Raw genomic sequence first — 144,179 nt, 5'->3', positions numbered from 1 at the left:
ATTGAACGTCTTCATAACACCCTCCCAGTCGAATTAGGGCGTGCATCCAGACAAGATGGGATACGAGGTCATATTTGTGAGTAGACTCAACCTGCAAACTTCTTTATAAATTTGACTCGACTCTGTAACCACTGAAATAACAACGCACACCCTCTCAGCCTACGACGTTTCATTTAGCTTCCTACTTCACTTTTTTCTCACAGTGTGTTTTGTGTGGACGTATTTGGCTGAAGCTTTTACTGGACAAGTGATAAAAATTAATTCAGCAGCCGCTCCTCAAACCTACGCTCTGGTGCGTCAAATTCCGGGAGGCACCCAGCTAGACGCGTGGCACTTCAGTTGGCGAACTCACTGAGCTTTCTAATAGAATGGATAAAGGAGTTTTGGTAGCCTGAAGTGAGTTTAGTTTCGTAGAAAGCCGATATATTCCATATCTACATCTACATCTACGTGATTACTCTGCTAGTCACAATAAAGTACCTGGCAGAGGATTCAATGAACCACCTTCAATCTCTCTACCACTCCACTCTCGAACTGCGGGCGGGGAAAACGAGTACTTAAATTTTTCTGTACGAGCTCTGATTTCTCTTATTTTATCATGATGATCATTTCTCCCTATGTAGGTGGGTGCCAACAGAAAGTTTTCGCAATCGGAGAAGAAAACTGGTGATTGAAATTTCATGAGAAGATCCCGTCGCAACGAAAAACGCCTTTGTTTAAATGACTACCAATCCAATTCACGTATTATGTCTGTGGCACTATCTCCCCTATTTCTCGATAATACAAAACGAGCTGCCCTTCTTTGAACTTTTTCGGTGTCATCCGTCAGTCCCACCTGATGCGGATCCCACACGGCATACCAATACTCCTGAACAGAGCGGACAAGCGTGGTGTAAGCAGTGTCTTTTTAGTAGACCTGCTGCACCTTCTGCCAATGAATCGCAGTATTTGGTTTGCTCTACCCAAAACATTATCTATGTGATCATTCCAATTTATGGTATTTGTGGTTGTAATCCCTAAGTATTTAATTGAATTTACAGCCTTCAGATTTGTATGACTTATCGCGTAATCGAAATTTAGCGGATTTCTTTTAGTACTCATGTGAATAACTTCACACTTTTCATTCTTCAGGGTCAATTGCCACTTTTCGCATCATACAGATATCTTATCTAAATCATTTTGCAATTCGTTTTGGTCATCTGATGACTTTACAAGACGGTAAATGACAAAATCATCTGCAAACAATCTGACGGCTACTGAGATTGACTCCCATGTCGTTAATATCGATCAGGAACTATAGAGGGCCTATAACACTTCCTTGGGGAATGTCGGATATTATTTCTGTTTTACTCGATGACTTTCCGTCCATTACTATGAACTGTGACCTTTCTGACAGGAAATCACGAATCCAGTCGCACGACTGAGGCGATATTCCATAGCCACGCAGTTTGGTTAGAAGACGGTTATGAGGAACGGTGTCAAAGCCTTCTGGAAGTCTAAAAATATGGAATCAATTTGACATCCCCTGTCGATAGCACTCATTATTTCATGAGTATAAAGAGCTAGTTGTGTTTCAGAAGAATGATATTTTCTGAAATCGAGCAGACTATGTGTCAATAGATCGTATTCTTCGAGGTACTTCATAACGTTCGAATACAGTATATGTTCCAAAACTGTACTGCAGATCGACGTTAGTGATATAGGCCTGTAATTAAGCGGATTACTCCTACTTCCCTTTTTGGGTGTTGGTGTGACCTGAGCAATTTTCCAGCCTTTAGGTACGGATCTTTCTGTGAGCGAGTGGTTGTAGATAATTGCTAAATATGGAGCTATTTTATTAGCATACTCTGAGAGGAACCTGAATGGTATACAGTCTGGACCGGAGGCTTTGCCTTTATTAAGTGATTTAATCTGCTTCGTTACTCCGAGGATATCTACTACGTTTCTCATCTTGGCAGTTGTTCTTGATTGGAATTCGGGAATGTTTACTTCGTCTTCTTCGGTGAAGGAGTTTCGGAAAACCTTGTTTAATAACTCTGCTTTAGTGGCACTGTCATCAGTGACTTCACCGTTGTTATCGCGCAGTGAAGGTATTGATTGCGTCTTGCCACTGATGTGCTTTATGTATGACCCGAATCTCTCTGGGTTTTCTGACGGATTTCGAGACAGAGTTTCGTAGTGGAAATCATTGAAAGCATCTCGCATTGAAGTATTTACTATATTTCTAACTTCTACAAAACTTTGTCAGTTTTGGGGATTTTGCGTTCTTTTAAATTTGGCATGCTTTTTTCGCTGCTTCTGCAACAGCGATCTGACCCATTTTGTGTACCATGGGGGATGAGTACCATCACTTATTAATTTATGTGGTATATATCTCTCAAAAGCTGTCGATACTATCTCTTTGAAATCATAGCACAACTTTTCTACGCTTACATGATCAGATCAGAAGGAGTTCAGCCTGTACCTTAAAAAAGCGTTAAGAGCATTTTAATCAGCTTTTTTAAATAGATATACTTCGCGTTTCTTTTTGATGGTTGTAGGAGTTACAGTATTAAGCCTAGCAGCTACTGCCTTGTGGTCGCTAATCCCTGTATTCGTCACGATACTCACTATTTGTCCAGGATTATTTATTGCAAAGAGGTCCAGTATGCTTTCGCAACTATTTATGCTTCGAGTGGGCTCATGAACTAATTGCTCAAAATAATTTTCTGAGAAAGCATTCAGAACAATTTCGGATGATGCCTGCTGCCGGCTTTAAACGTACTCGTATAATTTTTCTAGCATATCGAGGATCTATTAAAGTCGCCACCGACTATAATTGTATGTTTGGGGTACCTATTTGAACTGAGACTCAAGTTTTCTTTGAACTGTTCAGCAACTATACCTTCTGAGTCGGGGGGTCGGTAAAACGACCTAATTAATAGTTTAGTCCGATTGTCAAGTGTGACATCTACCCATACTATTTCGCAGGAAATATCTACTTCAATTTCACTACAAGGCAAACTACTTCTGACAGCAATAAATACTTCATCACCAATTATATTTGATCTATCCTTTCTGAACATGTTAGATCGTTAGAAAAAAATTTCTGCTGAGCTCATTTCCAGCTTTAGCCAGCTTTCTGTGCCTATAACTATTTGAGCTTTAGTGCTTTCTATTAGGGCTTGGAGCTCTGGTTCTTTCCCAACACAGCTACGACAATTTACAGCTACAATACCGATCGTTTATACAACTAACGTGCTGTGTTTTACCTGCTCCCTTTTAGACGGACGCCCTTTCTGTGGTTCATTGAGGCCCTCTAACCAAAAAAAAAAAACGCCCAGTCTCTTCCACACAGCCCCCACTACCCGTGTAGCCCCTCCTGTGTGCAGTGTACTGCTGACCTATTAAGCAAAACCCTGAAACCCACCACCCAATGGCGCAAGGCAGCCTACAAGGTCACAGAACAGCCTGAGCCTCTGATTCAGACCCTCCACTCGGCTCTGCACCAGAGGACCACAGTCGGTTCTATCGACGATGCTGCAGATGGTGAGCTCCACCTTAATCTCGCAAGCAAGAGTGGCAGTCCTTACCATTTCCACTAGCTGCCCGAAACCAGAGAGAATCTCCTCCGATCCAAAGCGACATACGTCATTTGTAGCGACATGAACCACCACCTGCAGGTGGCTGCACCCTGTACTCTTCATGGCATTCGAAAGCACCCTTTACGCATCTGGAATGACTCCCGTCAGTATGCACATGGAGTGCACACTGGCTTCCTTCCCCTCTTTGGCATCCATGTTCCTAAGGGGCCCCATTATGCGTCTAACGTTGGAGCTCCCAACTACCAGCAAACCCACCCCAGACCTTGCGGGCCAAGAAGCTTCTTCTGGAAGAGGGTGGACGACTGCATCCGGCTCAGAGACATAGTCAGACACAGATAACGCCCGAAACCCGTTCATCAATCGAACTGGGGGGCCCTGCCCTACGATCGGCCCCCTGGGAAGTTTTTCGCTGTGTGCCAGGCTTTGGAGTGATCTCCCACTCGACCACGGGTGAGGGGTCAACCTCAGTGCAGGCAGTACCCGGGGCGGCCACAGCAGTGGACCGAGCGGGGGAAACGTGGGACGTGCTCGGCGTCTCTCGCATCCCCGCGTCCGATCCCCCACAGTGAAGCCCCTTGGCAGAAGCCTCAAGCTGTGTATGGAAGCCAGTGCAGCCTGGAGCTATGAGTTAAGGGTGGCCAATTCAGCTCGCATCTGTACACAGCAATCACAGTTCCTATCCATTACTGCAGTCGCTCCCGTTTGAAGCTCGGAAAAATATAGAACAAACGAACGGTGTACTCGCCTTCTTAGCAGAAGGAACACGAGGTGCTCTGTCATTCACGGTCCATCCGACACATTCATCCAAATCGACAGTCATATTTTTGTCTTAATTACTGACAACAGACCAGGGTAAACCATTTTCACGTAACTACGTTCCTTAAGGAGATTCTTTGGAAGATGTAAATAAAGTCTTACGGATCCATAGTTTCAGGCAGATTGCTGACTCTTGATGTGACAGCAAAGTCATGCGACCACAGTGAGCGTTTCATTATGAAGATTTTACAAGCAGCATAATTACAACGAAGTGTAAGTGCAAACCAATTAGCCAACAAAATTATTTGAAATTTTCATTTTAAGGTTGATTGTTTGGGAAAGTACAGTATTCGAACTAAATACAGTATGTTTCACGTTCTTACTACTGCCTTCTGGGGATTGCAGATGGGACTTAATAAAGTTTTGACAAGGAACCCATCTCAGGAAATGTATCGTTTGGATGTAAAATAATTTTGAATATCGTATCCCTTTCAAATTTCCAGCTTCGTGGTGTGCGTTATTGGCTCTCATTGGATTTTTTTAATGCAAACCATTCGATCTGACCGTGCTATCAGGAAAGATAGAAGAATGGCTGTTCTCCTTATTGTACATATTTTTCTGTACTGTTGGATGGACTATTGATTGAAAGGTTGTTATTTGTAAGAACTGCTCGATGATAAATGGCAAACATAAATTTTGCATCACAAATTCATTTCTTACCCAACGTAGGCAGTTTGACTACTTCATTCTTCTTAAGTTAATGCGTCTTCATAGCGTAGATCACAATGAATGGTTGGGACGACTCGTCAGTAGCCCCAAGACATGTCGAGAGAGGGCAGAAGCAGTCACGCCGTTCCCTTTTACGACCCATCCAGGACAATCACAACAGTCTTTCACTTTCGAGGCAAGTTAGCACTCCTAACAAGGACAATGTCTTCGTTGTCAGTTTGTTTACGGAACATAATTAATGTATTCGGTATTACGTCCATGAAATGACTGGAAGGAAACCGAAATTTGTCAAACATTTAAGGGTCTCTTTTGGGTGCGCAAATTAAAAAAGTGTCACACTGTATGGCAAAAAGTGATGATTTAGTGAGAAAAATCACGATTTCAAAGGCAGGAGCTGAGAAACTGCATACAAAAATTACAAGTTTAATGTAAAAATATGGATAACTTCAAAAACATGCTGTAAGGTCATCGGGCGCTGATGACCGAAAAGAGCAGATTTTGTTCAAAAACTTGATGATAGTTTTGACAAAACGCATGCTGATGCACTAAATATCATTACTCTTTGTGCTGGCGTAAGATTTCGCCAGCACTCCGATCGGCAAAGACAGAGAGGCAAACAACGTGGATCGCCGCCGCGGACCAGAGGGCCAGTCAGTCAGTCATCCAGTGAGTCATCGAGTCATCAGTGGCAGTCGCAGTTAGCTCAATCTCTAGCTCAGAGTCAGTCAGTACCTGTGCGTAGGTGGACGTATATTTAACCATTAGTGAGGCTAACGTGGTTTATCACGGAAGAGCTTGTACCACGACACCTGGACCCTCTTAAGTTAAGAAGCTTCTTGTTCTGTTGATAAAGTACCCTGATAATACATGGGTGCAGTTTGTGTTGTACGTGAGAATACCTGCCACCAAACGACATCTACTCCTCGCTTCTCTTGGTACAGCTCTACAGTGAGAACGAGGCGACACAAAACTCTTGGAGAAGAAAAACTGTTTTTGAGTGACCAGTGGTTGGAACGACGGTCAGAGTTCATGCGTAGGACGATTGACGGTTACATTAGAAAGAGAGAAAGAGAATCTAAACGAGAAGAGGCAGCTGGTAAGAGGCGAGAGTGAAGCGAATATGAAATCCGATAATTCAGTAAATCGTTTATCTACGAATTTATAACGTAAATGTTTCATAAATACATTTGAAAGTAAAATAAGAGAAAATACCAAAACCTATTCAGTGCTGTTAACTTTACCCATATTTCGGTCTCCTAAGTTGCTATAGTTAAAATCATTCTTATCACATTATCTCAGACCGACTTGCCGAATTGGTGACCTTAAGTTCAATACGGTTGAATTAGAGTTACTTAATTTCCATGAAGCGCAAGAAATCTTAACTGATAACATTTTCTCAGAAATTCTATCGCTTCAAGTAAATAAAGAAAACAGGACGTCAAACACAACACTACCATGCGTCTTTCAGTATTTCAGGAGCTATCCATCACGCAAGACGGACGGCGAAAGCCACTTGCTGCAAGAAAATCTTTTCCATGACGAATATGAATTATCACCACAAGACGACAATGAAGTCTGTGATATTCATATTTTCGTTGTCAGTGTGGTTCTCTACCCGTTCTGCAGCCAAAGCAACTTATACGGATTTAAGCAATTTTTTTCCACAGTTTTATATTGTAGAGGATGTTTTGAGGAACAAATTGAGGACAGGAAATCGTGTCCGCAAACGTTATCCAACGACGCTATTGAACGTCGGAGCAATAGGTGTTACCGCATACCGTTGGATGCCCTTTCGGCACGAAGCGTGACTTTGTACCTTGACGGACACATACCCATAACAAGTTCTCAGCATAGTCACCAAGTCTCTGTTAGCAACTGCCGGAACGTTTTACCAGTCTGAAGTTCCCCGACAATATAAATTCGTTTCTTGGTCATGGAGCCATTCGAGAAATGTTGTGTGAACGTCTTCATGACTGGAAAATCAGTCTTCCTACAGCCTTTCCCTCAAATTACCAAAAAGGTGCAACTCTCACGGTGCAAAACCTGGACCTCCCGATCAGCATTACTCACGTCTGTTCCACCTAGGCCAAATTCTTGGCACCATTTCATTATGGCTGAACGTGACATTGGATTTCTTCCACACATCAGCAGAATTTCACAGTGAACCTATGTGCTATGTAGACGTTTTGTCGACGAGAATCACACTGTCCCGTGTACTTCAGTTGTGGAGTACGCTTCCAGTTACCCCGTCATTTCACACGCACACTGTGGGGCATCTGTTATCTGTACCACAGCAGAACAATGTTTACAGGAAACGCGAAATACTAGCTCTTCTGACAAAGCGCTAGTCTTCTTATGCAATGGTCATATCGTTGTACGACGTATGTAACTTACTTTCTGAAGTGCTTACGTATTAATCCAGTTATCACATTTTTAGGTAGGCATTCCGCAATACTTTTTGTACGTTATGTGAACTTTCCCAAGCTTATTGCTTTGGCTAGGCACATTATTCAATATATAAGTTTACGCGTCGTGTATGACAGTACTGCGATTCCCTGATTCATGCATAAAGGGATATATTGTGTGTAATGTTGGCTAATGTGGTGAAGATATGCTTGTATGCCAGTTCGTGTCGCTTTATCGCAAGTGTTCTCCCATTTATCGATGAATAACGTAATTCAGGCCAAGGCTACATCAAACATCATTTTAAATACCACACTGTATGCATGTTTTCCAATTTAATTATTTCATTGCATGGCCTCGTATCATCATATGATAGTGAAACATCCTGTACAGTACTTCGTGTTTGTAGGATACGTTATTCGGAATATCATCACTCAAAAGTTATTTTCTGCAGTTAGTCGTTACTATTCAGTATCATCGCCTTCATCATCATATCATCTCTATCATCACCGTTCTATAGCTACTGTTCCCTAAGGCTCTACGCAACAAATCGACTTTCCAATTAAAGTTCTTGGAGCTTTCGTTAGATGGCTCTCTTAATGTCAATTTCTTCAGAGTGTCGAAATCGAAATTTGTGTAAACTCCTCTTTCCTGTACTAAACGTGGTTCCCCTGAACGTATTATGTCCTTGCCTTTTACTGCGCAGATAATGAGAAAGATGGTAGTGGGCAAAAAAGCCTCGCGTTTCTGCTCGCTAAAAATGTTGCAGGGTGAATGTGATGTAATATTTGAGGAGAAAATCTGCAAACTGAATCACGAAGCTCTAAATTAAATAGTATTGTGTGTAGACTATGATGCACATACAGGGTGTTTATAAAAGAAATAGTTTTGATACTCTGTCAGATTGCGACCCACACTTCACTATCAGTTCACTTCGACTGAAAAATGGAGAAAGGGGTGCAATAAAATTTCATTAATAACATAGGCTCCCTCTCTACGTTGTAGAGAGTTCAGGACTCAAGTGGTGTTGCTAAGATTTTTGGCAAACGTGAGGCCCTTGCGTGTTTGTCATCAACAGATTCATTTGGAAGTTGCCACTGTTCCTGCGCTGAGGGGCGGCACACAGAAAGAATGACCTCATTGGAGAACCACTCTGGGAAGTGGATATCTTTGTTGTCGACAAGCACCACTAGTCATTCCTTCCCCTCAAGACGCCTTGTAATTGGTAAATGTTACATTACGCTAGTCGAAGAGTGTAACTATGTGTTTCCTTTTCCTGTTGTAGTATGACGCCATAGACAAACGCTCTTAATGAACTCGTCACACGTATTCCATTATCCTTCATCCTTTGCTGAGACTATAGTGCACAAAATGTTCAGTGGAGTGTTTATGGTCACGCCGTATGGTAAATGTCGCCTGGGAAACTTTCTGTGTGGGATAGGAGACAGGAGTATGGAAACCCACTCTGGAAAACCTTCGGGGGCGCCCCATTCGTGATCCGAGACTTAAGAGATAATCGCAGAAGTAAGTGGGATATCAGGTTGTAATCAAAAGAGGAAGCAACCTTCTACAGTAGATTTGCTCAGTTAGTTTTTGATAAACGCTTAGCAGAACAGTGTTAATAAACTACAAGTAGAATACAGTAAGATAATAAAAATATGGAACCACAGACGTTGGGGTTATTATTGGGAAGCAGCCAAGGAGTCCGGAACGTTTGCGTACAGACTTGTCTTGTTACTTCTCACCAGTGCAGTTTCACTCGAGTAGGCGCTCGGCATGAGAAAATGTGAATATGTTGCTTAAATTCTTACCACTTATTCGTTCTGTCGTTTTCGAATTGCAATTTCTGCTTCAGGGACAAAAACAACTTAAATATGGAGACAGTCATATCCTTTCCAGCACCAGCTCGCCGGTAATTCTAAAACATACGTAATAAGCACATTCTGGTATTTCATAAATTTTTAAATCCCTTCTCATTGCTGAATCTCACACTTCGCTATAACTTTTACCACCTCCTCTTTAATAAACTACTGCACTTGAAGAAACTGCTTTTTCTATGAGTTCTCTTCCAACTATACGTAGACTATACAGGGTCCTGTGGGAACCCTCCGGGGAGGGGTAGGGGGGTGGGGGGGGGGCGTAAAGTGGATAAAGGACTTACAACGACGCAAAAAATTTCATATGTACATATGGACAATTTTGTATTGTTTTAGTTACCGAGATTTGTTGTTATTACTTGTTTGTTTCTTTTCTGCCTTGCTGTTATCAAATTTCCAGCTTGGTTCTATGAATATCTTTTTCTTTTCATAGGTTGTCTTCTGATGGCTAACAGAATTGCTCAAAATGTCTACCATTAGTTCTAACATAAGCTTAAAAGCCGCGTCATGGATTGTCTAACTCGCTTCCACATTACGGGTGTCTGCTGTAACTCCTGAAATCCTTCTTGAACACTCTGACGAAGAGTGTCAATATTCGCAATGTGTCTTGAATACACCATACACATACATGTATAAAACATCAAATTATTGCAGTACTATCAGAGTATTAATGAGACACTGAGATTAACTGCACACAAAGTAAAAATTACAGAAAAAATTCAGTGAAATAAAGAAAGTAATAACAGTAAAAGTACAAGGATTAACGTATAAAAATAGAATTTGTAAAATACAGACATGAAGGTAACAAAAACCGCAAGACAATTCTCTTCATCTTCAACACTTCTGACCGATGTTTTGATAGGTACAGTAAGATTCCGCAGATTCCTGCAGACTAGCAGTGAGTAGTGGACAGTGGTCATGTGTTACAGCACACTGTAAATATCACACTAAAATTATACCATTTCCCTTCGAATGCAAGCTGGAAATCGCTCTAAAATTATGCCAGTTCTGTTCAAATTCATGCTGGGATGCAAATAAAACAGACAAAAGCAGCGCTCTTTCCACGATAACTACGAACCAGTGTCGATTGCTAAAATGATGGTCAGCCGCACTAGTAACAACTCAGAGAAGAAACACTGCTGACCGTTTTCAACTGTGCCTGCTCTGATCTGACGTCATCTCTGCTGGCATTGAAGGTGCTACGTTGCTCACAGCACCAGGTCATTACTTTTCTTTGAGCAGTGCCTGTGAAGTATTGCATAAGTGTAGAGTATGAGAAATTTTAGAGGACCAGCTAACACTCCGGTGCCATAACCCAGGATCAAATGCACTAATTGGAACTGGTTGCGTCAGTTTCTATTTTTTTTCCATTTTATGTTATTTCTCGCAGTGTTAAACTATTGACTATAATATTTAATTCTGACTACTACGGATGTCCTCTACTATTCCGCTAGCCTAATGCTGCTACTTTTGCAGAGAGAGACAGCGTTCCAGCCGCATGAAATACTTATCATACGATTTTAGGAAAAATATTTAGTAAAAGACTTGATTTTGGAAATCTTACAACCTGGTATCCTTGCTCAATAAAAGACTTGAATTTCTTTGTGTTATTCGACATACTTACTGTGCAGCATCAAATTGAGTAAAGCATAATACGAAAATTTAAAGATTTTTCAGAGGTGAAAACGCACTGCATAAACTGTGCATACGGTTGATTTTAGCCGATACGCTGCTGAGTATGAAATGTAGATATGACATTAAATTTTTATTCAAAATTGAAAGAAAACTGTATCTCATTTCGTTTTCAAGTCATTGATTTTTATATGTTGTGGATGGTCAGCTGCGACGCATACATTTCCGTCCCTGTGTAACGGAAATCATGTGGTCATGAAAATCGTCATATTTCACACGGGGTTCAAGATATCGAAACGAGGGTTTCTTGCAAATGATAGCACACAAAGAGGGCACGTATGTTACATACTAAATACTCGAAACATTTTTATTCACCGAGATATGGAAATAGCTCACAGCAGAAATGAGAGGCTCGGCAGGACAGTACGCATAAACAAGTCAATAGCACTCGAGTTATCTAAAGATTTACACCTAGAATATGAGGGATTTGTGAGCAGCGGTTTCTGTATGAGTTTCGCAGCTCAGAGGTCAAGTGCGCCGACTCAATTCAAAAAATATCTCTGAGCACTATGGGACTTAACATCTGAGGTCATTAGTCCCCTAGAACTTAGAACTACTTAAACCTAACTAACCTAAGAACATCACACACATCCATGCCCGAGGCAGGATTCGAACCTGCGACCGTAGCGCTCTCGCGGTTCCAGACTGAAGCGCCTAGAACCGCTCGGCCACAATGACGGGCGACTCCATCCACTGACTTACTTTCGATTCCCGCTGTTACCTCTGTTTCTTTATTTCATTCCACACGTCACAGTTGTAAACGATTAATGATAAAATTTGAATATATTCAAACATTTCAATCTAACATTTCAGTCCAGTTTCAGCCAATTTCTCCCTTTTCTACAAGAATACACTTCGATTAAGGCAACTTTTACCAACACATTTAAAATTATAACTTCTCCACTATTTCTTTTTTACCAAGCGCCTTAAAAACTGCGAATTCTAGCATTTCCAACTCACAGATCCTGTTAACCCTCTTCGTCTTCTTACATTACTTGAACACAGATTGTATTTAACCCTAAGTGAGGGTAGTACGTCATCATTATTTTACAATTAAGTCGATCAGTAAACATCATCTAATCAGAACAGTTACACAGGCCTGCAAAAATATATTTTTTTAAAGTTGTTTGAAATTTGATAACTGATAAATTTTCAGCGCTGATTTTAAAAATGCAACCCATTTTTTCTATAACGTCAGGTTTTCTCACAACAAAGGGAGTATTTTTGGGTATAATAACAAAATTTAAGCAATTTATCACATTTTTTCCAACGTTATAAAATTTTATTTTATTTATAAATCATGTTCTATACCACATTTCCAGTACACTTCCGTTTCTCTTTAAGCTCATGAGTCCTTATAATAACGCTTTCGCTTTCTGTCGAAGCTTCTTTTATTGCTTTTCCGGCTGTGGACTCGTTGAGGATCATATTTTTTCATCACCCAGCAGTAGTCCGCTGTCATGTTGACGTCCCATCTTCCTTGATATCTTCTTTCCATTTCTTTGATGTCTTGGTGGAATCTTTCGCCCCGCTCTTCACTTACATCACCAAGGTTTGCAGGGAAGTAGTCAAGATGTGAGTGGAGAAAATGAACTTTAATGCTCATGTTACAGCCCAGCTTCTTAAAATTGTCGAGCATGTCTGCCACGATTGTCTTTTAGTTTGGATCTCTTTTGTTTCCTAGGAAACCGGTAACAACTAATTTAAAAGATGTCCATGCTGCCTTTTCTTTTATTTCCATTTTGTCCACAAAGTTGGGATCTGTCATTAGTTTTCTAATGTCTGGTCCGACAAAGATTCCTTCCTTTAGCTTTGCCTTGGATAAACCAGGAAACTGTCCACAAAGATATCTGAAACACTCCCCTTCTTTTGGCAATGCCTTAACAAATTGTTTCATCAGCTCCAACTTAATGTGAAGTGGTGGAAGTACTACCTTTTTGGCATCCACAAGGCTTTTCCTCTCAACATTTTTAACCGATACTTATAAGGTTTGTCTCAAGGGCCAAGCTTTTTTTATGTAGTGTTGCTTTCTGTCTCTACTGTCCCATTCACAGAAAAAACAAGGGAGCTTTGTATAGCCACTTTGTTGACGAAGCAGCATTGAAGTCACTTTCAAATCACTACATAGTGTCCACTTGTGGACTGGATAGCAGAGTTTGCTTAAAACCAGTTCAAGGTTTTCGTAACATTTTTTTAAGTGAACCGAGTGTCCAACTGGTATAGAAGCATACTTATTGCAATTATGTAGAAGTACTGCTTTAAGGCTTCTTTTTGAAGAATCAATAAAAAATCTCCACTTATCAGGAGCATATTCTTTTTTGAAACATGTCATAAGTCCAGGAACATCACTGCAAAACACCAGGTCACCCTCTTGAGAGAAGAAAGATACAAATTCCTTTTCCCGCGAACGATACCAAGAAGAGATGTACCCGGAGCCAACATATGTTTATCTTTCAATCTAGATCCTAAAACCTCTGTCGATTCGTTAGAAAGGCCTATGTCTCTAACTAAATCGTTGTGAGAATAGAATGGGATCGGTTGTGCCAGGATCGTAGCAATCTCTGTCTTCTTCGTTATCACCTTGCTGAGCCAATGGCTCGTGATCGTCTATATCATCCGAAGAATTTGGAGGAGAGGGTATTGGAACTTCAGGTCCATGAGGAACAGGGCGAATGGTTGATTTAATGTTAGGGTAAGAAATATCATTATTGTTTTTCAAATTGAAATCTCGTACGTTTCAAGGATAAAAATTGCAGTCATCACTATGATTTTTGGGCTCCCTCCAAACCATTGGTATTCCAAAACGTAAGGACTGCTTTTTACGTTGAAACCATTGCCTCAGTTCTTCACACACACACTGAAGAAACTTTGTGTGGGGCCCAAGGCTTATCTTGATCGCCTAACTTTATACCAAAATAGGCGAAATATGTGGTGTCACCGCCAGACACCACACTTGCTAGGTGGTAGCTTAAATCGGCCGCGGTCCATGTAGTACATGTCGGACCCGCGTGTCGCCACTGTGATCGCAGACCTAGCGCCACCACCAAGGCAGGTCTCGTGAAACGAGAGAGGACTCGACCCCAGTTGTACGAGAACCAAGCTACCGCCCAGTTGTACGCGAACCTAGCTATCGCCCAGTGGTACGAAGCCTTTCTCTCTCATTAGCCGAGAGACAGAATAGCCATCAGAAGTTAATGGCTACGAACTAGCAAGGAGCCATTTGTATCAGTGCCTATAGCTTACGAGTAATGAAGAGAGATGTATTCCAAGGAATTAATAAAAGTTAAGTAAAAAGCATCTACATACTTTTCTTCTTATTCATTCATAAGTTTTTATGTTCCAGACTTCACGCCCGTATGATTATTGCCGTTCGTGCACTATCGGCCACAGCGTTAGTTTAGCATTCCTTTTCAGCAATCAACATCACGGTGTCGGTCCAGCTACCGACACTACAATTATTGGCGACGAGGATGGGATGGCCGGGTGCGGGTGGCACAGCCTCGCCTGTTGTTAGGCTCCCCACCTCCTCGCATACGTCAACATGTGGTCCTCCCCACGGCGGGCGGAAGCCTTATCTCACGACCGTTCGCCGATTTGCGGGGGAGGAATGTGGTGTCACCGCCAGACACCACACTTGCTAGGTGGTAGCTTAAATCGGCCGCGGTCCATGTAGTACATGTCGGACCCGCGTGTCGCCACTGTGATCGCAGACCTAGCGCCACCACCTAGGCAGGTCTCGTGAAACGAGAGAGGACTCGACCCCAGTTGTACGAGAACCAAGCTACCGCCCAGTTGTACGCGAACCTAGCTATCGCCCAGTGGTACGAAGCCTTTCTCTCTCATTAGCCGAGAGACAGAATAGCCATCAGAAGTTAATGGCTACGAACTAGCAAGGAGCCATTTGTATCAGTGCCTATAGCTTACGAGTAATCAAGAGAGATGTATTCCAAGGAATTAATAAAAGTTAAGTAAAAAGCATCTACATACTTTTCTTCTTATTCATTCATAAGTTTTTATGTTCCAGACTTCACGCCCGTATGATTATTGCCGTTCGTGCACTATCGGCCACAGCGTTAGTTTAGCATTCCTTTTCAGCAATCAACATCACGGTGTCGGTCCAGCTACCGACACTACAATTATTGGCGACGAGGATGGGATGGCCGGGTGCGGGTGGCACAGCCTCGCCTGTTGTTAGGCTCCCCACCTCCTCGCATACGTCAACATGTGGTCCTCCCCACGGCGGGCGGAAGCCTTATCTCACGACCGTTCGCCGATTTGCGGGGGAGGAATGTGGTGTCACCGCCAGACACCACACTTGCTAGGTGGTAGCTTAAATCGGCCGCGGTCCATGTAGTACATGTCGGACCCGCGTGTCGCCACTGTGATCGCAGACCTAGCGCCACCACCAAGGCAGGTCTCGTGAAACGAGAGAGGACTCGACCCCAGTTGTACGAGAACCAAGCTACCGCCCAGTTGTACGCGAACCTAGCTATCGCCCAGTGGTACGAAGCCTTTCTCTCTCATTAGCCGAGAGACAGAATAGCCATCAGAAGTTAATGGCTACGAACTAGCAAGGAGCCATTTGTATCAGTGCCTATAGCTTACGAGTAATCAAGAGAGATGTATTCCAAGGAATTAATAAAAGTTAAGTAAAAAGCATCTACATACTTTTCTTCTTATTCATTCATAAGTTTTTATGTTCCAGACTTCACGCCCGTATGATTATTGCCGTTCGTGCACTATCGGCCACAGCGTTAGTTTAGCATTCCTTTTCAGCAATCAACATCACGGTGTCGGTCCAGCTACCGACACTACAATTATTGGCGACGAGGATGGGATGGCCGGGTGCGGGTGGCACAGCCTCGCCTGTTGTTAGGCTCCCCACCTCCTCGCATACGTCAACATGTGGTCCTCCCCACGGCGGGCGGAAGCCTTATCTCACGACCGTTCGCCGATTTGCGGGGGAGGAATGTGGTGTCACCGCCAGACACCACACTTGCTAGGTGGTAGCTTAAATCGGCCGCGGTCCATGTAGTACATGTCGGACCCGCGTGTCGCCACTGTGATCGCAGACCTAGCGCCACCACCAAGGCAGGTCTCGTGAAACGAGAGAGGACTCGACCCCAGTTGTACGAGAACCAAGCTACCGCCCAGTTGTACGCGAACCTAGCTATCGCCCAGTGGTACGAAGCCTTTCTCTCTCATTAGCCGAGAGACAGAATAGCCATCAGAAGTTAATGGCTACGAACTAGCAAGGAGCCATTTGTATCAGTGCCTATAGCTTACGAGTAATGAAGAGAGATGTATTCCAAGGAATTAATAAAAGTTAAGTAAAAAGCATCTACATACTTTTCTTCTTATTCATTCATAAGTTTTTATGTTCCAGACTTCACGCCCGTATGATTATTGCCGTTCGTGCACTATCGGCCACAGCGTTAGTTTAGCATTCCTTTTCAGCAATCAACATCACGGTGTCGGTCCAGCTACCGACACTACAATTATTGGCGACGAGGATGGGATGGCCGGGTGCGGGTGGCACAGCCTCGCCTGTTGTTAGGCTCCCCACCTCCTCGCATACGTCAACATGTGGTCCTCCCCACGGCGGGCGGAAGCCTTATCTCACGACCGTTCGCCGATTTGCGGGGGAGGAATGTGGTGTCACCGCCAGACACCACACTTGCTAGGTGGTAGCTTAAATCGGCCGCGGTCCATGTAGTACATGTCGGACCCGCGTGTCGCCACTGTGATCGCAGACCTAGCGCCACCACCTAGGCAGGTCTCGTGAAACGAGAGAGGACTCGACCCCAGTTGTACGAGAACCAAGCTACCGCCCAGTTGTACGCGAACCTAGCTATCGCCCAGTGGTACGAAGCCTTTCTCTCTCATTAGCCGAGAGACAGAATAGCCATCAGAAGTTAATGGCTACGAACTAGCAAGGAGCCATTTGTATCAGTGCCTATAGCTTACGAGTAATGAAGAGAGATGTATTCCAAGGAATTAATAAAAGTTAAGTAAAAAGCATCTACATACTTTTCTTCTTATTCATTCATAAGTTTTTATGTTCCAGACTTCACGCCCGTATGATTATTGCCGTTCGTGCACTATCGGCCACAGCGTTAGTTTAGCATTCCTTTTCAGCAATCAACATCACGGTGTCGGTCCAGCTACCGACACTACAATTATTGGCGACGAGGATGGGATGGCCGGGTGCGGGTGGCACAGCCTCGCCTGTTGTTAGGCTCCCCACCTCCTCGCATACGTCAACATGTGGTCCTCCCCACGGCGGGCGGAAGCCTTATCTCACGACCGTTCGCCGATTTGCGGGGGAGGAATGTGGTGTCACCGCCAGACACCACACTTGCTAGGTGGTAGCTTAAATCGGCCGCGGTCCATGTAGTACATGTCGGACCCGCGTGTCGCCACTGTGATCGCAGACCTAGCGCCACCACCTAGGCAGGTCTCGTGAAACGAGAGAGGACTCGACCCCAGTTGTACGAGAACCAAGCTACCGCCCAGTTGTACGCGAACCTAGCTATCGCCCAGTGGTACGAAGCCTTTCTCTCTCATTAGCCGAGAGACAGAATAGCCATCAGAAGTTAATGGCTACGAACTAGCAAGGAGCCATTTGTATCAGTGCCTATAGCTTACGAGTAATCAAGAGAGATGTATTCCAAGGAATTAATAAAAGTTAAGTAAAAAGCATCTACATACTTTTCTTCTTATTCATTCATAAGTTTTTATGTTCCAGACTTCACGCCCGTATGATTATTGCCGTTCGTGCACTATCGGCCACAGCGTTAGTTTAGCATTCCTTTTCAGCAATCAACATCACGGTGTCGGTCCAGCTACCGACACTACAATTATTGGCGACGAGGATGGGATGGCCGGGTGCGGGTGGCACAGCCTCGCCTGTTGTTAGGCTCCCCACCTCCTCGCATACGTCAACATGTGGTCCTCCCCACGGCGGGCGGAAGCCTTATCTCACGACCGTTCGCCGATTTGCGGGGGAGGAATGTGGTGTCACCGCCAGACACCACACTTGCTAGGTGGTAGCTTAAATCGGCCGCGGTCCATGTAGTACATGTCGGACCCGCGTGTCGCCACTGTGATCGCAGACCTAGCGCCACCACCAAGGCAGGTCTCGTGAAACGAGAGAGGACTCGACCCCAGTTGTACGAGAACCAAGCTACCGCCCAGTTGTACGCGAACCTAGCTATCGCCCAGTGGTACGAAGCCTTTCTCTCTCATTAGCCGAGAGACAGAATAGCCATCAGAAGTTAATGGCTACGAACTAGCAAGGAGCCATTTGTATCAGTGCCTATAGCTTACGAGTAATGAAGAGAGATGTATTCCAAGGAATTAATAAAAGTTAAGTAAAAAGCATCTACATACTTTTCTTCTTATTCATTCATAAGTTTTTATGTTCCAGACTTCACGCCCGTATGATTATTGCCGTTCGTGCACTATCGGCCACAGCGTTAGTTTAGCATTCCTTTTCAGCAATCAACATCACGGTGTCGGTCCAGCTACCGACACTACAATTATTGGCGACGAGGATGGGATGGCCGGGTGCGGGTGGCACAGCCTCGCCTGTTGTTAGGCTCCCCACCTCCTCGCATACGTCAACATGTGGTCCTCCCCACGGCGGGCGGAAGCCTTATCTCACGACCGTTCGCCGATTTGCGGGGGAGGAATGTGGTGTCACCGCCAGACACCACACTTGCTAGGTGGTAGCTTAAATCGGCCGCGGTCCATGTAGTACATGTCGGACCCGCGTGTCGCCACTGTGATCGCAGACCTAGCGCCACCACCTAGGCAGGTCTCGTGAAACGAGAGAGGACTCGACCCCAGTTGTACGAGAACCAAGCTACCGCCCAGTTGTACGCGAACCTAGCTATCGCCCAGTGGTACGAAGCCTTTCTCTCTCATTAGCCGAGAGACAGAATAGCCATCAGAAGTTAATGGCTACGAACTAGCAAGGAGCCATTTGTATCAGTGCCTATAGCTTACGAGTAATCAAGAGAGATGTATTCCAAGGAATTAATAAAAGTTAAGTAAAAAGCATCTACATACTTTTCTTCTTATTCATTCATAAGTTTTTATGTTCCAGACTTCACGCCCGTATGATTATTGCCGTTCGTGCACTATCGGCCACAGCGTTAGTTTAGCATTCCTTTTCAGCAATCAACATCACGGTGTCGGTCCAGCTACCGACACTACAATTATTGGCGACGAGGATGGGATGGCCGGGTGCGGGTGGCACAGCCTCGCCTGTTGTTAGGCTCCCCACCTCCTCGCATACGTCAACATGTGGTCCTCCCCACGGCGGGCGGAAGCCTTATCTCACGACCGTTCGCCGATTTGCGGGGGAGGAATGTGGTGTCACCGCCAGACACCACACTTGCTAGGTGGTAGCTTAAATCGGCCGCGGTCCATGTAGTACATGTCGGACCCGCGTGTCGCCACTGTGATCGCAGACCTAGCGCCACCACCAAGGCAGGTCTCGTGAAACGAGAGAGGACTCGACCCCAGTTGTACGAGAACCAAGCTACCGCCCAGTTGTACGCGAACCTAGCTATCGCCCAGTGGTACGAAGCCTTTCTCTCTCATTAGCCGAGAGACAGAATAGCCATCAGAAGTTAATGGCTACGAACTAGCAAGGAGCCATTTGTATCAGTGCCTATAGCTTACGAGTAATCAAGAGAGATGTATTCCAAGGAATTAATAAAAGTTAAGTAAAAAGCATCTACATACTTTTCTTCTTATTCATTCATAAGTTTTTATGTTCCAGACTTCACGCCCGTATGATTATTGCCGTTCGTGCACTATCGGCCACAGCGTTAGTTTAGCATTCCTTTTCAGCAATCAACATCACGGTGTCGGTCCAGCTACCGACACTACAAAATATCCTTTTTCAACAAAATCGGAAATGTTTCTTTGTTGCTTCTTAACGGTATAGCTACCACAAATGTAGCAGAAGCAATCTGGCGAGCTTATAAATCCTCTGGTAGCCATTGTCCATTGTCCATTGTGCATAAAACAACTTCACAACACAAGAAAACAGTCCCTACTTTAAAGCAGTAGTAACAACAACACGTGAACAGCACAGAGTGAAGAGGTACTGTGAACTGAAAGACAATAGCAGAAGCTCACTGCTTGGTGATGGCGGGGGAAGGAGCAGCTCGGCAGACAGGCACTGACATTATAATACTGCTGGTTTCTCCTAATTACTCTTTATTTTACGTATATCTAGTATAAAGACGGCTAAATAGCAGTTTATGGAGATCCTAAAAACCTAAATTCAAACTCACTATAGTGCTGAAATATCGGAAAAGCTCAAACTAGACAAGCAGTTTGTGAAATAACTGTACGTGATGGAACTTTTTCACTATTTTTCCCGAAATCAGCGTTGAAACCACTATAAAAATCACTTAATAAATTTGAAACAATTTTTATGTCGCGGAGCTGTGTTATTTATCTGTTAACAAAATATCTCTCTCGACACAAACAGGTGTGCATTATCACATGCGGCCTCACGTCATGAGAATCCACCAGGCAGGTGCCACAGGGATGTAAGCACGGCCAACAGATGTGTGCTGTCGTTTCACTGAAAACAGTCGTCATTAGATAGAGATAAAACCTGATACACAGATATAATATATCGCGTGAACATCTGTACTGTTCATACTGTTGGTATGATACATGATATAAATGTTAATAAAGACCACCACAGCCGTATTTCAGGTACATTTATTACACCACAACTAGTTTTGTGCTAGATGTACGTCTGCAGGGGCCCCTGAAGTTCACCAACACTCTTCGTAACTTATTTTCACAAAGTGGATAAACTAGATCTGTCTCATGACTCAAAAATGACTAATACGCTGCCTAACAAATAAAGCGACGCACCCAAAAGACATAGTCGAATGTCAATGTTACTTAGTACACGTACACGGCATTGGCAGATGTGTAAATACTTAGAATTGCACTTCTTTGTAGCAGATAGGAAGGCCACCAGAGTGTACTAGGGCTGTTTGTGTTTAGTGTTGTTACGTGGAAGGTTAGATAAGGTGCATTAACATCATCAGATTATGAGTGATCACTATGAAGGACACGGAGATGCAGCGTACTCGTTTGAGGCAACGTTACCAGCACCTCATACAGATTGAAATAGGCCTCATTGTTGGTCTCCATTTGACAGTCTGGTCAATATCCAGATTAATGACGCATCAGATTGTGGCTGCGGCAAGATGTTGGATGCGTGGGAACATAAGGGCAAGCACATTCATCAGCAGGATTCCAGTCGACCATTGACCACCACAAGGAAGGATCGCCGAATTGTGCACCAGCACATCGTAACAACTTTACATTTGAATCTGCCATCCGAGACCAGATAATGGACTGCCTGTAACATTCTGTATCATCCCGCACCGCTGGTCGGAGACTAGCAGCAGCCGGACTAGGGAATTACCGTAACACAGGCAGGCTGCCGTTATCACCACAACACAAGCGGATGCGTGTGGAGTGGCGCATTGATCGAGAATCTTTGCCTCCTGATGAATGGCGTTGCACTGTGTTCAGCGAGGGTGCAGACCACCCAAGATCACAGTCCTCGGCAAGTATGGCGGCGAGGCATAGTGCTGCCACTCCTGGGGGATAGTAGTGGCTGGTAGTGACTGAGGGAAGCATCCGCCCGTCCTCATGTATTAGCTCTCCTGCTACCGTATCATGGTGCCATTTATTAACAGGACAATGCTCGCCTACACACGGCACGTGTCTATGGACTGCATGCGTGATGTTGAGGTACTCCTGCTACCAACAAGATCCCCAGGTCTGCCCCGGTACAACACCTGTAGGTCCAGGTCGGATGTCAACACTCTCTCATTTCCAACAACGAGAATGCCAAGGAAGAGTTAGAACAGTTGCGGACCATCTCGCTTCAGGGGATACAACAGCTTTGTGACACCCTTCCCAACCAAATCAGCCATACATCCAGCCCACAGGAGGTGGAACGTCATACTAATAAGTGGGCTCATTCCGGCAAATACTTAGTAAATTTGAGCTGAATTTGTAATTACTGAAATAACGTCACATATCCTGTCAACCGAAAAGTACTGCTTCTGGGTACTTCATTTTGTTTCTCTCAGGCAGTATATCATATTATTATTCTCTGCGTGTACTGATGACTGTGCTTGTGACGGACGGTCGGTGAAGTGATTCGGTGAGCTCATCGCGCTCCAGGAAGTGCCTGTTAGCGTTGTGTATGTCGATTACACAGTTCTGAGTAATGACACAGGCACATTCCTGCCACTTGTCAGATTTAGTTACTGAGACTGTTACTGAACTGTCGGTGTCACCTGCAGACGTTTATTTACCGCGAAACCGACTGTGGAGTAATAAACCTAACTGAAATGTTGCTGTGGGGATTTTTATCATCATTTATATTATTCGGTTATGGAGCACAGAACTATCAAGATTATTTCGTGATATATGATATCTATTTTTCCAGTTTTGTTTTATTTATTTGTTTTTGATGACATGTAAGGCCAAAAAGATTCGTAATAAATGAGAAACACACTGCGAACGAGATAAATATTTTGTCGAAGTATACGCGTCAGTCGTTTATCTACAGCCACAGTTGCGCGAAGCGCGTGCGCACAACGCCACTGATGCATCCATCTGAAAGTCTTCAATCCGCCCAAAAGATCACGTGTTCGAGGAAAAGTGCCCTACTGCAATCAAAGGCAGGCATGTGGCTCTGTGAACGATCAAATGCAGGACAGCAGCGAAGTATCACCGCAGGCCTTCGTGTAGCGTGCGCGCGTGCGCAAAATGCTACCGAATTATTAAGGAGAATAAGTAGATGTTTGAGATGTGAATTCGTGGAAAACGTACCAGAAGTTCCAAGATAATGCATTAGGTCGTTAGACGAGGTGCCAGACGCCTACTTACTGCTGTAATGAAGAATAGCTGCTGCTACAGAAACCAGCGAATCATTTATTTATTACACGTGGCAAGATTAGCAACACCATGTCCTCCCTTACATCTAACCGTGAGTTCTAAATATTTTATATTGCATGTGTTACGATAAGCATAGTATAATTTAGATTTAATGTAGAGCACTTAATTCAGAAATTGCTGCAGGCATAAAAAAGGAGTTTACGTTCTTTAATGAGAACTACAACAACATTAGGAATTACATGAAGGTAGATTTAAGCTATGAACGCTAGCATGAATAGACGTAAGAGAAATGTTGGAGAAGGGAGGAAGAGGAACATGATGAAAACACAATTAATGAAGATAGGGGAAAGAAAGTGCCTTGACTGATTAAAAGAAAAGAAAAGAGGAAGAAGCATACCTGAGAAAAGATGGGAGCATTTTGTTCACTCTTTGACGGAGGGAAAAACTTACTATGCACTTTAGTTTTTGGGGAAATGTATGACAGACAGAAGTGCTTCTACTTCTTAAAAGCATAAAAGCATAGAGATGTTGGCATAGTGCAAGGCAACTTGATACAGGCACAGACGTCAACAGCAGAGAAGGGGTCTGTAACGTTTTTGTTTTGTGAATGGCTATGGTAGTAGGTTAATAAAACCTTGTGTTTAGATTATGGTGAGGTGAGGGGTAATTAATATCTTGAATGATATTTTCACTCTGCAGCGGAGTGTGAGCTGATACGAAACTTCCTGGCAGATTAAAACTGTGTGCCGGACTGAGACGAACTCGGGACCTTTGCCTTTCGCGGGCAAGTGCTCTACCAACTGAGCTACCCAAGCACGACTCACGCCCCGTCCTCACAGCTTTACTTCCACCAGTACTTCGTCTCCTACCTTCCAATCTTTACAGAAGCACTCCTGCGAACCCTGCAGAACTAGCACCCCTGAAAGAAAGGATATTGCGGAGACATGGCTTAGCCACAGTCTAGGAGTGTTTCCAGAATGAGATTTTCTCTCTGCAGTGGGGTGTGCGCTGATATGAAACTTCCTGGCAGATTAAAACTGTGTGCCGAACCCAGACTCGAACTCGGGACCTTTGCCTTTGCCTTTGCCAGGTCCCGAGTTCGAGTCTGGGTCCGGCACACAGTTTTAATCTGCCAGGAACTTTCAATTAATATCTTATGCGACCTACTGCGGTGCATACTAGGCCAGTTGATATTTTTAAAAACATCGGGTCTGCAGCTCGTGGTCGTGCGGTAGCGTTCTCGCTTCCCGTGCCCGGGTTCCCGGGTTCGATTTCTGGCGGGGTCAGGGATTTTCTCTGCCTTGTGATGACTGGGTGTTGTGTGATGTCCTTAGGTTAGTTAGGTTTAAGTAGTTCTAGGGGACTGATGACCATAGATGTTAAGTCCCATAGTGCTCAGAGCCATTTGAACCAAAAACATCGGAACACCGATATATCGATATTTACAGAATTACACTATCGACCATCGACATATCAAAGGAACTATTGTTTTTTCTATATATTGACGGAAAATATATCAGCGTGCCGGTCAAAAAATATCGACTGCACATTGTAAATATACTGCCAGTTTTAGAGCAGTATATTCAAGTATTGAGTTATTAATAGATATTCTGTACATCAACAACCTAGAAGTCTGCTTATCCCCGTTAGAGCAAGAATTGAAAGGAAAAAGATGCACGTTCACGCTTGTTGATAACCACTTTGCTAACAATGGTAATTTCAGGTGAACGGCACAATACAAGGTCTCCGATGGGTCCGTCGTTCGGTTTCGTTACCTGTCAGATTTGTCTGAATTACTTCATGTCGGCTTCCCTGTTTTCTTTCATTTCTGCAAATGCGAGCGACCCAGCAGTTTAGTGTCAAAATTGCTTCGTGAATTTAAACGTCGTAGTTTCTGTTGGTAGTGCCGAGCGCCGATTACATCAGCATTTCCCCTCACACGTCTCCGCCCACCGCAAAGAGCAATCTTAACGTTAAGATTTTATTCAACAGTTTTAGTAACTATTTTTGAAGGATGCCGATGTGAAGAAATAGCAAAATCCTTGCGCTAAAAATTGGTTTTTAACGCAATGGGCGTGCTATTTCTTCACATCGGATATCTTGTTATTACAGTCACATTGCCACCCCCCCCCCCCCCCTCCCCAGAGCAATCTGACTTATTCTTTGTGCCCTCTACATTTGCTTCACACAGTCAAAGAGAAAGACTGGACGTGATGAAAGCTCAAAAAGTAGTATAACTCCTTCACACAGTGAAAGTATAATTAAGTTCTACTACAATTTCGAAACAACAACTTCAAATATTTATCTAAAACTGCAAAAAAGTGTAATATAAAATAGAAGTATCGGCACTCGATATCGCCATTTCGGTAATGATATGTCGATATATCGATGAAAAAAATATCGCCGATACATATGGACACCTTTTCGAAAAATATACATACGGAATTTTTTTTGAAAATACATCGATATTTTATCAACGGGCCTAGTCCATAGCCTACTCTCCTATGTAGCATTTTGCTGAAGCGACCGCCACAATGAGGCGTAATACGTAACAGTCTGCCTTCACAGAGCTAAATCCTTAAAACGAAGCAGGTACTGCAGTAGCTGTTGTTTCTTTCTAAATCTACATCTACTCTGCAATTCACACTTAAGTGCTTGGCAGAGGGTTCATCGAACCATTTTCATACTACTTCTCCACCAGTCCACTCTTGAATGGCGCTTGGGAAAAGGGAACACCTAAATCTTTCCGTTCGAGCTCTGATTTCACTTATTTTAGTATGATGATCATTTCTCCTTACGTAGGTGGGTATCAACAAAATATTTTCGCATTCGGAAGAGAAAGTTGGTGATTGAAATTTCGGAAATAGATCTCACCGCAAAGAAAACCGCCTTTGTTTCAGTGACACTCTCACCCCTATTGCGCGATGACACGAAACGAGCTGTCCTTATTTGCACTTTTTCGATGTCCTCCGTCAATCCTACCCGGTAAGGATCCCACACCGCGCAGCAATATTCCAGCAGAGGACGGACAAGTACAATGTAGGCTATCTCTTTAGTGGGTTTGTCGCGTCTTCTAAGTGTTCTGTCAACAAAGCGCAGTCTTTTTTTCGCCTTCCCCACAATATTATCTATGCGGTATTTCCAATTTAAATTGCTCGTACTTGTAATTCCTAGGTATTTAGTCGAACTGACAGCCCTTAGATTTGTGCGATTTATCGCATACCCAAAATTTATGGGCTTTGTTTTAGTATCCATGTGGATGACCTCGCACTTTTCTTTGTTTAGTGCTAATTGCCACTTTTCGCAACATACAGAAATTCTCTCTAGATCATTTTGTAATTGGAATTGATCATATGATGATTTTACTAGACGGTAAATTACAGCATCATCTGCAAACAATCTAAGAGGGCTGCTCAGATTATCGCCTAAATCATTTGTGTAAATCAGGAACAGCAGAGGGCCTATGACACTACCTTGCGGAACGCCAGGTATCATTTCTGTTCTAATCGATGATTTGCCGTCTATCACTACGAACTGTGACCTCTCGGAGAGGAAATCACGAATCCAGTCACACAACTAAGACGATACTCCATATGCACGCGATTTGATTAATTATTATTCTCGAATCAGAAACATACAAATTTACAGTAGCCATACACATCAATAAATATGTACATATATATATTACATGTGCCCAGTACTTTGCAACCTCCAAGGCGTTTGGAGTGGCTTGCAGGAGATCAGTCTTCGTGCAGGATGTAGGGCACAAAAGGCACTGGAGCATGTGGCTTGTGGTTTGTTCTTGTCCACAATCACAGGACGTATCTTCTGTTATGAAGCCCCATCTCTTTAGGTTGTCTCTGGATCGTCCAACTCCTGATCGTAATCTGTTTAAAGATTTCCACACCAGCCAGCTCTCGTTGTGTCCAGGTGGTAGTTCTTCAGCTTCTGGCGTCTGCAGGTGAGGCGTCGACTTCTTCCATAACTCCAGCCTTGCCTTCTCTGGTGAAATGGTGAGCTCCCCGGATGTTCTCAGGAAGCTCTTTCGCGATCTCAGGCGTTGCTTTGATGGATTATGTCCGTGCAGTGGATGGGCACTGTCCTGTTCCACTTTCAGTCTCTCCTTGTTGGCAGCCACTGTTCTGCGTATCCATGGTTGCGCTATTCCAGCCAGGCAGTAGAGCTTATCAGTTGGGGTAGGTCTTAAGCAGCCTGTGATCAACCTGCGGGTTTCGTTGAGAGCAATGTCTGCTTGTCTGGCATGAGATGACCTGTACCAGACTGGAGAAGCATATTCAGCAGTAGAAATGCACAGTGCCATTGCAGAACAGCGAATAGTTTGTGGATGTGATCCCCACTGTGTCCCCGCTAGTTTGCGAATTAGGTTGTTTCGAGCGGAGATTTTCATTTTGGTGTTCTTGCAGTGAGTTTTGAATGTCAGAGTTCTATCGAGAGTGACACCCAAGTATTTAGGTGCGTGATGATGCTGGAGTTGGATGCCTGACCATGCAATATGTAGCTCACGATTAGCTTCCCTGTTCCTTAAATGAAAGGCACACACTTGTGTCTTCGAAGGGTTTGGTCTGAGTTGGTTCCGATTGTAGTAGCTTGACAGTGTTCTAAGTGCTGTTGTCAGGTTTCCTTCCACTCTTTCAAAGCATGAGCTCTGCGTAGCAAGGGCTAGGTCATCTGTATATAAGAATCTCCTTGTGCCTGGGGTCAATGGCTGGTCGTTGGTATAGATGTTGAAGAGAAGTGGAGCCAAGACGCTTCCCTGAGGTAGACCATTTTTCTGCGCTCTCCAGCGACTGCGTTGTCCTTGAAATTCAACAAATAACCTGCGGTTTTCGAGAAGGGTGCTGAGTAGTCTAACGAGGTGGGCGTTGTTGATCATATTGTATAGTTTTGCATGGAGTAACCGATTATGGACAGTATCATACGCTGCTGTGAGATCTACGAAAGCCACGCCCGTTACTTGACGGGTTTCAAAACCATCGTCTATATACTGAGTGAGATTCAAAAATTGCCCTGTGCAGCTTCTGTTTGGTCGAAATCCTGCTTGTTCGGGTATGAGAAGAGGATCACTACAGGTAGGATTCTAATCAGAATCATACGTTCGAACAGTTTATAAAGGTGACTCAAAAGGCTAATTGGTCTGAAATTCTTGGGATGATTTGCTTCCTTTCCAGTTTTCCGACCAAGATAAGACTTGCAATCGGGCGTACCCTAGGCGTCAGGTTTCTCTGGCGGCTGATCCTTTCACACCAGAAACATCATCTTGGTCCTTTTCAGGACCACAGTTGACCATCATATCGATGAATATAGAAGGTATATCATCACCAAAAGAAGAACTGTTACAAGAGCTGTGCAGACAAACCAAGTGCGATGTACTCTGCATACAGGAGCCCACAGAAGCTGTGAAATGCGCAAACGAAAAATAAACGGAATGCGACTGGCTACGGAAAGACCCCACCCAAAATATGGAAGTGCTATATTTGTCCTACCAGACACACAGATAATATCATCAGCCTTTACTGAAGCAAATGATATTGAATTTGATTAATAGTCGCTTGTGGCGAAGGATATCAAAAGCCTTCTGGAAATCTAAGAATATGGAATCTATCTGAGATCCCTTGTCGACAGCACTCATTACTTCATGGGAATAAAGAGCTATCCGCGTTGCACAAGAACAATACTTTCTGAATCCGTGTTGGTTATGTATCAATAAGTCATTTTCTTCAAGGTGATTAATAATGTTCGAGTACAGTATATACCCCGAAATCCTACTACAAATTGAGGTCAGTGATATGGGTCTGTAATTCAATGGGTTGCTCCTATTTCCTTTTTTGAAAATTGGTGTGATCTGTGCTACTTTTCAGTCTTTAGGAACAGACCTTTCGTCAAGTGAGCGGTTGTATATGATTGCTAAGAAAGGCGCTATTGTGTCTGCATACTCTGAAAGGAACCTGATTGGTGTACCATCTGGACCGGAAGACTTGCCTTTCTTAAGTGATTTGAGCTGTTTCGCAACACCTAAGATATCTACTTTTACGTCACTCATGCTAACAGCTGTTCTAGGTTCGAATTCTGGAGTATTTACTTCGTCATCTTTCATGAAGGTATTACGGAAAACTATATTTAATAACTGCGCTTTAGTGACACCATCATCGGTAACATTTCCATCGCTATCGCGCAGTGACGGTATTGACTGTTTTTTGCCACGGGTGTACTTTACATACGACCAGAATCTCTTTGGGTTTTCTACCATATTTTGAGACAATGTTTCATTGTGGAATCTATTAAAAGCATCTCGTATTGACGTCCGCACTAAATTTCGAGCTTCCGTGAAACTTAGCCAGTCTTGGGGATTTTGCGTTCTTCTGAATTTTGCATGCTTTTTTCGTTGCTTCTGCAACAGTGTTCTGACGTGTTTAGTGTACCATGGTGGATCAGTCCCGTCTCTTATTAACTTGTGCGGTGTGACTCTATCTATTTCTGTTCCGTAAGAAAGCTGGATGTGCCATTGTCTGCAGCCCATGCATCAAGATGAGGACACAATAAAGTCTATTACATCATGTTGTAGTACCTTACAGGAGGTGCTAAGAAAATCCTTGTGCTGTTCAACACGATATAGACTCCGAACATTTCCCTAACTCTGGTAGGAATGCGCTCCTAGTACCTGTCCTGAAACCTTGGCAAAACTATAGTCTTTGTCGTCCTATTGCTCTCAACAGCCGCGTAGGAAAGATCTTGGACAAACTGTGAACAATCATCTCGTCCTGGTTCTCGAGAGGCTGCGCCGATTCAAAAAATTCATTGCAAGTTGCGAGGTAAATACATTTGTGTAAGTGACAACTGAACAGATATTTCTGATTGTGATTTGCAGCGTTACTTTCCTGGTGACTCAACCACAAATCATGATAAAAACGCCAAAAGACAACTGCATTTCCACTAGACTGCTCCCATTCCTGTGGTCGGCTACTTGCGCGGTGCAAGGCCTCGGCCTCAGATCAGATGCTGCAACCTATCTAGCGTCTCCGCTGCACATGACGGCCTATTACCTGCCTTACATATTTAATGCAAGGATTGTTGGTAGAAACCAAAACAAGAAAAAGTTTCACACACTGCTGTGTGTTCCACGTGAATAAATCATCTTGCTGGTTGATGGCTCAACAATGAAGTGTCGTATTATAATTCTAAAGGTTGGTGGTTCCATTCCCAATTTATTGGTGTCAGTAATTTCTTTATGAGAAACATGGAAGGCGCAATTTCGGCCCAGCAGTTTGTCACTTCCTGAACAGGATATTAAATATTTTTGAGATATCAAGCGTTTGTCAGTGTATACTTTCTTCAATGGTTGCTTTGATTGCCTCTAAAACATCACCACTGCCGAGATCCTGTAGCTTTTTATCGTCCGATAACATTTGTAATTATTTTCATCTTATTAAAACACCTTCTTTGTTTATTTGAAGTACGTTAATAATGGAATTTCATTAATGAAAGTAACAGGTAAACGTTAGCAATGATACCGACTTTTTAAATTTCTCAGAAATCCTTTCTTCGGTAATTTATATACTGAATTTCGAAGCCCGTACCGCGGTCTCTGCGTGACATTCTATAGCTACATGATTATTGTGCAATTCACAGTTAAGTGCTTGGAAAAGGGGTCAACTAAACACCTTCGAGCTATTTCTCTGTCGTTCCATTCTCGAACAGCACGTCGGAAAAACGAACACTAAAATCTTTCCGTATGAGCTCTGATTTCTCTTATTATGTTATGATGATCGTTCCAGCCTATGTAGGTGGACGCCAACAAAAGAAATTAAGTTCAAAGGAGAAAGTTGGTGATTAAAATTTCATGAGAAAATTCTGGCTCAGCGAAAAACGCCTTTGTTTTAATGATTCCCACCCCAACTCGAGAATCATATCCGTGACACTCTCTCTTCTATTTCCCGACGGTACAAAACGAGCTGCCCTTTTTTGAACTTTTTTGATGTCCTCCGGGAATCCTATCTGATACACATCTCAAACTGCGCAGCAATACTCCAGAAGAGTACGGACAAGCGTGGTGTAGGCAGTCTCTTTAACAGCTTCGTTATATCTTCTAAGTTTTCTGCCAGTAAAACAATGTCTTTGGTTCGCTTTCCCCACAACATTATCGTTCTGGTTCAAATGGTTCAAATGGCTCTGAGCACTATGGGACTTAACACCTGAGGTCATCAGTCCCCTAGAACTTAGAACTACTTAAACCTAACTAACTTAAGGACATCACATACATCCATTGCCCGAGGCAGGATTCGAACCTGCGACCGTAGCAGTCACGCGGTTCCAGACTCAAGCGTCTAGAACCGCTCGGCCACTTCGGCAGCCACATTATCGTTCTCATGTACGTTATTCGTAGTAGTAATCCCGAAGTATTTACCTGAATTCACAGTCTTCATATTGATTGATTTATCATGTAGTCAAAATTCAGCGTATTCCTTTTAGTACTCATCTGGGTGACATCACATTTTTGATTATCAGAGTGAACAGCCACCATAATGATCTCTTTTCTTAGTCATTTTGCAACTGATTTTGATCATCTGATGACTTAATAGGACGATAAGTGACAACATCGTCTGAAAACAGGTCACATTGTCTCTTAAATTGTTTATGTAGATCAGGAACAGCGGAACGCTTCCTTGGGGAATGCCAAATATTACTTCTGTTTTACTCGGTGACTTTCTGTCAATTACTCCGAACTGTGAAATTTCTGACAGGAAACCACGAATCCAGTCCAGTCGCACTGCCGAGACGATACTCCGTAGGAAAAAAAAAAAATTATGAAGAATTTGCAATTGACACCCTCTGTCGATAGCACAAGAACGATATTATCTGAATCCGTGTTGGCTGTTAGTCAATAAATGATAGCAGCGTACTCTGAAAGGAACCTAGCTCTTAATAATATTTAACCTGCTTCGGTAAAACGAGGATATCTACATGCTAGTTACTTATCTTCGCAGAAGTTCTTGATTCGAATTCTGGAATATTTACTTTGTCTTCTTTGACGAAGGAATTTCGAAAAACCGTATTTGGTAACTGTTTCACTGTCATCAGTAACATTAACATACATATCTCGCAGTGAAGGTATTTTTTGCGCCTTGCCACTCGTGTACTTTACATAGTACCATTATTTCCCCACAATATTAGGACTCGTTTGACACTTGCATCCGACAAAATTTGTTTCGTTCTTATGTGTAATCTGGCGTAAGAATACTCTTTGACCGATTTAAGATTCACTGTGTTTACAATGAATGTGATAGCATATCTTAAATAATCTGAATCATGGGCGTAAGCTGTTCAGTAGTGATACGCGCAACAACATAAGCATGATTGAGACACTGATAAGTCAAAACATTAATAGCGTGTTTGTCAATCTTTGGTACGCAATGCAGAAGAGAATTTGCATTGCATGGATGTGAAAAGTTCTTGGTATGTTTTTGGAGACATGAGGCAAAAATGTGATTAGTGTAGTAAATTACGGGTTGAGGATATGTGGGCACGTAGCCACGTCCCATATGTGTTCTATCGCGTTCACATCACTAGAATTTGCTGTTCAAGACATCAAGAGTAAGTATCACACTCCTGAGACTACTGTAGCAGCAACCTGGCGTCGTGACGCTGACAATAATCCTGCTAAAAAAAGCCATCGCCGACGGGGAAGACTTCAAGCACGAACAGGTGCAGGTGGTCCGAAGCGGCAGATCAGTTTCTCCGTTTCCGAGATGGTCGTTTCCAGGCGCCGTCCCATAACAATCTGCTCTTGAGCAAAGTCGTATATACCAGTGTTTCTCCCCATTTCTGGCCAGAATCGTCGCTATAATAATTCCCCATTCGTCTCTACTGCGAATATCACATTCACTCACACACTTTGAAGTAATTCACTTTCCTTCTCGCGTCACATGCAAGCAGCGCCACCGGCTGGCAGTCAGTCTTGCGGTGAGAAGTTGTCATGATTTTTTGGCTCGTCAGCGTGCGTTTTCACATCAGCCTGAATTTCTCAGATTCTGTGTCCTTCAGTGCTCGTAACGATAAATGTAGTTATCATGAGAAGTGTGCTCCTTCCACACTGTTGTGTATGTTGTTGCTGATGCTGAGTACGTGTTTAAGGAGACTAAACAGCTGATAGGGTCATCAGTCTCCCATCCACTCGGTCCCCTCCCCCCCCCCCCCGCCCCCGACCCCCCCGCAGGACCTAAGGAGTGTACCTAATCTGTCTGCATACAGAGTAAATTTTGTGTGCAAGTGTGAGAAAGTGTGTTAAAAATTTTGTGTAGCGTGAGTCGTAGTAACATGGGAACAAGCCCGCATTCACCTAGCGGGATGTGGGAAACCACCTAAAAACCACGTCCAGGCTGGCCGAACATCGGTCCCCGTCGTTAATCCGCCGGGTGCATTCGATTTCGATACGGGGCCGGCATAACTCCCCGTCCTGAAAGAGCTCATGTTAACTCTCGCGGCTACCCGGGCGTGTTTTGTGTACGCAAACAGTTGGGCATGATGAGACGACTACAGCCGGCCGGTGTGGCCGAGTGGTTCTAGACGCTTGAGTCTGGAACCGCGCGACCGCTACGATCGCAGGTTCGAATCCTGCCTCGGGCATGGATGTGTGTGATGTCCTTAGGTTAGTTAGATTTAAGTAGTTCTAAGTTCTAGGGGACTGATGACCTCAGCAGTTAAGTCCCATAGTGCTCAGAGCCGTTTGAACCATTTGGGACGACTACATTATTCTAAAATCTTTTGAAACCTGGTTGGTAGGTACTCAGAGAGCGCACAGGATAAGGTTACGATTGCGGATGGGGATGTAAACAGTTACTGTGAGTTGCACAATCAAACACACAACTTTATTTTTCTAAGAACCACTTATTTACACATTGCTTTAAAAGATCGCAATTAGACAATACTGCTGAAGGCCTAGTTAAAGAAAACTTGAGATGCCTTTTTGGCTGAAGGCCCAAAGCCACACCAAAAACAAGAACGGCTGAAGGCCTGGCTTAGAAATCAAAAGCAATTAAAAATACAAGGTAATTTAAAAAAAGACTTACAATTGAAAACAACTAGCAACTGAAGGCCTACACTACACGTCTGAAAGACAACTATAATCAAAACACAGCCCGCATCTCGTGGTCGTGCGGTAGCGTTCTCGCTTCCCACGCCCGGGTTCCCGGGTTCGATTCCCGGCGGGGTCAGGGATTTTCTCTGCCTCGTGATGGCTGGGTGTTGTGTGATGTCCTTAGGTTAGTTAGGTTTAAGTAGTTCTAAGTTCTAGGGGACTGATGACCATAGATGTTAAGTCCCATAGTGCTCAGAGCCATTTGAACCATAATCAAAACACATTAATAAACATTTTTCTAACGAAGAAATTTCTTTTTAAACCTACAAGAGAACAGCACGGATGAAGGCCACAAACAAATTTGAAACAACGGCTGAGGGCCTGAACAACAAGTTAGACATACAATTTAAAATAAGCCGCTTCCTTCTTATAAAAAATTTTCCTTTAAAGAATTCACACGGCTGAAGGCCTTATTAAAAGAGGTTAATGTAAATCCTTGGCTGAAGGCCACACGTAACACATCGCTCAACTAACGGCTTAGGGCCTGGATTACAAACCATTTCAGATAGAACAAATTTTAAGGAATTTTTTTTAAACAAAATCAAACTTCAAAAATTTTAACACCACTTAAGGCCTTTATGTAAAATTTAAAAGGAACTGAATTAATACACGGCAGGAGGCCTCGCACAATACTTCAAACTAAAATGAAAATCACAATATAAAACAAACAGATTAAGTGGTGCTCAGTAATGTTCCAAAGGTCGTCCTGAGAAGGTAACTCGAATGTAAAGTGAGGTGATACAGGCAGACAAGAGTTGAAGTTAAATAATCGGATGGCAACCCAAACTAGGGATGGCCCAAGGACCGACCAACAATTTAATCAATTCCCTTCTCTCCGACAAACGGCACAACGATGGAAAATATCAGCCAAGGACGAGGATATGAACAGCACTACATCTTCAGAAATTGTCGTCTAGAAACAGCGAAGGGAAGAATAACCACTCTAAGGAAAATGTGAACCAAACACTTAAAAGGCTGTTGAACCACACGCCATGCCGGACAGCATCAACACGACGAAGAAAGGCACACCGCGGGAAAACTACACCAACGACCAGGGCAGATAACTGGGGCGTTAACGGCCACAGAGCAGAAAATACCGCTGGTGCACTCCACTGGCAAGTAACAGTGAATTTAATAATTAATCACAATATAGGAAGACAGCTGCAAGATTTCGCCAACTCCAACACATCATACATTGCTGCTAGCCGGAACGGCCCAGGGAGCAACAAATTGCAAATGAACGAAGAGATAACACAATATTTGAGGTTTCATAACAGGTTAACTGATCACTCAACTTCAGCGTTCAGGTTCGGTGGGCAACGAACTTTGTCACTCTCGCAGCTAGCGCCTCTCGATCCGACAGCGCGTGTATTCCGCAAGCGGTCCCGGCTTGGTCCTCGCGTCGCGGAGACTTTCTCGCTGCTCCATCCCAACCGACTGACCACCATACACACCACCACCACCCGGAAATACTAGTGGTCGTACGACAGTACTACTAACGATAAGCGCTGCCGCTGCCACTCAAGGAGGCAAGCCAACAACTTCGTTACGTCAGTAAGTGAGGAAGAAACAAGACGGCCGGCCGGTGTGGCCGAGCGGGTCTAGGCGCTTCAGTCCGGAACCGCTACGGTCGCAGGTTCGAATCCTGCCTCGGGCATGGATGTGTGTGATGACCTTAGGTTAGTTAGGTTTAAGTAGTTCTAAGTTCTAGGGGACTGATGACCTCAGATGTTAAGTCCCATAGTGCTCGGAGCCATTTGATTTGAAACAAGACGCCACTCTATGTGGCAAAATGCCAAAGAACAAACGACATGAACGCGAGCCGCACACGGCTCATCTTTGTCTTGCCATTGGAAACCTTATAATTGCGACTGACAAGACGTAAGACGATGGGCGAGCTCGCATACACAAACACACTCACACACACACATACACGCACACACACACACACACACACACACACACACACACACAACACACACATACACAGAGAAACACATGTGTGCTCGCTCGTGCGCTCACGGGCATACACAATTAAAAACTTTCACTCACACCCTTTAAGTACTTCACATTGTTGACATCAATTAACATAGTTTATTCACCATCATCATCATCCAGTGGTTGCTAAAGGCTTCTCTCATACTTTGCAATGCAGTGCGGTCTTCAGCAATACACATCCATGTTGTCTTGCAGTTTTTCTAGTTTCATCTACCGTTTGGACTCAGTCTTTTCTTACATTCGGAATTCTGGTTACATTTTTCTCCCAACCATTTTCTTCTACTTACAGCCACACAGAACATAATTCACATGTTCTCTCTGTCCGCAAGACCAGTTTGGTGTACCTCATACATCTATCAGGAAAGTGCGTATGTTTTGTTACGTGCATGATTGTCTTCAGTCGTGCAAACATTGCCGAAAAGTTATGGGGCATATACACACATCAAAAAAAGTTTTGCATTACCCCGGTTCCCAGAATTCCTGAACGTTGACTGTGAATATTGTACCACAGATACAGTCCCTTTGACTGTTCAGAGATGTCAATAAACCCACCCAAAGATGGATACAATCATGCATGAGCAGCGCCTATTAGACGGAGGGGGTCTGACAGCTGCTCAGTTCCAGTCATTCCACCAGGAAGGAGGTACACGGCTCGTGTTGCCTGTAGTTCAACCATGCCTAAACGGTCAATAGCGCGGTTCGATCGCGTCCGCATTGTTACTTTGTGCCAGGAAGGGCTCTCAACAAGGGAAGTGTCCAGGCGTCTCGCAGTGAACCAAAGCGATGTTGTTCGGACATGGAGGAGATACAGAGAGACATGAACTGTCGATGAAATGACTTGCTCAGGCCGCCCGAGAGCTACTATTACAGTGGATGACCGCTACCTACGGATTATGCTTTGGAGGAACCCTGACATCAACGCCACCATGTTGAATAATGCTTTTCGTGCAGCCACAGGACGTCGTGTTGCGAGTCAAATTGTGCGCATTAGGCAGCATGATGCGCAACTTCATTCCTGACGTCCATGGCGAGGTCCACCTTTGCAACCACGATACCGTGCAGCGCGGTACAGGTGGGCCCAAAACCTTCTGAATGGACCGCTCAGGGTTGTCATCATGTTCTCTTCATCGGTAGGTGTCGCATATGCCCTCAATCAGACAATCGTTGGAGACGTGTTTGGAGGTGACCCGGTCAGGCTGAACGCCTTAGACACACAGCCAGCCAGTGCAGCGAGGTGGAGGTTCCCTGCTGTTTTGAGATGACATTATGTGTGGCCGACGAACGCCGCTGGTGGTTATGGAAGGCGCCGTAACGGCTGTGCGATACGTGAATGCCATTCTCCGACCAATAGAACAACCATATTGGCAGCATATTGGCGAGGCATTCGAATTCATGGACGACAATTCGCGCCCCCATCGTGCACTTCTTGTGAATGACTTCCTTCAGAATAACGACATCGCTTGACTAGAGTGGCCTGCATGTTCTCAGACATGAACCCTATCGAACATGCCTGGATTAGATTGAAAAGCACTGTTTATGGACGACGTGACCCACCAACCACTCTGAGGGATCTACGCCGAATCGCCGTTGAGGAGTGAGACAATCTGGACATACAATGCAGTGATGAACTTATGGATGGCATACCACGACGAGTACAGGCATGCACCAATGCATAAGGACTTGCTACTGGGTACTAGAGGTACTGGTGTGTACAGCTATTTGGACGACCACATCTGAAGGTCTCGCTGTATGGTGGTGCAACATTCAATGTGTGGCTTTTATGGGCAATAAAAAGGGCGGAAATGATGTTTATGTTGATCTCTATTCCAATTTTCTGTACAGGTGCCGGAACTCTAGGAACCGAGCTGATGCAAAGCTTTTTTTGAAGTGTGTATATAAGCTACGTTCCATTCTTTCTTTACCACCGACTCTTGGATTATCTCAGTTGAATGTCCATATTGTCCATATCTCCAATTTTACGTGGAACATAAAATCAAGGGCCAATACTCAATTGTGGTATTGCAGTTCATGGACTCTGTTCGGCATCTGTTTTTCGTCACTTCTTACATCGATATTGTTGACATATCCTTTTTCGTTTCCTCTGAGATACACTACGGACACTTGAATTTGACAGTATGTTGGTAGTACTGTATATCGTTTCCTGTTATGCTGTGCGGCATATAGTAAAACCTTGCACTTCACCATAAGAAAAACAAAAGGCGTCTCGCGCAATCTGTCACCGACATTACACGTAATTCGGCCACTTTTGGGCTTTAATGCGGTTCTAGTTTTTTTCAAGCTTGTTACGATGTTCATAATTCCGAGTTTTGAACAAAACTTAACAGATACGCATGTAACTGATATTTTGAGTCTGCTCCGCTCTATACGAAATGCAAACGGTTGTAAAACAGTGTCTGAAATGTTCAGTGTGTCAGATGCGCTATGATATCAGATGAACAGACGATTGCGGGATATCCAAAGTCTCATGGCTGTCGAATCTCCGTCCGCAACGGTGATTCGAAGTCGCTGTTAGGCCATCAGCACGTAGCGCGTCGTGAACTGCAACTGAATGACTGCCATTAAACCCGCACTTCTGCTTCGTTTGGAAGCAGCACGTACCGTCCTTCACGGAAGTACAGTAGCAAAAACAATCGGGAGATCGTTGTACCAATACTCTGTGCATAGAAGCCCCACACAAAGGACAATATTACGCTGCCTGTTTTTGTCCTTTTGCCTGAAGTGTCTATGTGCCAAGGATGGAGTTGTCGAGACTTCCAGATTATCTTCGAACAAGCAGCCATGATTCGCCCTTCGAGCAAACGCCAAATGAAAAAGCGTGTGATGCATGCAGGATTATCGTTGTAGTATACAGCGAAAATACATTTTACAGAAAGTAAAAAGTCAGTGGTCCAAAATGATTTGTAATTAACATTTTCTAATCATAGGTAAAATCTTTGTGCTCACATTTAGTGGTGCTGTGACTGGCCTTCAGATAGTAAAAAGATTAGTTTGAACACCACAGTGCTTTACTAGGCACGGTCCTGTGGAGGTGGCATGCCATGGTCTTCCTACGACCTCTGAAATAACTTAGCCAGTCATTTTATAGGAAGACCTACATTTTATTGTGTGCCCCAAACCACGACGCAACTCAGCATTTTTCCCATCGACAAACATTGCAAGAAGTGAAAGAAGTAATAAGTGACAGATAAAACTGCTAGGACTGACAGTGCATTGAACCAGAGACTTTGTACATGCGTTATTTGGCACTTTGCCACTCAACCACCGAGTTACAGATACGCTCGTAGTTTTTCTGTCACAGATAACTATTGATAGACCTTATCGCCGTTCCTTACATCACTTAAAATTTTCTCTCGTCGTTAAAAATCTCGTTACTTGTTTAAATTTTTATTTCTTTTCTTAATTTGACAATTTGTATACTGTATTCGAAATATTTTGCTTTATTGATGTACAGTTTGAAGGTAATGATAAAAAAACGATGAGCGAGAAAGATTCGTGAATGGCACACTTTTCTTTTATTGACCTTTCAACCTGTTAACAGTTGTTCAGACTACCATTGGCAAAAAGGGACTAGTACTGGCAAGAAGGGCATTCCTGGCCAAGAGAAGTGTACTAGGTCGAACATAGGCTTTAATTTGAGGAAGATATTTCCAAGAATGTGCGTTTGGAGCACAGCAGTGTATGGTAGTGAAGCATGGACTGTGAGAAAACCAGAACTGAAAGGTGTCAAGCATTTAGGATGTGGTACTACAGAAGAATGTTGAAAATTAAGTGAGCTCATAGGATAGGGAATGAGGAGGCTCTCTGGAGAATCGACGAGGGAAGGAATATAAGGAAAACACTGACAAGAAGATGAGACAAGGTGGAAGCACATATGTTAAGACATCACGGAATGACTTGCATGGTACTAGTGGGAGCTGTAGAGGGTAAGATATGTAGACAAAGACAAATATTGGAATACATCCAGAAAATAATTGAGAACGTCGGTTGCAAGTGCCACTCTGAGATGAAGAGGTCGAAACAAGAGAGGAATTCGTGGCGGGTCGCATCAAAAACTGATGTTAAAAAGAAAATAAATAAAAAAAGCTGCTAGATTTAAAAGCAGCTGTGTGCGGCTCGACCCTCGACTCTACGACATTATCTAGCTGGTGCTTCACGTCTGGACGTGAAATGTAACGCTAGTGTTTGGAGAAAGGTTATCGTGACTTTGACACGTGAAGACGTTAAAAGATTGTGTAGACAAGTAGTAATCTAAAATAAGTATACAGAAGCTGGGAAAGGCCTACTTCGTTTGATCTTTATTTTCACTTGTTTTCTGAGAACATCCAGATCACTCGAGAACATCGTAAAAATGAACATTCTAGAAATAAAAATAATATTATTTCACACTCAAAAATTCTCCCGAATACTAAAAAATACTCTGAAGTACTCTTAAATTCACTGAAGTGTTCACAAATGGTCACATTTTTCTACAGAACTAAGCAGAGAACCGAACAGATGTTCTTCTCTGTTCATGGACGAAGCACCAAATTATGTCATTTGAAAGCAAGCATTGTGCGCTCTAATATTTTGTGGAAAATATTTTGTTTCCATTCTGGTCATGTAATGAAATAATTCTGGTGGAGGTACTTCCAATGGTGCTAGTCAAATTTTTCCACTCGTGCAACACATTGATGGTGTTTCTCTACTGAATGTCTTGGCACTGCTGAAATATAAAACGACGCGCGTTTCGCCCACTGTATACCTTTCTAAGGTGGAATGTATTCCCACAATAGGATAATGGAACATTTTAGAATATTTTAGCCGGCCGCGGTGGTCTAGCGGTTCTAGGCACTCAGTCCGGAGCCGCGCGACTGTTACGGTTGCAGGTTCGAATCCTGCCTCGGGCATGGACATGTGTGATGTCCTTAGGTTAGTTAGGTTTAAGTAGTTCTAAGTTCTAGGGGACTGATGACCATAGATGTTAAGTCCCATAGTGCTCAGAGCCATTTTAGAATATTTTATAACATTCTCGAGACTTGTAGAAGAGTCTATAACGTTCTGGAACACTTAAAACATACTTCGATATTCCCGAAAGTTCTAGAAGAAACATTCTGATCAGTCTCAGTCACTTCGTCATTCGATTCCCAGCTGCTTCGTCGGCTTCCTATTAGAATTCTGTTGGTCCGATGGCTTCTTTTGACATCCTTGACTTCGAACCCGACCCCTGCAATTCCTTCCGAATTCTTCTTCATGTGAGGAAATGGAGGGATACCGTATCACATAACCCCTATGATGCCGCGTGCGTGGGTTGCGGAGTTATAGGGCCTAACTGGGACAAACCACGTTTACATTTCTTCTTTCTTCCGAGTTTGTTCGACTATGGGTCGCCTAGAGTATAAGGATTCTTGGCCTTCCTTCCCTGTCTTCTCAGAATCTCTTCATTCTTTCACTTTCTTTTTAATGGCGTGAAACGATATCATGCCGTTGGCTTTGCATCTGAATTCTTCTTTCTTTTGGATCATCTCTCATGTAATATCTCTTGGACCTCTTCTACACACTTAGAGGTGAACTTTAGTGTAAATGAAGATCTTTTTACACAGTCAGTTTCTGTTCATCCAATCTAGATGTACACAAAAAATTGTTTCCGCATTCTAGTTCCACATTTTTCGTTCAAATGGTTCAAATGGCTCTGAGCACTATGGGACTTAGCATCTATGGTCATCAGTCCCCGAGAACTTAGAACTACTTAAACCTAACTAACCTAAGGACAGCACACAACACCCAGCCATCACGAAGCAGAGAAAATCCCTGACCCCGTCGGGAATCGAACCCGGGAACCCGGGCGTGGGAAGCGAGAAGGCTACCGCACGACCACGAGATGCGGGCACATTTTTCGTATTCCTTCAAATTCCATCATCAGTGTTCTGGGGTCCCAGAATTTTCGCGAGAATCTTCCTTTCCTTCTTTTCATGTTCTTCCAACTGCGCTTACATTTTTAAAATAAGACACTCTGAAACACAGAGCCCTTCTAGTTTTATACCTGAATTATAATCCCTGGTTTTGGCCTTGTAGGATATCGCACGTCTTCTGTCTCTGTTCTGTGTTAAGTTTATAAACAAGGTCTAGCTTTATGGCTCGTCCTTTGACTGCAGTCTTTACGCCGTTCAATAGATTTGATCCATTCTCCTAAGTGTTTGAATTTATCTGTGCTTTTAATCTTTTCGTATTTTACCTGCAAGTATTTCTCCTCTTGATATCCATGCTCCATATATTTCCTCTTCAACATGCAGTGCATTACTTTATACAGCAGCAGGCACCGCTGTTATCGAAGACAACTTATAATTGTTCGCCTTGCGGCCGCAAGAAATGTACGGTTTTGGACGAGTTTATGAAAGACTAAATCGAGTTTTTAGTTACAGTGATATATACTGCTTATCGTAAAAATAGCAGCACTGCGAAGAGGGCATGCAACAAATGTCTAACTGGCATGAATGTATTTGGATATGCAAATGATCATATTCATTATTTTCCCAAGTCAACATCACTTTTTTTCAACATATACTACTAGTAAAGGGGTAAATGAGGTATTGTTACAAGGGCTTTGTAACCGGCTTGTGATATTATACAACCATTTTGCGCTGAAATTTACTGTTTGTAGAAAATTTTATCATAAAAGGGACTTTTAACTATGTTCGGCCAAAGGGCATTATGAAGGCCCAGGTTCATAACTTTATTTTACAAAGCTAACTTATGAAACAGGGATATGAAACTGCCTTTTCACATTATCTTATTGTAAATACCATTCTATTTGTTTTAAAGTGTTTATTAACTGGATACAGCATTGTCATAGATAATAACCGCGACCTCTGCGGTAGTCCATTATGTCTGCCCGTCGTATAAGTTGACTCTTCTAAACGAATATATCTTCCGAAATGATAAACATATTTGTCATTGTCCTCTTCAACTGTGATTTTCCTATCGCTATTAAGGCCTATTGTGTTGTATTGTATGGAACTGTGGATCTATAAACGACGGAGAGCCTTCGTCACCGCCGTGGTCCTCAGTGGTTAAGAACTCCATCGCCGCCCCACGTCGAACCCAGGGTTACTGTGCGGTTCGGCCGCCATTGAACCCCCCGGGAACGTCTCATACCAGACGAGTGTAACCCCAAATGTTTGCGTGGTAGAGTAATTATGGTTTACATGTACGTGGAGACAGTGTTTGCGCAGCAATCGCCTACGTAGCGTAGCTGAGGCAGCATAAGGAGAAATAGCCCGCATTCGCCGAGGCAGATGGAAAACCGCCTTAAAAACCGTCCACATGCTGGCCGGCACACCGGACGTGGACACTAATCCGCCGGCCGGATTCGTGCCGGGAGCCGGCACCCCTTCCCGCCCGGAAAGCAGTGCGTTAGACCGCACGGCTAACGGGGTGGGCTACTACGGCCTAACTTGCTTACTGTAGCCGGATTTGTTCAAAATTATGTGAATGTAAATGTATAAAGAAAGATTTATCATAAAGTCATGATTATTATTTCACGTCGTTCGGTCTTTTCAAGATGTTTTCTCTTCGTTCTCACAGCCACCGTTATCCCAACGGCTACATTTATTCCAAATACTATCATTATTTATAACTATAAAAGTGCAAAAGTTTCGCAAGAGTTCCCTGTTTATAATTTCATTATATGTGAACAGAACAGGGGGGAGTATCCCCATCTACATTATGTGTGTAAAGAAATGTCATACAACGAGTTTCTCATTCAGATATCCCATTTGAACGTCGCTTACTTGTGTGGGGATCGTTTTCTTCCATGTTTCACTAACCTACACAGCTGTGCTTCAAACGTACATTGTCAGACGGCCAGGAATACCCTTTTTACAGTGCTTGTCTGCCTTTTATATCCTCTTCGCCTCGTCCGTCATGGGTTATTTTTCTACCTAGGTAGCAGAATTCCTTAACTTCATCTTCACCGTCTACACTTTGTGATAACCATATCTTACGTTAAGTTCAAAAATGTGTGTGAAATCTTATGGGACTTAACTGCTAAGGTCATCAGTCCCTAAGCTTACACACTACTTAACCTAAATTATACTAAGGACAAACACACACACCCATGCCCGAGGGAGGACTCGAACCTCCGCCGGGACCAGCCACACAGTCCATGACTGCAGCGCCTTAAACCGCTCGGCTAATCCCGCGCGGTTTATGTTAAGTCTCTCGCTGTTGTCATTTCTGATACTTCTCATTACTTTCGTCTTTGTTCGGTTTAGCCTCGGCCCATATTCTGTACTCATTAGACTGTTCATTGCATTCAGCACGTCCTGTAATTCTTCTTTCTTCTTCAATTTCACTGAGGACAGCAATGTCATCAGTGAGTCTCATCATTATATAGGATCATGTTATGGGAGAAGCGTCTACAAGCATAGTCGGAAATCAACGGCAGCAGATTGTCGCCTTTCTGGACTACGGTTCATCTTTCGCGATACTCCTGCTCTCGTTGGTCCGGATCCCTCGATGCGAGTATGGAATCTGTGGTTTCATGAGCGCCATTCCTAACGCCGCGCAGGATATGATGGCCGCATGCCACTGCCGATGAAGAGATCAGACATATTCGTATGGTTCGCTCGGCCGAGCAGAATCGTCCCGAACCGAGAGTAGGTGATGAATTATTTTATAACAAGACAAGAAGTATCGTGCAAGCAGTACAAGAATTTCTGCCCACGGACTTTGAGCATTGCTGCGGTATCCCTGGAAGTCGCAGCACAGAGAGGCGGGCCGACAGCATTGCGCCCGACAAAACTGGACATACCAGCGACACCACGCCTTTTCAGACGAACCGCAGTTCTGCATCATCTGTGCGTAGTGACTCCAAAGAGAACCAACATTGCCATATTATAGTCGTCATGATCATACTGGCCCAGCACCTGGTGTGATTCTACCATCTGCTACTGCGTGCGCAACACAGTCACCTCCGTTTCGCATAGCTGGTACTTTGGACAGCAAGTGTTACACTTCTAACGCATTAAAGTCGATGGCTTTGCTCTCTCTTCGGGTTCTCTTTCTGTAACGTTGTCTTTCAACACGATAACGCAAATCCACATATCCGTGCCGCCCTTACGTACCTCAACACAGAGGGTGTTCTACTATCGCTCTGGCTAGCACATTCTCTACAACTTTCACCCACTGAAAACATCTTGTCGTGGCTTCCAAAGAGACTTGGGCGCCACCACTCACTAAACATTGTGATTGATAACTCTCGGCAGACAGTTGAAGTCGCGTGCGATGATGTATCTGTATCCGTCATCCAAGTTCAGTTCAAATTGATGCCCACCCGGTACAGAGTGACTGTGGCTGCCGGAGGGGGCAGTTCTGCGTACTAATTTTGCACTCTGTTTACCCACAAACTGCCTATAAATAATCATGTGACCTTCCTGCTGTATGGTATACGCTTAACAAACTAAATGTCATTAATTGGTGTCCCTACTAGTGTTACAATTTTAATAGCCAGCAGCGTACTAGATTTTTCTACTTTTCTTTTTACGCAACTGTTTTTAACTATTGTACTCAGTAAGCCTTAGATTTATACACCCTGTTTGTCTACTCTTCCAAATTTTCTTCTGCGCTCCCTGTTGTACCTATTGGCTAGTAGATCCACTGCATTCTTTTAAAAAAGGACCACTGTGGTGATGACCGCAAACTGGCATCCTTGAACGACACATGGTGTTCTGAGCTGAGCTAGTAAGGATGAAGGTGCTTGGAAGATGCTCTGGTACGATTTAGAAATTGGTTATTTCTTTTGTTAGGAAATCCACTACTGGCCATTAAAATTGCTACACCACGAAGATGATGTGCTACAGACGCGAAATTTAACCGACAGGAAGAAGATGCTGTGATATGCAAATGATTAGCTTTTCAGAACATTCACACAAAGTTGGTGCCGGTGGCGACACCTACAACGTGCTGACATGAGGAAAGTTTCCAACCGATTTCTCATACACAAACAGCAGTTGACCGGCGTTGCCTGGTGAAACGTTGTTGTGATGCCTCGTGTAAGGAGGAGAAATGCGTACCATCACGTTTCCGACTTTGATAAAGGTCGGATTGTAGCCTCTCGCGATTGCGGTTTATCGTATCGCGACATTGCTGCTCGCGTTGGTCGAGATCCAATGACTGTTAGCAGAATATGGAATCGGTGGGTTCAGGAGGGTAATACGGAACGCCGTGCTGGATCCCAACGGCCTCGTATCACTAGCAGTCGAGATGACAGGCATCTTATTCGCATGGCTGTAACGGATCGTGCAGCCCCGTCTCGATTCCTGAGTCAACATATGGAGACGTTTGCAAGACAACAACCATCTACACGAACAGTTCGACGACGTTTGCAGTAGCGTGGACTATCAGCTCGGAGACCATGGCTGCGGTTACCATTGACGCTGCATCACAGACAGGAGCGCCTTTTATGGTGTACTCAACGACGAACCAGGGTGCACGAATGGCAAAACGTCATTTTTCCGGATGAATCCAGGTTCTGTTTACAGCATCATGATGGTCGCATCCGTGTCTGGCGACATCGCAGTGAACGCACATTGGAAGCGTGTATTTGTCATCGCCATACTGTCGTATCACCCGGCGTGATGGTATGGGGTGCCATTCGTTACACGTCTCGGTCACCTCTTGTTCGCATTGACGGCACTCTGAACAGTGGACGTTACATTTGAGATGTGTTACGACCTGTGGCTCTCCCCTTCATTCGAGCCTTGCGAAACCCTACATTTCAGCAGGATAATGCACGACCGCATGTTGCAGGTCCTGTACAGGCTTTTCTGGATACAGAAAATGTTCGACTGCTGCCCTGCCCAGCACATTCTCCACATCTCTCACCAATTGATAACGTCCGGTCAATGGTTGCCGAGAAACTGGCTCGTCACAATACGCCAGTCACTACTCTTGATGAACTGTGGTATCGTGTAAAAGCTGCATGGGCAGCTGTACCTGTACACGCCATCCAAGCTCTGTTTGACTCAATGCCCAGGCGTATCAAGATCGTTATTACGGCCAGAGGTGGTTGCTCTGGGTACTTATTCCTCAGGATCTATGCACCCAAATTGCGTGAAAATATAATTACATGTCAGTTCTAGAACAATATATTTGTCTAATTAATACCCATTTGTCATCTGCATTTATTCTTGGTGTAGCAATTTTAATGTCCAGTAGTGTAGCTTCATAAAATACTCGCGAATATTTCTTTCTTGGAATCGTGGAAATTTTCTGTTAATTTTCGCCAGTAATATCGAATCTCACATTTTCCTTTGTTCATATCAATATCGCCAGGGTTTTACCAGGACTTATTTAAAACTAGTGTACTCTTCAGATTTTGAGCATAACGTTACTGATATAAATTAATTTCTTGCAACATTACCGGACTGATCGTTTCCTGTGATGAGTCTCATGTAGAAGTAAGGGAAAGTTTGCAACTGCTTGGTCAAAGTTATCGCCTTCAACATTCATCTTGTACACATGATGTATCTTTATCTGAACCTGACTGCGGAATTTGAGGTTGCTTCTCTGTTTATGGCGTAGCAACGTTTCTGTGGACCGATAGCCAATTGTGAACGAACTGGAAATATCTTGAATATTCGCCTTCTTGCTGGGAGCAATAAGTGATTCTACACAGCTCAGTGTCTTTCACCTGTTTGGTTCAATGGTGGTGGAGAAAGACTTATCTCTTTTACTCAATATGTTGTGTCTGATTATTCTATTGTTAGTGTGGGGTTATTCTCCTCCTTCTATGGGTGCCCAACATTCATGCACTTGCCTCTCTAGTCCTCCTTGCTGTCATTCCGCTGCAATTCTATTTAATCATGTTTATTATGCAAATAAGGGACAGTATAATTTTACCATTGGTTTGCCACAAGTTCGTGTGTTTCAAGTAGGTTGTTAATGTTTACTATACGCCAACAGTTTTAATCACACTTGCTTTCCAAGTATTTACCCACACCATACACTCCCACATCCTATAGTTGGTCCGTAGAAAGATAAGGAAAACAGTTTCTTTTAGTCCAAAAAAACATTTAATCAGATTTATGTGTGATGGATGCTCATATGAAGTCTCCATGTAGTCGAACAGTATCACAAGGACTTGACCATTGCACAGTAAAATAAACATCAAAAAAAGTTCTGCATCACTCGCTTCCGAGAGTTTCGGAACCTGTACGGAAAATTGGAATAGAGATCAACATAAACATCATTTCTGCCCTTTTTATTGCTCATGAAAATCACACATTGCATGTTGTACCACCAACAGCGATACTTTTAGAGGTGGTGGTCCAGACTGCTGTACACACCAGTACCTCTAATACCCAGTAGCACGTCTTCTTGCATTGATGCATGCCTGTATTCGTCGTGGCATACTCTCCACAAGTTAATCAAGGCACTGTTGGTCCAGATTGTCCTAGACTTCACCTGCGATTCGGCGTAGATCCCTCAGAGTGGTTGGTGGGTCACGTCGTCCATAAACAGTGCTTTTCAATCTATCCCAGCCATGTTCAATAGGGCTCATGTCTGAGAACATGCTGGCCACTCTAGTCGAGCGATGTCGTTATCCTGAAGAAAGTAATTCACAAGATGTTCACGATGGGAGCACGAATTGTCGTCCATGAAGACGAATGCCTTTGGCAATATGCTGCCGATATGGTTGCACTATCGGTCGGAGGATGGCATTCACGTATCGTACAGCTGTTACGGCGGCTTCCATAACCACCAGCGGCGTACGTCGGCCCCACATATTGTCACCCCAAAAGAGCAGGGAACCTCCACCTTGCTGCAGTCGCTGGACAGTGCGTCTAAGGCGTTCAGCCTGACCAGGTTGCCTCTAAACACGTCTCCGACGATTGTCTGGTTGAAGGTATATTCGGCACTCATCGGTGAAGAGAACATGATGCCAATCCTGAGCGGTCCATTCGGCATGTTGTTGGGACCATCTGTACCGCGGCGCATGGTGTCGTGGTTGCAAAGGTGGACCTCGCCATGTATGTCGGGAGTTAAGTTGTGCATCATGCAGCCTTTTGCGCACAGTTTGAGTCGTAACACGACGTCCTGTGGCTGCACGAAAAGCATTATTCAACATGGTGGCGTTGATGTCAGAGTTCCTCCAAAGCATAATCCGTAGGTAGCGGTCATCCACTGTAATAGTAGCTCTTGGGCGGCCTGAGCAAGTCATTTCATCGACAGTTCATGTCTCTCTGTATCTCCTCCATGTCCGAACAACATCGCTTTGGTTCACTGCGAGACGCCTGGACACTTCCCTTGTTGAGAGCCCTTCCTGGCACAAAGCAACAATGCGGACGCGATCGAACCGCGGTATTGACCATTTAGGCATGGTTGAACTACAGGCAACACGAGCCGTATACCTCCTTCCTTGTGGAATGACTGGAACTGAGCAGCTGTCAGACCCCCTCCGTCTAATAGGCGTTCCTCATGAATAGTTGTTAACATATTTGGGCGGGTTTAGTGACATCTCTAAACAGTCAAAGGGACTGTGTCTGTGATACAATGTCCACAGTCAACGGCTATCTTCAGGAGTTCTGGGAACCAGAATGGCGCGAAACTTTTTTTAGTGTGTGCATTAGATTTTTGGTTATGACAGAAAATGTTCCAGAACGGTGGACATTGACGCAAAGTGGACAAAAGTGAGATAGAATTTACGTGATTTACTTACTTCTTCCTTTCATTACTCAGGGCAAGTATCAAAATCATGGCTGAACGGCAGTCATCATAAGCACTCAACCATAATTGATAGACACACTTCAGGTATCAGTTACCCTTTTAAGGTGAGGTCAAACTTAAATCCCAGATAGAGGGTGTGCGGTCTTTCCCACTCGTCGCTAATAGGATGCCTAAGGGCTGCAGCAATTTTGGATTACCACGCCAGAAGCGACATCTGAAAGAAGGGAATATAAGCGCCTCTCCTGCTCAGAGCGGGCCAGTCTGCAGCGGACCTTAGTGCTACGCTATCAGATTGTCGTGATCCGTATCAAGTGCTTACCAGGACTTTGAGATTCAACCAAATAACATTAGTAGTTTTATTTCTATAAGCAGTTGACAATACTTAACTTTGATTACAGCAAACGTCGCTAGCGAGAGGCGACATGAAAACAGTAAAGTTATTGCTATACACAAAGTCTGAGCCCCGAGGCTGGCAGGAGCTGGGGTTATATTCACTTCTTTCAGATGTCGCTCCTGGCGCGGCGCGGTCCGATTCCGTGCACCATTGGGTGACGTTTCCTCACCGCCTCCTCTGGTTTTCTGTTCGTCTTAGTTCCGGCGCTTGTGGTTACTCCAGAACATTCCTCCCCCCCCTCCCCCCTCCCAAAGTAATGGACCGTCGTGGTGTTAGGAGTGCGACCACCGCGGGGGATCAGTAGTGTGGGCGCCTCGACGGGCCGGAAGCTGTGGCTGCAGGGGACGGACCTTCCGGACGTAGCCCGCCATCCAGCCTGCGCTCTGGCGGAAACATCCCCAGGTAAACGACCAGAAGGGTACGCGTCCACCTCCTGCTGCCATGAACCAGATGAAGGAGGCGGTGACTGCTGCGCTGTGGGCGGATCCAACTCCATCGGTAGGACGACAGGAGGCGGAGGAGGCGAAGACTCCGTCTCCACGGGGTCATCCCGCGCTGTTGTGATGACACCCTCTGGAGGCTGCTGTGGCCGCGCTGTCCTCTGGACCCGTGAATCTGGGGGGAGAGAGACTGAAAGATCATCGTGTACACGACAGAGGCGAAGTTGGTTATGATGGCGGTGCTGCAAGCTATTGGGACATAAAAGAAGACACACACGGGTGCCAAGTCGACGGAAGATCACGCCTCGCGCCCACCGTCTGCTGCCGCTAAAAACCCTGTAAAACTGTAAAAGACAACACCATGCTTCGTGAAGCACGGGATGCTGAGGAGGGTAGAGCAGGTGGAGCAGTGCCCGATAGCGGAGACCGTGAAATAATTCCGCAGGTGATGGTCAATCTCTTGGGTGCAAACGATATGAGGCGAGAAACAGTTGCAATTCTTGATCCCTGGTGTGCGCGGAGTGAAGTTTGGCCATCTGCTGCTTGAATGATCTGACAAAACGTTCCGCTTCGCCGTTGGACTGTGGATGGAACGGTGCACTGGTTAGATACTGTATGCCATTGCTTTCACAAAATGTTTCAGATTCATTTGACGTGAACTGAGGACCATAGTCTGACACTATCACTTCAGGTAAATCTTCTAGGCAAAAAATCGATGACAACACCTGAATTGTGTTACGTGACGTTGTCGAGTTGATTGGCACAGTAAAAGGAAACTTGCTGTATGAGCCTACCACAATCAACCAGCAGGTGTTCCAAAAAGGTCCCGCGAAGTCTATGTGCACTTGTAGCCATCGCTATTGCGACTTAGGCCAAGCAGAGAACTTTTGTGGCGGAGCGGACTGATTTTCCGTGACACTGTGACGTCATCTGTTCTATTTGGGCGTCCATATCCTGCCAAGTACAGCGTCGACGCACTAACTGTTTCGTACGAACAATCCCCCAGTGTCTTTGGTGAATTAACTGCAACACTTCTTTTTGCAAAGCCTTAGGGATCAACACACTGGACTGGCCACTGTCACTCTGAACAAGAATCACACCTTTCTGTACAGCGAGGCTATGCCGACGTGCAAAGTATCGGCGCACTACAGAGTTCTTTATGCTATTCATTGAGTGCGGCCAAGAAGTGCGAATATACGGGAGCAAAAAGTTCAGATCTGAATCAGCTTCCGTGGTCTGCGCAATTTTCTTATAGTTCAACGGAAAAGATTAAGTAGTTCAGAATACTGAGCATCGATGTGACAACAAGATGCAGCAGAAGCGTCAAAGTCTGTGTCAGGGCCAATCGGAAGACGTGAAAGTGCGTCCGCATTACCATGCGGAGCTGTCGGTCGATACACAGTCTCGTACTGGCATTGAAACAACAACAAAGCCCATCTTCGCAATTTTTAGGCAGTTCTTAGAGGAACCAATTTCGTCGGATGAAACAAGGACTGCAAAGATTTGTGATACGTGACTAAGTAGAATTTTCTGCCATACAAATATTGGTGAAATTTGGTAACACCATACAAAATAGCCAAAGCCTCTTTTTCAATTTATGAATAGTTGCACTGAGCTTAGGATAACACTTTTGATGCAAAGCAATAGGTCTCTCTTTGTCATTAGTTCTGTGCGAAAGGACTGCACCGATTCCGTAAGAGGAAGCGTCAGCTTGCAGTACAACTGGTTTTTCAGGATCAAAGTGAACTAAGGATCGATCACTGAACAATGCATCTTTAAGGTTTTGAAAAGCTGCTTGGCACTCATCTGTCCAAACAAAGGGGACATTCTTACGATGCAAGCGATGCAATGGAGCTTCGATTTGTGCAACATTCGGAATGAACCGAACATAATAGTTCATTTTCTCTAAAACTGACTGCAGTTCTGTGATATTGCGAGGAACTGGCAAGTCTCGTATGGCTAACTAATGCGACTGCAGAGGATGTACACCTTGACTGTTGATGGCATGACAAGATACTGCAACTCAGGTTTAAAAGAATCACACTTGTCCTGTCTGCACTTTAGTGCTGCATGAGACAACACACGAAACAAAGCACATAAATTTGCAATATGTTCTTCAGGTGTACGACCTGCTACTACAATGTCGTCCAAATAGTTTGAACTGTTTGGCACTTGTGCAGTCAGCTGTTCCAAATACCATTCGAAAATGGCGGGTGCGGAAGCACTGCCAAAGGCAAACGCAAATATGTAAACAAGCCCAAATGAGTATTTACTACACACACTTTTTGATATTCTTCATTGAGCGGTATTTGAAGATATGCTTCGCGCAAATCAATTTTTGAAAAATAGCATCCATGAGATTCTCTGGGCGCAGCAATCGATAAGTATCAATGACAGTTTTTGGGTTGACTTGAGGCTTAAAGGCAACATGAGGAGAATGCGACCTGAAGGTTTGGGGAGCAAAACCAGTGGACTTGCTCACTGAGTAGCTTGTATGGGCGCAATAGCTCCGCAGTCTTGCAATTCTTGAAGTTCAGCCGCTACTTTGTCCCGTAATGCAATGGGAACAGGTCTGGCCCGGCAAAATTTCTGCTGAGCATTGTCTTTCAGCGTAATATTTGCAACAAAATTGTTAGCCTTGCCTAAACCTTCAGAAAAGAGTTCTGGCAATTCTTTTAGCAAGCTAGCTACACTGTCTTTTGCATTGAATGGGTACACTGACAATGCATTGTCCTGAATGTTAAAGCCAAGCAAGTCGAAAGAAACAAGACCAAATATTTTCTCACAATCGCGTGATTGTAACACTATAAATGTCACTGTTCTCCTACGCGAGCGATACATGGTAGGCAAAGTACATGTTCCGTGAATGGGATTGTCTTGTCTATTATAAGCCGTCAGTTGCGTGTTAGTTTGAGACAGAGGCGGAGTGCACAGTTCATATGTGTGACGATTTAGCAATGTGACAGAGGCACCCGTGTCCAACTGAAATTTCACACGTTTTCCACAAATAAGTAAATGAACAAAAATGTTGTTTGACTGACGTATCACTGACTAACTGCACGCTTGCTAGTTGCAGTCTTGGAATATACTGCATTAATGACATGGGCCTTGTGACGAGAGTTTTGTGAGTGGGCTGAATTCATATGTTTGTTCCGTTGCAAACACAGATTGCACATGTCCTTTCCTACCACAAGGGTAAGACTGACATTGTCGGGAGGGGCAGTCTTGGCGCTTGTGCCGTGTATAACAGCGAGGACAAGACTTAATTCTGTTCGCCCATGTAGCCGCCTGCTTAGTGAACTGCGTACGCGGCGTGGAAGGTTGTTTACTCGGCTTGGCTAGCGCAAGCCGCCAGTGCGGAATGGGGAGATCACAACCAGGCCCCCACAACCGCACGAGTGGTCCATCGTGAAGAGCGGACAAATTGAATAGCTGGCCGGCGGCCATTAGAGTGGTAAACTGACGCGCGGAGTTCGAATGTTTATACATCGCTTTTGGTTATAAAATGCCTTCCCTTGAGTTAGGTCACAAACATAATGCCTCATTTAAATACGTTACAACAATATACTTTTTAATTTATGAACAAACAGCAACTAGTCACTGTTTATGAATTTATCTTACGTACTACTTGGAATCTGCCGTAGCAAAAAGTTATGTACTGGACCCCTAGCATTTTTCTTAGTTCATTTACGATACATGTACGCAAAATGCATCAAAATACTCGAAGATTTGCCCACTATGTTAATAGATATTTTCTGACTCTACCTTGCTTTAGATTTTATGACGAGAAGTGCCATATATATGGTATAGTGCTTTGGTAACTCACAAGCAAATTATCAAGTTTCAACTTAACCTAGACCATGAAAACACTACCGATCATCCAGCTACAACAAACAAGACTTCAGGCAGGCATCCAGCATCACACTAGTCACAATATTTGCTTTCGAAGAAGTACACTTCAGTTTATATGTGTTGGTTTTTCATCAGTTTCTGAGCAACTTCATAGCCCCACAGAATGAAACATGTGAAATAAACAAACATTTGCACAAGTACTGTCAAAAATAACAGTTACTGTTCAAAAATGTAAAGGCAGTAACGTATCACTTCTGAAAATGTAAGTCCCTGATCTAATCTAGAGTTACAGCAAGTTGAGTAATTTACATTTTCTGTTATACATGAACATATTTTCCCCTCTATGAAGGTTAGACTTACCGCACACAAGCAGTATTTACTTTCTACTGTCCCTGAAGAATAGTAATACCCACCTCCCTATGAAGGCTATCCAATTTTAGCTTATGAAAAATTTTCATTTCTTAACTGCATGATGACATCACACTTACCTAGGTAAAAGAAAGGCCATCCACAGTGGTAGTCAAACAGTAGTTGATAGTTTTACAAAACAACTTAAAATATCCACATACCTGTGGACTGTAATATTCGTTCCTTACTCGAATTTATTTGTACAATTAATCGCTGCACAGCTCTTCACCATTGTACTTCTTTTGATTGGAACGTACAGGCAGTAGAATTACGAGGAACAAATACTGTATGTACGCCCCAACAAATATACAGCGTTGAATCAGGGTCTTCATAAACAACAATACTACACAACACATCAGCCTACAACCACTATAATGGCGTCCAGCCGAAGGTTCAAATTATCCCGCGACTGCAGCGCCCCCAGTGAGTCTAGTTATTTTTTACAAGGTCTTTGATCACAACTAAGGGACTAAACCCGACAAATGGCTGGCTGCTCAAATGGACGAACCGACAAGGCACCGGAATCGTACTGATCTAGTATTTGCACTACCTGCTGAAATAAAGGATTGGAGTGTTTCAAAATTTGTTCTCTAACTTTGGCCCCAGGCACACTGTACACGATCGCATCATGAAACATAATATGTGAATATAAAGCACCGCAAGCACATTTGAATTTGCATTTCCGTGTCATACCTTGCAAATCTGATACCCATTCGCGATAAGTTTGTTCTGACAGATTTTTGCAATTGAGGAATTGATATCTAGCTGCTACTACAGACACTTGTTGGTCATAATAGTTTGTTAGGGCCTGTACCAGCTGATGGTAAGCAAGTTCACTGGGAGTGGCGTTAGGAAAAAGTTTTGTCAAATGGTTCAAATGGCTCTGAGCACTATGGGACTTAACTTATGAGGTCATCAGTCCCCTAGAACTTAGAACTACTGAAACCTAACTAACCTAAGGACGTCACATACATCCATGCCCGAGGCAGGATTCGAACCTACGGCCGCAGCGGTCGCGGGATTCCAGACTGTGGCGCCTAGAACCGCTCGGCCACCCAGCCAGCGAAAAAGTTTTTGAATGAGGCGGAACTCCGCACTTCCTATCGTTGATAATAGGTAGGGAAGTTTCACAGTAACTGGTACGTTGTGGGTGATGATGTGTGCCTCAAACTGGGACAACGACTCCTGCCATTCCTCTTCTTGGGGTGCTTGTTCTGGCGGGCGCGCAGCGGAGGCCTGTGAGCTGCTGCACCGTGTTGAGCAGAGTAGATATCTGCTGTGTCTGAAACAGAAACATCTGCATTAGCTGTGTGGCATCTATCGCTTGCGGCTGTGGCGCCTGAGCAGGGGGCGCGACAGGATTGGTGAGCATGTTGAAAGACACAAATTCAGCAAATAGACAAAAATTAGAACAAAAGCAAAGAAAGTTCCTGCAACGCCCACCTGAAAACACTGATTAGCAAAAACGACGAGAAACTGTTAAAGTAATATGCGCCCCTACAAAGTAAAGACACGAGGCAATTAATGCGCCAGCAAAAAAAAAAAAAAAAAAAAAAAAAAAAAAAAAGCGGAAGTACGTGGGCGGCAGGCACGTTGTTTCTAACACCTCGTCCCCAGGTCGCCAGTTGTGGGGTCTTGCTCACTCGTCGCTTATAGGGTGCCTAAGGGATACGAGAGGCAGCATGAAAGCAGTAAAATTCTTGTTATACACAAAGTCCTTGTAATCCCTTGATACGGACCACGACAATCTGATAGCATAGCACTAATGTCCGTTGCAGACTGGGTCGGTCTGAGCCCCGAGGCTGCTGGAGCGGCGGCTATATTCACGCCTTTCAGATGTCGCTCCTGAAACGGAGCGGTCCAATTCCGCCCACCATTGGCCGACGTTTCCTCGCCGCCTTCTCTGATTTTCTATTCGCCTTAGTTCCGGCGCTTTTGATTACGCCAGAACAGAGGGAAACTGAACAAAAGTAGTAATACGCTTGCAAGACGTCGAAAATTGAGGAAATACTGTAGATTTTAGCGCCTCATTGACGTCGCTAGCTTAGACAAAGGAGGACTGGAAGAAGATAGCAACATTCAGGTTTTGAAGGACTCCGTCTCTTATTCTTCAAGTAATTTGGGAAAACTACGTAAATCAAAATCAAGATCACCAGTCATCGTCGTCGTTTTCCATATTGGGACTAGACATTTGCCTTTTCAAGGGTTACATCCATCATTTCATTGGCAGATCAATGTCCCTCCTTCCTTTTGGCTATAGTTAAGAATGTACTTGGGTAGTCTTTCAGATATCATTCTATTCACATGTTGCTTCCGCCTATCTTTTGGGAGGTGACAGACATGAGTTACAATTGAAGTTAATTACTCATTATACTTAATAAAGTAGGCTACATTAATGATAATCAGTTTTAAGTGCTTTCTATCTTTCCAGATAGTTAATTCGTCCTACTAAAGCTAGAAACTAGACCGTCCAGTTACATTAATGTGACCACCTGTCAAGAAGCCTGAATAACCATCTTTCGCAGTGTGGATCTCTGCGAGGCGTGCAGGGAGAGTCATTGAGGTTCTGGAAGACACCGACAGGGCTGTGGAGCCATGTCACCTCCAGTGCCGTGGCCAGCTGCGCTACGTTTCTCGATTGAGGATCCATGGCACGAAGAGCTCGATCGAGGTGGTCACACAGAGTCTCGATTTGATTGAAATAGGGGGCGGGGAGTTTGGCGGCAAAGTGAATACGGCAAACTCTCCCTGTTGTTCTTTGAACCACGCATGAATACACCGCGAGCTGTTGACACGTTGAATTGTCCTGTTGGTAGGTGCCATCATACTGAGAAAAAACAAACTGCATGTAGGTGTGGACACGGTCCCCAAGAATGTATGCATACTTGTATTGATCCAATGTGCCTTCCAGAACGTGATAAGTAGGGAAAACCATGAAAACATCACACATACAATGACGCCCTCTCGACCTGGACTCTTCCAACGTTTGTTGTAGAGCCAACAGCCACCTGTCCGATAGAACATAAAACGTGATTCATCCACGTGTCGCCACTCAGTCGACGTCCCGCTGCGGCACTGGCGTGTAAATTGCAGCCTTCTTTGCAGATTAACAGTAGTAAGCATGAGTGCATCAACCGTGCGCTTGCTGTGGAGGCCCATACGCTGAACGGTCGTTGAGAAGACACTGTCGGTAGCCCCTTGATTCACCTGTGCGGTCAGTTACTCAGCAGTTGTACGTCTTTTCGCCCGTACACATCATCGCAGCTACGTTTACTCCTCTCATCTATGGCTTGTCGTGCCTCCGCCTCGGTTTTGGATACTGCCATTTTGCCACTCACGGTGTACTTTAACCACGGCAGCAGGCAAGCGCTTTGCAGACACAGCCATTCCGGAAATGTGATCCTAAGGCCAATGATTAAGCTCATTTGGAGTCAGATAAGTCGCTTTATTTCCAAGATAAATCGCTTTATTTCCACATTATGATAACTACTGCACTGTTTTCATCCCCCCCCCCCCCCCCCCCCCCGGCTAGTGCTGCCAATTGCTGTCTCTAAGTGGTTGTTGCACGTCGACGTCGAACATAGGCGGTGGTCTGATTGTTGTGACTGGAACGCGTAATTCTTGTGTGTCTGTACCATTGTTTCAAGTCATCTGCAAGCGACTGTGAATAGCTTGTGTGTGTACCATTATTTCGCATCGGTTGTTAATGAAGGCGGTTTCAGTTTCTTGCGTCGTCCTCAAACTATCTATGCACTCACACCAAGCCCCAAAATTATCTCAGTTTTGCATTGTTTGCTGGCACTTGCCATTAGCTTGGCCATCAACTGGCGATTCCAACACAAAGGCGAACTTCCCTCCGACTGAAGCGTCTTTGTCTCTCCACTCAACGTGGTATGGGGTAGCTGTTTAAACAAATCACCTCTGTCTGTATTCTGGAAGAATGGTGATGTGCTTACAAGTCGCTTGTGCTGTGATGGCCATAATGAAGGTTTCCCGCTAAAAAGCCGCCATGAGGAAACAAGATCAGCGTGGAGATTCAGGATCTACAGTTCTTTTCCATCGTGATGGGCGCAGTGCCAAAAGAAGTGCCGTTTCTTTGTATTTATATTCCACTCATGACGAGAATGGCAGTGCACGACAGAAAGCAATCTGCATCTTGGCGATGTTCTCCTTTACATAATTGATTTCCCCGATATAATTATTGCTTCTAGTTAACCAAGAGAGGCTCCCTCACTTTATGAGATTTCAAATTAATTTCCTTAGCGTGCTGTTAAGATGCTGTTATTTCGATTCAATGAGCACATTTTTTCTTAGTCACATTTGCTTCTCACTCCATGCTTAACTTACGTAACAGAATTGTCAACCATTATCTACTACAGAAATTCCAAGTAATCTGTGTATTTTTTTTTACAACGTAGAACGCTTACAGTTTCACCACTAAGAATGTGATGTCCGGCCCCGGTAGCTGAGTGGTCAGTGTGACATACTGTCAATCCTAAGGTCCCAGGTTCGATTCCGGCTGGGTCGGAGATTTTCTCCGCTCAGGGACTGGGTGTTGTGTTATCCTAATCATCATCATTTCATCCCCATCGACACGCAGGTCGCCGAAGTGGCGTCAACTCGGAAGACCTGCACCAGGCGAACGGTCTACCCGACGGGAGGCCCTAGCCACACGATATTATTACTAAGAATGTGATGACCACATGGTTTGAAAGTCATTATTTTAATGCACCTGCCAATTCCTTTACTTAAATTAATTATATTCAGTGCACTGATTCCGTTAAAGATTTCTTATATTCGTTGAATCATCCAAACTCCACACTGAACTATTTTATTTGTTTAAATACACTAATATTTCTTGGGTGTGAAGCAGAAACCAGTGGATGGGAAGGACGAATCCACTGAGAATCTGCAGATGACAGATACGGAGAAATAAATAAGAACTTCGTGAATGCCGGCCACTGTGGCCGATCAGTTCTGGGCGCTTCAGTCTGGAACAGCGCTGCTGCTACGGTCGCAGGTTCTAATCCTGCCTCGGGCATGGATGTGTGTGATGTTCTTAGGTTAGTTAGGTTTAAGTAGTTCTAAGTCTAGGGGACTGATGACCTCAGATGTTAAGTTCCATAGTGCTTAGAGCCATTTTGACTTCGTGATTTCTGAGATCACCGAATGCTAACCCAATAAATTACTGTACATACAGTGTGTCCAATTGTAACATTTGCGGCAAAATATTTCGAGAAATACACAATTCAAATCCGTTTAGGATTAAACTTGTTCCAGATGAAGGGATGAAAAGGAAACTCGCTACTTCCATGCCCGTTGGAGCTCAAATTGACGAAAATACACCAAAGGTTATTTTTAGACAGAAATCGTGCGTGATGATTCTAAATCAAATTAAATTCGCAAAGTATACTTTCATGGGACTACGCCATTTTTAAAGTGCGGGCAGTTGAAGTCAACATTATCCTGAAACTTCCTGGCAGATTGAAACTGTGTACCGCACCGAGACTCAAACTCGGGAACCTTTGTCTTTGGCGGGCAAGTGCTCTACCAGTTTTAATCTGCCAGGATGTTTCATATCAGCGCACACTCCGCTGCAGAGTGAAAATCTCATTCTGGAAACATTATCCTATTTGCACCACGAGGAGGTTACGAGAGTACACGTTAGCGCACTATGGTCCTCGTTGGAGTGCGATTGTTTTTGAGTAAGTGAGGCTTCTTCTATAGACTCTTCATTTCATTTCATAGATGTCTCAAATTACCATCGTTTCCCTGAGACAATTGTCTGTAGAACTTCGTCATAGCCGCTGGCAGCATTTCAGGTGCTACTGCAGCTCTTGCCCTTCTTAGTAAGCTCTTGTATACCATCATATGTTGTAGTGTGAAACCAGAAGCTCAGGTAGTAAAAAAAAACTATCGATTTTTATCAAAGCCAAGTTGCTCCAAATTTCGCTTGCACAACCTGCTCGTTGTGCACACCGATAAAGCTAATGCGGAGAGTCTGCACTTTAAAAAGTACAGTTCCATTAAATGTTGTTCTTATGGGTTTATCTTTTATTTATAATCATCATATGCAATTAAAATGCGATTTGTATCTGGAAAATGAAGTTCACTATTTTCACCGATAACCTAGCAGAGTAACGAAAGAAAGTTTCACACGAAAGCTGCAAATTTTTTATCACAGAATTATAATATGCAATCAAAAGTGGAGAGTTTCATTTATTTTTAAATAAATTTCACCGCATTTTTTTCCGATTTCAATGCTAACTAGACTGAAAACAGTATGTTTAGCTTTAAACCCACTTCGTTCGTAACATGACTGATATTAAACGCTTATCACTGTGTTGTATATGTGCTCAGATATTCTTCTGCAGTGATTTTGTTACACATTGTGATTTCAAATGAATACAATGTAGAAGACATGCATGTCATTTGTCGTAAATCTTTCTACGCATGTGTTAGCAATAACTCAAGACGTCCATCTGATTTGGAACATAAGTGACTTGGTGGCTATAAAATAAAACTTAAAAAACTCTCTCGCCCAAAACACATTAAACTGAATTATCAAATAATGAAGTACGTGTCACTGTTGGTTGTGAAATGTCCCCTTTGAACAATTATACATGACTGTGTTTAAACTGACACACAATATTTTTAGCACAACGCAATCTGACTTTCAAAAATCCCTACAAAAGAATGGCCCTGACTAACATTAACCTATACCTTTCACAAATCACTTACCTCACAAAAATCTTCGTTACTCCAACTACTGCAATACAGCGAGCGCCACTACTGCCAGCTAAATAAAAGATTCAAATTACTGAAGGCACTAACTACTGCTAGGCATAGTTAGCAAAAGAAAGATTTTGATAGAGAGCAAACAATGTATTTACCTTAATATTGTTCAAAAGTCATATTTTGTACATCAGTTCATGACATCCAGTCTTACAAATTTACTCTTTGTTAATGAGACACGTCCAGATCGTCCGCTCTCAAAATTCCGCCATCTCTCTCCCCACATCCATCACTGCTGGCGGCTCACCTCCAACTGCGCAACGCTACGCGCCGCTAACATCCAGCTGCCCAACACTACAATGGCAGACAACTATGAAAACTAGCCACAGACTGCACACAGCACAGCAAGTGATTTTCATACAGAGCGCTACGTGGCGTTACCAATAAGAAAACCTAAACAGCCTACTTACATAGCCCCCATGCGCCCCACAAAAAATTTTACAAATTGTTTTGGGCACTGGCCAATACATATTTGTTAAAAAAATTTTCACAGTTACAATAACAAAGAAATTATATGCACACACTTGTTGATACAATGTTGGTCAAAAGCTAAAATTTCCTCACAGTCCATAAAGACAGTCCTCATCATTCATCACAGTAAAATTGCAGGTTTTTTTCCCTCAAAGTCTGAGCAGTAAAAGACAATGCACACGGAAGTAGTGGATTTCAATGCAGTCTTGAAGAAGTAGTGTTGTCCTTCCGACAGAAAGACAGTGCTGACTCTTGACATGCAGACAGGTAATGGACCACAACAGAGCAAACCCACCGCAGAGTCAGTCGAAGGTTTGAAAAATATTGGTAGGTAGGTCATCACAAAGCAGACCAACTGTAGTCCTGGTACAGATTATGGTATTGGTGGGCCACCAGAGGTGCAGACCCAGTGCAGTCCTTGCAGAAATAATGGTATTGGTGAGTCATCAAAGGTGTAGACCCGCCTTACTCCTTGTAGAGATGGCTAGCAGCCACCTGCTGCGACTGTGCAGGTGCACAATCACCATCGAAGAGTCTTGCGGAGAATATAGCAAGTGATGAACCACCAGTAGTGCACTCACAAAATTTTTTTTTGAAATGTCCTTAGAACCAGCAATGCTGTTATCCAGTCCCTTGCTGAATTATCAACACACGTGCAAACACTATCAGTCCCTACTTCTCACATATTGTCCATATACTATGACCAACAGAAATGTGTGCAGTGAAATGTAACTTACAAGTTACTTAATTTGATGAACTGGTTTCAATTACAATATTATAACATGAGAATAGAATAACAAAGGTACAAAATAAATCATTAAAGAACATAACAATACAGATAACATTTGTAGTAATACAGGCTTTACAAAAGGATCGAAATAACATACACATCAGTGTTACAGGAATTATGACATAAGTACATACATAAAATAATGAGAATAGTTTTCGAAACATTAATTTCACACATGAACATTGAAACAGAACAGAATTAATAATGTCTAAACATCTTTACAAAGTAAATAACATACTATTAGAAAAATTCTACAGCATAACTCTTATCAGCTAAACACATAAAGACAGGAAGAACACAAATACACAAGGGTACACAAACACATAGTGGGATAACACCAGGAAAGGACAGGGTTTGTTTTACTGCAGTATTTTGCAAACAAAACTTTCTTTACTTCTTGGAGATCTCCCTTCGTTCTTCATTATTCCCAAAAAGTCCTATCTATACCTGCTTTCTGTACTTTTTTCGTATAACTTCTCAATGCATTTCTTCCAATTCATCGCAACTCTTATATAACCTACCCCCTGTTAAGCTAACTTAAATCTACTGAGCTCAGATGCTAAACTAAGGGACGAGGCAATGCAGCAGCACATAACAAATTAACACAAACAGCAATGACAAAAAAAATGGAAATTGGCAAAGCAAGCTGCAGGGAATCTAAATTAGCAAAGCAATTGTAGTATTACAACTAATATAAGGCACTGTGAGGCAACAAGAAAAATAAATCAGTAGTAAAACTGGCTTAACAGAATAATACAAAGTGACATTCAGTAGCACTATGTATGGCAAACAGCAGCAGCAAATGCTATAACTTATACCTAAACATGGCAAAGCTCAAGCAGAAAAAATATTACAGTAAAGATAGGAAATGTCTAATAACTATGTCACACCTTAACACTAGAGTGATGCATCACAAAAACTTATTCTACACAATAAATTTCCAAGTACTTGAAAAGAAAATTATGTATGCATTTACTGTTACTAGTCCCTTCTTATTGTTCTTTCCTTTCCAAGTGCTCTTTTTTTTTTTTTTTTTTTGAAGAATGTGGATCATAAAATTATTATCTAACAGATCTGTTGACAAAAAGTGTTCACATTAGCAAATGTATTTAATTTTATTTTATAAAACCAATGATGCAACACACCTTGAAAACAGATATCAAATAAAATAAGCAATTATGTACAAAGTAAAGCATAAAAATATCATTAAATAGTCATGTGGCATTTCATAAGGTAGTAGAAATTCTCTCAACTCTCGTAGAAAGACACTTGCCATAATCAGGTGTGCAGATGTAAGAATATTTCCCATCAGTTTATAAACATTTCAGTAAGTAGCACAAAGTACAATATGTTTCCAAGTATTGAGCGTGTGGTATTTGCGATGCTTTCTACAAAGGAATGTCAATAGCGAGGATAATGGCCTCTTTTCTTTTTCTCCACCTGTACCTCCGAACGGCACACACTAATGGCTTTTTTCCAGGTGACTGTCGCACAGCTGGGTGCCCATGATGCATTACCTGAAGGTGGTCACTTAACTTTCTTACCGAAATATTTACGACACCAGTTTGCACTACAGTGACACTCTCGTATAAAAAATTTCACAGGTCGAGAATTTGCGTTGCAAATGTGTAGAAACAAAATCCTATGAATATAACAGTGCGCAAAAAATTTTCGCCTGCATTGTGATACATTCACGCATTTACACACATTTCATAACTCTTAAAGTATGATTCACAAATTATTGATCATAAACATACCTCAACAGCATAATACACATTGTCATCGTAATAATAACATCATAACAGATCAATCACATTTCAGAATCGATGCAGCTTCTTTCAATAATTTCAAGACCTTCAATAAAGTCAACTACCTCAAACGTACTTCAAAAATCATGATCCCTTACCAAACACATCATTCAAAGCTCTCATAGTATCACAATGGTTCCAAAAAAATATGAACAGTTCACAAAGTACAGACAAAATATAATTTCATAAGTGTGAAGTTATCCAACTGTGTAACTGTGTAAACATCTGTCACTGATGTAGTAAAATAAATGTTTGTCTCTCCCAGTTAAATGATCAGATAGCTGTGTAATTTATGTGTTAGAGAAATATGGTTGCGATGTGTAAGGTTGTATAAGCAAATACCATATTAGCTAGGGCTCCTCGTGCTTGCCAAACACATGGTACACAAAGTAGGCGTGTACCCCCCTGAGGATTAATGTAATTATACTCTCAGGTGTTACAGACTACAGCAATGGAATGAAATGTATCACGGAAAACCTTTGTATCATTGAAATTCAAAAATCTTTAAAAATAAATGTATTAAGTACAAAATTAATCACTCAAATACGTGTACTGTAACGCTCTAACTGTGTGTCTTGTTGTAAGATAATCTCTGTGGAAGTGTCGTAGTTATCGTCCTCCGAAAGCTAAGTTCTGCAGAAGTTAATGTACTTACCTCATGATAAACAAAAGTGAAATGCTTTGCGTATAGATATCTTAGTTATTACGCTTATTGCCGTGTTGAAGAAAGTACTGTGCTGTAACGTATTGTTGTGCTACGGAAAAGGCTGTCTCATTGTAGCTATACCACAACAGTTACTACTAAAACAGTTTTACTTTCCAGAATACTACAGAAAAACTGTTCAGATATAAAACAGAAACACCGCAAAAGCAACATTGTAAATTGTCACTCATTAGTAGTGTCGTGATAAAATTGTGTAGCCGTCACATTAACTAACCACTGTGTCGTCTGGTATCTCACAGAAAGTACTTTAAATCCAGAATGTATTTTTAAGTAAACCAAAATGTTGCATTAAAATCTCATTAGCAGTACCAGTATATGTTCTAAGTATGTCAGCGTTATAGTCGTTACATAATCGTGCAACTAACAAGCAAGAATGTACAAATAACAATACTGTGTCGTCTGTTCACTATAACAATGCATTCGTAATTTCTGTTTAAATAAGTTCTCTTGGTTCTTGACTGGATATTTAACTTCAAACATTGTTGCGTGGTAACAGTTTCTAAGTTTGACAAAATATACTAGAAATGTGAAGTGAAAAGTTTTATAGCAAAGACTATGTTAAAAAGAAGATTATCTTTCAATAAATGGTTTTACATGTGAAATATGGTGTAAACCTTTACTCTTCCTAGTACGCAGAGTTTCAACTTGAACGCAATTATCATGTGGTATACATCAGTAAAGAATACTGGAATTTTTCTCAAGGTTAGCGCCTATGTTATTTTTCTCTGAGCCAGCCGGCGTACGCGGTTGCCTGCGGTGCAAGTCATTGTCTGTTCCTTTGTTGGCGCGCGTCGTTATTAGGATTAGGAGACCTGACTTCTACAAATTCACCTTGTCGAGAGGGCCCAACCCTGTTTGAATCTCGCCAGTTCTGATGAAATTCGGGCCTGTCGTAATGATTATATCGTCTGTCGTCATGTCGGTAATTTCTGTAATTAATTTCTTGTCGGTCACGTGGTGGAGAACTTCTCCCTGAGTCGTAACTGCGCGGAGAACCATTGTGTCTGAAGTTATTCTGTCTCCCTTGATAATAATTGTTTTGATTCCCATATTGTCTGTTTCTACGGTTGTCTCTGTCACTTTCATTACTATGGAAATGCTATCTTTCTCTGTAACTATTACTCTACCAGTGGTTGTCATATGGGTGGTGTCTGTTTTGTTCACGATCTGCGTTGTAAGAATAGCCTTGTCGTGTCCAGTTATTATTTCTTTCACCGCAGAATTGTGACGGATGTGACCTGTAATTGTTGTGTTCCTGTTTTCGCGTCCCACGATTGTCAGTGTCAGTTTCCAATTCTTGTAACAGTCCCTGAAAAGCTTCAATGTCGTCTTTGCAACGTCCTGCCAAAATAATGTGTCGTAAATGTTCAGGTAATTTGATCAAGCAAATGCGGATGAGTTCTGAGGAGCTGTATGGGTTTGGCAGGTACTGATTCTTGTGCAACATGTCTTCAAAATATTTCACAAGACTGGAAAATTCAGATTGTTCGAAATGTTTCATTATTATGATGCTATGTTTTACTCAGTCTTGAGTAGCTTGAGACCAATATGCTGAGAGGAAGGCATGATAAAATTCTCCTTCACTGTGACAATCGTGAATGACCGATCGCATTCTTTCAGCTGGTTCATTCTCTAAGTAGCCACACATAAATTCTAATCTGTGCTCTAATGACCAGTTGGGAGGAAAACAATGATAGAATTGATGGAGCCACGCTTGTGTATGAATGTCGTTGCCAGAATTCTTAAATGTTTTGAATTTACGTGTAGTAATGAACAGCTTATAGTCAAAATCATCGTGTCGGCGAGTAGCATATCGGTCATTGTTACATCGTGTCGGCGGTTCCATCTCAAAATTCGGTGCACCTTGCCAATTTCTTTCTTAATTTCCGAAATGCGCTGTGTTATTATTTTGTGGCTTTTCCGTATTTCTAAGTCTCTCTTCCCGTGTTGGGGCGCGAGTGTCCTCTGAAATTGTAATTTTTGTATTACTTGTGATATTGTACTTCCCGGATTTCTCTTTTGTGTTGCGTATTTATTTGATTCTGATTTTGTTTGAATTTCTTAATTTGTTCATACTCTTCTGTGTCAGTGATGGCTACAGGTCTTGTGTCATTCAGATCATCATCTACCTTTGCAGATAAGTTAGTGAACTGATCCGAAAGTTCGGCTACTTTCTCTGATAGTGTACTTATTTCCTCAGTGTGTTTTTATGAACCAAGTTTCAGAGTGTCCATTTGTGTTGAAATCGTATCTACTGTGTCCTTTAAGTTTTCCTGAGTTTTTGCAAGTTGCGTAACCGAATCGGTAGATGCAACTGAGTCATGATTTTCATGAACAATAGTTTGCAGTTCTTTTATGGCTGCTTCATGATTCTGTAATGTATTTTCATGCCGCAAAAAAATAGGTTGGAAATGCTCACAAATTTGTGTTTTTACCTCATTACAGACTTTTTGACATTTCGATTCGATTTTATGTAACTCAGTAGTTAAATCTCCACGTGTTTGTTCAAGCGTATGTTCCACTGAGTCTAACTTTTGAAGCTTTTGTTCCATTGAGTCTAACTGTTGCTGTGTTTGTCTCTGGTGTTGTTGCATTGTGTCTAACTTTTGAAGATTTTGTTCCATTGTGTCTAACGTTTGAAGATTTTGTTCCATTGTGTCTAACTTTTGTAGCCTTTGTCCCATTTGTTGCATTAACTGTAATAACAATGCACTGGTGTCTGAAACATGTTCCTCAGTGCTTTTAGGCAGTGAAGTTGCACCGGCAACATTCATATTTTGACAAGCAGAAAATGTGTCTTGACTTATTTGAGAAAACGGTGAGGACCAAAAACCTGAATCTGCAGTACTTGCAAGATTGTGTCCTGTTATTCCCGATTCCTGAGTGTCCGCAATATGCGGCAATGATACTGGTTCCCTGCCTAGCTCATCGATGTGGAGGGTAGCTCAAAGGGGTACTCGGTCTTCACATCACAGCCGCAGCTTGCTCCTGCGAGAGCACCGTCACAGCCGCCATGGGCCAGTTACAGGCGCCCGTCCACTGGGGTGAAAGTGTCTAATTATCGCGGCCCGGCAGTTGTTCGGGAGTTCTCGCGATTCCCTGTAACCTTCGATACGCGTCGTTGATAGTAAAATGATTGTACTTGCCTCTGTTTACGTTTTTATATTCAGATCGCTCCCTCGACTGTTTGCGTATGCTTACGATGATAGTCCCTGTGCTCTGGTCTTTACTTCTTGTTAGCCTTTCACTTCACGAACTCTGCTATCATCGAGCACAGCAAGCACCTGTTCGTTCCGCCCATCTCTGAGTCACCTCCATTGTGATCATTAACTTGAGATATACCTGTGGCAAGTAGGATACACACCCACACCCATCCACACCCACACAAGTAGGATACACACGCACACACACACACACACACACTCAGAGAGAGAGAGAGAGAGAGAGAGAGAGAGAGAGAGAGAGAGAGAGAGAGAGAGAGAGCTAGAGAGAGAGAGAGGGAGCGCGTGATAAACATTCTAAAATTGTATGGACGTGAAAAATATGCTGGTCGAGTGTGGTGCAAATCATCGATAGGAATTTACAGTGCCGATATACGAGGAAGAAAAAAAATTAAAAGGGTCGCGCAAGGAGAAATATCTGCCTAAGTAAGAGTTGAATAATTCAGTCTATTGCGGTACCATTCGACCGGAGGTAGCCGATATGAACTGTCGTGGTACTGCAAGAAATTTATTCTCCCGAATACTTCATTTTCTTGGGTTGCATCTCCAATGTTTGAAGGAAAGTATGTGCTTCCATTAATGGTAATTCGTCAGATCGCGTTTTCCGCTTGTCGTGTTTTGAGAGGCCTAGGCTATACGCTAACGTTAGGATTTACCTTCGCTCTCACTTTCATTTCGTTTCCTCTTCTATACAACCACGGTTCCACACTCTGTAAGCAGCTGTTGTTATGCACACGCCACAGACTCAGATTGGCGCATAGTGCTGAAGATGGAAGAGGAACCCTACTTAGTATGTGCATCGAACGCTCTTAAAAATGCCTTACAAAATCCAGTAACGATAAGGCTGAGGGAAGACTATTATATGTTCACTCGTAATTTTTCTAAGTTTCTGTCTTAGAGAAATAAGTCAGAATAGATTACAAAATGATATGATTACCCTAAACAAATTTAAAGTATCGACGATAATATACAAGTCAGAGCAGACACCTAGACTACAGAATTTAAAATTTTTTAGTAGTCATAGGTACGATGTATCCGAAACGGCTATGGAATTATTAGGTAGGATTGCCTTAGAAATTACCGAAAGAGTATTCTTTTTACAGAGGACAGCAAACTACTATGTGCTTAGTTGGCAGTAGCTGACGTCACAGTATTCTTCATCTTAATCATAAAAAAGCGTCATTAATTTTGTCATGCTACGGAAACTACTAATAGACAATTATACAATTTCTGTGTCCCTCATGATGAAATATCATCCATTATGTTAACCGTAAACCACCCAAACTTTTAATGTTTCCTTTTATTCAGTTAAAAATACTGATTAACAGCAAAAAATCCCTTATTTATGATGTTTTTCATAGGCTTTTGTAAGATTTTATGCCGGCTCATCGTAAGTTATATTAGTATTCAACAGAAGTAATATGCACTGGCCCTGTTCTTCGCCCTCGGATGCCTTAGTAGATACTTGGCAGACCTTCATTTCTTTGCGATCGGCGTTGCTCTTGGCCATCGTCACACAGTACCTGACAGTAGCTAGACAATAGGCGCGGACGTTAACATTCCATCCACATCCGAAGCGAGACTCAGACAACATGTGCAGGAGCTCGACCCGTCTTCCTGCCGCGCTGATACTTCCTTTATCCTTACCAGCAGCACCAAGCACAGATAACCATCCTACCTAAGCTCGCTATTGTCATTCTTATCTTCAAAATGTATTGCATTAATATAATTCCCAGAACAAAAGAAGTAACTAAGATGATAGTCTCTTAGCAGCAAGACAATTATTGTTGTGTTCAATATACAGACATGTTTCATCAAAGTTGTCATCTTCAGTAGTTCTTACCTTTTATTGTTCCTGTTGTACATACATACAAATTTTGTATAGGTTTGGCCTTTTGTAACATTCTGTCAGTTATAATCAGTCTAGTTTGTTTCACATAAAGAAAATGGATTGTATTTCTACACCGTTATCGATAACACTATGCCTAAGAATGAAAACTAAATAATTCCATTCCACGCTATCAAAATCTCTCTATAAATTCTTTGTAGACATTTTTACTGTTTATGTTGCTCTCGTCGGATTATGAACTTGCAAGTAACAGATTAATGATTACTGATCAGTGACATCTGTTAGATAGAGATATAGCACAAATATGAATAATTATCGATTTCCACCATCGAACTCGTTGCTAAGTTATCCTGTGAATGACCGATGCAGAATGGGTGGTAGGAAATATTTTGGCAAGCGACGGTAGTTTCTTATTGATGAGCCTGTCCTCTTTGTCTTGTGCAGCGGTTTCCTACTATTGCGGCTATTATATTTCTCTGCTCAACGACATTAAGCCTTTCATACAAGTTCTGGCCAGAGTACTGGCATACAGCTTTGCGTACAAGAGAAATCGCTTTAAGCCATACCGTCTGCTTCCCACTTATAGTTTATCGAAACGTTCACGGCTTAATCCTCAGTCGGATCTATGACGTTATTCTGCCATTTGTCATTTTTTCACCTCTAGCAATGATTTATCTACGTAAAAAAATGGTAAATGGCAAATCTTGCTGGGTAACTCATTTCATAGGCAGACAAGACCATGACACCTCCAGTATGATCACACGTAGCAAAATATCGTGATGTTCACACCAACATTTACGACAGCTTTACATCTAACCTCACGTTGAGTACATAGTTTTGCTCGCTGCTAATGTCAATGTGATGGCAACATATGAGCAATGTATGCACCACAGCATCTCATTGGCTGTTTCGTTCTGCGTTAAACTGCCCTTTCCGTAAATTGGAGGAGAACTGTACAAGGGGAAGTCAAAAGAAAACGAGACAGATGGAAACAAAGTAAGTAAACTGTTTATTATTGTAGAAGTAATCAGCATAACTGTTTATATATATGAAAACAAAAAGGTCACCGGGTCCACACGGAATCTCAATTCGGATTTATAGAGAATACTCCGCGGCATTGGCCCCTGACATAGCCTGCATTTATCACGAATCTCTTTCGCAGCGAAAAGTCCAAAGCGAATAGAGAAAAGCGTAGGTGACTCCTGTTTATAACAAAGATAAAAGAACTGACCCCCATAATTATAGACCAACATTCTTAACATCGGTTTTCTGCGAAATTCTTGAATATATTCTGAGTTCGAATATAATAAATTTCCTTGAGATAGAAAATGTTCAAATCAAATGGTTCAAATGACTCTGAGCACTATGGGACTTAACATCGGAGGTCATCAGTCCCCTAGAACTTAAAACTACTTAACCCTAACTAATCTAAGGCATCACACACATCCATGCTCGAGGCAGTATTCGAACCTACGACGTAGCGGTCGCGCTGTTCCAGACCGAAGCCCCTAGAACTGCTCGGCCACACTGGCCGGCTAGAAAATGTTCTGTCCACAAATTAGCACGAATTTAGAAAGCATCCCTCTGCGAAACTCAGTTTCCTGTTTTCTCACATGATATCCTACAAACCATGGATTGAGGGCAACAGGCAGATTCCATATTCCCAGATTTTCGGAAACCGCTGGAAACGGTGCCCCACTGCAGATGGATGACGAAGATCCGAGGTTCCCAGGTATGTGAGTGGCTCGCAGACTTTTTAAGTAATATAACTCAGTATGTGGTCCTCGAAGGCGTGTGTTCATCAGAGACAGGGGTATCATCAGGAATGTCCCATGGAAGTGCGATATGACCGCTTTTCCTCCCTATATACATAAATGACATGACAGATAGGGTGAGCAGCAATATATGGCTGTCTGCTGATGACGCTGTGGTGAACGGGAAGGTCTGTTAGTTGAATGACTGTAGGAATATAAAAGATGACGTAGACAAAATTTCTGGTTCATGCGATGAATGGCTGCTTGCTCTGAATGTAGAAAAATGTAAGTTAATGCAGATGAGAAGCAAAAGCATTTTTGTAATGTTCGAATACAGCATTAGAAAAGTGCAGTTTGGCTTAATCACTTCCATTAAATATCTAGGTGTAACACTGTAAGGCGATATGAAATGGAATGAGTACGTCAGGTTGGCAATAGGGAAGGCGAATGTTCGACTTCGTTTTATTGAGAGAATTTTGGGAAAGTGTAACTTATCAGTAAAGTTAACGCTAGTGCGACCCATTCTTGAGTTGAGAGTTTGAAATATCTACCAGGTCAGATAAACGAATACATCGAAGTAATTCATAGGCGTGCTACTAGATTTTTTACCGGCTGATTCGATCGGCCTGCAAGATGCCTCGAAACCTCTATTGGGAACCCCTGGAGAGAAGACGATACTCTTTCCGCAAAGAACTGTTGCGTTAATTTAGGCAACCGGCATTTGAGGCTGACTTCAGAACGATTCTGCTGCTGCCAACGTAGATTTCGCGTAAGGACCACGAAGATGGGATGCGAGAAATTAGGGTTCGTGCGGAGGCTTTAAACAGCCGTTTCTCCCTCGCTGTATTTGCGAGTGGAACAGGAAAGGAAATCACTATTAGTGCTGCAAGGTACCCTCCGCCACGCACTGTACGGTGTCTTGTGGAGTATGTATGTAGATGTATATGTGGTTCCCACTGTGAGACAAGTCGGTCAATACCTCCGTAGAAAAATGTTTGGTACACGTCTTCCACCGAAGAGGAGGGTTGTTTCGGCTGTGTTACAGAAGTTTTCTGGGAACCACTTACATATCCCCCATACAGACCCGATCTCTTCTCATGTGATAGTTTTGCAACCCTGAAGAAAGACATTCGTGGCTGCCGATTTGCTTCGGACCAAGAGGTGCCCACCAGGGGACAATCAGGGTTCAACCGCAGATGCTTTTCCATCAACGCACTACCCATCTTGTCTCACAGGGGGCTAATGTATTAACAGTTACGGCGACTACTTCTGAAATAATAAACAGTTTAGATACTTTTTTCCATCTGTCTCGTTTTCATTTGACTGCCCCTTATAATTGTTACATCCAAATATCGGGGCACAGGTCGATTCCTAGAGACATGTCTTAGTTTATTCATTTACTTTATTACATTATCATTTCCCGCATGTTATATTAGGGAACGGCCATTGCGCACTAAAAGCCTGAAGCCACAAGCCATTTACGGCTGTGGGTATGCCACAAGCGAGAGCATCCTGTCTCAGGAACCTCTTTTTTATCAATCATCCTCTATATTTGTTGGGATATAATCCAATCTCTCTCTTCCCCGACTGTTTTTATACACAATGCTTCCTCTAGTATCATGCACTTTATTCTCTAATTTATTCTCTGATTCCTTCTTCTAGTTAGCGTTTTCCGATTCCACCTAGAATCTTCTCATTTTTTTTATCAGTTCACCTAATTTTCAACATCCTTCGATCTTACTATGTCTAAGATTTTTCGATCTTCTCTTGTTCTGGTTTCCTCACAATCTTTGGTTCCCATACATTGCTGTGCTCCAGAAATTTCTTCATCCAATTAAGGACTGTGGTTGATTCTAGCAGATTTCTTGTAACGAGACACATCCTCTCAGCCTGTATTAGTCTGCTTCTTATATCCTGCTTGTTTCGTCCGTCATGGGTAAGTTTGCTCCAAAGGTAACAGCACTTCGTCCACTTCGCGATCTCCAGTTTTGATGTTATGGTCATCGCTTATCTCTTTTTTGCTATTCCTCACTACTTTCGTCTTTCTTAATCTGATTTCATTATACTGACCGTTCCATTCAACAGGTCCTGCAATGCTTCCTCACTTTCAATGAACATAGCAATATTATCAACAGTAACGGTGGTAATCCTGAACCTATGTTTTATTTCCGTCATTTTTCGAGAGAGAGATGCTACATACAATACCCCCTCCCCCCACACTTAGCTCCACCCCCTTTGCGTCTGGCTTTGTCGGCAGAAAACTCGTTGATCATATCTTCATAGCGCAGACGGTTATCAGTTAGGAGGTCGGCTACGATGTGAAGAGTGGACAAGCCGTTCAATCTCTTCTCAGACAACGTAGAATGTAGATACGTCTTCAGTCTTTTAAGAGCCGAAAACGAGCGTTCTGGTGAACTATTTGTAAGTGCGGTACATAGAAATATTCTTAGAGCAATATCAACATTCGGAAACACGGACTGTAACCTCTCTTTTCGTAAAAGTTTACTCATTTCGACTGGTACATCATTAATCTCAGAATGCTGCATAAAATTTTCAAAAGTTCCGCGATATGTACACATTCACTAGGGAATCTTTGTCATATGATACTTGGAGTTTCACTGCACATTCAGCAATATCGTCAGGTGAATTGTTCTTAAGGTTACTGAAAACTGTGAAGGAGTTCAAGAGTGTTCTATAACTTTCCTTCCTCCTCACTAATTCGGCGTACAAGTTGACGAGTACTGGGAGAAATGTTTCGACTCTAAATTTTTCCCTTCCAGTCAGAAGAACTTCTTCAGAGTCCACTCCTTCGTGATCATGAAGTTTGCGTTTTCGTGATCTTTTATAGCTGCATTAATAGTCTATTTCAGTCACAATCTCCATGGATTTATTTTCATAATAGTCGAACATGCCACGAATAGATACAATAAACTCTACAAGTGATTCATGTAATTCATGTACTATTTTAGTATCAATTTTTACACTTTGCAGTTTCAGATTTACACTATTAAATCTCTGGAGTATGTCCTTCCAAACTGACTTCATGAATACTGTTTCTAGTCTGTTGAGTTGATTCAGTAAAGCTAAAGCTTCATTTCGCACAAGTGGTTTTTGAAACGTGTTATTGGCAATATGTGTGAGGGCATTGATAACGTCCTCCCAGTTTTCATATAGACTTACACGTGCTTTCTCTCTTGCTGACCAACGTGTTTTTGATAAACTTTTTACCGTTTTTCTTCCTGGTTTCATGAAGAATAGAAGTTCATCCCAGTGCTGTGTAGAAACAGAGAAAAAATTATAAAGGTTTTCCATTACATTGAAAAATGAACATGCTTTCCGACAACAGTTTGCAGCACTAGTGCCGACTAAATTCAAAGAATGTGCTGCACAAGGCACATAATGCACTTTCGGATTTCGTTCTTTAATGTGTGCCTGAAAACCAGTGTAGGTTCCTGACATATTGCTTGCTTTGTCATATGACTGGCCGCTACAGTAAGTAATATCAACGGAATTTGTAGACAGGACTTTTAGTAGGCCTCAGCCAAGTTTTCGGACTTGTGTTCCCGGTTTAGTAAGAACAGAAGAAAACGTTTAACAGGGTCACCACTCTCGTTCACATATCTTAATATGAAAGATAATTGATCAATATGTGAAATGTCCGCAGTAGAATCTACTACTAAAAGAGAAATATTTGGCCTGTTTTATTTCAGTTATGATAATTCTTTGTATTCGTTCAGAAATAAGCTCCATTATTACATCACATATTGTTGAAGAAAGATAACTTGTATGTCCCTGCCCTGGATTTCCATACTGTTCAATGTGCTCTTCGAGAAAAGGATCAAACTCGGCCATAAGTTCAAGAGACATCATAAATAGACCATTATGTAATGAATGGAGTCTTTCACTACTGCAAACACCCTTTTCAACACATTGCGCCAGTACATTTTTTTTTTTTTGACTCAACATATGACTCGAAATGGTTATCTATTTTTCCAAGTGACTTTTTTCTTGTTAAAAGTGATAACTCAGAATTTTTTTGTTCAAGTGAATTCTCATGATGAGGTAAAATATTAGAAATATTTTTCCAGTTTGCAATAGCACTAGTAGCAATCGTGGGCTTGCCTCCGAACAATTTACATGGTGCACAAAAAACAGCACCGGTGCTACAGGTATATTCTAGAAAATCACTCAAAGTTAATTCACCATTTGAAAGTTTACGGTAAACTACATTTTTGTTCGAATATCTGGTTCTATCGCCTATTGATCTTCTTGGATGAGAAAAAAATCAACGTGACAATTTTGATTAATGCCACGTTGTAAAAGAATGTCGTTTGTTGATTCATTGACACACCATTCTGCAGGATCATCACTAACGAGGTTCTTTCCTTTTGTTATGTCTGACTCGACTCTTGGTTTTTCGTGAAACACGAAATCAGGAACAATTTGCATTTCTTTAATTTTAACTTCTGTTTCGTCTGTATTTACTTCTTTTACAATACCTGCGGTGCCAGGAATATCATCCGTTCTACTTGACCTCGAAGTCGAACCAGCAACATTTTCTGCGAAAAATTTATCTACTCTGCCAATCGTTTTTAGAACTTTGGCTTCTCGTTCTCGCCTTTCCTTGGATAATTTCCGAAATACCGCCCCACTTAATTTTGCACGTTTGTTTTTTTCACTGTTATTCATGTTACGGCACTTACAAAAGTGTGAACCAAAAGTCAAAACAAAAGAAAAAAAATAGTAACAGGAAAGAAAGAAAGACTGTATCCAGCCCTAATCGTATTACACCGCATATGAGCACAAAGCTTTTTACTTTAAACACAGCACACGAGCACAAAGATTTTTCCTTTAAACACGGAGCTATGAACTGTCCAACTCGGATTACTCAACGTAACTGTGCTATGAAAGAACGACAATGCAGACTAATTTAATTTTATTGTCGCCTGTTTCTCTGTTGTCAGTGAACAGTAGAAGCACACCTGCCGGCTGGAATTCGTCTCGTAAAGAAAACGGGACAGTCCGTTTTTTGGCTTCTGTTTCCCGCGTCTCCGGAATTTTAGCTGGGACGCAAATATGTTCTCAATGTTCTTGACACTGTCTTTCTAATTTAAAAAGCAAATAATTTTTCAATTTCTTGCAGTGAGGTGTGCTGGATCGACTCTTATCCCACTTATTCTTATAACCTTTTAGTGGTTTCTGCGGGCAGAGAAGACAGACTACAAAGTTTAAGTAGTCTTGTCGGCAGTTGATGTGGTGTGTTATCATTTGTGTGTACACTGCTGTTATGTCTACACGCAGATGCACCTTTTGTTCCAACATAAAATTAAAATAACCTTTCCTGGAAGAAAAAAAGCTTAGTTAAGAAGTTTAATATAAAATTTGCAATGACATGTACTATTAGATTGCACACAGTGGGGGCTTTGAATCGTGCAGGCTTCAGCCCAATAAATGAGGCAAACGAAATTTGGTTTCTTCTTCTATTTTCGCCATAAAAAGTAACTAAGTAAATAAACAAAATTTTTAAGCTGTTGTGAAGTGTATTTCACACATTATTAGATATTCTGCTTATGTTCTTTTCTGAGAAACATGTATTTAAAACCTAAAACATTCTCAGTATCAACATGTTTTGTTAAACAGGTGTCATTAAATCAAAGCTCAGATATTGAAGACCATAGAGCTTTCACATTAATTACAGTAATGGAGGGTTGACTTGATACCTCCCCGCAATTTCTACAAGAAATTTAAGAAGAGTTGGCTTTTACATACTGATGCCCACACATGTTACAGTCTTTAAGAAACTGCTGATTAGTTTATAACAGCTTTTCAGGGATCCCGGTATTTTCTCGAAGAAAATATGGTAGGATTAAGTAGAAGCCGACAGCATTCTCGGAATAATAACGTTTCAAACATATGAACCGTGCTGCAGCTCGCGTTGGTGCTGTTTGTAGTTTTCCGTCCTCTGTTGGAGTCCAGACCGTATCGTTTAGTTGACATGATGCAGTTGTTCGTCTTTTTCTCGTGTTGACTGGCGCCACTTGGTTTTGCAAGAATTGGCTGTCCGCTAGTGGCCGCAGTGGCGGTTATCGATATGTAGTAACTGTGGCCTTATCTTTGGTAGAAGTTGTTGTTCTTCCGGGTCGTGTCAGTGTGCAGTTCGGAGGGGGACTCAGGAGGAGCGACGTCCACGCAGTGCGAGACCACGCTGGGACCGCTGGGGGCGCACATGGACTGCCGGATCGCAGGCCTGTGGTCACGAGGGTGCACGACCTCGTTGTTAACCGGATCCTGCAAGCTTTGAATGCTTTTGGATTCAAGTAGAGAAACCTCCACCACTGTAAGATCTTGCGATTCTCGTCACTTGGTTTTATACTGCTGCTCGTAGTGGTGCCGATACAAAGAGAAGCGAGTTGAGCGGGCGGATATGATTAGCTTTCCTTGACTTCTAATTACTGTTTATTGGGATCAGTTTGTTACTATTTGTTAAGTTCAACCAGCGGTATTTTTCCTGCGTCGTGGCCGCTAACGCCCCAGTTACCTGCCCTGGGGGGTTAGTGTATGTAACGGCAGCCTGTGTTTCCTCGCCTTGCCGCTGCTGTCCAGTGAGGCGTGTAGCTATGACAGCTTTCTTGATTGTGGGTTGGTTGGCAATTCTTCTACTCTGGTGGTGGAGGTTCCTTTCTCTTTCCGGGCGCTTTAAGCACAGTATTCTAGGGGCGGAGTCCAGACTGCCAGTTCCTGATTTGGCGTATTTTTACATCTTTGCATTTGGAGGTAGCATCCGGAAGATTATCATTAATCATTCGTTAGACCGCCACTAGTCTGAGTGAATACAACTCTTGGTTGCCTATCTCATCGCTCGCAAAATTGTTTTTTGTTGGACCTACTCAGAAGTCGATTCCTGGTGCTCCGTCTGTGACTGGCCCTTGTGTTGTATTATTGTATTTGCTGTTTTATTGTATGCTTCTAATTTTTTTATATAATTGCCATTCTTGGCATGAAAGCAGGTTTAAATGAATGTACAGCCAAGTTTACCATTATTTTGTTTCACCTGTTTGGATGATCAGTTGCTTGTTCTTTTAAATTAACCTTTGCTGTTGTATTTGCTGTTTTACTGTATGTTTTTTTAAAAATTTTTATATAATTGCCATTCTTGGCGTTACAGCAGGTTTAAATGGTTGCGACCAAGTTTACCATCATTTTGTCTCACCTGTTTGGTGATCAGTTGCCTGTCTTTTTAAATTAACCTTTGGTATTGCATTGCTGTTTTACAGTATGTTTGTTAAATTTTTTTATAATTGCCGTTCTTGGAGTCAGAGGCCTTCAGCCGTGACTGTGGTTACTTGTCCTAAAACTCTAATTGGGATCACATAGGCTTGTTTTTAAAGCATTATTTGCTGTGTCTGTATTTTATGCTCATTTGGTAAATTGTACGCACTGAAAGTACTATTAATTTCACAGTTATTTATTCCTTGATTAATAACGTGTGATATCTTTATTTATTGCTGAGTCTGGAATTACCGTTTTAAAAAAAATGTTTGTAATTGCAAAAGGGAATCAATAGTAACTGATTACGGCCCCGTCAACAATCGTAACCGAATCCTGCCTTCCTTGATTACCAGGTCCCACATTGTATTGTAGATTGCCGTTCTGACAACGTGCTCCAAAATATTTTGAACAATCATGAGGGTGATACCAGACAGAAACCCAGTGTTAAGTTTCCATTCAGTCACCAAATAAACTATGTGTATTTGCAAGCTTTTATTGTCGAATTTCATTCTTAAGGTTTATTTAAACTAGCAAGTTGCTTAACAACATTAAGAATTTTTGTCGTTTGTAAGCGCAGTTATTTTAAAACGTAAAAGGTGAAAATGAGTACAGAGCAAAAGATGTCTCCCCCCTTAAGGTACCGCCCCTAAGCCCGTGCCTAGTGGGCCTGTACGTAATTCCGCCACTGAACATATGTCGTTTGCCAGCTGAAAGATCTGCTTCGAGAAACCTTCGGTAATGACTGCATCATCTCTAGGCAATTTCAAGACGTGTGGCCCTGCAGATCTCCCCGACCTTAATCTATGTGACTTGTAGTTCTGGGATATCTGATAGAATGTGTCTATCAGGGATGTATCCGGATTCTTCCTGGTCTGAAGTATAGCATACTATGACATATCGCTCTGATTACACCAAATGTGCTGGGAGCAACTGTCGACCATCTCATGTTACGGATGCAGCTTGTTACGAAGTCACATGGTGGCAGAAAGCGGAAGTTTTTTTTTGGACAGTGTGCTCCACAAGTGCATCGAATAATAAACGTACCTACGATGTTTCAGCGTTCTCCGATGTATACAGGTCTCACTGTGGCACTCGGAACACCGTCAGTTTAATTATAACCACCCGGTATACAAGTGGATCAGAGACGATTGCGAAACATTCTATCGACGATATCTGCCACAAATGAGGAAATTCCCTGACATAGTGGCTTTGCAAAGAGGACATTGTTATTCCCAGCACCGGGAGCGAGAAACTCGGAAACGGAGCAAATGGTCGGCTGATCAAATTCTTCTGTTGCGATCACCTGTGGAAAGTCGTGGAAGGACGCTAAGATCACGAGTAGGCGACAAGGTGTTTTACATCCACGGCTTATCACACAACGTGGAGGTCGGAAGCTTACCAGCTCTGTAAAGCTGGCTAGGTGGCGACCTGTGGCAGATGTGACGACAGGCACGCTTCAGATCACATCGTCAGCGCAGACGGTTGAACGTGGCGCTCCGCTGTAGACAACCACTATGTGCATCCATATTGCCCCAACATCATCAGTTACGATTGCAGGGACCGTGGAGCACCAAGACTGGACCGTGGATCAACGGAAACGTGTTGCCTGGTCGGATGAATAACTTTTTTGTTACATCAGGTCGATGGTTGTGTCCAAATATGCTGTCATCCATGCGAATGGCTGTTTGAAACATTCACTGCGGCAAGGACGCAGACCATTGGGGGCAGTGTTATGCTAGGGGACATTCACAGGGGCTTTCATGGGACCTGTGGTAGTAATCGACGGGCCCGGGACAGCTGTGGACTATGCGAACGTCGCTGTGGACGACCTGCATTCCTTCGTGTGTGAAGTTTCGCCTACGGTGGTGACCTCTTTTACTCCCTTCTGGTACACACCTGGTAAACGGCAATTTAAGTATATATTTTCCTCTGCGTTTTCTTAGTAGTATATTTCGTAAATTACGTGCGAGTTTTTTCTCTATTTAAGAGGTTTATTCTCGCGTTTTGTAAATAAGTGTAAATTCAGGCAGTGAGTAGCGGACTAGTTATTCACTCTGCTTCGAAGAACTAGGGACTGTAAGTTTTGAATGTAGTAAGCGTTAGTCAGGCTTATACTGCCATGTCGTACACACCTGGAAAGCGGCAAGATAGGTGCATGTAGCTTCTTCTGTGTTTTCTTAGTAATATAGTTCTTAAACTTCGCGTGCGTTTTTTTCTATTTCTCCCAACTGTAATGTGGTGTCAGGCTAGCGCAGTTTTCATTTCTGATGAATATTGAGCTCCACAATTCACAAGGCGTCAGCCTCACTGGTGACACATCAGGACGGTAGCTAGTTGCTTATTTAGGTTTCTGCCTGTGCTTTTATAGTCAGTTCTTAATTTAGTAGTACTGGGATGGGTAGAATACGTGTATGATGTGAGCAGACCCAGGAGGAGCTGGCCGCAGTTCGACAAGAACTGAATGTGCTACTGACGACTGTCAGTCGTCTTCAGACTGCTGCCTTGGGCTGCAGCGGTGGCGAAGACTCTGACGCGTTGCATGGAATACCTCTTGTTTGACATACGGGGTCTGTTGCCGAGGTCCATCCAGTCTACCCCACATGGTGGATCCGCTCTCACAGGAGGATGAGTGGCGGGAGGTAACGCATTGGCGTCGATCGAGGCGGTGGACGAGTATTCAGACTGGCCGTCTGACCTCGACCATTCACCCGACTGGAAAAAGTTGCAGGTGACTCACGTGGATAACAAGGGTCAAAGAATTGACCTTCAAAATTACAAACGAATATCTATAACATCGATTTGCTGCAAAATTTTTGCCCTTATTCTCAAAGTGAATGTAATATACACTCCTGGAAATGGAAAAAAGAACACATTGACACCGGTGTGTCAGACCCACCATACTTGCTCCGGACACTGCGAGAGGGCTGTACAAGCAATGATCACACGCACGGTACAGCGGACACACCAGGAACCGCGGTGTTGGCCGTCGAATGGAGCTAGCTGCGCAGCATTTGTGCACCGCCGCCGTCAGTGTCAGCCAGTTTGCCGTGGCATACGGAGCTCCATCGCAGTCTTTAACACTGGTAGCATGCCGCGACAGCGTGGACGTGAACCGTATGTGCAGTTGACGGACTTTGAGCGAGGGCGTATAGTGGGCATGCGGGAGGCCGGGTGGACGTACCGCCGAATTGCTCAACACGTGGGGCGTGAGGTCTCCACAGTACATCGATGTTGTCGCCAGTGGTCGGCGGAAGGTGCACGTGCCCATCGACCTGGGACCGGACCGCAGCGACGCACGGATGCACGCCAAGACCGTAGGATCCTACGCAGTGCCGTAGGGGACCGCACCGCCACTTCCCAGCAAATTAGGGACACTGTTGCTCCTGGGGTATCGGCGAGGACCATTCGCAACCGTCTCCATGAAGCTGGGCTACGGTCCCGCACACCGTTAGGCCGTCTTCCGCTCACGCCCCAACATCGTGCAGCCCGCCTCCAGTGGTGTCGCGACAGGCGTGAATGGAGGGACGAATGGAGACGTGTCGTCTTCAGCGATGAGAGTCGCTTCTGCCTTGGTGCCAATGATGGTCGTATGCGTGTTTGGCGCCGTGCAGGTGAGCGCCACAATCAGGACTGCATACGACCGAGGCACACAGGGCCAACACCCGGCATCATGGTGTGGGGAGCGATCTCCTACACTGGCCGTACACCACTGGTGATCGTCGAGGGGACACTGAATAGTGCACGGTACATCCAAACCGTCATCGAACCCATCGTTCTACCATTCCTAGACCGGCAAGGGAACTTGCTGTTCCAACAGGACAATGCACGTCCGCATGTATCCCGTGCCACCCAACGTGCTCTAGGTGTAAGTCAACTACCCTGGCCAGCAAGATCTCCGGATCTGTCCCCCATTGAGCATGTTTGGGACTGGATGAAGCGTCGTCTCACGCGGTCTGCACGTCCAGCACGAACGCTGGTCCAACTGAGGCGCCAGGTGGAAATGGCATGGCAAGCCGTTCCACAGGACTACATCCAGCATCTCTACGATCGTCTTCATGGGAGAATAGCAGCCTGCATTGCTGCGAAAGGTGGGTATACACTGTACTAGTGCCGACATTGTGCATGCTCTGTTGCCTGTGTCTATGTGCCTGTGGTTCTGTCAGTGTGATCATGTGAAGTATCTGACCCCAGGAATGTGTCAATAAAGTTTCCCCTTCCTGGGACAATGAATTCACGGTGTTCTTATTTCAATTTCCAGGAGTGTATTTTCTTGGGAGCGAAAAGCTTCTGTCCACATATCAGCACGAGATTACAAAACATCACCCGTGCTACCTCAGCCTGCCCTTTTCTGACATGAGATACTGCGAACCATGGATGAAGGGCAACAGGCGGATTCCATATTTCTAAATTTCCGTAAGACATTTGACACGGTGCCAAACTTCCGATTGTTAACGAAGGTATACAGAATCGGTTCTCAGGTATGTAAGTGGCTCGAAGACTTCTTAAGTTATAGAAGCCAGTATATTGTCCTCGGCGGTGAGTGTTCATAAGAGACAAGAAATGCCACAGGGAAGTGTAATAGGACCGCTGTTATTTTCTATATACGTAAATTACCTCGTGGACAGCAGTTCGTGTTTATTTGCTGATGATGCTGAGGTGTATCGGACGTCAGCATCAATTAAAATGGTTCAAATTGCTCTGAGCACTATGGGACTTAACATCTGAGGTCATCAGTCCCCTAGAACTTAGAACTACTTAAACCTAACTAACCTAAGGACATCACACACATCCATTCCCGAGGCAGGATTCGAACCTGCGACCGTAGCAGTCGCGCGGTTCCGGACTGCAGCGCCTAGAACTGCGTGGCCAACGCGGTCGGCAGGACGTCAGCATCGTTGAATAACTGTAGCAGGATACAAGATGACTTAGACAAAACTTGTAGATGGTTTGATGAATGGCAACTAGCCCTGAACGTAGAAAAATGTAAGTTAAACCGGATGAGAAGCAAAATCAAACCCATAATATTCGAATACAGCATTAGTAGGGCGCTGCTTGACACTGTCACATCGACTAAATATCAAGGCGTTACTTTGCAAAGCAATGCGAAATGGAATCAGCATGTAAGTATTTAGTGGGAAAGGCGAGTTGTCGACTTCGGTTTACTGAGAGAATTTTAGGAAAGTATGGTTCATGTATAAAGGACACCGTATGTAGACTCTAGGGCAATCGATTGTTGAGTACAGTTCGAGTGTTTGGTATCCGCACCACGTAGGGTTAGAGGAAGACATCGAAGCAGTTCAGAGGCGGGCTGCTAGATGTATTACCGGTAGGTTCGAACAAGAATCAGCTGGTAGTACGGATATGCTTCGGAAATTGAAATGGGAACCACTGGAAGGAAGCAGACGTTCTTTTCTAGAATCTCTGTTTAGGAAATTTAGAGAAACACCATTTGAGACTGACCCCAGAACGATTCTACTGCTTCCACATACCTTTCGCGTATGGACCACGAGGATAAGAAAAGAAAAATGAGAGCTCTTACGGAGGCATAAAGACAGTTTTCCTCTCTCTCTCTCTCTCTCTCTCTCTCTCTCTCTCTCTCTCTCTCTCTCTCTTTACGAGTGGGACAGGAAAGGAAATGACCAGTACAGAGTACCCTCCGCCACGCACCATACGGTGGCTTGATGAGTATGTATGTAGGTGTAGATGTAGATGTTCCAGCAGGATAACTCTTCTTACTACAAGACGATAACAGCCCTGCTGTGGTTTGCGGAGTACCATAGTGAACGAAGTTCATATCTTGGCCGCCAAACTCGCATGATCGGAACCCAGTGGAACAGACCTGGGACGCTGTCAGTCGCTAGCTTCGTGACCACAAACCGCCGCTGCGAAATGTACTGGAACTGCGTGATCTGTGCTTTGACACTTGGTGGCGCATTCCTGCGGATATCTACCCACCCATAACTGCTGATGTATTACGTTCCTAAGGTGCAAGAACACAGTATTAAGCAGGAGGTCATAATAGTTTGGACCACTAGGGTAAGTAAACGTATGCCAGAAAATAAGTAGTGTTTCAGTAGCACTTTAAACGAAAAGTGAATATTTCTGTGTGGAAGAGCAGCTAAAAATACGCATTCGTTTATTTTGAATTTTAGGCAAAAGCTTTGTAAAAGAGATTCTAAACCGTTTTCAGTTGGAGACGACATACTGTAAAGAAAATTTCCCAGTTACACCAAACAAACGCAAACCACAAAGTGTGGAGATGGGTACGTCACATGTCTTGCCAAAATTGCAATTCAAATTGTGACGTGCCCGGGTCTATTGCTACATATTCAACTTTATTACAGAAACTAAAACGAAACCAGTGATTTAACACCATCGAAATATGACTGAGTAAAAGAAAAATATCAGCATTGAAAGTGTTTCGCTCAAGTAATCCTCTACAACTTTATGGCTTTGAATTTCTCTTCACGTGCTAAATGTCAGCGCAAGATAGAATTACAAGTTCTGAGTATTTTCCTCGAGTAGCATGTTAAGGCATCAGCTGTGAGAAATCTACGACCTGTCCGCAACAGACGAGTGCTTCAGATTGAGTGACTGCGTGAACAGCATGCTCTCGTCGGCAGATTGGTTCAAAGAAGGTGAACGCAAGGTGATTGTGAAGGCCAAACTAGAAAGTTACCCTAGGACGTTAATTAGAAAATCACGTTTTCCGATAAGCGTGTGCGTAAAACTTTCAATTAGTAATACCTTACAGCCAACAGGACGTACGGAGATTCATCTATAGCGGCCACCAATCTCTGTAGTCTCAGTGCACGGAAGCGGCCCGTGAAAGTTGAGGTTACAGGTTCGACTCTCGCGTATGGGTTTGTGCATTACACATGCCGCTACCTTATGTATCCTACGCAGGTAGTTGATTTCAGTGATATGGCGATAATCGCTAAAACAAACTTGCAAGAGATTGCATCATTCAAGCCACGAGAAGCCGGCCAAGGTTTCCGTCAAAGGATTGTCCTCACAGTAGCACCGAAGATGATGAAGTTGGGTCGTGTGACAAAAGATTACCAGTCAATTTGCTCGTCAAATTGCGCTTCGAGGTATACAGTGCTAGAGATTACCTGTCAATTTGCTCGTAAAATTGGGCTTCAAGGTATACAGTGCTAGAGATACTAGTGGAGCAGTAATTATTCTCGGGGTCATGAACAGCGTGTACAAGCAATGATTGTGTACCCATAGTTCAATTCTCTCAATGTATTATGTTGTAATGATAGCTATGAGGCTGTCTATTGTCTATGAACAGTTCCTATTTGTTATTATAAGGTTGTTTGTGTATGTTAAATTAACCAAATATTCAATTGTGACCATTAGTTTCTAAACTCAAAGCACTCAGTTGAGGGTCCTCTAACATATTCATAATTTTTGGCCTTAGACATAATGCCTAACCAAAAAAGTTGAAGCACGAAGAAGACGTGTTGAATGTCAGTGTAGTTTCTTACACATACAAACACAGTCAGTGGGTATGTACATAACTTATCATCATTTTCTTCGGGCCTTTGTCCCACTTAAACGCGGGGTCGACTTGTTACTATGGAATTGGAAGTGTTAGTTGCAGAGGGTGGTCGGATGCCCATCCTGTCGTCACCCCGAACACCCTGGGACGGAATTAGTGCTGTCTGCATCTAGTGTAAGCCATGAAACAGTGCAAACATGTCTGCTAGTCGTGTAACTGAGGCGGAACGTGGGGATTAGCCCGGTATTCACCTAACAGGATGTGGAAAACCGCCTAAAAACTACATCCAGGCTGGCCAGATACCAGCCCTCGTCGTTAATGCGCCGGGCGGATTCGATCCAGCGCTGGCGCGCCTACCTGAGTCCATTAAACAGCTCACTAGCGCTCTCAGCTACCCTGGAAGGTTGCAGGTATATATATATATATATATATATATATATATATATATATATATATATAGTCTGTGACGAGTACAGTGGCCACCAGAGTACATTAGTGTTGTTTTCAGACCTGGCAAGGTGTAAAAGGGGCGTGAATAGCGACAGATATTGAGTGATCACTGTGAAAGACACGAAAATGCCGTGTACTCGTTTGAGACAGCGAAATCAGCACTTGAGAGGTTGAAAAGGGCCTCAGTATCAGTCTCCGTTTGGCCAGTTGGTGGAATCGTACAGTATCCAGATTTGTGGGGCATTCACATGTGACACTGACCCAACGTTGGACTGCATGGGAACGTGAGGGCACGCATACTCGTCATCAAGGTTCCAGTCGACCATGTCTGACCAACACAAGAGAGGAACGCCATATGATGCTCTAAGCGCATAGTAACACCTTTGCATTTGTGCTTGTCATCCGAGATCAAGTAGCGGACTCTTTGCACCAATTCTGTGTCATCCCGCACCAATGGTCGGAGACTAGAAGCAGCCATACTAGGAAATGATTGTCCCTTGCATAGGCTGCCGCTAACAACACAATGAAAACGGCTTAGTGACAGGGAAGCACTGATTTCTGATGACTGGCATCGCATTGAGCTCAGCGATGAAATGCTGTTCTGCACTACCCCACATGCCCGGTTGCATGTGAACTGTGTACCCCGGGTTCCTCCTCATCGTGTTGCCACGTGAATTGAGGACCGATCCGGCTCATTAGTTAATCGACTAATCCGGTAATCGTCCCTTGACGATCACTGATGAAAGTTGCGAACTCTGGACAGTCATTTACTCACGTTCCAAAAACATGTCGTACTGCTCACCCTCTGAGTTTTGTTAACTTTTATTTACTCAGTTCTCATGTATGTGTTCCGCATTCCCACTTTATCATGTAATATATGTTGCAGCATCGCCAATCGATACTGCAAGGAGGCAAGCGATTCAGTCACAGAAGTGGACACCGAGAGATCGCATCGACTGTTTGTAGTGGACGGATGAAAGTTTAGGCTTCACAGGGTGTTCATGGATGGTACGCTCGGATGACCTTGTACTAAAAAAACTTGTAATGGCTACTTGAAGTTGTCGAGTGCCTATAAAGTTACAGCCTGCAATGTCAGGCACGACCATGAAAAACCAACAAGCCAAGAGTTGTCTGAAAAAAGTTGAGACACTCACTGAAAAGAAAAGCATTCGAAGGTATTTCGTGCAGGTCGAGTAAGTTGATACGCCAGGAGCTGATGAAGAATGGTGATATCGAAAGTATCACACAGGAGGACAAAAGCCGCATTCGATACAACATACATCGTGCGTGATCTGCAGTCCACCCAAAATTTCCCCGTAGCAAACAGGAAGCGCACAACAATATTAAGCTCGTCATCCTGAAGACGAGATTGGGGAGAAGAGAAGTTTGTGGCACAACTTGACTAGAAGAAGGGATCGATTGGTAGGACATGTTCTGAGGCATCAAGGGATCACAAATTTAGTGTTGGAGGGCAGCGTGGAGGGTAAAAATCGTAGAGGGAGACCAAGAGATGAATACACCAAGCAGATTCAGAAGGATGTAGGTTGCAGTAGGTACTGGGAGATGAAGAAGTTTGCACAGGGTAGAGTAGCATGGAGAGCTGCATCAAACCAGTCTCAGGACTGAAGACCACAACAACAACAACATCCCGAAGACGAGTAGTGGCGAATAGTTTTTGATGGCTAAAGACGACGTGAACCGTGTCATTACATTTTCAACACCCAATAATTTGAAGCTACTGAGTGAGGTCACGCAAATATCTGTGAATGGCACTTTCAAGATTTGCCCACGGTACTCCACAGAATTGTTTGACATTCATGGTCTGAGAGGTAGTGTCTACGTGCTACTTGTATTCGTTCTCCTGGCTGTTCATACACAACAGCGTTGTAGCATGTTGTGGAAAATTCTCATGGCTACGACATTCAATGAAAGATGTTTTCATCGATTTTGAAATTGTCATTCATGAAGCAGTGAACAGCGTCTGGCCAAATTCCCGTATCAGAGGTTGTCGGTTTTAAATGGTTCAAATGGCTCTGAGCACAATGGGACTTAACTTCTGAGGTCATCAGTCCCCTAGAACTTAAAACTACTGAAACCTAACTAACCTAAGGACATCACACACATCCATGCCCGATGCAGGATTCGAATCTGCGACCGTAGAGATCGCGCGGTTCCAGGCTGTAGTGCCTAGAACCGCTCGGCCACCCCAGCCGGCTGTCGGTTTCACCTTGCTCAGTCTTAGTGGCCGTGGATACAGGAAATAGGCCTGCCGAAAACGTATGAGGCAATGTCCAACATGCCAGAGAGTTATTACTTGAAGAACTTCTTCCGGATGCCTTTTTTGAGTCCAGATGACGTGATGGAGTACTTTACCGATAATTTCATGGCAGTTATACCTGGTGAGTGCATCTGAGAGGCGTGTTGAAACAGAACCCTGCAATAGACAGATTTACGGACTAGTTCCGACACATGTATCTTCCCTGGAGTTTTGCTTACACCATCTACCTGGGCCGAATCTCGCTCATCTGCAACTATACCACCAACAGTTGTGAAGCTTTCCCTTGTAAACAGAACGGTTCGTTTTATTTTGCCCGTCCTTCTGTTTACCGTCTTGAGGAGATTCCGCTTGTGGTGAAAATCAGGAATGCGAACAAAGCCACGTGACCAAAAACAGAAACTGTTGAGAAGGATGAATTTTTACGAGAACAAGTGGAAGATTTGAGGGAAGAAGTCACGATCGGTTCGGTTTTGTTAAAAGACTTAGCTTCAAGTTTCTGGCCCAAAAACTGGAGAAGAAGAAACCGGACGATTTATTTTTGTCAGTTTGGTGTTTGTCAATGATATGTTCGATGACCGACGTTTTAGCTTTAATTTAGCTGGTGACTATGGGAGACAATCAGCCACCCTCCTCGTGGTCTCTTCCAGCTAACGCTAACTGGCTGTCCGCAGCTTGCGATCTAGTGGCTAGCGTTGCTGCCTCTGGTCACGGTGTCGCGCGTTCCATTCCCGATCGGGTTGGGGATTTTTTCTGCCCCTGGAGTGGGTGTTTGTGTTGTCCTCATCATTTCATCATCATTCCTGAAAGAAGCGAGATTGGTCTGTGTAAAGTTTGGGACTTTGTAGGTGCGCTGGTGACCGTGCATATGAGCGCCCCACAAAACAAAACATCATCAGCACATCATCAGCTAACTGGCTGACTAATCCTCTGTCCGCAATCCACATGTCCCCAGTTTACCCCTGTCCGAAAGTCATGTAATTAAGAGAGACCTGTCTGCAGTTGACAAGTTCTGGGATGGATATCGTTGGCAAATATGGCGGCAACGTAATTCTTCCAATATTTAGAAGAAGTACCGCAGCGTTAATTATGGCGTCACTGTGTGCGGAGCCATCGGGTCTGACTTCACGTCACTGCTGACAGTGACTTAGGGAATTCTGATGGCACAACGATGCGTCACGGATATGCTGACTATGTTTTACCCCTTAAGAGTGAAATTGGGCACAGTCAAAGAAATACATATTACAGTATTTTCCCCCCTTTACACACTCTCCAAGTTTTATCAAGATCTTTTATTGACATTTGGGAACTTTCCCTTGTGAATCGGGCGCTGTGATAGGCAAGCTACCTCTTATGTCCCCTAGGTGGCACCGCAGTAACAAATGATACTATTTACATTTACATTAGATATGTTATACTATTCGGTAATCAGAAATTTATACACAAATTAGGGTAGTCCAACTCTGAAGTTAAAGAAAATTACAGACATTTTATAAAAACTGTACATAATTAATGTTGTTGTTGTTGTTGTTGTTGTTGTTGTGGTCTTCAGTCCTGAGACTGGTTTGATGCAGCTCTCCATGCTACTCTATCCTGTGCAAGCTTTTTCATCTCCCAGTACCTACTGCAACCTACATCCTTCTGAATCTGCTTAGTGTATTCATCTCTTGGTCTCCCTCTACGATTTTTACCCTCCACGCTGCCCTCCAATACTAAATTGGTGATCCCTTGATGCCTCAGAACATGTCCTACCAACCGATCCCTTCTTCCGGTCAAGTTGTGCCACAAACTTCTCTCCTCCCCAATCCTATTCGATACCTCCTCATCAGTTATGTGATCTATCCATCTAATCTTCAGCATTCTTCTGTAGCACCACATTTCGAAAGCTTCTATTCTCTTCTTGTCCAAACTATTTATCGTCCATGTTTCACTTCCATACATGGCTACACTCCATACGAATACTTTCAGAAATGACTTCCTGACACTTAAATCAATACTGGATGTTAACAGATTTCTCTTTTTCAGAAACGCTTTCCTTGCCATTGCCAGCCTACATTTTATATCCTCTCTACTTCGACCATCATCAGTTATTTTGCTCCCCAAATAGCAAAACTCCTTTACTACTTTAAGTGCCTCATTTCCTAATCTAATTCCCTCAGCATCACCCGACTTAATTAGACTACATTCCATTATCCTTGTTTTGCTTTTGTTGATGTTCATCTTATATCCTCCTTTCAAGACACTGTCCATTCCATTCAACTGCTCTTCCAACATAATTAATAGCTGTCAACATTTTGTCTCTGAAGTAATTCTTCAAATATTACTTATTCATATATTGTCACAAGTTATTCCAAAAACGGACGAACATTTTCATTATCCCGAGATGTTCAAATCTGACTATGGTTTTGCGTGAACAGTCATCGCTATAAGTACTGCCGTCGGTCAATATCTCATCATTTCTTATTGCAGACGTACACATTACTAAAAAATATGCTGACAGGCAGGAAGATCAAGGTCTATCTCCATGGAAAGAGCAGCAAAAGCATGGTCATAAACAATGGCCTGCCGCAGGGGTCAGCCCTGGCGCCGGCCCTTTTTAATTTATACATATCTGATATGCCGAGCACCAGGTCGCGTAAATTTGCGTATGCGGATGATCTGGCCATCGCATACCAAAGCAAAAATTTCGAAGATCTTGAAAAAACATTGAATACGGACCTTGAAGCGCTGAACACCTACTACCTTAAGTGGCATTTGCATCCCAACCCGAATAAAACGACCAGTACCATAATGCACCTTAATAACAGAGCTTCAAGCAGGAAACTACAGCTTTCCCTGAATGACCGGCATATCAGACCTGAAGATAAGCCCAAATATCTGGGAGTAAAATTAGACCGCACACTAACGTTCAGCTCCCATCTGGAAGACACCAAACAGAAATTAAAATCTCGAAATGCCATTATGTCTAAACTGGCCGGAACATCATGGGGGTGCGGAGCTAATACACTAAGGACGTCAGCATTAGCCCTCGTGTACAGCGTGGCTGAATATTGTTCACCAGTCTGGGCGAAAAGTGCGCATGTAAATAAAGTAGACACCCAATTGAAAGAGACGATGAGAATTATCTCAGGCACACTTAGGGCTACCCCATGTGACTGGCTCTCAGTCCTTGCCAACGTAGAACCCCCTGATATAAGGCGCTCCATGGCGACCTCAAGAATATATAGGAAGATCGTACACAATCCAGAACTCCCTATACACCAAGACTTATCACCCATCAACAGGCTAAAATCTAGGTCCCCCTTTTGGAAGATTGGCAAGGAATTACAGAACATCGACCAAAGCTAGCCTGGGAGGAACCATGGCGCAAACGGACACACAAGAACCAAAAGCTTATCGATGACCCCAGCAAGAAGATAAATGGTTTTGACCTCCCTCGGAAGCTCTGGGTTGCCTTAAATCGCCTTAGAACAAGCGTGGGAAGATGCAAACATCTAATGAATAACTGGGGACTTGCAGAGAGTCCCGTGTGTGAATGTGGTGAAATCCAGACAATGAACACACCTATTGGTGTGTGAAGTGGTAGGATATAGTGGTGAACTGAAGGACATACATTACCTGCCTGACCTAGCCATAGATTGGCTCAAAACTATAAGTAGCATTGTGTAGTGTTGTAATTTCCTGGTGGATTGTAATGACACTGTAATATTTGCCTTGTATATGCCGAACGAATAAATAAAAATTGCATCCTATGCTTTTGGGCGGAAGTGCTGCAATGAACTATATCAGCATCTTACTGTACCATAGTAAGATTTTACGACTATTACGGTAAATTAATATATGACAAATGTTTCACGCGTAGTCCACCAGTACAAGACAGGTATCTCATTGATTTCGTGGACGAATTATGTATCCTTAAATTTCTCCCGTCGCCTACGACAACTCTTGCTTATTCCATACAATCCTTTGGGATTGGTTTTTTGACGAATTCTCGCTTATTTTTATCCGACGACAGCCCGTGGATTTGTTCCTGTGCCCTGTATTTGTACTCTGTGTAAGCTGCTCTTCTGTCTTGTGTTCAATAAACGGGATGTACACCACGCAACAACGGACTGAACCCCCGAAGATATAACACCTGAGAAACCACTGTAGTTCCCACTGTCTACTAAGTCACTTATTCATACCGAAAAAAATCAGATTTTTTTTATGTGTCTCAGAGATATACTGAACTGCTGAGATGGGGTTCTGTCCTCAGTTAAATGTACTGTGTCAAATGTGTGTCATCTACAAGACTGTGCTGATTGTCGTCGCGGTTTTGTGAAGGGTTATACTTGTGAAAGTACGACAGAGGGTGTAACTAAGTGCCAGCTCATAATAATACCCGCAAACATCAACAAGGCCTGGCTCGGACTTCACATACCCATCCCACGCAGGAGGCATATCGCCACATGCCATTGCAAACAGCGCTGCCGTTGGGTTTTGAATTTAACCTAGGATGTTAGTACATAGTCTGCTCGCAAAACACATTATGGCAGCACTTCTACACTACCTGATAGGAAAATTCCAGAACTTGAAATTAATATATCAACTTGTTTTATAAAATCACCTACATTAGATTCCTGTTCTGAACATGTAAAGTTAAATGCCCAGTTTGCTAAAAATATACCTTTTACAAATTTATTGTTGTTTCCCCACAGTATATATCTGACGTACTACCGCATACAGGTAAAAAACGCTTGAGAGATCTACCATAGCCCAGCTTATGAAAGATGCAAGACACACTGTCAACGATATTGATGGCGAGCTTCAGGTATTGTATTAGTCAAGAAATGGCATTTAATTAAAGGTATTAGAGAAAAATTTTGCAAAATTTGTTAAATAGTAAAGTAAATTTTAACGTATTGAGCTTATTCGAATTTTTTTCCGTGGAGTGTAGAACAACTATTGATGTAATTCATACTAGTATCATATGAGGTAAATGGAAACTAATTCCGTCTGTTCCGTTTTCACGCCTAAACTGCTGAACCGATTTTGATTAAACGTGATATGGAGATAGCTTCAACCCTGAGGGAGAACAAAGGCTATTTTAGTTAGTGAAAAAAAAATCTATCCCTAAGAATGTTAAGTAGGGAATGGAAAGCCTTTTTTTACATCAGTGAAAATAAAACCACGTTACAAAATTTCTAAAACAAGTTTTCCATCCTTTTTTAACTGGAGTAGTTGTATTATCTTTTTGAGCATTACTAATGCTTTTAAATTTGGTGTACGCAAGTGGGATGCACATGGCGCTTGCGTGGAGGTCGAAGAATCGGAGAGTAAACATGGCATTCTCACTGTCATGAAACAATCTATAAACACTCAGTGTGACCATTACTCTTAACAGAACTAATGATACGTGAGCGCAGACGCGGGTAACATCTATATATAAGATAATCAGTGTAATTTGCTACAAGTTTTTTGTATAAATTATACATTACACTGAGGTGACAAAAGTCACGAGACAGCGACATGAATATATGCAGACGGATGTGTATACAAGGTATAGAAGTGTAGTGCACTGGCGGAGCTAGCCCCCCTCCAAATTCTATAAGTCCCTCCAGATCCTCGAGCGCCATGAACTCCGCCTCGCCTTCCGTATACGCCTCCCATCCCCCACACGGATCCCCTACGACCTCATTCCTTGCCCCCATCTGCTCCTATTCCTAGAACATATCTGCATACTCTACACCTCCTGCTGCCTCGATCCCCCTCACCCCCTGGTTGCTCCTCTCCTCTCCAATCCCCGTCCTCTGCCATGCCTTTACTGTTGTGTCCCCTCTACCCCCCATCTCTACACCCTTCATCTCCTTTCCCAAGGTGGCTTCCGTCAACTCCCCCTCCTGGACGATGCCCTCTGTCCCTCCATTTATGCCTCCTATCAACTCTGATCCTCACCCCCCGTCCTTTCCTCTGTCCTTTCCCCAGGCTCCCACTTCCCCCCCCCCCTTCCATCCTGTTTTCTTCCCACCTAACCTCTCTCTGCCTCCCCTATCCCAACCAAGTCCTTTTGTATATCCCTCCTCTGCCTTTCCCGACTCCCTGTCGCGTCTGCCCAGCACCCGCTCCCCCTCTTATGGGTCTTCGACCTCCATTGGCTCTGGCTCCTTTCCCCCCTCCCCCCACTTCCTTTTTTCCTCCCCTTTCCCCCCCCTTTCCTTTCCCGTCATCTGTCCAGTTTCCCCCCCCATCTGCCCTCAACTGTGGTATATCATATTTGTGCCCATTTTTTAGTGCAGTGTTCAAGTGAATATGCAGTGTTGTTCGTCTTTCCAAAGCGTTGCGAACAGAAACCGTGCTGTCACTGGGTGTAAATTTTATATCTCTTGCGAGCAGAAACCAGACTGTCGCTGTGTTTTTTAATCATCTATCTATTCTTTTGCCTGTCTGCTTCATATGTATTTTATTAGCATCATCAACCCTTTGTTCTATGTTTTAAGTTCCACGATTTTCCGCCATTTTACCATTTAAATTACCGATTTTATCGCCTGCTTTTATTATTTATTATCTTCATCTTTTTAAAACAAATTCTGTAGGTTGAAGAGCGGCGTACTAAGCTGCTGCCAGCCCCCGCCCCCCTTTCGGGGGGAATCGAAACTCAATAAAGAAAAAAAAAGTGTAGGTGTCATTTGTGCTCACGTGATTCATGTGAAGAGGTTTCCAATGTGAGTGTGTCCGCACGACGGGAATTAACAGCGTTTGAACGCGGAGTGATAGTTGCAGGTAGACGCATGGAACATTTCATTTCGGGAATCGTTAGATACTTCAATATTCGGACTCCACAGAGTCAAAAGCCTGCCGAGAATACCACATTTCAGGCATTACCTTTCACCACCGATGAAGCAGTGTCCGACAGCCTTCACTTAACCACCGAGAGCAGATGCATTTGCGCAGTGTTTACAGTGCTATCCCGCGTGAAATAACTGCAGAAATCAATGTGAGACGCACGACGAACGTATCCCTTAGGACACTGCTGCGAAATGTGGCGTTTATGGGCTATGGCAGCGGACGACCGACGTGAGTGCCTTTTCTAACAGCGCGACATCGCCTGCACCACCTCACTTGAGATCGTAACCATATCGGTTGGATCTTAGGCGTCTGGAAAACCGTGGCCTGATTGGATGAGTTCCGATGTCAGTTGGCAAGAGCCAATATGGTTCGAACGTGACGCAGATCCCACTAAGCCACTGACTCCGCTTCTCAACAACGCCCTGTGCAAGCTGGTGGTGGCTTCATAATGGTGTTGACTGTATTCACGTGGAATGCACTGATTCCTCTGGTCCAATTGAACCGATCACTGACTCGAAATGTTTATGCTCGGCTACTTGGAGACCATTTGCAGCCAAAAATGGTTCAAATGGCTCTGAGCACTATAGGACTTAACATCTGAGGTCATCAGTCCCCTAGAACTTAGCACTATTTAAACCTAACTAACCTAAGGGCATCACACACATCCATGCCCGAGGCAGGATTCGAAACTGCGACCGTAGCGTTCGCGCGGTTCCAGACTGAAGCGCCTAGGACCGCTCGGCCACACCGGCCGGCCATTTGCAGCCATATGCGATGGAATTTTTACAGATGATAACGCGCCAATCACAAGGCGAAAATTGTTCGAGACTGGTTTGAAGAACATTCAGCACAATTCGAGAGAGTGATTTGGCCACCCAGATCGCATGAATTCCATCCAACATTTATGGGACATAATCGAGAGTTCAGTTCGTGTATTAAATTGTGCACTGGCAACACATTCGTAGTTATGGACTACTATGGAGGCCGCATGGGTCAGTATTTCTGCAGGAGACTTCCAACGACCTGTTGAGCCCGTGCCATGTCGAGCTGCTACACTACGCTGGGAAAAAGTAGATCTGCCACATCAGTGTATAACCAACTTCAAAAGATGAAAGAACTGAGGGCAGCAACATCAAAAGCAACGAATAGATGCCTCCTGGGCACATAACATTGATAAATAGTGAACTGAAATAAGAGAAAGGTATTGTGCAGCATCAGAAATAGATTAACGACCAACTTAACATCAAAATCGGGGAGACTCTGTAGCAAAAGAAGTGAAGTAATTCTGCTATCATGGAAAAAAAAAAATGAGAATGTACAAAGCAAGGAGGACATGAAAGCAGACTAACATGGGCAAATGTAGCATTCCTCTACGTAACAAACGACTAATGGAAATACAGATCTTAATTCGGTAAATAAGTTTTTGGGAATGAGTGCCTGTAACATAGCATTTGAGTTGTTACAAAAATTCAGTGAAAATTGAATGGAGTGACAGGGAATGAACAGGTTCTCCGCAGCATAAGGGAGGAAAGATTTATGTGGAAAACACTGATTAGAAGACTAGTAAGATGATAGTACATGTGTTGAGAAATCAAGAAATAACTGCCCCGGAACTGCAGGGAGCCGTAGATGTAAATATTGTAGGGGAAGACACAGGCTAAAATATACACATCGAATAACTGCAAAACGTCCCCAAAATAGAATAAAAATAGAGCATGAGAAGCAGAATGGTAACAAGTGAAATGTATTTCTGTGCCTCTGGTGAACAGATTAATAGTACTTTTCGTGACATACGATTATAGTAATTAAGCAAAGTTAAATATTGCAGCGAGCTGTGCTGCATGCAATGTGGCTCAGCAGTTACGGTCGCAGGCTGGCGTGCTGCGGGCCGTCAGTTCAAACACAGACAGCAGCAATTATCTGTTATTTCTGGAATTTTCTCGAAAGTTCTTATGTTTGTAATGTTTGTATATTCTGGAATATTCGGTGGGGTGTAAATATCATCACGTTCTGTTCAGCAGCTCAGTTTGCTTCCATCTGGATGTTGGTATTCATAATAAACATGCTTTCAGTGCACAGCGTTGTACCACCCTACTTTTGAATTGAAAGTTTATTGCATTTACGACTTGTATTCTTAGGTGGAGGCTCTGGGTATTTCAGAACATCTATATGACCTTGGATTCAACTAGGCAACGTGAAACCCGTCGCCTACGCGGACACGAACCTTAATACAATTAGTACATCGTTACCAAGGTCCGTATATTCAGGAAACCAACAGATTTCAAAGCATCAATGAGTCATCTGCACACCAGGCATCTATCAGTGCTTTCCGAAGATGCTGGATATGATCCGCCAAAATAGCTGAAAGGATTCGTTCAATTCGCCAGAAATGATTTACGCTGGAAAACAAATTAGTTTAAATTTTGGCCACCAGGTGCAAATCTAGCGCTGTACACTGTTTGTATGATGGTACGATATCAGCATTTACAGTCCTGTATTGAGGAAGTATCGCCGACTGAAAGGTCTGAAGAGAGGCCCGATGTCATAAAACGGTTTAAGGAAGATTATAAGGAAATTCGAAAACATGGGTGAGCTTGGCGTGGCATTTGGAAGAGGAAGGCGTCCTATCCAGGTGAAAATTATTTATGAAGTTGCTGCTGCTATTAACTGACCAGGCAGTAGGCTGGTAGTGCTAGTGCTCGTGCAGTGTCACGAGAATGGTCCATTCCATGGCCAACAGCATGGAAAGTTTGCGGTCTATTTTATGCTGTTGCCCGTACAAGATCCAGGCGCTGCAGCAGTTAAACCTCGACGATCCGCAGCAACGTTCTGGATGTGCCCTTCGATTTCTGGCACTGTTCGGAGCTGATGAATTGTGGCCGGGCAATATTCTATGGCGTGACGAGGCACATTACACCCTACAGGATGCGGTGAATACACATAACTGCCGAGTGTGGGATACGTGACTGTGGTTTAGATTCATAAGCACCTTTATTTTCGGTCCGTTTTTCCTTGAAGATAATACACCCAGAGGGCGTGTCAGATGTAGGGTAACGTATGCAGGTTATCGAGACCTCCTTGCACAGCGACTGATTTCTGCTTTGGAAGAGCGCAGCTGTATGGATCCCACTGTTTTGGAAGATGGGGCAACACGTCATATCGCTCGAACAGTGAAAGATTTTCTTGATGCAACCTTCAAGTGCACTTGCTGTCTCCAGGGATTTTCCAGATGCATAGCATGCAAGATCAAATCATCTGAATCCGTGTTAATTTTGGCTCAGGGGATATTTAAAATACTTTTGGCTCTGGGAATTTGTAAAAACACCCGTTTACCAGGGACAGGTTTGGTCTCTACCTGATGTGAATGCAAGTATTTAGGAACACGTTTGTCAGATTCCACTGAAACTGCTGCGAGCAGCTGTTGACCACGTCGTTTTACGGATGCAGCATCTCATCGACGTCTCCAGTGCTCATGTTTAACAAATTGTATAAGCGGCTGTTAACAATAAAACCAACATAATGCCTTCCTCACTTGTTTGATCTTTTCTGACCACATTCCGTGCCTAATCCATTACATATGGAAAGATTCCCATACGTATTTCATGAATTCACCGCGGCAGATTTGCACCTGGTGGCCAAATTTGGAAATATTTTTTTCCAGTCGTAAATCGGTTCCGCATTAAAGCATTAGAACATCAACAAAGTTACGCCGTGTAAGATAATTAAAGCACCCACTGGATGCCTGTGAGCGGCTGCACTTTGATTATAACCACCCGGTATTATCTAACTGCCAACAGGATCTGTCCTGGCCTAGGAATAGCGTCGGTGACCGGGAAAAGACTACCGTCATAATTCCTAAAGCCTCCAAGAGTTAAAAATTCTGCCGAATATGTGTAACGTCTAAGCCATTATTGAACGGATGATGGATAAAGTGCTTAGACACCTTAAATGGACGGTATGCCTTTGCTAGCTGGATGACATTGTCGATTTTTCGAAGACTAAGAACGTCTTTGCCGCCTGACGAACATGTTGAAGTGGGTTCAAGCTGCTCGCCTCTGCCTGAATCCGAAAATCTGCCTCTTCGTCGCCCAAGAAGTAAAAATCCTGGGACATCTAATTAATGTCGATGGACTCCGTCCCAAACCACAGAATATAAGAACAGTTAAAGATTTTTAGACTTTCGCGATAGATTCTTAACGTGAATAATTTTCTAGTAACGTGCCCGTATTGCCGGCGATTCATAGAGGACTTCTGTACGAAGGCACGTCCTCGCAAGAACTACTGCAGGAAGACATCAAATTTTCCTGGAATGGTGTTCAAGGAAGGTAGATATTTGTCGTTAAGACGGCGTTAATATATTCTCCAGTCCTAGAATTGTATGACGAAAACGCCAGACAGAACTTCACATCAGAGTTAGTGGTTGTACGATAGGTGCTGTTCCAGTACAGATTCGGAAAGGTGATGAAAAGGTGAAAGCTAATGCTTCCAGAGTACTTTCCCAATCCGAAATAGACTATTCTATAATAGAGAAAGACTGCCTTGCAGTTGTTTGGGCCATCCACAAACACTAACCGCATTTGTTTGGCAAAGCACGCACCACTGTGACGGATCACTATTCTTTATGCTAGCTGCCTAGCGTCAAGAATCCGTCTGGCGAGGACGACGATGTGACAGTTGTATGCAAAAACGGACGCAAACACAAGAATATTGGCTGGCTTTGGCGGCACGGCAGCGTGGACACAATCTCAGTCATTGCTGGATTAAATAACATTGCTGCTGAACAGAGGGAAAATCTGGCATTGCCGAAAAACATAGATGCCTTAAGGGATGAAGATTCCAATTAATGAGCAGAACATTGTATAAGAGGAACTAGGTCTGATGGGGTGGAAATGATTGCTCGTCATCACAGGCCATCTATCGCCAGCTATCGTGAAGTTTTTCCACCACCACGTCACGTGGGATTCGTGAAGACTCTATACGGAATCAGACGCAGGTATCACTGATCGGGTCCCTCCAGTCCTTTAGAGACTACGAGAGTTCCTGTAAGAAATGCCAGCAACGGAGTCATGTGCCACAATTACCTCCAGGACATTTGGTACCAAGTTCCGCCAACAGCATCGCCACTGCTACGAATGGAATCGATCTCTTAAGGAGGTTCTCGAATTTGACAAACGGGAATCGATGAATAATAGTCTGCATACTGCAAGGTTAGTAGCAGAAAACGTCATTTTGAAACATGGGGTAGCCGGAATGGTGATCGTGGGAAAGTTTTCCAAGTTGAGACTAATAGAAGAAGTAATTTTATGTTGCGACATCATCCACGGGATGACAACAGCCTACCATCCACAAGCAAATGGCTTCAAGGAACGCTTTACTATGACGTTAGTAGATGTTCGTTTGTCAAACAGAGAGATTGGGATACAATACTGACCATTGTGACATTCGCATATAACACGGCGAAGCAAGACACTCTGCAGCCTTCTTTCTGGTCGGCCGGCGTGGCCGAGCGGTTCTAGGCGCTTCAGTCTGCCTCGGGCATGGATGTGTGTGATGTCCTTAGGTTAGTTAGGTTTAAGTAGTTCTAAGTTCTAGGGGACTGATGACGTCAGATGTTAAGTCCCATAGTGCTCAGAGCCTTCTTTCTGCTCAACGGTCCCGAGGCCAAAACGACAATGGATACGCGGTTGTCGTTTCAACCGGACGACACGCAGGGTGACTACGTACGTACCTCATCACTAGGACCGAAGAAGCAAGACAGTTGGCTCGCATACCCTGGACACCCAGGAAAAGAACCGAGAGCGCTGTAATGCAAAGCAGTGAGCAATAAAACGCTACTATGGGTCGTATAGTAGCCTTCGTCGCTTGTAGGACTTCACTAACAGGGTAGGTTTATGACCACTCATAAAGAAGCGCATGGAAGTCGTCCCCTCCTTACAAAGCACTACTACAGTCCAGATGCGCACGTCGACAGTGGGAGGTTCAAGGAGGCTGAAGACTGCTTGATAACAGCAAAACTTTAACGGGAGGTGCTACTTTCAATGTTCAACGTAGAAAAGAAGATGCGGCAATACGACGAGAGCACCCGAGTCTGTCAGCGTCGCCGTACAGAGGTCCATTGACAAGTACGCTGCAGTCGGCTCCAACGAGAAATTCTGAAACCGTGGATCGCTGTTTCTCCAGCAAAAGGAGCAAGTTGCGAAGAGCGGTGCGCGCAGTAGGGTGCAGAGGTTAGCGTTTCTGGTTAATTTGCTGTGGATCGTAGATTCAGACCCAACCCCAAGGCAGCTGTTTAGTATTTATCACTTCTGGAAGAATGTAGAAATTTGTTATGTTTGTAATGCTTGTGTAAACAGCAGCGCGCACCGTCTAGGAGCCCAGCAGTTCTCTAGCATCTGTACGTTGGCGATCGTAATGAAAGTATTTACAGTGCTAAGTGTCGTACACCATTGACGAACCAGATGTCGGACTGGGACTTTATTGAGGGTACGACGTGACAATATAAGTGTAAAAATATTTTCAACCTCCTATTATTTTCACTGTTTGTTGTAACGTTTGTAGTTACCTTCTGAAAGAGAAACACAATAAAACTTGCATCACACACACCTCAGTAACGTAATAGTACTCTCCATGTTAAGATAACGGAGTAAAAGCCTCGAAATCCGTTGTGGAGCAAGTAAATAATGTTGATGTCTTATTGTGGTGTGTTTTATTTGTATAATTCTGCTTCCAAGATTAGATTTAGTTAATTCTGTTTTCAGTACTACTCTGACCTCGGAGATGTAGAGCCATTTCATCAACAATATCTCCGTAGCAAACGATGTTTAGTTGCTTCCAAGTGAAGGCCAGTCTATTTCCTTAAACATTGTGTCAGTGTGACCACCGATACAATCTCAGTTTCTAGCCGGTTGTCACATCCCTTAGCAGTGGAATATAGCATATATACTGTCAGTATGGAAGCAAAAAATTCTTTGGGATGTTCTGCAAGGTAAAATATAATAAAATAAAACAGATGTTTCGACAGAAATTCCACGATCTTTTTCTGGCCGCCGACACTGCAGGAGTCAAAAGATGACCTTTGTTAGCAAATCGAAACTTAAGTTCTCAATTTATTTAGCACTATATCATTATACACACATCAAAAAAGTTTTCAATCACACAGGTTCCCAGAACTCCTGAAGATAGACGTTGACTAGGGATATTGTATTACAGACACTGTTCAGAGATGTCACTAAACCCGCCCAAAGATGTAAGCAACGATGCACGAGCAGCGCCTATTAGACGGAGGGGGTCCGACAACCTATCAGTTCCAGTCATTCTAGCAGGAAGGAGGTACACGGCTCGTGTTGTCTGTAGTTCAACCATGCCTAGACGGTCGATACCGCGGTTCGATCGCGTCCACATTGTTACTTTGTGGCAGGAAGGGCTCTCAACAAGGGAAGTGTCCAAGTGTCTCGGAGTGAACCAAAGTGGTGTTGTTCGGACATGGAGGAGATACAGAGAGACTGCAACTGTCGATGACATGCCTCGCTGAGGCCGCCCAAGGGCTACTACTGCCGTGGACGTCGCTCCCTACGTATTATGGCTCGGAGGAACCCTGACAGTAAAGCCGCCATGTTGAATAATGCTTTTCGTGCAGCCACAGGACATCGTGTTACGACTCACACTGTGCGCAATAGGATGCATGATGCGCAACTTCACTCCCGACATCCATGGCGAGGTCCATCTTCGCAACCGCGACACCATGCAGCGCGTTACACATAGGCCCAACAACATGCCGAATAGACCGCTCAGGATTGGCATCACGTTCTCTTCACCGATGAGTGTCGCATGTGTCTCCAACCAGACAATCGTCGGAGACGTGTCTGGAGGCAAACCCGGTCAGGATGAGCGCCTTAGACACACTGTCCAACGAGTGCAGCACAGTGGAGGTTCCCTGCTGTTTTGGGGTGGCATTATGTGGAGCCGACATAGCCGCTGGTGGTCATGGATCGCGCCGTAACGGCTGTACGATACGTGAATGCCATCCTCCGACCGACAGTGCAACCATATCGGCAGCATATTGGCGAGACATGCGTTTCCATGGATGAAAATGCGCGCCCCCATCGTGCACATCTTGTGAATAACTTCCTTCAGGATAACGACATCGCTCGACTAGAGCGTCCAGCATGGTCTCCATGCCTGGGATAGATTGAAAAGGGCTATTTATGGACGACGTGACCCACCAACCACTCTGAGGGATCTACGCCGAATCACTGTTGATGAGGGGGACAATCTGGACCAACAGTGCCTTGATCAACTTGTGGATAGTATGCCACGACGAATACAGGCATGAATCAATGCAAGAGGACCTGCTACAGGGTATTAGAGGTACCGTTGTGTACAGCAATCTGGACCACCACCTCTGAAGGTCTCGCTGTATGGTGGTACAACATGCAATGTGTTGTTTTCATGAGCAATAAAAAGTGCTGAAGTGATGTTTATGTTGATATCTATTCAAGTTTTCTGTACAGGTTCCGGAACTCTCGGAACCGAGGTGATGCAAAACTTTCTTTTATATATGTAGAGCAGGGTGATACTGGGAATGGAATCTTTCCTATTTATATTCTTCTTTGTATGATTATCCGAACTCTTCAGATTAATTTTTGTGTTTCCGCTTTCTGCTTGAACTGAAGACAACTAGTGTCGAATACAAAAGCGTTTGAGGACTTTCCGTATCTATCTACGGATGGAGTACTGATTCAACTTGACGCATTCAAGCTATTTATTTGATAAAATATTCTCACATCTTATATTTGCGCAAACAGTAAAATTAGTGAAAATGGGGAACTGTTAGTGTTACTAGAGCTGTCTTTGCGTCATTGTCATGATTAGGCAACGGATAAACAGGAACACTGCTACAGATTAGAGTTGCTCAAGGTAATTGTTTCCTGTTGTCTGGACAGAACAAACTTATCTCGACACAGAAATTCGCTATCCCTCCGGTCTGAGGCATCACTTGTTGGAATAAGACAGTCGTATGTGACAAGTTGAGAAGTATAGGTAATACGCTCAAGAATTTCAGTTATTGCAATCAATTACTTAACATCAGGCTGTGAACAAGATGTTGGAATATAGTAGTGGAAAAAAGATCCATACGATCTCAATTTTGGAGCTTTAATTTTAGGCTCATCTGTAACATGCTGCAATATTTGCTAGAGTCTGTAACTTGGTAATCGAGTCTTACAACACTGATCTTACGGTGAAGAAAACAGCCACCATTCTCTTCTTGGCAGAAATAGATTTCCATAATTTGTCTCCTACACACATTTTTTACAAAACAAAAAAAGCTTTTCTGTTTAATAACTCACCTGGAAAATTCTAATCTGGTTCATTACTTGAAAAATATTGTTGAGTAACGGACAAGCGCCACTTCTCAGCTATTTTACCTTTGCTTTTCAGGACGGGAGAAATTGTGGCTCCCCCATCAAGCCTTAAGGTGTCCACAGAGTACAAAGCTTTTTCCTTTACTGTAATATACTAGAATTGCACAAATTGCAAGTACAGAAACGTGTGTGTGTGTGTGTGTGTGTGTGTGTGTGTGTGTGTGTGTATGTGTGTGGCGGTGTGACATACACTGATTCACTCCATTAGCTACCGCAACGAAGCTATAATATTTTCAGTAATCGATGAACAAAATCGACCTGGCGCACCTCGAGACGCAAGTTACCCCTTTGAAACGTCATGATGGATATGAATTTAGCAGATGAAGATCTGAAAGATATGAAAACATCTTCAGAGATGACCCTCTCATAACGTTCGAGGAAAACTGTGCATTGTTTTTTTTCTTTCCCCGTAGCGACTTCTCTTTGTGCTGTCCGATGAACAATAACTAAAAACTAAAAGTTCTAGCGTGTAATTTGGACTACTAAGAATGAATAGAGTGGTTTATTTACCGAAGCAATATGGACATGGTTCACATGCAAATAGTTTCGTAAGTTCCGATTTTTGTCTGCCACTACAAGTTTCCCTTGTTGCTTTTCTAGCAAACTACACACGGTTGACGAGGAATATGGAGGACTGCCGTTTTGGCAAGAATTTCATCAAACATCTTCTGAAATCTTCATATAGAAGCAAGAGAGTGTTAAGTTTTGATGAACCGTAAGGGACAGGAAAACCGCCTCTTCTGTTGGGACCTGACCCACTTTAGAGGAAGGCCAGAAATTAACTGCTCTTACCCCGACGTATCTCTCGGCTTTATCAAAGCCTTACAATCTCTCGCTCCCACAGAAACAAAATACAGTTGAGATATAAGTAAGCAAACATTCTCGAAAGACTGGAGAGAGCTGGACGTTGGAGATCGATAACCGTCACTCTAAGCGGAACCGACTACGGACACCGCGGCTTAGTGAAAGCCATCTGCCAGAGGTCAGCAAGTTCTTTGGTTGGCGGCTGCGCTGCTAGGATTTGCTACGCGGCGGCAGGCGATCGAGCGACAAGGGAAGTGGCGGCCACTATCGAGACTGTTAGCGACCCTCGCCTAGTCGTTGTATTGCTACTCAGACTGTAACTGCCTCTCCTTTTTAAATGAAGAAGCGCAAGGTTCCTGTCACCGACGTCTCTGATGGGGCTTATTAACCCACATAACCATACGAATTCGTGCTCGGACGATCGAATAGGCATTTTTGCAATGTATTATGCGAAAATAATTCTACGTACAGAGTAGATAAACCGCTACTGCACCGCCTGAAACGAATAGATTGAGGATATACACAGCATGTAGCCGGTATACGTACAGATATTTCTGTTGGTGACTGAGGAAGGTGTACTGAACAACATAACATCAGTATTTAGGTCATTTGTAGACTAATAATTACAGCTATTAGGAGTAACATGTTTCTAGGTTGGTTAGTACCTCCAAGTACATGTAGCAAAAGCAAGCCATTAGCGCGTACTTCCCCTTGGGACGTAGGTCAAGCAATGAACTGTGGATTCATGGACGCCAAACGCTAAGTCTACTGATGGGCGTAGGCAGTGATGCAGGAAACATCAGGTCGTAAGGTTTGTGACAGGTTTGCGGAAAGGGTGTCTGACGCAGAGAAAAAGCGACCAATACACTGATGGGTGTATCTATGAAGCTACCTATGAAGCTACCACCTGCACCTATACTCGTTATATTTTTTAACATGGCATAGGGCACAAGGGAGAATTTCTGGTCAGACATCATCATGTTTGAGTCAGATGAAAAAAGTCGAATTCTTTAATATTTGTATGTTGTTTAAATTCAAATCGCCAACTTCAAAAGTGATTTCGACAGAAGCTACTTGCTACGCTTTAGTGTAAATAAGGTCTGAACTTACTATTTTATGAGTCCAGTTAATTTTCGGCATCCTTCTATAACACCACATCTTGAATGCTTAGATTCTCTTCTTTTACGATTTTCAAGGAGCGATTCCTGTACATTGCTGTGTTCCAAACGTACATTCTCAATAATTTCTTCCTCAAATTAAGGTCGATTTTCGACACGACTAGATTTATTTTCATCAGGTATATCCTGTCTAGATTTAAGTGTCAGGAAGTCGTTTCTGAACGTATTTGTATGGAGTGTAGCCATGTATGGAAGTGAAATATGGACGGTAATAGATGCACAAGAAGTGAATATAAGCTTTCGTAATGTGGTGCTACAGAAGAATGCTGAAGATTAGATGGGTATATCACGTAACTAATGAGCAGGTATTGAATAGAATTGGGGAGAAGAGAAATTTGTGTCACAACGTGACTAGAAGAAGGGATCGGTTGGTAGGACGTGTTCTGATTCATCAAGGGATCATAATTTAGCGTTGGAGGGCAGCGTGGAGGGTAAAAATCGTAGAGGGAGACCAAGAGATGAATACACTAAGCAGATTCAGAAGGATATAGGTTGCAGTAGGTGCTGGGAGATGAAGAAGCTTTCGCAGGATAGAGTAGCATGGAGAGCTGCATCAAACCAGTCTCTGGACAGAAGACCACAACAACAACAACATCCTCTTTGACTGTGCTAGTGTAGAGTGGGATTTAGACAGAGTAGAGTTCGGCTGGGTGTTGTGCAGATATAGGCCTCAACATTTTTATTACCCCTTCTTTACTATGCAAAGACCAGTTTAACAAGATAGGAAACATTATTATTATATTTTTGAGGCCTAAACATACTTTAACAGGCTTTAATAACACAAAATATCGTCCTGAAATAATAACAAAATTAATACAACGCCAGAGGTATTCACTCCTCTGCAGTAGAAAACTGAGTAATACCGCTGCTAATTGCTTCTTACCTGGCTCCTAACAGCTACACCCAGTCACAAGACACCATCTACCTATACACTGGTCAACTATCTACACTTACGTCTAAGTGATCAGTACACCAGTTACACATATAAGGAAATTATTTATCATTATCATCATCATTATCTTCTTCTTCTGTTTCTTCTCCTCTTCAGGTGTTAGGCAAATTTGCCTATTATGGTACCAATCCTTGCTGGAGTCTTCCTCATCACGCTTGGCACTCACAATTTCGAGCCTGTAAGGGGAGCTCTCACGCTCATTTTCTTATAGGTGCTCATTTTGTTTTCTTCAGTAATCTAGGAATTTATCATTTAAACAAAAAATTTTTAGTTCCTCACTAATATCTTGACTTTTTTGTCTTCTATTGTGAAGCATTTAACAGTTCTCAGCAGTTTCACTTCTTGAGGCTGATACTGCTTTCTTGTTTTTTTGTTTAATCACCCGCGTCTCGTTTCCAGAGAATAGTGAGGGGACTGCAAGAGTTTTGTAAAATTTAAATTGAGTATCTTTCCTGGTTTTGTTTTTAAGGTTTCTATGGGTCGTTTCACATATACGGTTGAATTTGCTGAACTTAATTCCTATATCTTTGCTGTAGCCATATGTCACCTCACATCCTAGGTAACTGAAGTGATTTAATTGTTCCAAAATATCAATATTTTTGTTCTAATGTCTTCTTTTCCCATGAAAACCATTGTCTTAGTTTTCTCTGTTGAGACTTCCATCTCAAAATTCGCACTATTGGCAGCATACAGTAAGTTATTTTAAAGAGTGTTGCTGTCTAGGTACATAGCTATAGAAAATTCTGTTTTCATATACGCATTATTTCATGTATATAAAATGTGAACAAAGTTGGGGAGATACACCAGCATTGTCATACTCTTTTGTTAGTTGGTGTCTCTTTAATCATTTCTCCATAGAAATCTAAAGTGACAGTCGTGTTCTGATATACACTTTTTATTGCATTTTTCAGATGTTTCGGATATCTGCGGTCCGTTCAAGCCCTCCGGAGTTCATCTCTGTTGACGTTGTCAAAATTTTTTTAATAACAAAAAACAATATGTTTCTTCATTATGGTCTCTGAATTTTTGTATTACCTGCTGTAAAACAAAACTGCATCTATGGTGAAGTTCCCTTTTATAACTCTCATTTGTTCCTCGTGCAGAAATACCTCCGTTGTGTTTCTAAGTATTATGATTAAAATCTTAGCTCATACCCTGTATGCTGAGTCTAGTAAACTTATTCCTCTGTAGTTATTGGAAAGTCTTTTGCGTCCTTTTTTAAAAACTGATGTCATTCTAGCAATCTTCCAGTCTTTGAGGACACTCTTCCTCTTCTAACGTTCGCTTAAGAAGTCTAGAAGTGGTAAATGCAGTGTCATGCCTCCATATTTTAGCAATTCAGGATTAATACCACCTCTGCCTGTCGCTTCTCTGTTATTGAGAGAAATTAAGGCAGATGTTGTTTCGTATTTCATCTCATCTTTTCTCATCCACTGGTTTAATTTCAGTTTCTTGTGCTGCACAATAATTTTATAATCCTTTGTAGTAATTTATCCATTGTTTTCTTCAACATTATTTATTTGTATCTTCTCTTTTTTGTCGTTTTTAAAGTTTTAAAAATTTTATACGCCATCTGCTGTCTCCTGTGAACATCATTCTCGATATAAAAAATTATTCATGTAAGAGTATATAAATGTTCACAGTCCCCTTGAAGGGACCACAGGTTCAATAACAAGATCCATACTGAATCAACAAAAGCCACAGAGTACGAAACAGATTCACATTTGTAACAAGATTTTAAATTACTTGTAACTTCCGCACTATAATGTGGATTTCGCATACTGATATGAACCAGCTTGTTTTATGATAGAATATTCACTTGAGCACGCCCCGCGTGCAACACGCAATATTGTCTTAGCACGGCCCCGTGCACAATAGCCACAACAAGCCACAACAACATTCACAATTTCAGGACAAAGTGAGCCGGCCGCGGTGGTCTAGCGGTTCTGGCGCTGCAGTCCGGAACCGCGGGACTGCTACGGTCGCAGGTTCGAATCCTGCCTCGGGCATGGGTGTGTGTGATGTCCTTAGGTTAATTAGGTTTAAGTAGTTCTAGGTTCTAGGGGACTTATGACCTAAGATGTTGAGTCCCATAGTGCTCAGAGCCATTTGAACCATCAGGACAAATTGAGCTACAATTGACTTCACTTAATGCCTCTTTGCACACATGAAGATGTGCTCTGAAGTTTCTAGCTTTGCCTACAAAGAATAAAGCTATAGCATTGAAGTTACCCATTTATTCAGTATATTATCCCCTGAGACTGATACACTTGTTACAGCTTTTCTAGTCTCTTCAAATGAAAATCAAGCGCTCGCTCGCGAAGCCGGCACTCCGCAGCCTCTTTGACATCTCCAGTGTCCTGGAAAAGGTTACCCTTGAGGTGTTTCTTCAAGTTTGGAAACAGACAATATTCGGAGGAGGAGGTTGTTGCTATGGTGAGTATGGAGGATGGTTGTTTAGTTGAAAGCCGAGGGTCGTCAATCTGGCAGCCGAAACGTTGCCCGCATGCGCAGATGCATTGTCATGCAACAAAAGAATCCGTTTGGTCAGCTTTCCTGGGATTTTATTCTTTACTGGTTCCTTCAACTGATCCAACAGGTTGGTATATATAGTAGATCCGTGAGTTAATAATTGGCGACCAATGCTGTTCAATCGCAATAAAGTCATGACATGTTCAATTGACTCTTTTATTAGAACATGTTACGCGTTTCGGGATTACACCCATCTTCAGACATCACAAACTTCAACTCCTTCCTAATCAACCAGGCGTACAACCGTGTTAACTCGAAGAAAGTGTCCAATTTCTTTGAGTTATCAAGGCTGTACGCCTGGTTGATTAGGAAGGAGTTGAAGTTTGTAATGTCTGAAGATGGGTGTAATCCCGAAACGCGTAACATGTTCTAATAAAAGAGTCAACTGAACATCTCATGACTTTATTGCGATTGCACAGCTTTGGCTGTCAATTATTAACATAAAAATGATCGCAGGCCTCAGACGGGATTTTATATCATGTACATCATAGATCCCTGAGGTAAACAGTCCACCAACAGAATGCCGTCTTTGTCGCAGAAAATGGACGCCATCACTTTTTTGTTTGATTTCTGGGTGCAGAACTTCTTCGGCCTTGGGAAGCCGCTGTCCCGCTGTACTTTTGATTATTCCTTGATTTTAGGGTCAGAAACATGAAGTCAAGTTTCATCCTCAGTCACTAACCTCGCCAGAAAGGTCTCTGGAGCTTCAATGCGGTGCAAAATGGCTCTCGATGTCTCAACGCGTTCTTTCCGCTGATCACAGTTCAAAGATATCGGCACCCATTTCGCTGGAAGTTTGCGCATTTCTAGGATCGTGGTGACAGTGAAGCCAACATGCTCAAGGGAGGTGTTCAGTATCCCTATTATCTTTTTGGTGGATATTCAGTGGTCGTGAAGAACCAGCTCATGGACAGCATCGGATGTTGCAGTGTCTGTTGCGGTTTGATGGCGACCACAGCGGGGCTCATCTCCAACAGTGAAATGGGCAGTCTTGAAACGAGATATGCAGGTTTTCACAGTGCTGTAGGAAGCACAATTCTCTCCCAGTGTTTGTGATATCTCGGTGTGATTGTCCTTTGCGGGCTTTCCCTGAAGAAAAGAAAACTTCATGACGGCCCGGAACTTTAACGACGAGAAATTTGCGTGCGGCTCTGCCATCTCGGCTATGACGTGCAACAGGACAAATTGTGCGAACAGTAAACACCTGATATTTACACAGTTACGTATTAAGATTTCAAACTTTCAAATGAGTCCCGAGTTGTTTTTCTTTTTTTATTTATTTTTTATTTCAGCTGCAAGGCAACAAGGCCAGAATCTTTTCAGAGACCCCTTCGTAATACTGTGAGTCAGTCTGAACGCAAGACCACCAGAATACTAATGTTAGCTGAAAATACTCTAGCCTTGTTCTTTTCAATCTGCTGGTGCCGTTCCTCGTCTTCGTGCAATGCCGCGTGCGCGACCGGAGAAAACAGCGCCCGCTCCACCAGCTTGTTCACACGCCAGCACCGCCCATGCTGAACGTGTCCGTCTGGGACCGCCGCGTACGCCAACTCGGTGAGGGTCTTGGCTGCCCACAGACCTGCTTTCGTTGGTGTCTCTCCAACAACTCTCTGTCACCCGCCTCCGCAAACCGCACTGACTGTCGATGGTGCACCGCCGGCCCCGACAACAGACCACGCGCTTGTTCTGGGACATGAGTGCTTCTACGTGAGTCCAGCTCACTGCCCACCGTCTCTGTGACTCTACCCAGCACTGCTAGGTTCAAATGGCTCTGAGCACTATGGGACTTAACATCTACGGTCATCAGTCCCCTAGAACTTAGAACTACTTAAACCTAACTAACCTAAGGACAGCACACAACACCCAGTCATCACGAGGCAGAGAAAATCCCTGACCCCGCCGGGAATCGAACCCGGAAACCCGGGCGTGGAAAGCGAGAACGCTACCGCACGACCACGAGCTGCGGACACACTGCTAGGTCGGCGCTGTTTTAGAGATCAGAAACGGAGTGAGAAAAACTCTAATGTTCGGGTTGCATACTTCACAAACTAAGGCGCTGCTGTTACATCAGTGCTAACTCCTACGTTCGCGCGCTAGTTCTGCGAATATGACGAGTGTGAGAACTGTGGCGCTGCGGTCGCTTCCTACTCGTCGACACGTTCTTTCTTACTGAAGCGTGCAGAAGTGTAAGGATAGTCGTGAATTATTGTTTATACGGAAGATAAGTACGCGATCTTGCTGCTGTAAAGTAGCACTGACAAGGCGAAATGACCGATTGTCGGGATAAGGTGGCCTTTAACGAATCTGTGTTTCATGGAGGGTATAAGACGAAAATTAATTGATGCAAACCACACAACTGCCAATGTGTTCCGTTAGGGAGGAGTGGTATTTTAAATACATTTCACGCTGTGGTCCACTATTAAGACGCAAAACACACTAATTTTGTCCAGTGCAAATAAAATGATTGTATTCTTGTTTATTTCATCTCGACCACGAGAAAACGTGTGCTGCTTCAAACGAAACCTGGGCACAGAGTAACGTCGCTGTTATACTCGTGCGACAAAAAGCGAGCTATTTCTGTATTCATTAGATCATGGCAATAGCTTATCATTCATTTCTGTAATTTATTGTAATAATTAATGACCATTTAGAGACTGAAATTCATCGTCATGTCATGTTTTCTGTTACTGTCGTTACAGACTCGGTATCGCCTCGAATTTTTGTATATGTCAACGTAATTGCCAGACAGTCTCTGAACAGATATTAAACATTAAAACAAATTTACAGCAGCCTTCGAAAAACTTTTATCTGTATAACACTACGTATGAACAGCATATTATTCACTGCTAAATGATCGTCGTTATATTGGTATATCTACATCTACATTATATTCCACAAGCTACTTAATGTGTGTGGCGGAGGGTACTTTCGGTACCACTATCTTATCCCTCCAATCCTATTCCACTCGCGAATAGTGCGTGGGAAAAATGATTTTCGGTAAGCCTCTGTATTGACTCTAATTTCTCGAATTTTCTCCTTGTGGTCAATATGCGAAATGTATGTGGAGGGAAGTAATATGTTGTCCGACTCCTCCTGAAAAGTGCTGTCCTGAAATTTCAATAGTAAATCTCTCCGTGATGCACAACACCTCTCTTTTAACGTCTGCCAATGGAGTTTGTTTAGCGTCTCCGTAACGCTATTTCGCCAGGTATACGATCCCGTGACGAAACGCGCCGCTCTTCGTTAGGTCTTCTCTATCTCCTTTATCACTCCTACCTGATATGGATCCCAGACGTAACGCTCTAACGCCAGCTAAACGATTCCGTGACGAAACGCGCTGCTCTTCGTTGGATCTTCTCTATCTCCTCTAGCAGACCTACCTTATAGGGATCCCGGATAGATGAACAATTCTCAAGAATCGGACGAACAAGCGCCTTATAAGCCACTTCTTTCGTGGATGAGCTACATTTTCTTAAGATTCTTCCGATGAATCTGAGTCTGGTGTCTGCTTTTCCCACGGTCTGTTTTATATGGTCATTCCACCTACGGCCGCTCTGGATAATTACGCTTAGATATTTTACGGCAGACGTTATCTCCAGCTGTTTGTCATCAATAGTGTAGCTATACAGTAGTGCAATTCTTTTCCTATGTATGCCCAATATGTTACATTTATTTACTTTCAGGGTCAACTGCCAGAACCTGCACCATTCATCAATTCACTGCAGGTCGTTCTGCAAATTCTTACTATCTTCTGGCGTTGCTACTTTGGTATAAACAACTGCATCATCTGCGAATAGCCTTAAAGAGCATCCGACGCTTTCTACTAGATCATTTATATATATTTGGAACAGCAACGGTCCTATCACACTTCCCTGTGGTACTCCGGATATTACCTTTACATCTGTCGATTTAGTTCCGTTAAGAGCGACGTGTTGAGTTCTGTCTACAACAAAGTCTTGAATCCAGTCGCAGGTCTGCTCTGATACCCCGTAAACTCGTATTTATTTTTCGTTTAACGCCAATGCGAGACGGTGTCAAATGCCTTACTGAAGTCAAGGAACACGGCATCAGCCTGAGCGCCGTTGTCCACTGCGCTGTGGATCTCATGGAGGAACAGAGCGAGCTGAGTTTCGCAGGATCTCTGTTTGTGGCATCCATGTTGATCTTTATAGAGGAGACGTTCATTTTCCAAGAACGTAATAATTCTATAATATAAAACATGTTCTATAATTCTGGAACAGACTGACGTCAATGATATGGGTCTATAATTGTGTGGATCTGTCTTTCAGCCTTTCTTAAAAACGGGAATGACCTGCGCTTTTTTCCAGTCATTAGGTACCTTTCGTTGCTCAAGCGATATACGATAAATTACTGCTAGGAGGGGAGCAAGTTCTTTCGCATGATCTTTATAGAATCTTATAGGTCTCTCATCTGGTCCTGAAGCCTTTCCACTACTAAGCGATTGTAGCTGCTTTTCAATTCCGCTACCGGTTATGTCAATATCTGCCATTTCGACATTCGCACGACGATTGACAGGAGAGACAGTGTTACGGGCCGGCCGAAGTGGCCGTGCGGTTAAAGGCGCTGCAGTCTGGAACCGCAAGACCGCTACGGTCGCAGGTTCGAATCCTGCCTCGGGCATGGATGTTTGTGATGTCCTTAGGTTAGTTAGGTTTAACTAGTTCTAAGTTCTAGGGGACTAATGACCTCAGCAGTTGAGTCCCATAGTGCTCAGAGCCATTTTTGAACAGTGTTACGACCTTCCGCCGTGAAACAACTTCGGAAGACCGAAATCAGTATTTCGACCTTCTCTCTGTTATCTTCTGTTTCGGTGCCGGTGTGGTCGCTGAGAGAATGAATATATGATTTGACCTACTTACTGATTTAACATACGATCAAAATCTCTTAGGGTTTTTACTCAAGTCAGTTGACAACGTCTTATTTCGAAATCATTGAACGCTTCTCTCATTGCTCTCCTTGCGCTCATTTTAGCTTCGTTCTGTTTTTTTTGTCAGCTAGGTTTTTACTTCTCTAGAATCTGAGATGAAGTGCTCTTTGTTTGCGTAGCGCTTTTCTAACACGGCTATTAAACCATGGTGGATCTTTCCCATCCCTTACAACATTACTCGTAACATACTTGTTTGGGGTATATTGAACGATGCCTTTGAATTTTTTCTATTTATTATGAGGAGGAACTGAATAGGATTGGTGAGAAGAGGAGTTTGTGGCCCAACTTGACTAGAAGAAGTGATCGGTTCGTAGGACATGTTCTGAGGCATCAAGGGATCACAAATTTAGTATTGGAGGGCAGCGTGGAGGGTAAAAATCGTAGAGGGACACCAAGAGATGAATACACTAAGCAGATTCAGAAGGCTGTAGGCTGCAGTACGTACTGGGGGATGAAGAAGCTTGCACAGGATAGAGTAGCGTGGAGAGCTGCATCAAACCAGTCTCAGGACTGAAGACCACAACAACAACATTCTCCACGTAACTTGCAACTGTCATTTAGTCAGTTGGGACACTTTCTGATTTTTGAACTTGCATTTGAGAATGCCTATAAAGCCGAAATCATGACTGTGTGAAATAAACGAATAGTAATTTACAGTTTAATGGCGAAGATTTCTTTCAAAACGGTGGCGTGTGTAGCGGGAATGCCGCGAGTCCGCAGCTATACGTGCGAACTCGTGTACTCGCCCTCCTTTCTGAGCGAGTCGAGTCCACTTTTACTCCGGTGACGAGTGGGCTACGGCGGGGACTCACGAGTCGAACCTCCCAGCATACGGAGACGGCGAATTCGGAGATGATGTCACAGGACTCGCTGGCGATTTTAAAGCGAGTATACGGAGGTCATTTCTGATCTCTGGCTCCTTTCGGTCAGATGTTTCGCAACATCCGTGCTCTGGCAGCGCCAGTACCACATTGCCAAAAACAAGACCTCTGGTACGGGTGAAAATAACCGTGACGTTCGACACACCTATTAGTTTAGTTTTTTATTCTCTCTGCTTCGTCTGCAGTCTCTATTTTCTTCATCCAACATCACAGAATTCCTTCATTTCGCCTAGCATGCCGTCCCCAGTTTTGATGGTAAGTTTATCGCTAACCATATCTGTTATACGCATTACTTTCGGCTTCCTTTGATTTACTGTCTTTCTGTATTTTGTGCTCGGTAGACTTAATTCCATTGAGCAAGAACTGTAATTCTTCCTTACTTTCACTGAGAATAGCAATGTCATGAGCAAATCTTGTCATCGATTTCGTTTCACACCCTGAGTTTAATCCCTTCCCGAAATGTCCCAGAATGCCCAAAAAAGAAAATTTCTTCACTTAGGAACGTACGTCTTGGGGTTTGGAAGCCTACAACACCATAAGACACCACTTTTACTGGCTTGAATGCTGGACGTTGCTAAGTGTAATACATTACTTCACCCAGTAATTCTTCGATAGTAGAGGCACGCAACCATTCAGATTTGATTCAAATTGGAATTAAGGAAAAGTGTTGATAACACAGTTCTTTAATAAATGTTACGCATCTCGAAAAATTATCGTCAGACATAAGCTGTGGGACAATGTACAGAAATTATTAATAGTGAGTAACACATACCAGTACAGTTTCATGAGCATGACAAACAATATGCACTATTATTTCATTATTTACATGTAAATCTAGATTTAGGGGCCAGCAAAAGGAGCATATGGACTGTGTGTAGAAATATGTAATTACAATTCTAATTTTATAAAGACTGCCAACAGCAGTACTGTTAGTTGAATGACTGTAAGTGGCAAACTGTCTGCAGCGTATTAGCCGACAGATGGCTTAAGCATTAACCAAAGACAATTCACATCGATGAGTAATACACTAATTTGGCTTTCTCTACATAAAGACTTAACATAGCAGATGCTATTAGCGAATATGCATTTTCTCTCTTATTACGTCACATAACACATTTTATCGCATACCGGTAGAAGAAGAACTCCGCCTTCAGGCCACAAGTGGCCTACCGGGACCATCCGACAGCCGTGTCATCCTCGGTGGAGGATGCGGATAGAGAGGCGTGGGGTCAGCACACCGCTCTCCCGGCCTTTGTGATGGTATTCTTGACCGAAGCCGCTACTACTCGCTCGAGTAGGTCCTCAATTGGCATCAAGAGGCTGAGTGCACCCCGAAAAATGGCAAAAGCGCATGGCGGCCCGGATAGTCACCCATCCAAGTGCCGACCACGCGCGACAGCTCTTAACTTGGATGATGTCACAGGAACAGGTGTATCCACTTCATATAGTACTTACTGGTGCAGCAACTTCATATATAAATTTCCTTGTATTTGTCGACTACCGTATTACTTTACTTCATGTGTTATTTTACTTATTGGTGCAGCAACAATTGTTATCACATCCTACGTATACGAATCTCATGCAGTGAAATAGTTTTCATCTCCACAGACAATTTGACATTTGCATTCATTTGAACAGACAACTGTACCACGATAGGCAGTCTTTATGAAAATATAACTATATTTCTATATACAGTGCTCAATTTGTGGAGGCTAAAATTACATCTACATGAAAGCAATGAAATAATTGTGTATACATTTCATGATCATTCACTACAGGTATACGAATACTAGTATCTCTTACTCACTTTGCCCGCATCTCGTGGTCGTGCGGTAGGGTTCTCGCTTCCCACGCCCGGGTTCCCGGGTTCGATTCCCGGCAGGGTCAGGGATTTTCTCTGCTTCGTGATGGCTGGGTGTTGTGTGCTGTCCTTAGGTTAGTTAGGTTTAAGTAGTTCTAAGTTCTAGGGGACTGATGACCATCGATGTTAAGTCCCATAGTGCTCAGAGCCATTTGAACCATTTTTTCTTACTCACTATTAATAATTTCTGTACATTGTCGCAGAGCTTATGTCTGACGGTGATTTTTCGAAACGAGTAACATTTAATAAAGAACTGTGCGATCAGTACTTTCCCATAGTTCCAATTTATGTCAAAGTGGAATAAGATATATTTTTCCGACAATGTCCTGCTAAAAACCATTCCGCGACAGTTCCGTGGGCCTACCTTTGTTTGCTTTAACTGAATTTGGACACTAGGTGCAAATCACGTACAGCACCACCCGCCAGATCATGTTTCACTTGGTTGCGGTGGGTGTCCTGCTCAATAATGGAGGAAAAGAAACAGTAGACGGTCTTTTTAATAATTCCAGAAAGAAACTTAAAATGGCTGCCGCTGACGTACAGAACGGAACCTTCGCATCACGAAATCTGCTTGGGAAATTATTGGGCAGCTATATTTGGTACCTGTATACGACGTGCGGCTCCTACACGTTAGAGGCAGGAGGCGGTGAGTCGGCGTCACGCTACGGTATTTGCAAAGACGGCAGGAAGCGCAGCGTGGCCGACAGGTGAGCGCCGGGCTGGCGTGATGGGTCAGCGCGTGCTTCGGGCTTCAAACTGCGTCATTAGCTGCCTGTGCCGGAAGGGGCACCCACGTGTCTCTGGTCGCGGCGGAAGCCGAGTCAACAACCTGCCCGCCTGCCGCAGGTAACTGGCCGCCGCAGATCATATCACGCACCGCTTCCACTGTGAATGGGTGTGGGAGGATGGCTCTCACGAATGTTAAGAGACTCTCGACGATCCTGCCTCTAGAAAGAGTATCACCTGAGTGCCGTATGGGATATACTGCCAGGTATGCTTGGCTAGTACAAATGTGGCGAATAAGAATCCGTGGATCGACACATCCCAGGGAAGGGAACTCTCAGAAATGGGTCTAACCTGGACTTCGGACCTACACAGAAGCAAATGGAGAGTGTTATGACATGAAGCAAAAATCTTACACACTCATGCTCATAAATTAAGGATAATGCTGGTACATGGTGATAAAACGCTCTTGTGGGCGGTTTGCGGGTTTAAATCACCTCAGGGTATGACCATGCGGTGCATTTTACCTGCGGTCGTCGCACGGTGGCGCTGGCATCAGTCCAAAAACGCAGAGGTGTGAAGGTGGATGTCAGAGTGCGGTACAGTGAGTAAATGTGCAGACGTTTTCAGACATGCTAATGGTGACTGTGTGTTGAAAATAGCTCAAAGAACACATATTGATGACGTCATGAGGGGTAGAATACTAGGGCGACTGGAGGCTGGTCAAACACAGCAGGTCATAGCACGGGGCTCTCTGTGTGCCAGAAAGTGTGATCTCAAGATTATGGTAACGATTCCAGCAGACAGGAAACGTGTTCAGGCGCTGCAGCACGGACGTCCACAGTGTGCAACAACACAAGAAGACCGATATCTCACCATCAGTGCTCGCAGACGGCCACGGAGTACTGCAGGTAGCCTTGCTCGGGACCGTACCGCAGCCACTGGAACAGTTGTCTCCAGACACACAGTCTACAGACGACTGAACAGAGATGGTTCATTCACCCAGGGACCTGCAAGATACACCCCACTGACGCCTGGTCACAGGAGAGCCCGGAAAGCCTGGTGTCAAGAACACAGTACAGGGTCATTGGAACAGTGCTCCCAGGTTATGTTCACGGACGAGTCCAGGTATAGTCTGAACAGTGATTCTGACCGGGTTTTAACCTGGCGTGAACCAGGAACCAGATACCAACCCCTTAATGTCCCTGAAAGGGATCTGTATGGAGGTCGTGGTTTGATTGTGTGGGGTGGGATTACGATTGGTGAACGTACACTCCTGCATGTCTTTGACAGAGGAACTGTAACAGGTCAGCTGTATCGGGACGTCATTTTGCACCAGTATGTCCGCGTCTTCAGGGGTGTAGTGGGTCTCACCTTCCTCCTGATGGATGATAACGCACGGCCCCACCGAGCTGCCATCGTGGAGGAGTACCTTGAAACAGAAGATACCAGGCGAATGGACGTGGAGGAGTACCTTGAAACAGAAGATACTAGGCGAATGTAGTGGCCTGCCCGTTCTCCAGACCTAAACCCCATCGAGCACGTCTGAGATGCTCTCGGTGGATGTATCGCTGCACGTCTTCAAACCCTTGGGAGACTTCACGAGCTCCGACAGCTATACCCAGCAGCTGCTCGGCCACCTGATCCAGAGCATGCCAACCTGTTGTGCGGCCTGTGTACGTGTGCATGGTGATCATATCTCATATTGTTGTCGGGATAGAGCCGCAGGAAACAGTGACGTTTTGTAGCACATGTGTTTCGAGATGATTCTCTCAACCTATCACCAATACCGTGGACTTACAGATCTGTGTCGTGTGTGTTCCCTATGTGCCTATGCTGTTAGCGCCAGTTTTGTGTCGTGTCACGTTGTGTGGCACCACATTCTGCAGTTATCCTTAATTTATGAGCATGAGTGTATTTATCAATCTTTGTGTAGATGTTCATCATTTATCAGGTACTAATTAAGCTTTCGTCTATTTGTAACTAACATCACTCATCAACGTCAGCATGAGACGTGACACCTACAGGCACGAATGTTCACTTGAAGTCGTTGTGGTATGAAAGCAAATAGCCTTTAAATGTCAAGGAATTTCTTGCCATGCCTGGAATACACCACTGTGTCAATTTATGAAATTTGCTGGCTGTTGGATGGTATGAAAGTATACGTCTTCCCATCGCGTCCCAGACATGCTCTATGGGTGACAATTATCCGCTAAAATTGGCCACCCGGTTCCGCCGTGACAATTTTAAAATCGTTCAAAGAAGGTCTACGCTCAGAAGTGCGGAAATACTGAAATCATGCAGTATTAGTTGGGGTCGACTTTAACCCTTCGAGTACAGATTTGTACGTCTATGGATTTATTGCGGGAGGTACAGCCAAGAAGCCTTTGAAGTATTTTTGAACACGATTTCCGAAAACTGTCGTGAGCAGCTAGTTCGACAGCTCACACGCAATGGAAATATTTTACACCTAGCAGCTTCAAACAGGCTTGACCTTTTCGAAGGTTCCGATATAGAGACCGGAATTAGTGATCACGATATCACAGTAACGATGGTTACAAAAGTTAATATTTTTGCTAGCAAGATTAGATAAGCAGCTGTTAGCATCTCACTATAAAATGAATGGATATCATTTAGTTCCAGTACGATGGACGTAGAGGAATTATGGGAAAAGGTTAAGGGTATTGTAAATGGCACCCAGGAGAAGACTGTGTGGAATAAGTGGATTAACGAGGAAAAGACCGACAGCGGCTTAATAACAAAATTCAGAAGTTGCTGACGAAACAGAGACTGTTGCGCACTCGGTTAAAAAAAAAGGAGCAAATGACGACCGGTGAAAGTTAGGAGAAATACGTGTGCCTGTAAAAAGCTCGATGCGCGAAGACTACAACTACCACCGTGATACATTAGCAGAAGATGTTGCCGAGAACCCGAGAAAAAATCTCTAAGTGTATCGAAGGCTTCGTTCTGTATTGGCACTCATTGACCAGTCTGGTGTGGCAATATAAGACAGTAGAAGTAAAGCCAAAGTTTTAAATATCGCGTTTAAGAAATCATTCACGCAAATGGATCGTGCAACGAGTTGTTAGCATCTCACTATAAAATGAATGGATATCATTTAGTTCCAGTACGATGGACGTAGAGGAATTATGGGAAAAGGTGTGGGCCGTCGTTTGGACATCGTACAGACTCCTGTGTGGAAAACATACTAATGGAAGACATCCCTAGCGCAGATAAGCAATAGAAAGAGTTGAAGTCCTCAGGTCCGGATGGAAATCCAATTCGCTTTTACAGTGAGCACTGTACGATTTTGGCTCCGTAGTTAGCTTACATTTACTGCGAATCTCTGGCACACTACGAAGTCCCAAGAGCATGGAAATAAATTGTGGCAACTCCCGCATGTAAGGAGAGCAAAAGAATGAACAGGTCCACAAACCAGCACGGATTTAGATAGCATCGCTCGAGTGAATCTCAGCTTGCCCTTTTATCACATGATATCCACCAAACCATGGATGAACGACAACAAGCAGATTCCATATTCGTACATTACCAAACAGTGTTTGACACGATGCCCCACTAGACACTCTTAACGAATGGAATATGGTGTCCGAAAGAACCGACAGCATTGGTGATCTTGAAGCTCTCGGAGCTACAGAGGTCTGGATTTCACTGTAATTTCATTCTTCGAGAGCTGCAAGATCACCAATGGTGTCGGTTCTTTCGGACTCCATATTTATATAGGTGAGGCTTACCGGCCAATGATCATCTGTAGTGCGGAGTCACTCACATTGCTCAAACTATTACGGGAATGGATACATTGACTGCCGCGAGTAATGAGTACAGTGAGCAGGGGCACTACAAATGTAGTGTGTGGACAATAAGCTGGAAAAGTGGGTCTTGCGGCGAGCGTGCCAGAGATAAGTCCCTGCAGTCGCAATATCCTTTGTGTCTACGATGGCTCAGTCGGATAGTGTGATTGTGTGTTTGCCATGCAAGCAGGCGATTCCGGGTTCGAGTCCCGCCGGGGCATACATTTTCAACTGTCCCCGGTGATATTAATCAACCCCTGTAAGCAGCTAGAGAGGTTTGTATTTCACTGTAATTTCTCTCTCAACGAAGGTACGAGCATATGGATTACGTTCCCTGACATGTGAGAAGCTCCAAGACTTGTTAAGAAATAAAACTCAGTTCGTTGTCCTCGACGGTGAGGGTTCATCCTAGACGAGGGTAACGTCAGATGCGCCACAGAAAAGTGTTATAGGACAGTTATTATTCTTCACGTACATAAAATATATGACAGACAGGATGAGCAGCAGTCTGCGGTTGTTTGTTGATGATGCTGTGGTGTAATACAGAAAGGTGTCGTTGTTGGGTGACTGCAGGAGCATACAAGATACTTACACAAAGTTTCTAGCTGGTTTGATGAATGGAAACTTGAAATCAACTTAGAAAAATCTTATTTAATGCAAGTAAGTAGGAAAAACAATCTCGCTAAGTTCGAATACAGCACTAATAGTGTACTCCCTGACACAGCCATGTCGATTAATATCTAGACTTAACTTTGCAAAGCGACAACGTAGGGAAGTAATAGGAAAGGCGAATGGTAGACTTAGGTTTTTGGGAGAATTTTAGGAACATGTAGTCCATTTAAAAAGAATATCCCGTGTAGGACACTAGTACACGTCATTCTTGAGTACTACTTGTGTCTTTGGAATCCTCACCAGATCGGATTGAAGGAAGACATCGAAGCAGTTCATAGGCTGGCTGCTAGGCTTTCTTACCGGTTTGTTCATCCAACATGCGAGAAGTCAGGGATGCTTTGTGAAGCAAGGTGGGAAGACTACGTTCTTTTCCTGGAACATTTCTGAGAACATTTAGAGAACCAGCATTTGCGACTGCGGAACGATTCTCTTGTCACCAACGTAAATTTACCGTAAGGACCACGGAAGTAAGAGAAATGAGGGCTCCTACTGAGGCATAAAGACAGTCGTATTTCCCTCGCTCTGTTTGAGAGTGGAAGAGGATAGGAAGTGACTAATAGTAGTACACGCCATCCTCCGATACAGTAGCTCTCGGAGTATGTGTGTGAATGTTGATAACAGGCGTTGTACCTTTCGCAGAGAGCAATACCGCTTGTCCTTTGTTCCTCTAGACTAGCCGTATTTCTCTTGAACATGTTGGCAGACGACTGCACACGGATGTGGCCACGTTGATGCCGAGGCAACTTACGGGATTGTACGCCGGGCTACACGCGCACCTGTGGTTCCCGTCGTCCGCCAAATGTCGCCATCTGTGCGTCCCGGGCCAGCTGCTAGATATTGCTGCCTTAGTATAACTTATATACTCGCACAGCTGCGCCTGTGGAACGCGAGGTCTTCTGCGAGTACTGTGCACTCATATAACAGCCCGCCGTCTTAATTTTTTCATAAATCTACGAGGGTACTCACATAAAAAGTAGGGTTCCGAAATTGGAATACGTTAATAACCACCATCCCCGAAATTATTGATAGTATTTGCAGTAATAACTTGTTCACCTGGCAATGTAAAATTATAAGTTTGTATCTAGAGATTACGTACATCTGTACATCGTCATCCCTTTACGGTCACAATTAAAACAGCCCATGGGTTCGAAACATTCGGCAGCACGTCGGAGTCACACATCAGAAAAGTTTCATCAGGACCAATAACGAATACACAAGTTTGCTGTGTTTACAGGGTGACCATAAAGTCTATATACAAATTCAAAAATTTATTGCACATGCAATGGAGAATCACACTCAATTTATAATAAATTTCCTTTGCCCACAATTAATACATAGCTATATGGGCATCAGCAAAATAGTACTCGATTTCTTCCCATGTCTGCTGTGCTATCGAGGGCGTCACTAATATTCTATTTGAGATATCTGATGTCCCATGTCCGATACACTACATTTCTAACGTAACCTCATGGTAAGAAATCTAGAGAAGTGATATGTGATAAAAAAAAGGTGGCCAGGTGTGGAGATATTTCATTTAAAAACCCACGGTCATGCAGTCTTCAAGGTGGTGGTGCACCATCTCGCTGGAAGATGATGATTAGTTCATGGTCACGAAGATGTATGTAATATATGTGGCTCTTGGAACCTTTGCTTTATTTCTAATGATTACTCCTGAGTTGGGTGAGGCTATAATAGCAGATGTATGACGTCACAAGGCGCAATGAGGCAATTACGACAGTGACGCTGCTATCTTGATGCGGCGCTCATAGGAAACTGCGCCAGCGGAAACTAGGGTATTATACTCTTGTGTACGCACCAAATCTCACATTTTCATTTTTATAGTAAATAAATTAATCTCCAGACATAGTCTAAAATAACATGGGAGACACTCGCAGTACTGTACTGTTATGACGTATTTAGAATGTAATTTTACAGTTAATTATAAAGTTCACTTACTGAGGAGACACTCATTGGCAGTCTAACGAATGACTGACCACGGAAGTGGTTCGCGCCACCTAGTCAGAGTGTGTCTAATGGCCTGGCATTACAAAGTGCGCGATTAAGCTCCGTTGTCTGCGAGCAAAGCAGTTTATATTACAAGTTCAAGAATGTTTATTTGATTTTTGATATTTTAATGATATGTATTCCTTAGTTAGAAATCGATAAAGGACTGAATTTCGACTAATGAGAATGATTGACGATTTATAGTGTGAACTTGATAGGCGTACACATATTACACAGCACTGTAGAAATCAATTTGCTATTTTCTCTCGCTGAATATGTCTACATAAAAAAAGCTGGCATCGCAGGTAAACGCTCGATATCAATATTTAGGTACGAGCTGTAGCATGTTTCACTGTAATTTTATAAAAGCCTCCCCTCCCGCCGGGGGTTGGAGACCTCCCTCGGGCATGGATGTGTGTGTTGTTCTTAACATAAGTTAGTGTAAGTAGTGTGTAAGTCTGGGGACCGATGACCTTAGAAGTTTGCTCCCTTAGGAATACACACACATTTGAACATTTTTTTTGTAAAAGCCTTTCATCAAAAGCAATAGACTCAAGACCTAGGTACTACTTCTGTGCTGGGGCAACGGCTTCTCATGAAGTCGCCAGATTGGTGGAACCATTAGAGTCTTATTCTGATGTGATAACATATAGCTAGGTCCTTACATGTCCTGCGTGCTCCAGTATAAATGGAGGCAGTTACTAAGAAGGGGAATAGTGCATCTATTCTATAAACATGTGCTATTAAGAGTGCATTTATCGCTAGTCAAAAAGTCGTGCTGTTATGATTTCGCCGTATGTGACGTCACGCCTTCAATGGAAAGGTCCAGGCAAACATTTTCGATCATTGACGTCTCGCCGAAGAAAACCGCACCAGAGATACGGTTACATATTATTTCTACATCTACATCTACATTGATACTCCGCAAGCCACCCAACGGTGTGTGGCGGAGGGCACCTTACGTGCCACTGTCATTACCTCCCTTTCCTGTTCCAGTCGCGTATGGTTCGCGGGAAGAACGACTGTCTGAAAGCCTCCGTGCGCGCTCTAATCTCTCTAATTTTACATTCGTGATCTCCTCGGGAAGTATAAGTAGGGGGAAGCAATATATTCGATACCTCATCCAGAAACGCATCCTCTCGAAACCTGACGAGCAAGCTACACCGCGATGCAGAGCGCCTCTCTTGCAGAGTCTGCCACTTGAGTTTATTAAACATCTCCGTAACGCTATCACGGTTACCAAATAACCCAGTGACGAAACGCGCCGCTCTTCTTTGGATCTTCTCTATCTCCTCCGTCAACCCGACCTGGTACGGATCCCACACTGATGAGCAATACTCAAGTATAGGTCGAACGAGTGTTTTGTAAGCCACCTCCTTTGTTGATGGACTACATTTTCTAAGCACTCTCCCAATGAATCTCAACCTGGTACCCGCCTTACCAACAATTAGTTTTATATGATCATTCCACTTCAAATCGTTCCGTACGCATACTCCCAGATATTTTACAGAAGTAACTGCTACCAGTGTTTGTTCCGCTATCATATAATCATACAATAAAGGATCCTTCTTTCTATGTATTCGCAATACATTACATTTGTCTATGTTAAGGGTCAGTTGCCACTCCCTGCACCAAGTGCCTATCCGCTGCAGATCTTCCTGTATTTCGCTACAATTTTCTAATGCAGCAACTTCTCTGTATACTACAGCATCATCCGCGAAAAGCCGCATGGAACTTCCGACACTATCTACTAAGTCATTTATATATATTGTGAAAAGCAATGGTCCCATAACACTCCCCTGTGGCACGCCAGAGGTTACTTTAACGTCTGTAGACGTCTCTCCATTGATAACAACATGCTGTGTTCTGTTTGCCAAAAACTCCTCAATCCAGCCACACAGCTGGTCTGATATTCCGTAGGCTCTTACTTTGCTTATCAGGCGACAGTGCGGAACTGTATCGAACGCCTTCCGGAAGTCAAGAAAAATAGCATCTACCTGGGAGCCTGTATCTAATATTTTCTGGGTCTCATGAACAAATAAGGCGAGTTGGGTCTCACACGATCGCTGTTTCCGGAATCCATGTTGATTCCTACATAGTAGATTCTGGGTTTCCAGAAATGACATGATACGCGAGCAAAAAACATGTTCTAAAATTCTACAAGAGATCGACGTAAGAGATATAGGTCTATAGTTTTGCGCATCTGCTCGACGACCCTTCTTGAAGACTGGGACTATCTGTGCTCTTTTCCAATCATTTGGAACCCTCCGTTCCTCTAGAGACTTGCGGTACACGGCTGTTAGAAGGGGGGCAAGTTCTTTCGCGTACTCTGTGTAGAATCGAATTGGTATCCCGTCAGGTCCAGTGGACTTTCCTCTATTGAGTGATTCCAGTTGCTTTTCTATTCCTTGGACACTTATTTCGATGTCAGCCATTTTTTCGTTTGTGCGAGGATTTAGAGAAGGAACTGCAGTGCGGTCTTCCTCTGTGAAACAGCTTTGGAAAAAGGTGTTTAGTATTTCAGCTTTACGCGTGTCATCCTCTGTTTCAATGCCATCATCATCCCGTAGTGTCTGGATATGCTGTTTCGAGCCACTTACTGATTTAACGTAAGACCAGAACTTCCTAGGATTTTTTGTCAAGTCGGTACATAGAATTTTACTTTCGAATTCAATGAACGCTTCACGCATAGCCCTCCTTACGCTAACTTTGACATCGTTTAGCTTCTGTTTGTCTGAGAGGTTTTGGCTGCGTTTAAACTTGGAGTGGAGCTCTCTTTGCTTTCGCAGTAGTTTCCTAACTTTGTTGTTGTACCACGGTGGGTTTTTCCCGTCCCTCACAGTTTTACTCGGCACGTACCTGTCTAAAACGCATTTTACGATTGCCTTGAACTTTTTCCATAAACACTCAACATTGTCAGTGTCGGAACAGAAATTTTCGTTTTGATCTGTTAGGTAGTCTGAAATCTGCCTTCTATTACTCTTGCTAAACAGATAAACCTTCCTCCCTTTTTTTATATTCCTATTAACTTCCATATTCAGGGATGCTGCAACGGCCTTATGATCACTGATTCCCTGTTCTGTACATACAGATTCGAAAAGTTCGGGTCTGTTTGTTATCAGTAGGTCCAATATGTTATCTCCACGAGTCGGTTCTCTGTTTAATTGCTCGAGGTAATTTTCGGATAGTGCACTCAGTATAATGTCACTCGATGCTCTGTCCCTACCACCCGTCCTAAACATCTGAGTGGCCCAGTCTATATCCACGCCAACATTCAACTTTGGACTATCTCGCTGGTTCTCTCGTCACATAAAGGGGTTTTATGATCCCGAGATACGTTGTCTGAGTTGAGTTTACCTGAAAGATGAAAGATTGTCTCGCCAGTGAAATGGAAATGAGCGTTTGGTGTCGTTGGCCGGAAGGTCCCTTTCGGGGCAGGTCCGGCCGCCTTGGTGCAGGTCTTATTACACTCGACGCCACATTGGGCGACCTGCGCACCGGTTGGGGATGAAATTATGGTGAAGACAACACAATACCGTCCCAGAGCTGAGAAAATCCCCGACCCAGCCGGGAATCGAACCCGGACCGCTTAGGACGGAAGTCTGTCACGCTGACCATTCAGCTATAGTGGCCAGTGAAATAAACTGAACTAAGGAACTTGCATTCACAGATGATCGTTCCAGCATGTTAAATGGAAAGGCGTTTATATTTATAAATGGTTCAAATGGCCCTAAGCACTATGCGACTTAACTTCTGAGGTCATCAGTCGCCTAGAACTTATAACTAATTAAACCTAACTAACCTAAGGACATCACACACATCTATGCCCAAGGCATGATTCGAACCTGCGACCGTAGCGGTCGCTCGGTTCCAGACTGTAGTATATTTATAAAACGAATCTTTTCTTCCTGGATCATCATTTGCTTCCAGTGTCCGTAACACTTTCATACTGTAAGGGTACAACTCGGATTTTGGGAACACTGTTGAAAGTGCTTACCCTATACGGATGGACTTGCTGGGAGGACAATTGAAGCCTGGAACTTCTGAGGACAAGCGCTCTACCGAGTGAACTCTCCAGGAGCGATTTAACAGCCGCCTCACCTCATATCCTACCGTCCAAATTCCGATAAGTTTGATAAAATCGCTTCATTCGTAAATGATATTTATTAGCACGATTAGTTTCGGAGACTATTTCTCCGTCATCTGGATGTGAAGTAATAGTCGGCCTAGTAAACATTATTAACAATTGAAGCGGATTTCTCAATCTTAGCAATATGATCCTCTTTTGTGGTTGTTCACCAATCATACTTTATCTTCCGAACTTTACTTTGGAAGCTAGGAGATGAGGTACTGGTGGAAGTACGGCTGTGAGGGGAGCTGGTCAGCCCTGCCTGGAGAGCTCAGTCGGTAAAGTTCTTGTCCGCAGAAGGCAAGGTCGTAGCCTCTAGTCGCGCTGCGGCCAGCAGTTTTAATCTTCCAGGAAGTTTACGAGTGAACGCACACTCCTCTGCAGAGTGAAAATAAATTCTGAGAACTGAAAGCTTGTATTAGACATTCGATGTTTTCTTAAGATGCTCTACATCTTCCATTTCTCCCATTATCAACGCTATCAAGCCCCCCACAATCTATTTTGCCCTGAACGAATTGCTAGATCTAAGAGTGGAACTCTCCCATACTTAGTGCCACGCAAAACAACAAGGGGTGCAAGCCCCCTCCATGAAAAACAGAAACATACCATAACACCAGCACCTCCGAATTTTACTGTTGGCACTACGACACGTTGGCAGATGACGTTCACCGGGCATTCGCGATACCCATATCCTGCCATCGGATCGCCACATTGCGTATCGTGATTCGTCACTCCACACAACGTTTTTCCACTGTTCAATCGTCCAATGTTTACGCTCCTTACACCAAGCGAGGCGTCGTTTGGCATTTACCGGCGTGATGTGTGGCTTATGACCAGCCGCTCAACCATGAAATCCAAGTTTTCTCACCTTCCGCCTAACTGACATAGTACTTGCAATGGATCCTGATGCAGTTTGGAACTACTGTGTGATCTGGGGAGATGTCTGCCTATTACACATTACGACCCTCTTCAACTGTCGGCTGTCTCTGTCAATCAACAGACGAGGTTGACCTATCCGCTTTTGTGCTGTACGTGTCCCATCACGTTTCCACTACACTATCACATCGGAAACAGTGGACCTAGGGATGTTTAGGATTATGAAAATCTCGCGTACAGACGTATGACACAAGTGACACCCAATCACATGACCACGGTCGAATTCCGTGAGTTTCACGGAGCGCCCCATTCTGCTCTCTCACCATGTCTAATGACTACTGAGACCGCTGATATGGAGTACCTGGCAGTAGGTGGCAGCAGAATGCACCTAATATGAAAAACGTATGTTTTTCGTCGTGTCCGGATACTTTTGATCGCATATTGTGTGTCACATAATGTTCGTCTTCGTAGGTGGGCGGCACGTACCAAGAAACTAGACTATACCAATCCGTTTATGGTACTTAATCGGTCTCCTGCGAAGTTTATAGTGAAGTATTGGGAAGATTTCAGGAGAAAGTGAAGAAAGGGGAGAATGACGGGGAAGAATCACTGAAGGGTATAGCCTATGAGAAAGGAATACGAGAGGGTGGCTTAGTAGTTCTGCAATAGGTTTCATCTTCTCGTAGTCAACATACTCCTCCAAAATGAGAATAGAAGAAAATGTATTTAGGAAAGACTTAAAGACATAGAAATATATCAACAGATCATGGTTAAACAGTGATACAGATACCAAATACAAAACTGTAAACAATACCCAGGTGCGGACGTAGACTCGGATTGTAGCGTAGGATAAATATGATAAAGCAGGAAGAAGTATGCATTGAATACTGAAACTTTAGCACGTAATGAAACAACATGGAAAATCTCTGAGGCAGTGACCAACGGCCTACTTAGAATCGTCAAGAGCAGTTCAGAAAAGAAACTGGGGCGTAATACAGAGAAATAACATAGGCAAGTCGCCTTACTTCTCATCTAAAATGATATACTCATTGCAACCTTAATAATACTACGCAGCCACCTTGATAAATGGAGTCAGTTTACATATATTGTCAGAGACGAATATAACTTTTGCAGATCTCCTCTAAGCATTTCTGTTACCAAAACAATATCGATGCAATAAAACGATTTATTGCTTGTTGTTAAAATTACATGTATACCTATATATTTCCCGTATTACTTACAGACAAACTTTTACAAAAACGTCAGTTGAGAGACTCAAGCGATCAAAACAGGAGATCCAGATGAGAAGTTCTGAAAAGTGTTCCGGGCTGTTAGTTGCATAATTGTCCAAGAGGTCAACGTCCTAGATCTATTAATAATTAACAAACCTGAAGTTTCTGCATCAGTTTACGCAAAGGATGACAGGACTTTGGTTAAGAGATTAGAAGATAACTTCCATGGTATTAGAGAGAGTACTAGAGATCAAAAATTTCAGCAGAAGACACATAGTGAAATATGTAGAACAAGTAGTTACACGAACACATTTGATGCAGGTGCTGCTTTCAGATTAAGAGATTGGTGCAGGAGAGGAAATCAGTCCTGATGGGTATAAGAAATGAGTCAGAAGATTGATGACATAAGAAAAGTAGAAACGAAAAATAAATCAGCATAAGACAGTTATAGCTTCAATGAATATAAATGTCGGAGGTAATGTTAAGGAAGACAGAAGAATATTTTTGTTCAGAAAATGTGACACGACAGATATTCCAGAGCGTCTGAGCAATCAGTATCTTGCATTCAGCTCTGGAAACGAAAATTTGGACCATCAACGCGTGAAATTAAAAACCATTGTAAAATACGCCTTAGAAACATTAATTTAGGACCATGTTGTGTGAATGGAAGTATCCACCACGAGTCAATAGCTTTGCTGAAAAGTTACCACGAAAGCAAAGAGAAATTTATCTTAGATTTAAGCGAAGACAAAGCGTTACTAACAAACAAAAGCTAAACAAACCCAAAATGTGCACAAGGAGAGCAATGAGAGAAGCGATCAATTAATTTGAATGCAAAATTTTCCCAATCGATGACATAAAAACTCATAAGATGTTTTTGTCCTAATAAAGTAAGTAAACGAATAAAAATCAACTATTAAATGGTTCATTCCCACACTGGCACTGAAACTAAAAATGACGGACAAGTAGCTGAAGTTCACTGTTGGCCGTTAAATCTGAATCTCCTTAATAGCAGTTGCAACAAACATAAAATTACGTGAAGTGTACTTGAACATGCAAATGATTAGCATTATAGCGCAACCACACAAAATAGGTAAACGTAAGAGTATCTACGCGCTGTATGTAAGGAAGGATTATGCAATGGATTTCTCATTCACAAAGTGAATTTTGAAAATTGTGTTATGCCTGCTGTAGGAAGGAGAAACGTTGAAATTCGACAGCGGCATATCAAGACTGCGGTTTATCATTCGGCGTTAGGGGATATTGCTGCTTGCGTTTGTCAATGTGTTCAGGAGGTACCATGCTCAACGTCGGCAGGACCTCAACAGCGCCCGAGTCGACAACCGTTGATCGCTCGGCCGTGCAGGGCACTGAAACGCTTCAGGCTTTAGCCATCCCCGTGTTTCATTCGTTTTTCACTGAGTACAATTAATCTATAGATATAACAGGTCTGATTAACCAATAAATTTCAATGTATATGCCAAGGAGCGATATTGTCCGTGGGAATGGCTGATGACTGTAAAGGATTTCCTTTCATTTTTCTTAATTTTAAAGTGAATCTTGAATTCATAGCGATACTTAACAGGGAGAGAAAATATGTCCCTTACGATTTCTGCTCGCCTTGACCTGCCTTCAGCGGATGAAGCTAACTGGGCGTGCACTGGGTGGTGTTTGGCTGGGGGGGGGGGGGGGGGGAGGGGAGGTGTAGCGCCGGCCAACTGAGTCATGTGAGCGGCCGCCCGTTGTTGTCGCAGAGGGCAGCGTTCATCTTTGACGAAAATTGGCAGTGCCTGGGGAAGTGTGCACTTGCTTGTTGAGTTCACGAACTCGCCCTGTGCTCACCAGTTGGCGAATATGAATACGGGGGTTTCTCTGAAGGACAGACCACTCATACACGACGACATCTCAGTGCTGAGCAGTAATCACGGGGCGGCTCCACAGACGAGTCTTTTGGGTACTGCGGACGAGCCGGAGACACCTTGAGCTTAAACACTGAGCATATAAAGACACGGAAAGTTTTTCGCGGATCAGCATTGGATAGGTCGGAACTCGGAATCTTTGGGAACGGCGATATGCCTCAGGGCCGCAGTCGCAAGTTTCTGGAAGGAGAAGATGACATTGCTTAAGCGCCTAAACAAGTCTGTATTTGCAGTGAGAATGATGTCAGATGTACGAGATGCAAATATAAAAAAAAAAACTTGCATACTTTGCTTCCGTTCATTCTATTATGTCGTACCGGATCATATTCTGGGGTAACTCATCAAACCGAGCAAAAGTTTGTAGAGTGCAAAAGTGTGTGGTGTAAATTCAAGAACATCACGTAGAAACCTCTTCAAGGAACTTCGTATTCTAACCACTCCTTCTCGGTATATTTATTTCTTAATGCAATCTATTGCAAGTGGTATATCTCTATATCCAACCAATAGCTCAATACATAATATCAGTACCAGGAATAAGAACAATCTACATAAAGACCTAAAGTCACTCACCTTAGTCCAAAAACAGGTCCAGTATTCAGGAACACACATTTTCAATAAATTTCCAACAACCATTAAAAATTTGGTTTAAAGTAAAACACGGTTTAAATAGAGTTTGAAAGACTTTTTATAGGCAACTCTTTCTACTCTACAGATGAATATCAACAGGGACTATTAGATCAGCTTAATCAAAAATGTCGGTTAGATTTGAGTTTTGACAGCACTTGGTCGCAACAGTCAAGATTAGATATACTGTGTATGATAAATTTATTAAAAGTGCATAACAATGTTTCATTCTGACAGCATATTAATTTTGTAAGTATTAGCAGTTTCAGTTTACTGTAATGCAGTCACCTATTTTGGCAATCTCCTTACAGGCGACCAGGGTAGTAAGTATTATATTCAAATTTTTTATGTTTTTTATGTCATACTTTCTGACATGCTCCACACCCATGACAATCATCTCATTTTTTGTGTCTATGGAACGAAAACTGAATCTAATCTAATTTAATCTAATCTACGTCGACGTTTTGAATCTTCCCGAACTAAATTTTCAGGAGGTTTCGAAATGTGAAATAAAGTTTGCAGTTTGAGATTGGCCCAAATGGTAGTTTTGGCGGGCTCACGCTGCAAAGGGGCGGGAGAGCAGAGTATCAGAACATTTCTTCGCCGGGAGCCATAGTAAACACGCTTCTTCCCCGGGAGCCATAGTAAACAAGCTTCTTCCCCGGGAGCCATAGTAAACATGCTTCTTTCCCAGGAAGCCATAGTAAATACGCTTCTTCGCCGTGAGCCTTAGTAGAATGACTTCCTCGTCGAAAGGAGCAGAGGCCACTTGGTCGTTGAGAGGCGTAGAGAACAGGCTTCTTCGCCGCGAGAGGAACAGGATTCACGAGCAAAAGGGCCGCGCCGTATCAGCGTCGGTCCTCGCCTGCGAGTTCACTGCTCCTCGTCTCCCGCAAATGATGCATATGTGGCAGCAACGGCGTACCAAGTTCATACGGAATGATAGGTGGTTCATATTAATCAGTCATTCACTTTGGGATGAGCTTTTGGCCATGATTTTACTCTTTGGAGTTCTATTTCTCTTTAAACACAAATCTTCCGATGCAGTTGTCACCAACATTTCGCTATTAGCAGTCAGTTAACACGATTTCTTGTTCGCTCGATCTATTTTATGATTACTTTTCCAGTCGTTTCGCACTGAAGATCCACAATTATCACACCGTCGTATGTGTACATGCACTCATTCTCCCATGATGAGCATTTGACCTTTGTCTGTTCCAAACAATAATGTAGTTCATAAGCAATAAATGTACGTCATTTGAAACCATTGTTTCATTACAGTAGCTGATAGTCCCCATCACTATCTAGTAATTATTAATTTTCAATCAAGGTACAGAAGTACATTCCATGTGTTAAGGCCAAAGCTTTCCGTCTGTTTCTGTGCATACCATTTCTGTACACACACCTGGACCGTAGTGAGGGTCTTGCTCCTTGAGTGCAAGTCAGTGGTAAAACAAACTGACTATACCCTCAGCCCAGTGGCGCCTTGCAATAGTACTGCCGCGTCACGAAAGTCGAGTCAGGAAATGAGTTCGTTTGCCGCAATATAAGTATGAACATGGACAGTATGAAGGCGCCTAGAGCACCACAGACTGTCAGTTGAGGGACCATTGACGAGGCAGCAGAAGGCCGCACCGGCAGTGGTGCGCACAGCGAAAATCTGGAGAGAAGAATGGCACGACGTCACCTTGTCGGACAAGTCTCTGTTATACGCACAGTATCACTGTGGACGTATCTGAGTGTGGAGACTCTAAGGGGAGAGAACGTTGCAAGATCACATTCGTCATCGTCTCACCGACCCATTACCTGGCGTAATGGTAGGGCACCATTGAGTAGTCAACATCCCTGACAGCTACAGTCGGTAATTTCGACAGCGAAAGTTGCAAGTCTTACTTACTGAGGCCGGTGGCTTTCGCCTAGCTTCAAGGTCTCCTTAACGATATCGTTCAACGAGATAACTGGCATTTTGCCACTGATTTTTGAACTATCTCGTATAGTGGGCGTTTAACTGTTGCCATAGTCAACACGTTCTCCACTTTTCTCACCCGTTGAAAATATCTAGTCATGGGTTGTCGGGAGAGTGGACCCCACTGCTCTCCAGGCACTGCTACTGCTACTTCTACTAGTTTTTTTGTCTTCTGACTGGTTTGATGCGGCCCGCCACCTCTTCATCACGGAGTAGCACTTGCAACCTACGTCTTCAATTATTTGATGGGTGTATTCCAATCTCTGTCTTCCTCTACATTTTTTGCCCTCTACAGCTCCCTCTAGTACCACCGAACTCATTCCCTCATGTCTTAACAGATGTCTTATCATCCTGCCTCTTCTTCTTATCAGTCTTTTTCACATATTCCTTTCCTCTCCGATTCTGCGTAGAACCTCCTCATTCCGTACCTTATCAGTCCACCTAATTTTCAACATTTGTCTGTAGCACCAATCTCAAATGATTCGATTCTCATCTGTTCCGGTTTTCCCACTGTCCATGTTTCACTACCATACTTTGTTGTACTCCAGATGTACATTCTTGGAAATTTCTTCCTCAAATTAAGGCCGATATTTGATATTAGTAGACATCACTTGGCCAGGAATGCCTTTTTTGCCATAGCTAGTCTGCTTTTGATGTCCTCCTTGCTCCCTCCGTCATTGGTTATTTTACTGCCTAGGTAGCAGAATTCCTTAACCTCATCAACCCTGATGTTAAGTTTCTCGCTGTTCTCATTTCTACTACATCTCATTACCTTCGTCTTTCGTCGATTTATTCTCATTCAATACTGTGTACTCATTAGATTGTTCATTCTGTTCGGCAAATCAAGTAATTCTTCATCACTTTCACTCAGGATAGCAATGTCATCAGCGAATCGTGTCATTGATATCCTTTCACCTTGAATTTTAATTCCACTCCTGAACCTTTCTTTTATTTCCATCATTGCTTCCTCGATGTACAGATTGAACAGTACGGGCGAAAGGCTACAACCTTGTCTTACACCCTTTTTAATAGGAGCACTTCGTTCTTGGTCGTCCACTCTTGGCTGTTTTACATATTGTACATGACCCGTCTCTCCCTTCAGCTTACCCCCATTTTTCTCAGAAGTTCGAATATCTTGCACCATTTTACATTGTCGAACGCTTTTTCCAGGTCGACAAATCCTATGAACATTTCTTGATTTTTCTTTAGTCTTGTTTCCAGTATTAACCGCAACGTCAGAATTGCCTCTCTCGTGCCTTTACCTTTCCTAAAGCCAAACTGATCGTCATCTATCGCAACCTCAATTTTCTTCTACAGATTGTATATTATTCTGTATATTATTCTTGCCAGCAACTTGGATGAATGAGCTGTTAAGCTGATTGTGCGATAATTCTCGCACTTGTCAGCTCTTGCCATCTTACGAGTTGTGTGGATGAAGTTTTTCCGAAACTCAGATGGTACGTCGCCAGACTCATACATTAACACACCAACGTGAATAGTCGTTTTGTTGCCACTTCCCCCAATGGTTTTAGAAATTCTGATGGAATGTTATCAACCCCTTCTGCCATATTTGATCTTTAGTCCTCCAAGGCTCTTTTAAATTCTGATTCTAATACAGGATTCCCTATCTCTTCTAAATCGACTCCTGTTTCTTCTTCTATCACATCAGACAAACCTTCCTCCTCATAGGGTCTTTCAATGCATTCTTTCCACCTATCCGCTCTCTCCTCTGCATTTAACAGCGGAATTTCCGTTGCACTCTTAATTTTATCATCCCTGCTTGTAATGTCACCGAAGGCTGTTTTGACTTTCCTGTGTGCTGAGTCTGTCCTTCCGACAGTCATTTCTTTTTCGATGTCTTCACATTTTTCCTGCAGCCATTTCGTCGTGGTTTCCCTGCACTTCCTGTTTATTTCATTCCTCAGCGACGTGTATTTCTGTATTCCTGATTTGCCCGGAACATTTTTGTATTTCCTTCCTTTCATCGATCAGTTGAATTATTTCTTCTGTTACCCATGGTTTCTTCGCAGTTACCTTCTTTGTCTCTATGTTTTCCTTTCCAACTTCTGTTATGGCCCTATTTAGAGATGTCCTTTCCTCTTCAAATGTACTGCCTACTGAACTATTTCTTATTGCTGTATCTATAGCCTTAGAGCACTTCAAGCGTATCTCGTCATTCCTTAGTACTACAGTATCCCACTTCTTTGAGTATTTATTCTTCCTGACTAATCTTTTAAATTCAGCCTACTCTTCATCACTACATTATTGTCGTCTGTGTCTATATCTGCTCCTGGGTACACCTTACAATCCAGTATCTGATTTCGGAATCTCTGTCTGACCATGATGTAATCTAACTGAAATCTTCCCGTATCTCCCGGCCTTTTCCAAATATACCTCCTCCTCTTGTGATTCTTGAACAGGGTATTCGCTACTACTACTACTACTACTACTACTACTACTACTACTACTACTACTAATAATAATAATAATAATGCGTTGAAGCGACACGATATGTTGCAAAACAATGCTTGACATTGTGTTGTATATAATAATATTTGTGTGCAACGGTACGAATGTAGACCATATATGATAATGAAAATAAAACATGAAATCGACAGATGAAGTAGAAACAACCAAATACTTACGAAAAATATTACAGATGTGTCATATGTCATACATGTATTGTGATAATGGTAACGAGAAATACAAGCACTGCCGCTATGATCAAAAGACATTTGATAAAACAGTGTTACCAAATGTGGCCAAACACGAAATTGAAGGGAGGACTGAGTGGAAAAGTAACAACAAGCGGTGCGTAATCTGACAGCAAAACAAGTCAAAGACCATAAGAGTCAATGAAGAATAACTTGCCAAATCCAAGGATATTGTCATTAAGCGATTATGTAATTAACGAATCACACTGTCTTGCTACGGCCGCGCGGGATTAGCCGAGTGGTCTCAGGCGCTGCAGTCATGGACTGTGCGGCTGGTCCCGGCGGAGGTTCGAGTCCTCCCTCGGGCATGGGTGTGTGAGTTTGTCCTTAGGATAATTTAGGTTAAGTAGTGTGTGAGCTTAGGGACTGATGACCTTAGCAGTTAAGTCCCATAAGATTTCACACACATTTTTTTGTCTTGCTATGTACAGTTCAAATTGCAATTAATATTCCACAATTACGAGAATGAAATAAAATGTAAAATTACTGACGTATCAGATTTAATAATCATGAAAATACAAAATGGTTTCAACCTTTGAGTAAGCGCAAGCACATGTTAAATACAAATTAACTTGATTACACAAATTTGAGAGTACTATGAAAATAGTAGGAAACTTGAATACTTTTTGAATCGCTTGAAAAAATAAATAAATATAGAGCATGTGCATGAAATACACCTAAAATTGTATGGATAAATAAAAAAGCCATTAATCTGATAATATCATCTAACAAAAACCTGGTGAGGATTTATTTTGTATTTTTTCCAATCGAAGCAAAAGTTAGGCAATTTCTTACTATTCCCGTGATCCACTTACATTTATGTAATCACTTTTACTTAAAGGTTGACAATTATTTTGTGATTTTAAGTTCTTTAAATCTTATGTATTTGTAGTTTTATATTTTATTTCGTTCTTATCATTGTGAAATATTAATTACATTTAGAACTGTATATAGTTAGACAATGCGATTCGATAATTACATAATCCTTTAATGACAACATCTTTAGATTTGGTACGTTCTTCTCCTTTGACTCCTATGGTCATTGACGCTCTGTTGGTAATAAATGTAATGTCTTTTGATGTCCATGTTTATCTCGTTAATTTTGTCTCAAGACATGTGTTACAGATGACACACCTTTAATATTTTTCGTGAGCATGTGGATTTCACATTTTATTTTCATTTTGACAGTTGGCCTATTTTTTGGGTGTTACGTAGCGTCCATGAAGATAGTTTAAAACTGATACCGATTGCAAATAAATATTATTATAAACAGCACAATGTCATGTATTTTTTAAAGTTTGTACATGCTGTTGTTTTCGCCTAAGAATAGTTTTCAACACGGATGGCACTAAATTCATTCAAACTCAGTTCGAGTCCGTGTCAAGCCGGGATTTAGCCAATATTGGTGCAGGCGGTGGCAGCTTTCTGAAATTTTGCACCTGTTGCATCCCCAAATCACCTACAAATTTAATCATGTGTTCTTACCTCTGTGCTACAATCGCACAATAAATAAAATTTCGTTATTTGCTATCTTTCTTGCCGTTGCAGATTTAGTAACAGCAACATGTTTAACAATTCAGTATTACGAAAATGTCTCACTAAGGATAAACGTAATACAGATGTTACATCTAACTCCACATTGGGCGCCATATATTATGTTTACTGTGCACAATGAGGCTTGAGGTTTTAGGATAATTAATTCCTATGGCCTTTATTCTAAAGGCGTTAAATTAATAAAGTGATCTGGGTATAAGGATGATTACTGCTATTAAGTTAAAACATGGAGTGTGTACAATTATGAAAGATGGCCATGAATGTGTTACGGAAATATAGCATACCAGGTGTTCAGACATTAACGCTGACGTTAAAAGTTCGCACTGAACCTGTGCAAATAAGTATAAACGGCATGACAATACCTTTAGTGACAAGCTGAGGAAAACAGTTATTGGTGGTTTGCTCGGAAAGTAAAATTCTCCCAGAGTGGTTAATATTGGGAACATTAGAGATGCTTTTTATATCTATATATTTATAAAAATCATTGTACGTGTTTATGTACGTATATATGTTTCACATCTCCCGTTAATCCAACGTATCGATTTCAGTCAAACGTTGTATACACATCACTTACTATCTGGAAAGAAAGATTGTGGGGTCTAAGCAGCGTCTGCTTCTCGGAAGAACGGGGGCGGGGTTGAAAAAGAGGTGCCACAGAAACATGATTGAGGAACGCCTGGAGAAGGTTCAACAAAATTTTATACATACGTGATTTGTTATTTGTATAAAATTACTATGTGAGTAAGATACCCCTACTACTCCTAATGGTAGAGAACGTTTGAGACGTGAAAATGTTCGAATATGATCTGTTGGTATTTGTTTCCTTAATTTACTTGACTTCGAATACTCGAAAAAGCAAGAAGGACCATTAGTCTCCTATTTTTACTGTTCAGTCCGACAACAAATTCGCGAGAAAAAATACTGCAGCAATTCATCGGCTTTCTTAGCTAGTTTAGATGACAAAGATAGTGTTCAATGTTCAAATGTGTGTGAAATCTTATGGGACTTAACTGCTAAGGTCATCAGTCCCTAAGCTTACACACTACTTAATCTAAATTATCCTAAGAAGAAACACACACACCCATGCCCGATGGAGGACTCGAACCTCCGCCGGGACCAGCAGAAAGATAGTGTCACGTTGGTGAATGCCACAGAAATACTTAAAACAAATTTGAAAAGGAAAGAATGTGACGGAACGTGAAGAAATGAGATGAAATACGTACCCAATTACAAATGTAAAAAGTGTTTGTTCCATATTCACATCTAAAAAGTCGAGCAACTCGTTGTCCACGACGTTTTTCATAGCTCTTGCCCAAGCGAAATTGCAAGTTTCCTTAGGGATCAGATGAATCTACGGGGCGAAATTCGCTACAGATGCCTGTAATATATATATATATATATATATATATATATATATATATATATATATATATATATATATATAGAAACGTGTGAAATAAATGTGTCACGTTTATCCGAGCGCAGGTTCGGGCCAAAAGTTAGAGGGGTTATAAGTTCTCGACTGCAGCAGAACGAGACGTAAGAAAAAGAGAGGACTACCACTGGTTGGTAGGGCAGACAGTGGCGAGACCTCGAGCGGCCGGTGCTGCTACGGCGAACACCTGACCCACATCCCCCGTATCTTCTGGTCTCTGCGGCGAAACTCGCATGACTGGAAGTAACTCGCGACGCCGTCAGTGTTGCTACGGACGAGGCAGCTGTGGTAAGCATTAACAAAGCTTCCGTTTCTAAACAGCAACAACTAGTGAGGAAACTTGACTCCTCCAATACTCCAACAGAAGAGCATTCTGTATACTAAATGTTCTCCCAGGTTCCTACAGCACAGAACCCTCTCGCCAAGTATAGTCCTGTCCTTGCTCTTATTTTTGAACATAGTTTACTTTCGTATGTTCTTGAGCCAACAAATTTTCGCGTCAGAAACATATGGCCTGCACTAGGTCTACTTGCTGACATTTTGTTTCGATCATCCGTCGAACAAATTCGTCCATAAACGCGTTGCAGAGTTTCTAGCTTTGGCTGCCACGTGTTTGTTGCCATGGAAAAATCATTCTAGGTGGGTCATGTTCTCATCGACAAGATAGTGCCTAGTGATATCCTTACTATATTTGAGCTGCATTGCTGCGTTCGTTCTCCAGAGGCTGAAGTTTCCTGTGTACATTGGATGGTCTAGGATGAAGAGGGATACATCAACACAAATAACGATCAACAACAAGCGGGATGTTTCCTGGAAGCCCTCTTCTTGTAGCAGTTGCATTCATTACTTTCCCAAGCACTGTCGTGATCCAAACAGCATACAGTACCTGTACCAGTGCATCAAATCATGTCATACACAAAATCATCAGTCTATTGTATAACTCCACTCCTAACTTTGCGACCACATACACAGATTTCTGTCTCCGGAGCACGAAATTACTACAAGTTTCTTCCTTTCAATCACAGAACGACTGCCGGAACGGCAGATATTGAGAAAAGTGATCACTGAACAGAAAAATCAACCAAAATCGCCTAACGGAAGAAAGACATCTGATGAGACATATGACAATATACTGCGTATTTGATGAGACACCTATACGATTCTATTAAGCAAAGGATGTATTCGCTCTCAAATAGGTTTATAGTAGGCCGCTGGAGGAACAAATCGTAATTCCA

Source organism: Schistocerca piceifrons, chromosome 5, assembly GCF_021461385.2.
Source record: "Schistocerca piceifrons isolate TAMUIC-IGC-003096 chromosome 5, iqSchPice1.1, whole genome shotgun sequence".
Taxonomy (NCBI): Eukaryota; Metazoa; Arthropoda; class Insecta; order Orthoptera; family Acrididae; genus Schistocerca; species Schistocerca piceifrons.
The sequence above is the reverse complement of the archived record's forward strand: the minus strand, read 5'-3'. Positions refer to the sequence as shown.